This window comes from Dromaius novaehollandiae, chromosome 24, assembly GCF_036370855.1.
Source record: "Dromaius novaehollandiae isolate bDroNov1 chromosome 24, bDroNov1.hap1, whole genome shotgun sequence".
NCBI classification, from domain to species: Eukaryota; Metazoa; Chordata; class Aves; order Casuariiformes; family Dromaiidae; genus Dromaius; species Dromaius novaehollandiae.
The window spans coordinates 5,607,632-5,714,341 of record NC_088121.1 but is presented as its reverse complement, the minus strand read 5'-3'; the positions used below and the strand labels follow the sequence as shown (position 1 = coordinate 5,714,341).

The 106,710-nt window shown below is 46.0% G+C and overlaps 3 protein-coding genes across 6 annotated transcripts; all 3 read right to left on the bottom strand.

The window, feature by feature from the left end:
- Positions 1-4,576: 4,576 nt before the first annotated feature.
- Positions 4,577-6,702, bottom strand: LOC135330714 (forkhead box protein D4-like). Its single transcript, XM_064525303.1, has 2 exons — positions 6,284-6,702; positions 4,577-6,217 (listed from the first exon to the last, which is right to left on the bottom strand). Exons 1-2 carry the CDS (start codon positions 6,660-6,662, stop codon positions 6,072-6,074), a joined length of 525 nt encoding a protein of 174 aa, XP_064381373.1. The 5' UTR covers positions 6,663-6,702; the 3' UTR covers positions 4,577-6,071.
- A 793-nt stretch (positions 6,703-7,495) lies between these two features.
- Positions 7,496-40,603, bottom strand: TMEM201 (transmembrane protein 201). Of its 3 annotated transcripts, none has more exons than XM_064525559.1 (11): positions 40,099-40,603; positions 33,275-33,395; positions 32,433-32,627; positions 30,266-30,442; positions 29,249-29,640; positions 28,550-28,753; positions 17,747-17,964; positions 15,593-15,664; positions 14,436-14,726; positions 13,801-13,932; positions 7,496-7,569 (listed from the first exon to the last, which is right to left on the bottom strand). In XM_064525559.1, exons 1-11 carry the CDS (start codon positions 40,200-40,202, stop codon positions 7,511-7,513), a joined length of 1,965 nt encoding a protein of 654 aa, XP_064381629.1. In that variant the 5' UTR covers positions 40,203-40,603; the 3' UTR covers positions 7,496-7,510. The 3 variants fall into 3 exon arrangements, with proteins under 3 accessions (XP_064381629.1, XP_064381630.1, XP_064381628.1); XM_064525560.1 differs by lacking the exon at positions 7,496-7,569 and adding an exon at positions 8,999-13,394; XM_064525558.1 differs by lacking the exon at positions 7,496-7,569 and adding an exon at positions 8,999-13,357 and having other exon boundaries at positions 40,099-40,602.
- A 4,400-nt stretch (positions 40,604-45,003) lies between these two features.
- Positions 45,004-67,147, bottom strand: SLC25A33 (solute carrier family 25 member 33). 2 transcript variants are annotated; one of them, XM_064525561.1, is made up of 8 exons: positions 66,968-67,090; positions 56,595-56,698; positions 56,170-56,349; positions 52,323-52,400; positions 50,369-50,469; positions 48,027-48,093; positions 46,421-46,704; positions 45,004-45,570 (listed from the first exon to the last, which is right to left on the bottom strand). In XM_064525561.1, the coding sequence occupies exons 2-8, from the start codon at positions 56,648-56,650 to the stop codon at positions 45,368-45,370; spliced, it is 969 nt and encodes a 322-aa protein (XP_064381631.1). In that variant the 5' UTR covers positions 56,651-56,698; positions 66,968-67,090; the 3' UTR covers positions 45,004-45,367. The 2 variants fall into 2 exon arrangements, with proteins under 2 accessions (XP_064381631.1, XP_064381632.1); XM_064525562.1 differs by lacking the exon at positions 56,595-56,698 and having other exon boundaries at positions 66,968-67,147.
- Positions 67,148-106,710: the final 39,563 nt, after the last annotated feature.

Below are 106,710 nucleotides of genomic sequence, written 5' to 3'. Positions count from 1 at the left end.
AGCCAAACATAGCGTGGGATGCTGCCTGGAAGGGGCCAAGCAGGAAAAACCACTGTGGCTGCAAGGGGCATTGAACTCATCTTCCCATCTCCACTTGCAGACTCTCACGCTCTCTTTGATATTGCTCCTATTTGTACTTCTTGTCTCATTTTCCAGAAGGGATGGAGAGACAGAGGTTTTTCCACTAACGGGCAATTTCAGCCTCATTAACAACAATCCTTTACCTTGACATTCTGGTGCAAAAGCACCATCTAGTGGCAATCATAAATGGAAACACTGTGGAGGCAACAAAGTGCTGGCAAACACATTATTTTTACCAATTTAGGCAGGCTGCTAAAAGCAATTAAGGACCAGCATGACACAAGAACCCACTGGAAAGAGAAGACCAAGATCTTTAGTTTTCTATATATGCTCAATCTTTTAAATCATTCCTTTTCATATTTTAAGAGATGAAAACAACAATCAAGAGCTGAACCTAAATAAAAATCCCACATTCAAAATTAACAGGTATAATTTGGCAACATTATAAGTATTCCATGATGAGCAGAGGCATTATAATTAAAGCCATCCAGAAAACTGAAAGCTAGAACTGTTGCCCAGAAACCCCAAAGACTTAAAATAACCCAAGCCCTTTAAGAGACAATGGTTTTTGGCAGGATCATTCATTTACTCAAAGAATCACACACAGAGATGACAGATCAGCAAGTCTTTGAGGGCTTTCAGACATACAAAAGTACTTCCTGCTTCTGAATCAGCAAAGACAGAGGATTTACAATAAATCAACTGTTCCCATATTTTTAAGCGTGACTGCAGAGGTCCAAACTGAAACTCTTCTAAATACTTGATATTCAAAAACCTTTAGAGTATCACGTATCTGGGACCAGGGTTCACTAGTCGAGTTTTGAAAACCTTGGACCGGGGGCAGCTAACGATTTCCCCTGTACTCACCACCTCTTGTGTGAGAATGGATGCATCAGACACTAGAGTCACACAGACTTAAACTGAAAGTTAAAACAGGAAATAACAACCAAAAAAAAGCCACAAAAACAACAATAAAGCCCCACTTTTGAATATAGATATGCCTATTCCTTGCTACATGCAGGATTACATGGGCTTGCCAACACTTGTAGCAAATTGCTTCTTTGGTCATAAATGATTCCAAATATAAATCATCTTTTAGTTCTGTTTTTATATAGCACCTATCTCAACTGGGTCCTGGGACAGGACTGAAGCTTACAGCTGCTACCCCAGCATATGTTACAGGTAGGAATTGGCAACAAATAGCTCCCTCTGTAGAACTACTACTTTATTAAAATACTTTGATTCATCTGCAGACTAAACTATCCTTATTTCTTTCCATTATTTCATGCCTGAACAAAGTAAGTGATACCAAAAACCCCACTCCTCCACGCCACAGCTGCAGGGTGTACGTTGGTATAACAGCCAGTGACATTACCGCCATGAGCATCTAGCACTCTGGGGCTGTATCACAGTGCAGCCACCCCCGCAGGAATTTTATCACTTCCTTGCATGAAGTGTGCTATGAATTTAAATAAAATACATTTAAATAAAATGTACTATTTACTTCCATCATTTACACGTATGTGCAAGCCACCATGAATCCAACTGCCCTAATCAGATACAGAGCCATCCAAAGGCCACAGACAACATGTCCCCTTATCCACAGGAGAGTTTAAAAATGTGTATTTGTATTTTGGCCAACAGATTTTGTTATATTAATCCATTTGGCACCACGGTCAAAATGTTGTTAATTGCAAAATAGTTGGCAGTAAGTGCCATCAGCGCTTCCAGGGTCCTGTAGAAAGACACCCTCAGTCCCAAGCATACACCAACAAAAAGCTGGAGACTGGAACAAACGTACAGGACTATATGGTTTGCGGCAACAACAGCTGCACAGTCTAACCGCCAGACTACACTTCTCCTACGTAACGCCCAGGATTCACCCTGGGAACGCAGGTATAAGGTTTCTGGCCTGATTTACAAGACGGCTGAGCAATTCCAGTGCCCTTCAACATCAGAGCGGGAAGTCTGGTCTGTTTTCTTCAAGAGGGGAGCATTGCTCATTGACATTTTCTGCCTCCAAAGCTAACGCACGTGCTAGCATGGTATGAAATCACCCTGCCTCCCTCTGCCGGTAGCCTGTCAGCAGAAATGAGAGAGCAGCAGGCAACGGGCTCAAGCGGCACGGTTCTGACACAAGGAGCAGTACTTGCACAGCAGATGCGCGCGACTCGAGAATCTCCAGGATATTCAGCCGCCGAGTACCAAAAAACAACACGCAAAGCCAAATGCTGAGCGCCTTATGAGCCCTGGGCACACAGTCTCCCAGAAACTCAGCCAGCCAGTTTCATCTGGCCTATAATACCCATTTTGTGTACTTATTACCTCTTATTTCAAGAGGGATAATGGGAACAGGAGCAAGCTTTAAGCAAAGGGAACACAACAACAACCTTATCTATGCATTTGGCAGGTACAGATACACAACAGCACCCAAAACAGGGAAGGCAGAGACCTCCCCTCACATGGCCCGGAACAAGGGCACAAACCACCAGAAAACCGGCCTCCAGGAAAATAAGAAATCACCATCACTTACCCTGATCCGCCCAGCTGCCCCTATCACGTAACTACCCGGGTTGCAGCTGGCCTTGCTCCAAAAGCAGCCCCAGGTACTGGTCCCCCTTCCACATGGATGTACACCCCTTGCACAAAGCACGTTTGCCCTTTGGGCCGGGGGGCCATGCGAGCCCAGGTCCTGGGTGCAGGAGAGCTCCTCGACTGTGCCGGCAAGTGCCCTGAGGCAGCCGGCAGCACGTGCACAGAGGCTTCTGGGCCTTGTTCGCACAGACGAGCTGCAGCTGTGCACGCTCCCAGGTGCCGCCCCGGCCCAGGCACGCCGCAGCACCTCCCCAGCCCAGGCGGACCCTGGGCATTCAACAACACCTGAGATAAATTATTAACAGGCCCAACTTAAGCAGCTGCTGCAAAAGAGGGTGCTTCCCAAGAAAACCAGGGGACCCTGCTCAAAAATCCCCATCTACCCTGCCCCCGGGGAGTCCCAGCCTTGGGGCCTCTCCTGGGCACAAATGGGAGGGTTTACTGCATTCACACACAGCTAGCACAAATAGGGTGACCCGCACCGGGGCAGGGGCACCCCTGAGGGACCACGGCCTGTGGGCCAAGGAAGAACAGTAAGAAGCAAGTGGGGCAGCAGACAGAAACCACTACCGCAGCCAAAGCAGCGGGAGGAAAGGCGGGAGGCACTTCTGCCCAGCTCCGGGCCGGCGGGAGCACAGCCCTCCAGCGAAGGCACCCGCCCCGCCGGGCTGCACTGCAATAATGCTCTGCTGCTTTTCTCTACCCGTCTGTTCCCTCAGCTTCTGGCTGTCCGGTCACACCAGAAATAAGGCAGATGACAGACAAAAAGCAAGAAAAAATGTTTGCTGCTCTTTCCCAAGTTCTGTCTAATCTACACCAAGTAAGTGCCCGCTTTTGGTGGGAGCCGGTGAAAACCGGTTGCTAGCCAGCTAAACCTCTCAGATTAGAAACTGCAGATTACAGATGTGGCTGCCCATCCAAAACTCCAGTCCCCACATAAGTTTTCCTTCATTTACATGTCTCCCGACAAAAGGAAAACACAGTTAGCACATTAACAAGTTCCAACTCGTGTAATAACAGACAGGATTGTCTCCTTTCAGAGTTGTAATTCTATAAAGATTTCTTTTTCTCCCATTCACAGTCATACATACTCCCTATATTCTTTATGCATATTGTGAAAAAATATATACCATATATACTCTATAGTTCATATGCTTTAATGCTCTACCCATTCATAACTTTCAAAACTTTGGCCATAATTTTCTGAAAAATCTCCTCAAAGGCTTCTTTTCCCCTTCTATTTCCAGCTATGCAGATGCATGTATGAAAACATACACAAAGAGCAGCAGATATTTTCATGCTTTACAAGTTATTTACAGAATAGAATAGGAAGAGCATAGTACCAGGTGTCTGGGTCTGCATTACTAACACTGGCTAAACCATACTCCGAAGGCCTGAGCGCACGACTGGTGTGTGCATGAGCACACAATTAGACTGCACTTGAGTGCAGTTAGTTTATGCGTGAGCACACAGTAAGCTCGTGCATAAGCCCAGACATTTTCACTCTTTACACGCTATCTGCAAGGGAAGAGGAAGAAGAAGAAACACCAGTAGTACTGGGTCTATCTTATTAACACTAGCTATACCATACTCTGAAGGCAAAGTCATTTGAACCACAGTGATTAGCCAAGAAAACAGAGTAATTTGTGCTTCATATGCATGCTTTCATACATTATTTTAGCATAAAATGAGATTTCTTCAGAAGAAAACAAGTATTACTTTTTCAAGCTCCAAAAAACAAGGCCTTTCAAGCAGAAGACAATTACCAGCTGCAACATCAGATCCAATAGGCTGGGTATGCTGCTTAACTGATAAAAACAGTTTGCGAGAAGCACACGTGTGAAAAGCCAGACTTTCTGAACCTCTGTCCCTATTTCTGTAATTGTTACGTCTAGTGGAATTAATGAGGGTGCAAAGGGTACGCTGTAGTTTCACACACATTTATTGTTCACAAAGGCTCCAAACCACAGCAGGGACTTCTCTTACTTTTCCAAAACAGAACAGAATCGTATACATTCTTTAAATAAAAACCCTGAAAGTATGTGCTTAAATTCAACACAGACTTATTGCCAGCCTCAAAATGCAACAATTCTTTTATACTTGCACTCCACTTTGGACACTGTATTGATTTTATAAACAAACTTCGAATACAGGCAGCAAGTGGTTTGGTGTACAAGATTGTTACGAGCTCCATGAAAAAAGACAAAAAGAAAAGTAGTCTGAATATCATAAAGCCACAATATCTTTAATACATTTGCATCCTTTAAGATTAACCTCAAAGTGGTTCTAACAGCTAAATCTACCAAGACTTCCAGCATTTTGTTCATATCATATTAGAATTTAAAGAAGACATTCGGAATGACTTCATAAGTATACGAAAGTACAAAATAAGAGAACTATAAAACTGGATTTAGGTTGCACCTTCTTTTAAGGAACAACAAAGTGTCCAATTAACTTTCTGAAGCCATAAACTCTTATACAGCAATGTTTATTAAAACAAGTCACAAAATGTAACCCACAACAAAGTGCTGTTCTGCATGTCACAGTATGTGAACTCTTCACGTCTTTAACAAACTTAACAACAATTCTTATCAGAAACATGTTTTGGTTTTTTTTGAGGGGAAAGTGCAGCGACTACTCCTCTGAAATTCAAAGGGGAAAGACCCTTATAAGAAATACATTTTAAAAGAGCATATATAAACATATATAACAAGGAACAATATAAAATAACTCTGTGTAAAACCCCAAATAGTAAAACCCCTTCAAATACAAAACTCTAAGAATCCTAATATTTACTCCAAAGATCACGTACTCCAAAGATCATGTTTTTTTTTTTTTTTTCCCACAAAGCTGAAAAACATACATATTGCTTTTCCATAACACTTGAAAGAAAAGCTCAAATTGAGTTTAAGGACACTTGACGAAATAATTTCCCTGGATGTAACTAAGTTTCACTTTACAAGGATTACTATCACTCTTCATGTCCTTTCAGACTTGGGAATATTAAAGCACAACGTTAGCTTTCCCTGCCCGAGCTCTGCAGCCCACCTTCAGGCTTGCCTGGTTCAAACAACAGAATCATTCAAAACAAGAAACAACCAACAGACTGCTACAGCGCCGGGGAAGCACACCCACACTTGGCACCACGCGCACGAGCGACACAAGGCAGCGCATCTCAGTCACTGCAGCGTTTCCGCTGAGTAAAGACGCGGAGCACCCAGCTGCCGCACGGCCAGCAACGCTTCGGGCCAGCCTTCCCCGATGTGCTTCCAAGAGCCGAGCGCTGCTGAGTCGCTTTCACAGAAAACCGGCCGAGAAGCAGCAGCCCCCGAGCAGCGAGCGGACGGGCCGCGCCCGCACCGGGCGCTGCCGCTCGCCGGGACCGGCCGCTACCGCTACGGCTGCGGCTGCGGCGCGCAGGCCCGGCCCCAGCAGGGCAGCCCGGGGCAGGGGCAGGGGCAGGGGCAGCCGCGCTGCAGCACCAGCCCCGCGCAGGGGCCGTGCGGGCACCCGGGCAGCGGCGGCGGCGGCGGGGGGGGCCAGGGCCCGCCCGGGGCGGCGGCGGCTCGCGGCGGCTCAGTGGGCGGCGGCGGCGGCGGGCGGCGAGGACGGCGGCGCCGCCGGTAGTCGCCGCCCGGGAACATGTCCTGGAAAGCGGGGTCCAGCGCCCAGTCGGCGCCGCGCTGCGGGGCGGCGGGGCCGGGGCCGGGGCCGGGGCCGGGGCGGCGCGGGAGGCGGCGGAAGCAGGGGTTGAGGCTGAGGTTGTGGCGGACGCTGTTCTGCCAGCCCTTCTGCCCGCCGCGGAAGTAGGGGAAGCGCCCCGCGAGGTACGCGTAGATGCCGCTCAGCGGCAGCCGCTGCTCGGGGCTCTCCCGGATGGCCATAGCGATCAGCGCCACGTAGGAGTAGGGCGGCTTCTGCGGCGTCTCCGCTGGACCCGGCCCCGGCCCCGGCCCCGGCGCCTCGCCGCGGTCCGCTTCCTCCATGGCGCTGCCCCGGCGCCCTGCGCTCCCGCTGCTCCGCGCGTTCCCACGGCTCCCGGCGCCGCGGCTGCGGCTCTGCGCCCCCGCCGCCCTCCTGCCCCCGGCCCCGGCCCCGGCGTGTTTGGGGTCGCGGTCGGGTCACGACGTCGCTTTCGCTTCGCAAACCCAAACAGAGACGAGCGGGTCACGCGGCCCGGGACACCTGGCCGCCCCCGGGCCCGGCCGCCGCGGTCTCCCGCGGAGAGAAGCAGCAGAGCTCCACGGAGCGGCTGCAGCGGGCGCCTCCCTGGCGAGGCCGGGGCTGGCGTGGCACTGGCTGCGGCACTGCCTGCAGTAAAACCAGCCCAGTGTATTGCATCTCGGCACGTCTCGCTGTCAGGCTGCCCACCGCTACGCGGTGTTCAGCTGCACGCCTGTTATTTACGGATTCAGATGCATCTGGCATCTGTGCACCGCACCCCATCAGCACTGTCCCATTTGGTACCCAGCATCTTGGCAGCAAGGCAAGTATTAGCTTAAAAGACCTCTGCAGGTACCTAGAAGAGCAGGGTGGAAGAGCAGGGCTCTGTGTTGCAGCTGTCTTGCTTTTATCACAGTCACATACCTGCAAGCACTGCTTCAAAATACATCTCTATGTAGAGAATTATTAGTGGGATGATGGCTACTTCCAAATACACTGCATTTCACCCCCCAGATCTACAAGACATCACTTCACCTGCTTCAAGTCACACCTCACCCCAGATCTATAGCTGTCTTAATCATGTCAACAGATTACCTACCTTTACCATTAATGTAATCAAAACACGTCCTCCTTTGAAAGTGCTTTTTTTGATCACCCTTAATTAATAAAATCATGACTCACTGGTCCAGAAGATCCTGGTTCCTCTCTTCCAAAAGCTGTTGTACAGAGCTAAGAAACAGAAGGAATGAGTTAGTGAATGTCAGTCTGTTTTCTTAGCTGACAAAAAAACCCCGGCAATAGCTCGATAGTGGTGGGTCACACAAAGCTATTATGTGACATTTAATTCAAAATACTGTACAGGTCTTTTGAACAGAAAACTCTCACTGAACTGGATGGAAATATCTAAACTTAACAGAATGAAATATCCCCACTGGTTATGACAGATGTGCCAACAGCAGGAGAAGGAAGCTCCCTCAGGGAGCACAGAAGGACTCACCTGTATGACCACAGCTTAGTTCTTTTTCTATTAGCCTTGTGTAATGGAAAAGAAAGCAAATACCACTGTTGAGAATAAAAACAGACTTCAGAACCAAAGAAGTCTCCGACACCGAAAGAAGAAAGGAAAAGAGTGAGAAGTACATTCCCTCCTGCATAGCAATAAATAGAACTTTTCCAGGTATTTAAAGATGGACAGAATACATTGCCAGGTCTCAGAACAAATTAGCAGCATATTTTAGAGAGGCAAAACATTAGTTACAAAAGTATAAATGGAGGAAAAGTGCAGCCTTTCAAGCCTACGTCTAAAAAGCATGTCTATAAGCTTAAGGCACTCAGCTCTTCCACAGTATTAATTTACATTAAAAAACGAAAACATGAATTAAAGACAATAAAATAACACAAAAAGGCAAAACCTTGACAAGACTCTCGGCCTCCACCTCTCAGAGGAAAACAATCCAGTAAGTGCCAAATGAACAGAAATCGTAAGGCGCGTACGTAGCTGGACCACCTCAACACTCAGCTGTGCACATCCGGGGACAAATTCTGGAGCTCAGAGGAATGTCCCTTACGGGCCCAGTCCTTACCCACGTGAGCGATCCTTTGGGCTTTTCTGCTGACATGTGCCTTTTTGGAGGATGATTGGATCAGGACCAAAGCATCTGCATTCAGTACCTCTCTTCGCTTCCCTGCCTGCCACATGCTGAAATGTACTGCAAAATCCCAACCAAGTGAACTTGTGCTGGTGTTACCATGCCCCCTTATAGTCACCATCTGAGGGCAGGGCTCCAAGGAACCAGGCACATAAAGGACAGTCCTTAACCTCCAGAAGTTCAAGACAGCAAAGTTTCTATGGGGGTGCAGCTACATCTGGGGAGAAGTCCAGACCATTAATTAATGACAGGAAATGATGTTCTTTTTAACTGAAGGAAAACCCTTAAAAGCATAGCCACTGTACTTCCATTTCCAGCTCAGGGTTACAAGCTTCTCCTTTGCAAGCTCCCCCCGGGGCTCACAAAGCCTTGTGCTTCCTCTTAGCTCTCACTAGCTTTACAAGAGTGAAAAATCAAAGTTCATTTGACCATACATATGCTCAAGCACAAATACTGCCCCCCTTCCCCCCAAAATGTTTAGGTACCCAAGAAATAAAAACATACTAGGGTGAAATGTAAAATTTGTCTGTTTTTATTTTTTAAAGAAAAATATTCCTCTTTGAACACAAAGCATGAACTAAAAACCTCCGAGGAACAGTTTCTCCTTCCCTGGAGCACAATTTAACTAAACTGTACAGTGTTAGAGCTCGCCAAACAAGTATACATACATGACGTACAATATTTCTTTCACAGGAAATAAGGTTTAGGACTCTCAGAATTATCCTCCTCATCCTCTCTAGATACCCACTCCATCCAGAAGTACTCTGTCCCTTACCCCACCACAGGACACAGTGATGATCACTTCTGGAGGCAACATACATGAGAAAAAAATGCAAAATGTCATTGTATTGGCCAAATTGGCCCTTTCTAGCCTTCTTACAAATGTCTGTGAAAGAGGTTAAGACCATAGTTATTTCCAGGAATGGTGCTTGGAAGAAGAAATATAGCAGCATCTAGAGGCAACACCAGCCCTTCATTCCAGCTGCTCCATTGTAAGGAACCCAGCCAGTTCAGCAGTGTTTTACAGATGTTCCCATCACCCAGGAAGAGGGAGCGGGAATAAAACATTCACAGGCCAAATTTGTTGTTTGAGCAGACAGGCTGAAGTCCAGTGAATCTGGCCTAGGCATGCCAGCAATGAGTTTTTTTCCACATTGCAACAGTGACCAATTTCATGTCTGATCTTTTACCAAAAAGATCCATGACTTTTTACCGTGACTTCCAGAATTCAGTAACTTGTCCTACCAATTCTCTCTATCCCATCAAATGCATATGTATGTAATATTTATCATCTGCCAAGCTACCCATACTTCTGGAACTGGAACCAGACTCTGGAATCCAAGTTCTTCCTAATTCAGAACAGCAAGGTCTCAGAAGATGACTTCTACAAGGTCTCAGAACATCCTAACAAGCCCGTATCCAAAGAAAAAGTACTTGGGCAATTTTAAAGGAAGGTAGGGAATGGAAAAGGTCTGGAAATGGAGCTCATTTATGTCCCGCCCCATCCATAATTGCGGCTATTAAGTAATGCTCAAATCTTTACCAAGCAGATCATTTTGTCGAGACCTTTTCCATTCCGTACACTCCAACAATTTTTACAGTAGGAAAAATATTATAAAAATCAAATCTCACCCCTGAACAACACTGTATGAAGAGCAACATCACCAGTCACAAGGATTTTTACTGGGGGACCAGATAATCTTTTGTTTCCTCCCAACCAGCTTCATATAGAAAACAGCAGCAAGACAGACACAGTACCTAGGAGCTAGATTAAGGCCAACAATATAAAGACAAACATGGGCTCAGATCTTTTGAAATGAAGAAACCCTCCAAATGTTTTTATACATATGCACGCACGCGCACACACAAACATACACACGTGTACTCTTGTGCACTAATCCAAGCAAAGGCTTCACACCCGTGAAAGCACCACTGGAGAGTGTTCTAGCACCACAATGAAAAAGTCGGTTGTCTTCCCTCTTCAGCAATAAAATCCAAAGTCTTAATATTGCTTTGGACAAGGTCACCAAATGGCCATCCAAGAACAGTTTCGGTGAGCGGATTCAGAAGTGCAGTGACAGGTTAAAATATTCCTGCATTGGAATATGGGCAGGAAGAGGTGTGTGGAGAGGCTGCAGCTCCCTGGTTGCTGGAAAGGAGGGGGAAAATCTGTATTGCAATCTGGTAGAGGCAGAGACCAACCTGGGCCCCAGGTAAGTGCGATGGTAAGTGAACTCAGTGCACACTGGGAGGTGAAGTGGAAAATTTGCATACATGAAGTCACAGTGCATGTCTGTTGGCATAATAAAGACAAGCAAAACCACCGGATTCTCTGGCAGGCTTGTCTCTGCATAGGAGGCCCCTGGGTATGCTGGAAGTCAGGACAAGGATCCATGAATGGGATGTCACACGCTGTATCAGGACAACATCAAACTCAAACAGCACAGCTCTAGGGTGAGCTTCTAAGTCGGTCTGCTAGGATTTTGCCTATACACATGCTCAAGTCAGCCTGAAGGAGTCTATAAAGGGGACAAAAAATCTCCTAACAGCAAGGTTGTGGAATAGGCTAAGCTATGAGAAACAATTCATGCAAGTTACAAAAGAATTAACCATCAACCTGCAGCACATCCAACTATTCCTGCTGCGGGTCTCTATCCTGAATCTAGACCTTTGTACAGGAGGCGCTGACTGTGCAGCCCTTTACCAACACTCCAGAGAAGTTGAGAGAAAGATGAAGAGTCAGGAATCACATCTCCACAGTCTCTTGTATCAGTGCGTCTGGCTGGAGATCTGTCCTCTGAATGTAAGAAGCAGAGTAGGCAATGAGAAGGCCTCACTGACAAGTGAGGATTGGGAGCAGTGGCTGGAAGTGGCTCTTAAAACAGTGCAGGAAGAAATGCAACAGACAAAGAAGGGGAGACCTAATTTTTCAGGGCTTGAATCACCAGCAGTAAAGCCCCACTTATTCTGCCATATAGCATGCTGATTAGAGTATTTAGGCTATCCCTCACTTGATGCGAGCCTGTGGTAGAATTCAATAAAAACATGCAAGAAAAAAATGAAGTGAAAGGAGAGGTGATCATCATTGTGACCTGTGAATTTCAGGTTCACAGCAGAAAGTTATTGCCAGCAGAGAGATGCTGTGTTTCTGTGTACGTACAAGAGTACAACAGAGGGAACAGCAGCAGGGCTGAAAAGGAGGAAAAGACACAGCAAGCATAATGCTGTAATTTTTCAAAGACAGGACACTGGGATGAGGGGAGAGGAAAGAGAAAAGAAGTTTGAGGTAAAGAAGCCCAAAGGAAAAGAAAACTCTTGTTAGAGTCAATCCTGCTTCAGAAAATACATAGCTAGTATCACCTGCCTCTCTTTTCACCAGGTATCCTTGGTACATTGGTAAATCTACTCTCTGCATTTGGGATGTAGGAACCATGACATCAAGGTAAAAAATTTATTTTCTAAGACACACTAAATGATTTTGAGTGTTCAGTGTGATATCTCTCTAAATGGCACCTGATTTCTAAGCAACATCGAAGATTCCTCCAAAAGCAAAAGTGCCCAAATTATAAACTGCTTTTGAAAATCTAGGGCTACTTCCTTTGGGTTAGAAGAGCTATCTACTCAGATGACAGAATTGTCCATGAGCACGTCTGGCATCGCTGAGAGCACCTTTGCATTTAACTAAATAGGAAACATTTTAAACGGTTACTTAGCGAATCCCAATATTAGACTGAGAAGCCAGGTTTCTGGAGAAATGTATACAATCAGACAGCTCCTCACATGCTTTCCAGTATAATAGATTTGTGCGATTTGCACCACGAACAAGCTATGCTACTCCCTGCTTCACTGAAAACCTCAGCAGTTAGAGTTGTGAGCTGAAGCCTTGGAATATGGTGCAAATCACATGGGGATCCTTTCTTATTAAAACAGAATTAATGCCTCCTGGGCAAAGCAAAGCCCAGGCTTCATCCTTCTAATGCAAACCACACAAGGATGTCTGCTTTAGGTTTCTGCATCCCTAGAGCAACATTTCTGGTTGGAGGTACGCACAGAGAGCAGTTTCTGATAACCAGCAAGACCAGAATGGCAGCTGGTGAGAGTGGCCTTAAGGCACAGCCCAGGTGGAAGCACAAGGACATGCAAGATGCGAAAGTACCACAGAGCAGCCAAGGTCATCCATGTGCTCGGGCAAGCTTAAGGCAATCAAAGAAAAGTTCACCGATAATTAAGAGGAGCGAGTCAAAGGGAAGTGAGAAGAGGAACCATCGGGCTAAGAGGCTGAGAAAGCTGTTACAATAGCCAAAGCCCAGCACCAACAACTAAGCCATCCCTCTTCTCCAGCTCATTTGTTATAATTCTCATTTTATCAGCACCATCAGCATGAGGTTAAAATGTCAGCAAGAAAAGCTGGGGGGGAGGTTCCTAAAAATGCAGCTTATACCTTTTCAGCCTTATGTCTCAGGTCAGTTCCCTTGAAAGAAAGTGCATGGGCCATTCGACTGGCCTCTTGCTTTGAACTGGGGCTCTCTGGGAGTTCTGCCTACCACCTCCAGAGATGATCCTGTGATACATTCTACCTGGAAGTGACGGTAGCAGCTACCTGGGTTCCTTGTTGCGACAGCTGAGCATACAGTAGTTGAAAAAAAAAAAAACAAAACAGCATGCACCAGTGGCACAGCCATTAGACATGAAGCTGTAGTTGAATTCTTTTTTTCAGAGAGTCTTCTCAGAAGCAGATGGGACCAGGAAGAAAGGGAGTGTTGGCACAAATCAGCGGAGGTTCCGGTAGACATAGGCTGATGTGAAGATAGCATTGAGAGTCAGACTCACGGCTAGCAGACCTCGGAGAGCGGAGTTACCCAAATGACCTTAGTGGAAGAGGAGAAGAAAAAGAAAAAAGGGATACTAGAAATATTAAAGAACTGATGAGGTAACAGTGAACATGTGTTGCTCTCTCTCTTTGCCCAATGTTTTCACCTTGAGCAGAAATTGCTGAAGCACTTTTCCTATCAGGAAGGATTCCACTGCACTCCTTGGTTCTATTTTCATCTTATTCCTCTTCTCAACACCCACATCCCCACCCATTTCCTTCTGTCTCAGTATAGCACTCTAGCTGTCAGTATTTTTCAGATAGCCTAAAGAACAGGAATAGACTTATTAAGGTCTTATGATAGCAGAGAGAAGACCCATTTTGCTGCCACTTATTTGATTGATCTCAAGATAAAATCACTACCCCAGGGCAGGAAATACGTCTGTTGCCCTCATAGAGATGCTCACACACACATAAAGCACTCACATGACTTGCACATACCTTTCCAGCCTGCCAAATCTTCCCCTTTGGTAGTTGTATCTACCACACAGGTAGATGAGTGTGATGAGTGATCCTCCTTTTTTATGGAATTATCACTGCAAATACTCCCTCCTTCCATGGCAGATCTCATATCTGCAAAGAGAAAATATATGAAAATTCAGAAGGCACTAGAGGAAGCCAAATGCAGCAGAAGTTACCAGCTTAAAGCCAGACATGAGTGATGAACAGTTGCCTGGTAAAATCATGCAAGGATTGATGGTGGAACCTGGAAACAAAAGGCAAATTTCACTGCTCTGAAACAGAAGATGCCTTCATGTTTGTCTCTTACATATTTTCCATATCAGCATCACCACCTCAGTGGTTAGAGGAGTTATTCAAACAAGGGTGAGGGCAGTGGCAGTAATATCCCTGTGGCACCACTCAGTGAGAAAAGGACATCTGCTTTGGAAGAACAGAGGCTCTCCAGGCCACTGGATTCATAAGGGAGATTTGGTGGCTGAGCAGTCATCACCACACCTCTTTTGTTCCTGAAGGTTTCCCATCTATTGCTTGGCCTAGATGATGCATAGCTTTGCTTGCAAGTCAACCCCTTCCTGGAAGTGCATTTCCAGGAGTGCAGCAGGCTAAGAGCATACCATGCATTCCTCGCTCGCTGAGGTTCTTTTTTGGAAAGGAGGACAGCTCTGTGCCAAAAATGTTGCTGTCCGAGTGTGTGTGCTCCTCAGAGCTGGTTGGGGTGAGCAGGGCCTCGTTCTGGGATGGGAAAAGCAGCAGCTTCTGTCCTTTCAGGTTCAGGCGGGCAGGGCTGATGAGTGGTCGGCGGTACCGCAAGGAACCTGAGCTGGAAGTGACAGAGCCAGCCACGGACGGTGCCGGAGAGGGGATGCGGGAGGGAGCACAGCTGCCTGACAGCAGGGAGAAGTGCTCTGAAATAGAAATATCCCCAAAGAGAAAAAAAAAAGAGATTATAATTCAATCCAAGAGGCATAGTTTTTACAATTCTACAAGAAGAGGGAACAGGCACTACAGATGTCCAACATATCTTGTACTAAAATTCTTTATTCATTCTGGTTCCACACTGCAATACACAGAGAACTTCTGCACACACTTTGGTACACTCATGGATGACTTAGACTAGAGCTGAGTTTATCAAGAGCTGGGTGAGCTTTCTCTCTGCTCAGTGCATCCATTCAGGAGAGCCTGCATTACACGTACTGTTTGCACTTAAATGAACAGTTCTGGCATGTCCTTTAAAGGCTGTTTGTTGGAAAGTTATATCAGGAAAGTAAGAAGAGTTGCCCGATGGCATTAGCCCAGGCCGTGGCTGCTTTTCCAGCAGTTAACACTTCAGCAGCACAAGCCATTTGGGGTCAGGAGTTCAACAGACAGGTCACTGGAGGACATGGGAGCAAAAGAGCAGAGCAGACAGAGCAGGTAAATTAGCAGTTCCCTGGGCTGGGGAAGGAGAACAAAACAAAAGAGCTGCACTAGGAACAGCTCAAAGTCTCCTAACAAAGCAATCTCAACTCCTTCGTAGAGTAGGGAAGTGATTCTTTACCTCACTGATTTCACTGTGAGCTCTCCTAGGGAAAGGGATATGCACCACATACAGCACTTTATTTTAATGCAATCCCACTCTTATTTTGAGCTCTCTCTGCAGTATTTCTAACAGCAAAACTGATTTTCATTGGGATAGAGGCAGGGAGGAAAGAATTAAACTTTGATCATGTGTTCCAACCCATACACTGCAAATCCTGCAAAAACACTTGGTCTGGATGCCCTAGGCCATTACCTGATGTAGGGGATTCCTTGGACTGAGATGACTGCGAGGCCGGGCGGCTTCCACTGAACAAGTAGCCAGAATCTAAAAAGCAAACATGAAGCAGTTTGAACCCAGCTGGCTCAGCTACTGAGTGTCCATCTTTCAGAAAGGTAGCTGCATCATCTTGCCATCAGTCTCAGAAGGGGAGGAATGGTAAACGTAGGCAGGAAAGATGCCCCTGTTTCCCTAAGCAGGCTTTATGCCAAAGAGTCAAAATAATCCACTCTTCCCAGCTGCATGGAAACCAAGCTGGCCAGCAAGCTCTAAAAATAAAATAAGCCATCCTCCCCCATAATATCTGGAAAGAAAAGAGTCTGCATCTTCTCAGCGTGCCCTTTCCTTCCCTGACCTACACCCTGAGACCAGAAGGCTCTGCAGGTCCGGAACTCCACTGCTTCTCTGATTTGCTGTTGAGCCTTATAAACTTGGAACATCTGACACAGCTCACCAAAACCTTTATCCTGCTCTGAACTACTCTTTGCCTTCAAGGGATGGTAAAAGCTGCTGTCCTAGCAAAGATTTCAGAAGAAGGTATGAAAAGGCAACAGGAAGAAGAGAATTAAGCTTGCAGGAAGTCCTACATGCCTAATGACACTCAGAAAGCACTCTGTCCACTAGTACAGAAATAGTCCTGTTCACTGGACTCCATTCTGGGAGTCTTCAGCTTCAAGATCCTACCTCTGCTCAAGAAACCTTTTCCTCTGATTTCAAAAAGCTAAATAGTAGCGAGTTTGTCTGGCCTTGCACCTTGCCACAAGAAAGCATAGACCTTACAGGAGTGGTTTAGCATGCAAGGGGAATCCCAGCCATCTGGCACATTTGCACCTGCCCTTCCACTGGCAGTTAAGTAATTGGAAAGGTGATGGCTGTGACAGAAGTTGCCATTCTGCTGAAAGGCTCTTTCATTTGCTCTTAGCGGATTTGGCAAAACTACTGGCAGTGTGAGCTAGAGAAATGTTGAATGAACTAAAAAACCCAGCAAGACTGCTCTCTTTGCTGCAATGTTATCCTAGGAATTGCCAGCATTTTGGCCTCTGACCTTGTGGTAATCAGTGATACAGAAAAACACAGCTTTCCCTGGGTGAAGAACAGCATTTGAATGCTATTTCCCATCTGTCGGTTTCAACCGCAGTCAAAGCTGAGGGCTTAATGATTTATTGGGAGAAAGTCTTTCACTAGGCCTATTAATCTTCCCTAGATTGCACAGCCCTTACAAACAAGAGGAAATGTGGTCTCTAAAGCGGCTTCTATAGCTGTGCTAATGCATGTCAAACCCAGACTTAGGGAAGAGCCTGCCTTCCACTCTGCTCCCCTCATCTGTAGCAAGAATACTTACTCTGTGACTCAGGCCTTGCAAGCAGAATGGCTCAGGTATAGAGTGCATCACTGGACAAGCAACTAAAACCAGCTTGATCGCACTTGCCAGATCAGTTACACTAACGCTCCCAATCACTTCCAAAAGCTGCTCCTCTGCAGCCCCACATCTAACTGCTCCTTCTGTCTCTCTCCCATGTATAGCTTTGCAGCTTGTGCGATACCGCCATGGACGCCTGGAGCTTTGAATTTCAGTAAATCCACTGGCCACCGTGGATTTCAGTAAACCCACAGGAAGTAAGCACACAGTGAGATCTGTGCTTCGCCAGGATGGCAAAGATGCACTGTCTAATTTCTTAATGCTAAAAAACAACCAACCAATGCTGGACACTCCCCTGCAACACAGAAGCTTCAGACATTGCTCATTTTAACCAATTTAGACACAGTTCTTAGCTAAGCTGCTGCAGAAGCATTAGGAATTCATTTACAAGTGATTAAAAACAAGTGAGATATATAATCAGTAGTAAGACAGCATCAGGTTTAACAACTCCCTTAGGAACTAGGTTAACCTTGTTCTTGCTACACAGTCTATATAAGGACAACCCATGACAGAAAGGAACACGCGCCGTTAGCACTACCTACCGCAGGGCTGTTCGCAGGCTGCTAGCGCTCATTCCAGCCCCAAGTACACGTCAGCAATCCCTGCCTAGGACTACGACGCATGGACGCCTCGCAGCCCACTTCCTTCTGAAGCACTGTACCACTGCACTGTCATTGCCATTGGGTCTACAAGTTTCAGGCGCACCTTACCTGCTCTGGCCAAGGAGGGGATGGTACCCAGTGAGAGTGCCCTGTTCAGACGCCCAGGAAGAGAGGAAGAAGAAGTCCTGCGCGGGGATCTGAAGAGCTGCTGGTTCGTCAGGTGGAGAATATTAGGTGGTGTTGGGATAAAGAGAGATGTAGCAGAAGAAGGGAAGCCAGTCCCAGTGCCATTGGGAAACAGAGTAACCGAATCCCCAGAAAGGTATCTGCAAATGACAGGCATGACAGACATTAAGCAATAAGCACATTCCAGTAACACCTTCTCTCAATCCTAAGGGATTTGGGATAAAACAACCACAATAGAAAAGAATTTGTATTTCTTCTGAATCAGAGCTACAACGGTGGCTGAGCTTCTTATACATGAAGGCTTGTTTCATTATCAGGTTTGCAGTAATTTTCCAGCACAGGAGTGCAAGATGCAGGATTGCATAGAGTTTAGGGGACTGTTCCTATGCCTTTGAAACTGGGAGAGCAAAGAACTGCTCAGCCTTACTGAAATGATTCTGCACCAACCTGTCCTGCAATGCAGGATATAAAAATTGGTGGGACAGTTTAATAGTTCAGGTGCAAATAAGCATAGTTCCTTGGTTTTCTTGCTGCCTGAGAGCACTACCCAGAGACCACCAGAATGTTTTACAAAGTCCAAATACACACAGGACCAAGAGTGGGGTACATTTTAGGTTTGCTATGTGCACATGCAAACATGCTCGGAAATGTCACGACTATGGGAAGCAAGTGGTTATCTACTAGTGTTTTTGTCTTTAGAAACCAGAATCAACATCTTAACTCTGATGCTAGTATAGAGAAAAGTATTTTTACAGGTACCTAGATAAAAACTTAGGCAAGAGACCCCTGTTTTTAAACTGACATTCAAGCTTCTTTATTGCATTTGCCCTTACAATGCTTCTGTGAGGTAAGGAAGTCTCACTATCCTCATTTTATAGATGAGAAATAGAAGGAAAAGAAGCTAAGTGACTTGCCAAGGGTCACATAAAAAGTCTATGACAGACCAGAGACACAAACCTGGGTTTCCCAATACTAAGCTGAAGCCTAAACCATTAAATTTTCCTTTCTCTGCATATTGCAGTTAGCCACAAATATGTGCTAGCACAATCATTCAGGGGGAACTGCGCTCCTGTAGCATAAGCCTCAGGCAGTATCTTACTTTTCAGCATAAAAGACAATATTACAGTGTCTGGAAAAATTTTAAATTGTCAGTAATACATGGCAACTGTATTTCTAGGTCTCTGAATCGTTTCCAAAGGGTTCTCTCCAAGTGAAATAAGGGAGATGCAGTATAGTGTTTCCAATTGAAGAACATAAGATGAAAGATAACAGACAAAACATATTGATACCTATACCAGCTAGCTTGATTTTTAAGTATCACAGACATATAAGCAGACTTCTAATCCACTGGTGAAATAACTTATGAGGGCTTTGTATTTTAAACACTCAATTACTATAAGCAAATAAACTATGCAATTAATTTCTATATTATCACCTACCTTTGCAGTGGTTCACAGTTTAAAATTAACCTAAACTGAACAATCTATCAAAAAATTACTCCCATTTCTACCTTCATTCCATTCCTCCTTGCAATCATATACTGATCTTAATCTTGGGGTGCATTTGTGCATGCAGTTTAATTGATTACATTGCATCAGAAATAAGGAATCTGCTGTGGAGTCTCCCTTGTGTTTTCACAATACCGTCAAAATGAGTGCTCTGAGAAGGTTACAGTGCTGTGAGCATGGAAATCTTGCATTATTCGTAATATAATTGAATGAGATGCATGAAAGAAAGTCTAAAACTTGAATGAGATGCAAGATATTTCAGTGATCTCCTCCAAGATATTTGTTTATTTAGAAACATGCAATCCTTTTGTCAAACAAGTCACGAGGTGGCACTAACCTCTTAAGAGGTACTGTACAAAGTATATGTTTCTTTTTTTTTTTTTAAACAGAGATATCAAACTTTGTAGCATATAATCAAGCTGTAACATTTGGAGGTTAAATATCAATCTCACTTCTGATAAAAAAGTAAGACAGATAAGAGCAGCAACATGGCTTTTCTTCTGTCAGAAAATAGCCAGTAGTAAATCAGAGCGTGGAGGAATACGCATATCTCAATCTTGTGCTGTGCTCTGTGGTGATTTATGCATGTGTCATTCTCTCTTGGAGATTAAAGAGGTGATGCAGCAATATGATGCAGTGCTAGTATGTCCAGAAGAAGCAATCTAGATTTAAGATAATTTATAATATCTTATAAAACTACTTATCTGCTAGTATGAGGCAGACATCAACAATCCCGACCAGCTTAATCAGGCCGAACAACATCTGAGCCAACCAGCTTCCTGGTGCTTGCAAGCAGGACATGCCTTTAAAGCAGCAAGGAACTCGTCAATCTTGCAGCAGAAAGTGCCCAACCTCTTCAGGTTCCAGAGGACCTGGGAAGGGTGCCATGCTTTGCGAACGGGGAGTCCTTCAGTACACATACGCACACACATTTGCCCGACCACACACACAGACATAAATAGCAGATGTACGTGTCCATCTTAGCTCCACAACAGAAAATGAATTGGAAAGGAAATGAAAACAGTGGCTCAGGACTATGATATTAATCATCTCAGAGTGATACCTAGCACTCACCGTGCTGTATCTATGAAGGGCCAAACCAGAGTATCAAAACAGAGAGCCTGTGAACAACACAGCTCCCTCCTCCCCCCAACTTTGCACCCTTTGGATGTTTTGGGCTAAAGCGATCCAGTTTTACACAGCTCCTTGCTGCACTGGAAAATAGCAGATCTGGCTTACTGACTTCTGGCAGTTTTTCACTTCAAAAATTGGAAGACTTTACCATCATTTATCACTTGTAATCACAATCCCTTTCATGGGATTTTAACTTTTTTGGATTGGACTTCCATAGGCTCTGTTGCTCACTAATCCCACTGCCTCTCAATCACCACGTTAAAGAATCAGATCCTCTGGGCAGCAGACAAATCATTCGCTTTACACCATCCAGAACAGGAATTTTTTTGGTTAGCAAGGAAGAACTGGAGAACTTTAAGCATAGCTTATTAATGCCTTCGGATTGAGGCCTCATGAAAGAATGGCTTAAATATTGATCCACTCTGAATAAATTCCTGCAATATGTGCAAAATCCTGTTCCTTTTCTATGCACTCTTATCTGTGATGTTTGCCACTGCTATATCAAGAGATTTAGATGCTGGTAAAGCTAAAGCAGGGGCCCTGTTGTGGGAACGTTTCACACACGAGGCTGTCAGCTGAACCAAAACTTCTTTCAGAAGCAGATGCAAAAAGGTGAGATGATCAAGAGGGACATGAGGCAGCAAGCAGCCACATCATGGTCCTGGAACAGAGCAGGACAGCTCTGTCTTTGCTCTTAGATTACTGTGATGCTCCAAGCACGTGTGTAGCTGGACACAGAGATTAAAAGACGTCTGGCAACAGTGAAAAAAGTAACCAAAAAAGGAAGAAAAAAAAAGAAAAAGGCTCTGGAGTCAGACAGCTTGTGGAAATAGTCAGGGCCCGGAAGCCGTTTATTTCAGAACTTGGTATTGTGAACATCAAAAATCGGGCATCTTGATTAGTGTTTACAATGATCACAACGGTACTGGACAGTTGGGCACAATTTTGCTACACAGATATTTAAAAATAAATAAATAGAAAGTTAAAGAAAAGTATCACATGGTATGGGACAGTACACCGCCCTGAAGAAACCTCCTGCCAGCAGAGCCTCCTCTGTTCCAATACCTCCCTCTTATCCAAAGCCAGGATGGTAAGCATGTGCCTTTTTAATTCACATTTTAACCACAGAGATGATGCATCATGCAGAAAGAGATGTGGGAGAGCATGGCTCAGGTCAGACTAGTGGGCTGTAAAAGGACCCATTCTTGGGCAATAAGAAGGCAACATGCAATTACAGTCAGGCAGCTTGCTGTATGCACCCAGGGTTGTGTGTCTGGAAGCAGCAAGGGAACTTCTCAGTCATGGAGTAAAATGTTTCCTCCAAACTTAATGTCCCATCACAATCTATCAACGAGCTGCATGGGTTGTAGTACTGCTGCCCAGATTGCAGAAGCAGCTCACCGCAGCCAGCAATAAGCATGGAAATAAAGCGAGCGAGTTTCTCTGAGCCAACAAGTAGTCACCTGGCCTGATGTAAGAGTCTCTAAATTCCATCTACTTTGCTGCATCATGTACAGTGCCTGGGGCCAGCCACAGTCAGTGCTGCAACCTGTGCTTCTGGTCAAGGGTGAAGGAATCAGGAGTAAAGAAGAATATGGCAAATAACTGGCACAGGGATGGAAGGAGTAGTGTTATAAAAGGACATAGGTCTCAGACATATTAAGATTTTGATACATGTCTTACAGAACTAGAAAGTTTAGTTGCCCAGACCTAGAATTCTTTTCTCCTACAAGTCACCCTGTTTTGGGTTAAAAAGGGAGGGGCAAAATATAGCTGGAAAGGCTCCAGTTGCCAGGTCCTGCCTTATACCTTTTGGAGTACAGGTGAATGTTTGGCATCAGTTTTGGCTTCCCACTTGGCCGGTGGCACAAAGATATGCGAGTGTGCACATCCCATGTCTACAACATGCAGACTAGTTGGCATGATGGAACTGTTCAGAGGACCTCTCTCCTGTCTGTGTGCTTGATACCTTTGGTCTCAACTGATGCTTTACAGAGAATAACTCAAGGTACACTTCAGGACCGAGTACTGCCCCTTTCATCAGGGAGAATCTGCTATTGCCCACAGAGGCCTCAGGTATACCTGCAGGTGATGATACACCCAGGATGAATTGCAGGTTATACACAAGAGCACAGAAGTCCAATGGCAGCTCTTTAAAAACTGAACAAAGCCATGTACCTCACCTGCCGGCGGAGTCAATCTAGAGCAATGAAACCAGCTATTAATTATATTAATTTATATAATAAGAGCATAAATAATTCCTCTACAATACATCCATAGGTAGCTGCTACAGCATCTAAGCGTGATTATTAGCTTCACACAAAATTCGAGCTTACTTGAAAAATAATATTAATAATAATATAAAAGCTAAAATAAAACATCACTACATCATTGTTATATTCCCCTCTTGTCCTCATCCTTTGACACACCCAAGCTCAGTTCACAAGGGCATGCAAAGCACAGACATAGCAAAGTAGAGGTCAATAGGAAGGAAAGGATGGGATATAAATACAAAGAGCCAGAAAGGGGTTGGCCTGCATGCAGAGAAGTCAGTGAGGGTTTCAGGGAGACCAGGGGTAGCAGCAGCAGAGACGCTTACTCAGTTGCTAGCCCTGGGATCTTTCTCATCCCTAGAAGGGTCTGCAGAGTCAGAAATGTAAGAGTGCAGTCCGAGTATCTTCTCATTCCCAGCCACCTCACCAGTGGCAAATAAAGGACAAAGCACTGGCCTGGCAGACATACAGGCACAGTTTGCAGCTTCATCAGTTCCACTGAAGCAGATCAACATAGTGTTGTCAAAAAGCTAGCTTGTCCAGGGAAAGGCACTTAATGGACCCACCTAGGCCCCTTTAGACCATGTCTAACTCTGCTGGGCAGACTACCACTGTGGCCTTGAGCAGGCAGACCAACCACAGACACTGTGAGAGCAAAGATCAGAGCCAGCCATGTGGGGCTGCAGCAGATTTGAATTCAAATGACACACAAAGCCACTAACAATCCCTCACCACCTCAGCTCACTCAGAGCATCACACTTATATAGCGGGATTCTCCCCTGCCCCATTCTGTAGTCCTGTTCCCTGGTCCAGACACCAGCACGAAGCCAATGCGAAAAAGAGCACCTGAAATAGGAGGCTTTTAGGCTAAAATTCTCCAATACTGCTGAATTAAGGTGTTTGTATGCTCTGGCCTGCATGGTCAGGAGATTCCTCAGATGACAAAGCTGCACTTGGTGACCACAGGTTACTACACGTTCCTCTGTGCTCTGAAACAGAGTCCAGCTAAGTGAAAATGAGAAGCTCAAAGCACTGATCAAGTGGTTCTGGCCAGTTTTGTGGCAGCAGTTTTAGTAAGTTACCAGCCCTTTATCAGCTGTTATCCTCAGCAGAAAGAACTATATACCTTTTTGTGTCACAAAACCTAGCATCTCAGGTTCACGAGGAGAGTGGCACTGGGCTTGTACCAGAACAACTGAGCTGCAAGGGTACCTTTTCTTCTGCTGAACCTACTGCAGAGGCGGCGACAGGCACAGAGAGATGGCATATTTAACTGTTGGGCTATTTCCTAACTGAACTTCAAGTAAAAAATGTCAAGTTGGCAAAGCACCTTACAGAAGCTACACAGCACAGCCCATTTAGAATAGTCTAGTCGGCACTGAAATCGTGTATTGCAGGAACAGCCTCAGTAAAGGGAGGGGTGGTTTATTTAAACTAGAGAACTTTTTTTCCAGAAACATTCAACAGTAAAATCCTTATAACTGATAATCAACCTCCTTCAGGCCAAAATTACCTAAGGAGTGGTTCTGGGGACACAGCTGGTACAGATTTGGTGCTAGCAGTTTATAAATCAGAATGTCTCTGGAGGAACCACCCCTTTCTTCTTTACTTTCCTCCCTTCTAAAAAGGCCTTTCGTCCTCTACCATCAGCCTTAGCAAAGCATGAGAGAAAGGCAGACAGAGAGGAGACTGTCAGCATCAGAGTCACTAAAACACAAAAATTCAAATGCTACAAGTTTGTTTTTGAGGCTCTGAATTTTTTCTGTTGTTTGTTTTTGGAAGTGGCAGCACAGACATGCTGAGGCACCAAGGAGTGGAAGAACAAGTTGACACCTGAGCAAAGACAACAGCTTCTTTGGCATTAGAAGTCAGCCACATGCCAATATCTGTTTTGTTATCTTGTTTTCCCTTTGACGTTTTTACAAATAAGCAGTTGAAAAGGTCTTCAACTATAAGATCCTCAACAAAGCACCATGGCTTCAATAATACAGCTTGGCCATAACACAAGTAGCTTTCTAAAGTTCTGATATGTAACCTTATTGTGACTTGTAAGTATACTTCATTTGTATTAATTTGCATAATGCAAGAGACAAATTGATTTCTTGCTTGCATGTATATTGTAACATATCTCCCAGATGAAGAGATTTTAAACTCTAAGTATAGATTTGCACTTGCTGTGCAAACAGAATTAAAGTATTTCTGAGCAGTACTATTCACTCCACAGCATAAACCACCCCTGTGGGAAGGATTACCAACTGTCTGCTTCTGGTATCTAAGGGGCATTCTCCCCATCCATCACAGCAGTGCAAAGGAAAAAAAAAAAAAAAAAAAGAAAAAAAGAAAAACCAACAAGAGAAGAGATCAGGCATAGGAGAACAATCTGACACTTCACAGCAAAACAACATGTAAGGCGCTAGACCCCAGGGTTCAAAGATGGGTCATGCCTAAATCAAAAGAAACAAAAGATGGGAGGAAAACAGCTGCTCAGAACAGGCATGTGGGCACATGAAATGGGACCAGGAGAAACCTGATACAGCCTTGACTTCCAGCTCCTGAAAGCAGAATGTCTGAATAGCTTGGCAGGCACCTTTGATTGAGCTGCCACTGAGAGTTTCCTTGCCACGAGGCAGGAAAAATTGGACAATTTTTTTTTTTTTTTAAATTCTTGTTAGAAACAGAAAGCGCATTGCCAGTAGAAATCAGGCATGTTATTAATTTAAAAGCATGTATCACGGCATGAGGTTACCATGATCATCCCCACACACTTTAACAGCCTGTCAGCAGCTCACAGCCCTCCTCCTTGCAGTGGCCTCAATATACTTTTCTAAACATGAGATTCCCCTCATCATTCAAACATACTCAAGAGCAAAGCAGCAACAGGGAACAGCTCATCTCTGCTAGGCCAGCTAGTTGCAAGTTCACATGCTAAAAGGCACTTATCAATCCAAGTAACATCAGAAGACAATTACAGCTAAACAGAAATGCGAGTCTTTTCCTACAATTAACATTATGGGGAAAACTGGAAAGCATTCAAGCAGGAACAAAGGAGAAAAAAAGGCAAGATGTTTGTATTTCACTTAATGGACATAATGGCTCATGATCAATTGGGCCTTTTGTACAGTGTGCTTAGAGAATGGCAGAGCTGGCAATGGATTTTGTTCCTGTGTCCATTCCGTTAGGTGGTTTTGTCTAAGCCACTTTTAAAAGCAGATGGGCTGAGGCAAAAATGGTGTTGGAAGGACAGCTGCAGTGGGGAGCTCTCTGGAGAATGAGAACATGCTAGCGATCACTGCACTGCAGGAAGGCTGAACAGGCAGCAGTAACTACCCATTTACTCACAAACTGCTTTTTTCTAGTGCCACTTCTCATCTTTTCACCAGCCTACTACTGTCCTGAGCACTGCTCCCAGACTCCCCACTCCAGCAGGCTGACAGGACAGAAGAGTCTGTTCTCAGGTACAGCAAACAGACATGGGATTTTTAAGGTGCATTTCCTACTATATCTCCTAAGAAAGAAAAAGAGTGAGGAGCCAGACTGATTGTATAAGTCTTTAGCCCAGGGCTGAGGATCCTGCACACTTCTGCCTCTTTTCTGTCTAGATGAACTCACATGGCTCCCTGTAGGTATTTTTTTTTTTTTTTTAAATCTCCAACTCAAAAACTTCCATTGTCTAGTGTAAAATAGGACACTGGTTATTATTTAGCATTTTGAAAGTCCAAGAATGAAACAAGAAACAAACTTGGACTGTGAGCTGGAAGACAAACCTTTTAGGTCAGGCCTGGTAAGTAACAGGGCCACAGAAGGGAGGAACCAGACTTCACAAGTGTTGGCTCCCTTCTGTGGAAAGAAGGTAAACAGTTTTCAGAGCAGCATCGTTCATGAGCACCAGAATTGAGAAAGGTGTTCCTTTTGCTTGGAGGTGGATAAGGTAGTTATCTGAAGGCACCAGTAAAAAATGTTCCAAGGAAAAGGACATAAGGGAAGCAGATTCTCGGGTCCACCTCCCATGCCAGGTGCTAAATTACAGGCAGACAGCTCTTCGGCCAGGAGCTGTACCTTCCCCACGATGCACTCAGCTTACTTGGTTTATTGTCAAAGGATCGCCACAGAGCTTTTGTTAGTGCTACATTTCTGCTTTCACAGTGAACACTGGTTTGAAGAACAACAACAATGAAAAGCTATGAAATATCTTTTGTTTCCTTAAGAAAAGTTCCTGTCATTTCACCAGCATCTGCAGCATCCAGTAGTATTTGAATCTTTCAACGGGAGATGCAGATATTTCCTAGTAAAAGCTTGATTCTGATTATTTTAGAATTTATATACAGGAAGATCAGGACACCAGACTATTATGAAAATGGCAGAAGATCTTTTTCAACTCTGCTGTTTCCTCTTGAAAGCCTATTTCTAGCTAAAAGGCCTAAATCCAGGTAAGAAACTCAGTGGAGTGACTTACAAAAAACAGTGCAGAAGAGCCAGACTGCTTATCTCAAGAGGCTCCAACAAGTTAATCCTACTCAAACCTAAGCAGTTGACAGCTCCTTCCTTCCCACTCATGAACACCCAGTCATCTAAGCTTTCAGTGGAGGACTGCCATGCACTCTTAAGTCACAACTTCCAGCCCCCTTTCTTCAGCAGGCTTAGCACCAATGCCAGAACTTCCAGAAGGAACCCCCCAAGTAACAAACATAATCCAGCTCTACTGCTGTGTGTACCCGCTGCAGAAGCTCCCATCCCTTTCTCCAGCAAGTCCTCCCGACTTGTGCTCTCAGTGCTAACGAAAACATTGACTGAAAAATTGTGATGTACAACAAAAGCTGATCATATAGCATAGCATGTGGCCGTCAGTCCTGTATTTCTTCTCTAAGGCTGCAGGAGTGGAGGAACATAAGGATTTTTTTCCAGTTGTACTTTTACACAGATGCTCCTCTTAAACTCCCCCCCCCAAACAGCATAGAAAGCAACAGCCACTGGCAGATTTGAAGATTTATACTAAAACAGCTGAATATTTTCAGATATCTAATCAAGACACACTGAGCTACATAACCTTTAAAAGCACCCTTTTACATAAATTATTGAAGTTCCAGTCAAAAGCACTTAAGGTGCTCCATTAAAAATAGGAGTCACAGCAGAATGACAGAGCGAAAGAACATGCAGTTAAGTGATGCTCCTCAGTGGAAGGCAAAAAGAACCAGGTTATGGACTGCATGTCTCCCCTCCTCATATGCCCTTCTGCCATGTGTTGTTAATACGGTACACGTTAGGAGAACTGGGAATCCAGAGGCAAGTTCCCATCAGTATAAAATTAAAACGATCAGCACCATTAGAAAAGTGAACGTGGCCCAGGCCCCATGGAGAATCAAGGCAGACGATTCGTCTGGGACTGGTTAGGGATGGTCAGGCAGTGAGAAGAACTGGACGGACAGGAGAAACCAGAATCTCTTTGGCTGGAGGAGCAGAACAGGGAGGAAGCTGCATTTATGGAGCAGTCTGAAGCAGTTGCTGGAAGAACTGGCTTTAGGGATTGGATATTTGCACTGCTGACAGAGGATTCAGGAAGAAGGGAGAATAGAGGCAGCAGGAGCAGCTTCCTTGGCTAGCACCAGCAGTGTGAATGCTCCAAGCAGCTAGTACAGTGGGAAGCAAGGATGGAAGGAGGGGGGCGGGAAGAGGAGGAAAAAATAAGAGAGATCTTCACTGCTCATCTAATAAAAAAAGAAGGGAAAATAAAAAGAGGAGAGAGAAGCACCAGTCGCACAGAGTTCACAAGGCTTTTTTCCTCCTTCCCCCAGCGTCACTGCTCTGGCTCTGACCTTCGGGGCCGGTATCTCCGATGGCCCGTTGATTTCCGTGTTGCCACTGCTGCGGTGAAGCCCACCAAGCAGCACAGGGATGTGGTGCCAAATTTGGCTGTATCCAGCCAGCTGGGTGTGTCTGTCTTCAGGTACTTCTCAGCTAAATGCAGACCCATCACTATGAACCACAAGACTGAAGCAAATGCATCAATTCTTCGGAGCCTGCAATGCCAAAAAGAAACCCAACAAGACACAAGGTAAGAGTTTCAATAACAACAAAACTCTTGGTCCTGGGGGAGGAGAGGGAAGGGAAAAGGAGGGAAAGGCAGTTTGAAGATGGGGTGGTTTCTGTGGACACAGACCGAAGCAGGTTTTATACTATCTCTTGCTACGGTTATACCATCTGCAGCTTTTCCCACTGCTGTGTTAAGTACCCAAGTGGATTAGTTCCACTGTCCACTAGATTACCAAGTTATAGCGGGAGCTTTGCATTCCTAGTAATTCAAGCTTAGATCGAATGAAACACGGCAGAGTCAGAACAAGCTCTGCTGCTCCATCCAGCTGGCTAGCAGCCCAAACAGTAACAAGAAAAACTGCTGCTCAGTACTACATTCCCCATTCTGGGACTGCCCCTTGGCTCACTGAGTCAAGACAGGGCCCAAGACTTCCCACCATAAACCAGTTAAGTGGAACAGAAGGAAACAAGGGCACACCCACCTGATCCGCCCAGCCAAGACCATAGCCAACAGGCAAGTGAACAGCCCAAGGACAGCAACTGCCAACTGATGATTCTTCCCGTAAGTCCACGCTACGCTCAGGTTCTGCACCATCTGTTCTGGGAGCAGGTGGAGCAGCTCTTGCCATCCTGCCACTGTCAGAGAAGTGTCATTTCCTGAGTCTGCTTGTGAGCTTGTGCCAGTCCTGTTCTGAACAGATGCCAGACCAGAGGAAACGGGTGCAGGGACTGCAGCATTGAGTGAGAAGGGGTTGCCTGGCCCATACAAGGCCATCAGGACCAGGAACGCACAGCTGAGGAAGGCCAAGAACCGCAGAAATATCACCTGAGCTGGGATGGTTATGGAATTAGAAGAGGAAGATGAACACAAGTTCTGCAAAGAAGATAGAGAAACATCTCGTCAGAAGCTGAATAAACTGTGGTACGGTCTTGGAATGGTGCTTTAGGAAACATTTTTAGACTGTATCATTTACTGGACAGCTTTGTACAAGTCCTTGTTAGTGTCTATACTGGACCAACACCACACGAGTTGTAGAGGAGAAAAGAGCAACAACAGAGCTGTGACCAGAAGCCAAGGTCAGGCAGGGCAGTGAAGCAAGGAGAAGGCATAAATCACCTCCTTATCACACTTACTCCCTCTTTTTCGTACTCTGTAGCTTCCTGCACTCTCTTCATGAACTAGCTTCCCTATCTCCCCTTCTCTGCCTGTCTCATCATTCTTCTTCCACTCTGCTGTTGTCCTTACAGTAGAGCTACTTTCTGGAAGTTGCACTAAATGACACCAGCAAGATGAAAACTCCAAGCTGTCCTGAGGAGCAACCACAGCAACTACTCTGTGTTTTCCTCAACTTCTACCGTGCACCCAAACTCCCAGAGTTAGAGAACCCCATGAGAGCTGCCAATGGCAATGCCTCCCTTTCCCAGCACCAAATCCGGGTGCAGAGGTACCTAGTTCATTGCGCTTCTCCCTACATCCCCTCACCTCTCCCTCAGCATACCTGGGCATAGGTCTTGTCAGTCTCACGACGTTTGAAGTGGTGGCTGAGCAGCAGTGCCCGGAGCTGCCGATTCTGATGCTTTATGTAATACTCCACAGCAGCCTGGCACGGACGGCACAGCTTGTAGGTCTGCTCCAAGTGGTGCTTATACACCTCAATCTCCTCATCATATTTGCCCTGGTGAAAGAGGGGGAAAAGCAGGTGAGAACTGCAGGTCCATCACCAGTTATCATGCTGCTGATGCGCAAGTGAGTCACGCTCCCAGTCTCCAAAGACTCACAGGCCCCTGACGTCAGGCCTGAACAGTGACTGAGCTGGAGGCCAGCCAACCAACCAACTTCCCACACAGCTGACCCAGCCTCCATGTCCCAGAAGAGACAAATAAGACCTCTGGAGATCCCAGCAGGAAGGTGTTGCGGCTCTTTCAAGGATGTTGAATTCTTGTGGCCCAATTTTGCTGTCATTGTCCAGATCTTATGAACTCAGCACTGCGAGAAGGAGAGGAAGGAAAAAAAACAAAAAACACCAAAACCACCCAAACCACCACCTAGATTTGCCTTTCCACTCCTCAACATGAGGGGCCTCTAAAGATCTGTTGCCCCTCCACACCACTTTTTTAGAAGACAGACAAGTTCCTTCCAAAACTCAGCTCGTTTCAAAGGCTGGCACTGACTGGAACGCACAGCTGAGAAGAGCTCCACAAATCGTTAACATTTGTCAAAGAAGTACTTTCTGCCCTCCTCACTGGCTGTTATCACTGTCACTACAGCGGATGCACGGCTTATTGCAGAGGCTCTTAGGGCTCTTCCAGCACTGTCTCCATACCCAGCCCATCCCAAGCTGAAAGAGCTGCCTCCCCCTAGCTTCCCTCCTGTTTCACTGAAGAGGAGCTTGACAAAGCAAGGTCACAACAAGTGCTCGTCTCCCCACTTCAAGTTTTAAGTGGTTTCCACAGGTGCCCTTCCTGGCTCACCCCTTCTGCTGTGGAGGCGGGATAGCAAGGTACCAGAAGGGAGAAGTTTTTGTGGTTGCTGCTATGGTCAAGACTTCCCAATCCACCAGTCAAAAGTGCCAGCTCCAGCCATGATTGTGTTCTCAAGGCTCTGTTCTCCAAAGCCACTAGGAAGTACCAGTTATGGAGCTGACTATAGCATTCAGATACTTCCCCCCACACACTGGTGACTGGGTCAGAAAACAATCAGAGCTCCAGTTATGCTAACTAAATTTCCTGGGAACACTCCTTTTTTCTACACCCCATCCCTGTCCTTTCCTCACATCTCGGACCTTCAGAGGAGGCTCTGTGTGAGGCTGGAGCTAGGGACAGCACAGAGAACACAGCACTCCCCCCTGCTCCCCCTCCTGCTCTGGCTGGGAAAAGGTTTTCCAGGCGCATGGATAGACAAATACAAATATTAAACCTCCTGCACAGCCTCTGAACTAGCACAAGAGGGAGTGCAAAGGAAAAGCAACCGGTCAGCGTGCCTTTATCTCCGTGCCAATCACATGCAGCTTCTTCTGGAAGACAGAAGGTAGAAAGATGCAGTGCAGCCGCCCGAGGGCTTGCCGCAGCACCGTGCGGGGCTCCCTCTGCCCGCACCGCGGAGGAATCACAGCGGAGGGACTGGCCGCAGCAGGCTCTCCCCTGACTGGACAGGCCGGCCGAGCAGAGGCCACTGCTTTCACCGACACATGGCCCTCCCCATGCTGGATAACACGGTCCCACGTTTCTCAGCGGGCACAGACGCTGCACACTTTCAGAAGTGAAACAGTGCACTGAACGCCTACAAAGAGGCCAGAGGCTGCTGTTGCTTTAGCGAGCGGACAGGACTGGCAAGAGGAAGGGACTCAAACCAAAGCTGAAAATAGGGAAGAGGCCAGAAGATGTTCTCATTAAGCATGATCAAATTTAAATCTGTTTCCTGGGAGACATCCTGATTAAACATGTTACAATGACACAAAGCAGACTGGATTAGGCAACCCAGAGGATGAATGCATCCCACTAAAATGCAGCCTTATAACTCTAAGGCTCGACCATAGCTTAAAGCTAAGGACCACAGCACTAAATGCTTCGCATGAAACTGTGGGAAGCCATGAACTGTGAAGGAGAGACCCCAACATCCTCTCCTCCACACATATTATGTCATGAAAAGGCCTAAACAACACTTACCTCCTCCCTTGGTGAGAATGATGCCAGCTGCTTGATCTTTGTGGTTTGATGGTTGTTGCATTTCTTGCAAAGCAAAATTTGGCTGCTCACCCACTGTTGGGGTTTGGTAGGATCACAGAAAGTTGTAGCACCCGACACAACATGGTTAAGGTGTTCCATGTACTGAGCAGGGATGGGCTTGTTGTAGTCTCCATTCTGACAAAAAGCAGAAGAGGGGGAGGGAAGAGCAAGCGTGAATTCATGAAGTCAAAGCTAGGTCTTCTCTGGCTCTGCAGAGATTCCCCAGGCTCTGCCAGAACTCCACACTGCATGCCTTCACCTCCACAACAAAAGAAATAAGTGATAAAAACACTTCTAATCTTCTCCCCCATCCACCCTTACGTAAACCAACTGCAAATGGTTTTCTTGCTGTTTTTTGGTTTAAGACAGACTTTGTCTATTTAATACCCTAAATACAGTAATTCAGCTGTTTCCAATTACAAAATCAGAGAAAAAGAATGGCTCCACATAATAAAAAGATTCTTATGAGATACTGGTGAAAACATCAAGGCCCTCTTTGTCCTTTGAAGCAAGGTAGGACAGTTTGTCAGTATCATTCTGTGTCAGCACATCCCTGTGCGCACAGAATCTGAGCAAATTGATTTTGGTACACAAATTTGAGCAAGTAATCAGCTGCTGAGTTCACAAGTGCTCAGCACAGAACTACCAGCTGTCAAATTGCTGGATATTCATCTGCACTGGGCCTATACCATCTTAAATTAGGAGCAGGATTTTGCCACAAGTGGTGCTCCACAGACCATGCACCTTCTTAGCCACCCTTCAAGCAAAACTTGCCACAGTACCTCTTGGAAGCCGTTGTACTGCTCACAGTTGGGGCAATCCCAGCAGTTGCGATTTCCATATGGTACTACTGTGTCCTGGTTACAGAACCAGCAGTTCACCGTCACATGCGTGGGCTTCTTCCTGTTAGGAACAGAAACACATTAGACATCAACACTGAATCTACCTGATCCAAAGGAAACAGGGAAGTGCACGACAGCCTGGAATAACAATCAGCCTTCCCATTCAGTATCTTTAACAGCACGACTCACAGGAATCATTTTAGGAATGAGAAGGAAGATTATTAAAGTAGAAATAAATTTTTGCTTGATGCTAATATCTCTTTGTGCTAGTACCTGGACATGCTGGAACTTTAGAACAATGTCATAAATAACTCACTTCACTATTTTTCAGAACAAATCATCTCCATAATCACTAGTGCTAATGTAGGTGAAAGGTGCAACAGAGTAGTGGCTTACGATACAGGATTCTGGCACCCATTCCCGACTGCCACAATTTCCATGGGAAATGGAAGTTATATTCTGTAAGAAGTGCCTATGACGATATTCAGAAACCTAGGAAATGAACTCATGGTCACAATGCTGCCTGCCCTGTTGGTTTTTTTTTTGTTTGTTTGTTTAAAAAAAACCCAAAAAACAAAAAACAGAATTTGTCAAGGACAAGGGCATATCAAATTAGCCCAGGGTTCAGGCACTGTAAGAAGATGTTCCTTCACACAGCTCTAGATAAATAAAAAGGAACTGAGGAATCAACACATCTTCCCTAATTTTTATGCAAGAGACCTGAAGGGACAAAGGCTCATGCCTTGAATTCATGAGCCCCATGTTTTTTAAAATAATCACACTAAAACAGCAACCACTGCAAAGAGAAACACTTGTGATATGGCTCCATTTGGACCAGCTGTGATGGACATTTTACCAAAGGATTTGGTAACCTGGCCTTTGGGCCCTGTCTGCTAAGGAAGGTCTGCATTTGTCTTAAACGTAGGAGTAATACCTGAAAGGAAGTTTCCTGGCAGGTCAAGCCAGGCTGGCCCAGTAGATAAAACAGGACCCCAGATACTGATGTGTACCTGGGGAAGCAAAGCTGCTTGACAAACATCACACACACCTAAAGCAGCAGTGATATCAACCGAGCAGCGAGGCTCATTGAGGACCTGGAAAGCAAATAACAGCAGCTTAAGCACACACAAGTTGGGAGCAACTTCTCTGCTTCCTGCTCAAGCAAATGTTCTCTGCTACTACAATATTCTGTAAGGGAACATCTTCTGAATGCTATAGAAACATCATCCGGCACCCTGCAGCCAAATAGGCAGGTGGTTCTACCTTTAGCTAAGTGCACATCTTTCTCAGCCACTACCTTCGCAGCTGGATGCCTACAATTAAGATTCTTCCCCACTCCTAATTCCATAGACCACCTCTTTAAAAAAATCGGTTCCTAAAATATCTAACCCTCAAGGGGTGCTTGCGCCTCCTGTTTGAGTAACAATGACAAGGATAAGCTTAAAATGAAGCACCAAATAACAGCCTAAAAAGCCAGAGTACACAAAGAGTTCTCTGCCAGATGCTGAAGGAAAACAGCTAAAGCTACTGGGGTGACAGATTCCCTTCTCTAAATAGATATATACACCCACACTCCTCCTAAGATGAATATTCTCTGCTCAACTTGTTGGTTCATTGCCAAGGAGGCTCAAAGCAGTAGTTGATCCGAGTTAAAAATACCACCATTAAAGCAGACCAGGGGGGAAAAAAAAAAGTCTAAACCAGAGAAGAATCTAAGTGGCTAGTCCAAGCTACACATGAGCTACCACACTGTCTAAGAGCCAAGCAGACCATGTGTCAACACAGCAATATGAAGGAAGGACTGTAACATCTATTTGTGCTTGTTTCATCTCACTATCATGGGTACAAAAGCAATGACAATATAATGCATAGGCTTTAGTGTGTTGATCACCAGGATACAAATCCTTCTGGCATCTTGAGCATATAATTTGATAGGAAGAACAACTCAACTCCATTCTCTGATGTACGTTATTGCACAATAACATGCCCAGTTGTCCCTGAACTAATATGGGTACTGTAGCAAGTGCTACAGTCCTACCTTCATGCTGCTGTGGAGCCATCCTCTAGCATCTATGAAAATGAGACACACTACACCTGAGTCTATATCTACCTTCTCATCCATGACACAACACTGCAGACAGAAGCACTAATTTTAAGGATGACATAGAACTGGAAAGCACAGGTCAGAAAAGGAGCAAAGCACGTATACTGTGAAACAAAAAAAGAACCAATACCAAACCTATCCAAGAACTTGCTAATATCAGAGATTGAATTGCTAGTATACTCAAGACCTTTCTATCTCTTCCAAATAGCATTCCACTTCTCACTCTTGTGGTTAAGAAAGTTCTACTAAGGGTTAAATAGCAGCCCTTCATTCTGACAATGTATGCAAAAGGAATCTTTAACTCCTGGATTATTTAGGATAAAAAACAATAATCCTCCCTTTTGTAAGCCTATAATCTGTTACCATAGAAATAGGTGCGAAAATCTGAAGTTCCTAACCTGCTGGATGCAAGAAGAAAAGAAGGTCATTTGTGGCAAAAACATGCAGGTAAGGGGCTAATATTCTAGTAACTGGGTAGGAGTTAAAAAAAATATAAAAACAAATCCTAATTTGGAGAGACTCTCAAATACTGGACTCCAAGGACTGAGACTTTGGAACTATACATACCTTGACCAAACTCAAGCAGTGGTTAAACATTATAAGCAAGGAAATACATTGTTTCCAGAGTCAGAAATTCTGTTATGAAGAGACTGACAATGCTAAATTTTGGGCAATAGTTTCCCAGTTACATTAAAAATGCTCCTCCTATTGCTAACCTAACTGTCCTTCAAGTCAGCTGATGTAAGGAACACAGAAAAAACTCCCAGACCGATTTTAGTGTCATGAATTCTATTTTATATAAATAAAGTTTGAAAAAAAAATACACTGGAGCTTCCTCCTTCATAATAAAATCTATATAAGCATCTACCATGTGCTCAATCCCTTACAAAAACACTAGGTGGACCATCTGTAAGGACTTTATAATCTAACACTGTATTAACTTGAATTAGCTTCACTGGAGAAAGAGCCACCCTGCAAAAAAAAACCTGAGCAGCAAGCAGTGATTGAATTACCGCACAGAGGGATTCCATCAGCAGCTGACTGGCTGTGCTGACACAAAATGTAGCCTGCACACCCCACCAGGCTAGAAGAACTGCCAGCCTTGGATTAATGGTTTTGCAGGCAGAAGGGCTTCAGTTTAAAACAACACTGGGGCCATACCTGGAGTAAGCTTGATTATGAGATCAACACCTCGAAGTCTGATCCCGCTCAGACAATATGCTAAGATTTATGTTTGTGAGAGACAGACTCCTTTATTTGTGCTAACAAGTCTTCTGTTCTGTATACAGTGCTTGCAAAATCAGACTGCAGCCACAGACTAGTTTGTCTCTCATGCAACATAAGAAGGCAAGCTTTACTGAAAAAGCTGCCTTCAGGACTCCCCAGAACTCGTTCCACCATTCCCCACTGATGCATACATTTAAGGTCATGCTTATGCCCATACTTTAAATGGGCTGTCAGAACAACAACAAAATTACAATAGAATACAATTTAATGATCAGCACAGGCCAAATGAGTTACCTTAAAACAAACAAACAAAAAGAGGTTTTGAAAATATTTTTATCTATACTTTTTTTTTTCCCCTTGCCACTGCTAAGTCAAGAAGATGAGGATGTGAGGCTTTCCATATTCTTAAAGGAGCCCACAGGGGAATATGCAGTTCTTAGCTGGGTTACCCTCATTTTCTGCCAAGGGCTAAAATAAGCAGCAATTCTTCATCAAAAGTATTTAAAGCAAAATACTTAATTCTGGATTACAAAGCAACTACACGAACAGCTATGCCAGCAAATCTGAAGGAAGAACAACCAGGAAGAGGAGCTCTTTGCACAGACCTCTTGTGACCAGAGCATCCCATGGCAGTTTGACATAACCAAGCTGCCAAAGCTTCTAGGCACAGACCAAGTCCATGGCATGGTCATGCAGTCCAGCGTGACTGAGTTACACCAGTTCAAGGAACCTGACACTGTGTTCAGCTCACACTTAGAGAAGCTCAGCTCTTGGGTGGCAACTCACTAAGCTGCTGCAAATCCACGCTGCACTGATGTCCATCACCTCTCAAAGGGGTCTGCCAGCGCAGAACCAACACTAGACCCCACTTTCCAGTGTGAAAAGAAAGCATCCCAGCTGTCCAGATTCCAGCAGGCAAATGGTATCACAGACACACTTGCCCAAACTAGCTGCTGTAGACAGGGCTGAAGATTTAGCTGCATGGCCAGGTTCCTAGCTCTAGTCAAACAGCGTCATCCCTTGCAGCACAGCCTTCCTCGAGAGTCATACTTACCATCCTCTTAACAAGCAAAAAGGTGCCCAGGGGACCTGGGCAGGGACATAGGCTTGCAGCCATAACCAGCTCTAGTGCTATCCACCTCAGATGTCATCACCTGTGAAACTGCAGCTTTGGGGGCAAGGGAGGCAGCAACTTTTCATACTCTGGAGTACACTGAACTTGACCAGGCGTCAGGAGAGGACCCTCTAGAAGGGGTGCCTCTTTCTGCCATCTCATTATCTGTGACAGGCGGCTCATCTAAATGAAGGACCTAGCAGCATGGCAATTGCCCAAATTCCCACAAACCCCTTTTAGAATGGACGATGGCTTATAAGCATCATTGTATTTTTCTACAAGCAGAGTGAGGATGAGTGGCCTGTGCCACCACTGACCCAAAGATCCCAAGCAAGAGATCCTCACGGGGTATTTTACATTAGTATTGGCAAAAAGTCAGTAGCTAAAAATCAGGAGGGGCACAAAAGACAAAGGGAAAGTGGCTATAACTGCTGGTCTGAACTCAGCAACCAGACTTCCAACAACATGCAACAAACAACAGTTCAAGAGCAAGACCACAAACATTTTAAGGTTTTCCTTTCTTGCCCAAACTCATAAGGTTTAAGGACCTCTGGGCACATATCAAATGTTTTTTCCTCCCTGGTACAAAGAGCACAGTCTTGTACGCTGGCATGGTTAAAGCAGTATAATTTCGTATGTTGACAGTTATTGCAGGACCATGCACTAGGTTGTTATTCTGATATATTATATTTCCTTTTCTACAGGGGCTGTAGCTATTGTGATAAAGGCACCTTGCTTGATATATAAGCACATTCACTCTGAAAACAGAGTGGAGCAGGGCCATATCACAACATTAATACCAAATAAAACAGCAGTATCATGTCTGCATTTGGATCAGTCCCTTATAAACTCATGCCCCTTTATGACTTCGAAAGATTCATTTACTAAGGCAAAGTAAGAAATTAAGTAATAGCAGAATAGTATTGAACAGCTCAAATACCTAACCCCAAACCACTATCAAGGTCACCTCCCGGAAATATTTACAATTCACCAGCATTTTTCAAGGACTTGGGAAGAAATTCTTTCCATTCCACAGAGACCTTCCATTTGATGAACTTAAGCAAAACAAGTCAAATCTCTTGCCTCAAAAGGCAACTGGGTCAAGGAAATGCTGCCTGCTTCACTGAGGATTGCTTTAGGCCACTAGTATTTCTTAGCTGCTCAAAATATGCAATTGAAATGCCAAGTATTATATACGGGCTAATATACCACTGACCTATTTATATGGTTCTATAAACTGCAAACATTTTAGAGCAAACTTGAAGTATTTCATTGCAGATGCCTTGCTGCTATTTCAAAGCATAAACTGTAAGTGAACCTCATGACAACCAGCCCGTGGGGCCTCCTTTTACTCCAGTAAAAGCACTTCGTAGAAGAGCTGGCTGCTAAAGTCTACTTTGCTACAGAGTCTAAAAATGCCTCTTACCCCACATGTGCTTTTCTACATTCATTTCAAGGTATGCTAGATTGAAGTCTTCCAAATGAAGTTCTACTCCTCTCATGAAACCTATATACAGACCTTTCTCCAGGCACTTTTTAAGCCTTGTTTTTAAACTGATCTGTGTAAGTTTGTTCTGAGATCATAAACGTTCCAACCAAATAAGAACTAAACGACCAAAGAATTTTTGTCACTAAACAGCAACTTTGACATTTGCAGCATTAAATTCTATTTGATCTTCCCAAATTTTAGCAATGCATCAGCGTATATAAAAGTTATTTCTGTGGTACTCTTGCGCTGCTCCCCCTGCGATCGTGTTTTCCTGAAGACAGAAGACATTTCACCACCAAATCACCGAGCACAAAATGAAGCAAAAACAATCTCTTTACTTGCTCTGCCTCCAACGACACTGCCAGAAAGACATTAGAAAACCAAACACAGCAAAATCCCGAGACTCCAACAGTCCCTGTAATACCGCTAGTAATAATGTCAGCCACTAGACTACACGCTGGAGGAAGGAAGACGTTTTAGATTTTTTTAAGCTCAGTTCCCACAGCAGGCGAGTCCCTGACGTTCAGCTCTGGAACACAAAGACACGAAGCAGTTTAAGCGGGCAGGGAAAAATCGCCCGGCTGCTTCCTTACGGACGGCCGCGCGCCGGCGGCGTTTCTGGGGCCGCCGGCAGTTCCGGGGTGCCGCTTTCCGCGAACGCGCCTGCCGGTGGCCCCGCCGGGGGGGTCTCGCTCGCACCGCCGCTCCGGTGCGGCGCTGCCCGGCGCCCCGCTGCAGGGGGCTCGCAGGGGGCTCGCAGCGGCGCCGCGGCCCGCGCCCGGCCCCAGCCCCTCGGCCCGCCCGGCCCCGGCCCCGGCCCCGGCCCGTACCTCCGCGCGATGCGGTAGAGCAGCAGCCCGGCGGCGGCGGCACACACGGTGACGCCCAGCCCGCCGGCGGGGCAGCGCGCCAGCAGCGCGCCGGCTCCCTCCATGCCGCGGGCCCGCGCCGCTCCCCGCGGGCCGCCGCGCTGACCTCGGCGGCGGCGGCGGCGCTTTGTACGCGGCGCGGCCGCCCCCGCCGCCGCCGCCCCGCCCCTCCGGCGCGGCGCGGGCGGGCGGCGTGAGTCACGGCGCGGCGCGCAGGGTGCGCGGCGTGAAAGGCCGCGGTCGTGCGGGAGGGCGGCGCCGTGACTCAGCGCGGCGGGGAGCGGAGCGGAGCGGAGCGGAGCGGAGCAGAGGGCGCCCGGCGGGCGGGGGCGGCGCCGGGAGCGCGCGGCCCCGCCGGGAGCGCCCTGGCGCCGGGGGGGAAGGGGGGGAGAGGAGCCTTTTTGTTATCCGCGCTGAGCCGCGGCCCCGCTGCAGCGCCGGCTCCTCGTGCTGCAAAAGCGCCTCCCCGCCGAGAGCGGCCGCAGGTGCCGCCCACCGCCGGCGTGAGCAAGCGGGGACAGGAGGCACGAAAAGCGGCTAATGCAGCGCGGCGGCACGACCCATCGACTCAGAGCGCTGCGGCCCGCTGCCAGCAGAGGCGAAGCTGCTCGGAGAAGGCTTCTTAAAATAAATCTCTGCCTAAAACCGTGTCCCTCGAGGCTGCTTTCACAACTGCAGTCGGATTTTGGACACGAGAAGACGCTGACGGGCAACTAAACCGAATGCAAGTTTTTGGCAATGGTGCTGGTGGGGGAAACCAAGGATTACCGATCAGAGGATTACAAAACTGAAAGGCAGCAAAGTTTGAGGAGGAGGCAGCAAAATGTGAGCCCATTCCGAGAGAAGAGAATCTTTAGCAAGATGTGATTTCCTAGTATCACTGTAGTGATATTAGTACCACCCAGTTAACTGCAGAAAGTGGAAGGTCCTTCCAAGGACATGACAGAAGCCCTCCCACTGGTTTTAGAGTGGGGGTTATCGCCCTTTTGTGGTCCCTGATCAGCTTTACCCAGTGAGCCATGTGCTGCAGATGACATCTCACTTCAGCCAAGGGGTAGTTATGTCAAGTGGAGCATGAATTAAAGCAGAGGCTTTCTGGCAGTTTGTTACCTGTGAGCCAGAGGTCAAGGGCTGCTGCTCTAGACTTTCCCTGATTACATGGATGAACAATACAATTGTGCAGAAAGCTCTCAAGTCCCCAGTGTGAGTAGTTCCCAGGTCAGGCTTGCTCAGAAGCTCTCCCCCAGAAAACAAAGCAATGCTTACCTGTTCATGCTTTACCACTCAGCACAAGCTGATGGGACTCGTTATTCTTAGAGAACTGGAAGCTGCTGGTGGTTTGACATACGTGCCCTGCTTTTGCATGAAGCTAAGAGGTAGGCCCTCTCCAAAATATGAGACTGACCCTGCCTCAAATTGCACAGCTGTTTGCCTGGTTAAAAGAAGAAAAAAACATCCTCAGCACCATAGACAGAAATGGCTTAAAATTCAGGGGAACCAAGTTGTCTCAACATCATGTTTTAAAAAGCTCAAACTGACTATGGAGTCCTGTTTAAGCTAAAGGAAAAAGCTCTTCATAGAAAAGTATTTATACTGGAAGTAAGCTGTATTTTTAAACTTGTCTCACATGTGGTTGGGGTCCTATCCAGCTCTGCAGATTTAACTGTGCAAAAGAGTTACATAGAATAACAGTTACTATTTCCTCTTGATAGAAAGAATTTGTGCCCATTCATTTTATCTCTTTCCTCCACTGTTTGTCTCAATTATTTAGGGGTTACTTTACAAGAACAAATGATAGGGAAAGGAAGAACAACCCAGTCATCTGGCACATCAAGCCCTTCTGCTGATCCTCTAAAACTTGTGTACTTGAAAGCTTGTCTGTTCTTCCTACATAATCACTCCCTCTCTTCCTAACAACTGTGCCTGTACCATCAGTCCAACCATAGATGCATTATTGTTTACCAAAAGTTTCCTGCTTAAAGGAACCAATGACAAACTTGTACAAAACAACTGTAAATCCTGATGAGGGGCACAGTCACAACACAAATAGGTATCACAGCAATCAGTAGATGCAGGTAATTTTGAGGGATATCAAGCCAATCAGGGATACCAAAGGGAAGCTGTTAAGCTTTACAGTGAAAGTACCCCAAAAGACTAATCTTCAAATAAGAAGCAGTAGTAAGAAATACTAAGAAATACTTCCAGAGCTAAATTAGCCAACATGAATAGCTCAAAATACTGTAACAACAATAATTTGTAATTTGAATTTAAACATTCATTTATACACAGGAGCAGACTTGGTCCTGGTAAAGTTAATGGAAACTTTGTGATCACTTCAAGGTTTCATCACCTGAGAATGAGCTTACATAGAACCTAGAAGTGAAGCTCAAGCTTGGAGGATAACTGTTCAGGAAAACCTAACAAGTGACCAGTTAATCTACTTTCCATGAAATGGACTTTCTGGAGAAGTTGTATAAGTGGCATGGACAGTGAAAAATGCTTGAAATTTTTCTTTCAAAATTAAAGAGAGTTTGGTTATTTTTAAATTCAGATATCCCTTTGGAAAAACTATTCCCAAACCTTCCCTCTGGTTACAGGCTTATTCTGTACTCAGTGACATCAACGGGACAGCTCTCAGAACATCAGCTAAATGTGTCAACTCTTTACAGGGTTAAGGAATTAAGATTTAGTGAATTTTTAGGATTCTGGTAGAAGAATTACACTAATTCAAAAATGCTGTTGGCTCCCAATATAGCATATCAAACCTCCATGAAATTAAGACTGTCAGGGCTGGTAGCAAAGCTCAAAGAATATTAAAAAATACATATGAACGCTTCATTTTCCACCAGATTCAACTGGTGCAAAAATCTGTTTGCTTTCTCTCTTACCAAGTCCCAAACTCTTCAAAAGAGTCATTTAGTTCCCTCCCCTCATTCTCAAAAGGTATCAGAAGTACACACATTTGACTAATGCTGTAAAAGCAAGTCACAGTACTTTAAGTACAGAGGAGATACTAATTTAAGAAAGCAAATCTCAGAAAAAGTTACAAAGCAGCAGCACAAGTGGCCTGGTTCTCAAAAATAGAAACAGCACTGTATGACAATTTCTGACTCCTATAAAGAGACTTTAAAGCTTTTGCTGCTCATCATCTCTATTTAAAAAAATCATGCCTGTTTTTAGTTACTCAACTGTTTCTTATTTTAGCTTAAGGGTAAAGTGTTATGTTCTCTTCTTTTCAGTGAGACATTGTAGAAATTAGTTATTTTTTGCACTGTTTTGCCTCATTATGAGGTATATACACACACTCCCTACTCCCTCTTTGCACTGTGCTCCTCCATCACACTGATGTCATATTTGACACCAAGTATCAGTCACAGCTAGGTTCTAATGAGAACGAACATGAAGGTCTGAATCCAATTATCAACCCATTACATTTCTACAACAAAATAATAGCCTGAAAACTTTCCCTTGTAAAAGAGAGCCCTACTCACTACTAGGCTGCTTCCTAACGCTTTGCATGATCCTTCCAAGTCCAAACAACACCTCCGCTGTGTATGCTTCTTGAAGTCAAAGATGTCCATAGACACTTGTTTATGCTCAAGAACTCAACACCTGCTCAAGTCATGAGAAGCTTACTGTTCAGTTCAACAGCAGGGAAGACTGAAGCTGGGCTCAAATGTTGTAGCGTTTGTCTCAGCTGTCAAAGCAAATGACACTAATGAATAGGAGAGCATAGCATGGCCAAAGCAAAGCACAGATCTAACCACTGAAATTCTAAAGTATTTTACTCCAGCACTATCAGGAATTATACACAGACAATACTTTCATCACAAGGTATTGTTGCAATAGGAGTTGTAAAGGAAATTACTAAAGAAAGCAGCACATTTTAAAGTTTATGAAATTACTAATTATCTCAGGTACACAGTATATTTGGTTTATAACTGAAAGGTAAGAACTGTATCATGACTACTGTTGAAGAATACCCCTTTGAGACTGTGTCTGTGGAGGAGAAGGCAGATATTGCATCTGTGAGAAACAAATACAGGAGCTGTTCTGTACTAGACCAGCAGATCCTTCTTCTTTCCTTCAATCTTGAAGCCAGTAATGATATAAGGAAACTGTTTACATCAGATGCGGATGTTTTGGTGTTTGTCTCAACTCCAGTGGTATGTCCATGAGATAACATCACATTCCCACCAGAAGCACTGCTCCACAAAAGGATATCAAATCAAGAGTGATTATTCTCAAACATCATATTGTAGAGCAGAATCCAAAACTGGATTCTTACTCCTTAAAGTTTGGGTCCTATCTGATCCTCCCTCCCACACTCTATCCCCCTAACATTTAGTGAAAATGTAACACAAACTCAGAACATTAAAAGGCTGGGGTTAGCATACATGACCGAGTTACTGCATCTCATGGAATTTCTGCGTCACTGCCAGGCCACAAGCGCCAACTGTCCTTATGCTCTCAGCCCTTCACAAACACAAGGTCTAAGAGCAGTCAGTCATGAGAGATCAATTTACACACAATAACTCAAACATGTATCTAAGTCCATAGGTACACACAGTACTGTAAGTAATTAAGTTTTACTGAAGAGCCTCCCACAATTCTATTTCAGTGATGTCACCAATGCGGGCGGCTTTTCTAAGAGATTCTGGTGTGAACACTTCAAACTAGAAAAGCGTTACAAAGTTGTGCCACTTGGGCACCCCAGGAAGTTCCTATAGCAATGAACATGATGCACCTTGAATAAACAGTGGAGAACTCTCAAAGTTATTTGGGCGTTAGGCTATTATAGTGCTAAAAAGCGACAGAACACCAGTGGTAGGAAGCCCGAGTTTCAAATTTCCAAACCAGTTCCTCTTCTGTTTTAATATAGTTTTAATGAACATCAGTCCAAGAGATCACTTGATAGTACAAGGTACATTCCTTGACCACATATGGCTGTGCTTGAGGAAAAAGACAAACATGTACTTAAATTAAATAGTGTAATTTAATTTAGTAACTGTTTAATTTTTATCATTAAGTTAAAAAAAGTTATAATTAACTATTAACGTTAATGAGTTGAAACCTTTCAGAAAGCATGAATCCAAAAGGAAAATATCCACAGCAGGTAATCAGAGACTCATCAGTTGTCGCCAGCGCTGCCATCTGCATCAGTCTCTTAAAGGACTATTTGTTCAATGAAGAAATTGGTCTACAGTCCATAACAGTAGTCTTGGTTCTGCTACTTTGCATGGTCTTCTAACAAATACACAATTAACTCGTAGGTGGACAACACAATGGCTGTGTTTGGTATCTGCCGGATGAGTTGGGCAAACAGTCCTCTATAGAAAGCAAGATAACCTTCCTCACGTGCTACCAGACGTGCTGTCTGAATGAAAGTCTTGTATTTAGTGCCTTCTTCTCGCAGCCGTGTCCGTATGACCTCTGCAGAAAAGTGAAAAAGAGCCCGAAGTTAATACGACTTAAATCTTTCCACTGAGAAACACGCCAAGACCAGGAAAAAAATGCACAGCCCAGGGTCACCAAAACCTTCCTGACCAGTTGTCTGCCAGGCAGTACTATCAGCCATGGAACCCCGTATACATCGCCCTTTGGGCAAGACTGAAAGTTAAAGATGAGTTCCCTTTCATGGGGAATGAATGGATTATTTGCTCATTGAAGTATCTGTAGAACTAAATGCTTCACTGTTTTGCTCATATAGCTAGTGTCTCTTTCTATATAACCATGATGACATTCACACCTATCCAAACACAATAATCTTGCTCACACCACAAGTGTTTCCCACCACTTTGCATGCACCCTTTTTCTGTTCTCATTGCCTCATGTGCGAATTCAGATAGCAAGATCTTCAGAACACAAACCTTCACCTATTTCTTCTGCAAAAAAACCCTTTCACACTCTGTACAGCACTATTCTTCAGCCCTTCTATTAACTGAAATATGTACATGCTTGCAGAGGCCCAAGCACAGTGGGGATACAGCTAGAGAGGTTACCAATGAGAATTGAAGTCAAAGACATCCAGTTTCTTTTTTTTTTTCTTTTTTCTTTTTTTTTTCTGAGCTGTTTTTAATCAGGAAGTCCCAATCACTAACAATGTGGCTAATCAAGAATAATGGGACCAGTACTGAAAATACCGATGTATATATACATACACCACCGCAATATGCACTTGGCCATTGAAACGAAGAATTTTACAGCCCTACAGATCATCGTTCGGCTCAAACTAGAGGCAACAGCTGTTCTACTGCACTCATAAACGGAAAAGTTAACATACCATGTGGATAAGCAATGCAAGAAGCACAGCCCTTGGAAACAGCAGCAGCAAACATCAGTCCAAAGAAGTTTGTGGAGTTCCTTTCGGTCCCATTAGTAGGAGAAGGGGGCAGCTGGATTTCCTTTAAGTGCTTTTTTAAACTTTCGTAAATAGCAAAGCAGATAATGGTCTCAGAAATCCCAGCATAGGAGGCAGTCAAGCCTCTATAAAAGCCACGGATACCTTCTGTCTGGTAAACGTATCTAGCACACTGCAAAGCATTCATTGGCTTTGAACCCCTGACTCTAAAAAAAACAAATACAAAAACAAAACAGAGCACACGATGAATCCAGATTTAGAATTAAGATAAAAAACCTCATGGCTTTCAGTATAGCTTTTGTAACTACACAAATGGTTCTCTGCTTAGTTTTACTCCAAAAATCTTCTAGAAATGCTGCACAGAGCAGGCCAGAATGCTAAGAGCACACACCTGGCTTTCCTAATCCACTAATACATACTTAGGATAATTCTTAGAGCTCCAGTCCTGTCTAGTCTGTCACAGTTCACCAGTGCTTTAAAAGACAACAAGCACTGAAGAGACACTACTTTCTATTAGCTGGCAATTCCCTTTAAGGCCATCTTCAACAGGCCAAGAGACAGGTCTACATGAGAAACGATCCTTTGGCTTAAGAGGCAGCATTCAGTTCAAATGTACTATCCTGTGACGTGTTAGAATTAATGCTTATAAATTATTTATAGATTTTAGTGTCTTAAAGGATCTTTCTTATCTCACCTAACACGTCCTTGCAGAAAGGAATCTCCATTAATAACAGAGTCCCTCATTGCTTCAATGTCCACCAGTGATTATGGATCACTGGACCAAAAATCTATTACTGTCAAATTCCCTCTCTGCCTCCAGGATGTATGGTTAACAGTAATATAATCCTGAAGGATGCAAGAGAGCATTAAACCACTGCAATGGACTCTTGAGGCCTCCAGAATGTTTTATGAAATAAAACTAATCCTGCTTCATTAGAATTTTAAAAACATCACCCTTTCTGTTCACAGCTAGCTAGCTGTGTATTAATAACCGTGGTTTGTTGCAGTAACACACATCTGTGTGATCCACAGCCAGTGCTAGTTGTGTTGCCAAGTGGGACAGACTGCAACCTCATGCTCAGGCTCCCACATGAGCTCATCTGACACTTCTATAATCTCTGTTATTGCTGTATCAAAACACTTCACAGTTCTTGATGTATTTATCCTCACCATCAACCCATGAGGTGTAGAAGATTTTGTAAGCAGGGATCTGAGGATAAATAAATTAATACTGTGCCCCAATTGGCCTAAGATCCATGGTGAAAACAGAAACTGAACCCAGCTCAGCACTCAAGGCAACTTATATTTTCTTCTCATAGTAACTCTGCATCAAATTGAAGTACAACGCCCAGAACCTTAACCTTTAGTCTGGACAGACAAAAGAATGGTGGCTTGAAAGGTAGATTGATTGTCAGGGAAACAACAGAGCAAAATCTACCAAGGACTGAAGAGCCATGAGTAGAAAGGTGAAAGTTTGGCTTTCCAGAGCCTCCCTTAGCCATCCAGTCTCTCTCAATCAATTACTTACTTCCGTTCTAGCTGCATTCTGGTTTTCACCATCCATATGGGATTCATCAGGGAATTTGTGATAAAGGCTAAAAGAGAGAAAAGAAAAACAAAATATAGCTGAATCTATCTAGGCTGATGTACTGCAGTGGCAAATATGAACCTTAGGAAATATAAAAAAATATGAACCACATATCAACCTCCACTGCACAGTTCTATTTACTAGCTCTACCCAGAGATTTCAAAAGACATGCAGGTATGTAGTTCTCAACCCCTTTCTTGCCAGAGAATGATACATTAAACTTCGGAAGGCATTGACCACTTGCCTTGTAATTTCCTACAGGATGCTTCTCTTTTGCACCTGGTATCGATATGTATACTTCATGTACCTGAAGACTGCCGTAGACAAGGTATCTTATTTATTGACTAGGTTTTACAGTAAGAGATGAAAGGAAATCCATGGAGAAATGCGCATTAGTGTTTTTTTTCTTTTTTTCCTCCCCCAAGGCTCTAGGTGGTGCCATTGAGCCATCTCATTAACAAAACCCACCCACATTTAAAGAGGATAGTTTGAAGAGATTGTTTTAATGATCTCTCTGGTGACTGAAGCTTGAACTAGTGGAGGTCTCCTACAGTAATTTTCCTACAACAAACTACTTTCCCCATACTGAGAGAAAAAAAATACAATAAACCAGAACAATTTGGCTAAAACAGTAAGTATGAAAGTTTTGCTGATGTCTATTAGTATTTTCTTACTGGTTAGAGAAATATTACCGTAACATTTCAGTTGGCAAAAAGCTTATTCCAAATTAAAAAAACCCTAACAACTTAAAAGCATTTTAAAGTGTTGAACAATAAAACAGTTTCTCTGAACAAGGTAAGTTAGGAGCTAGTAAAGTCCTGGGATTGAACCGTATGTAAAATCTGTCTTTGGCTTCCTCTAAAAGTTGATTTTAATATACATCCAGTAACAGTCAAAGGATCACTGTCCTTTAGACAGGCAGGCATAAGGGCACGCTGCTACTCAAGGTTCTGTAGCTGCAATACTTTGTCTACACTTACCGAAAAATCTCAATTAAAAAACCCCAAATACGTGTCTATAGTTTCAGCTGCTCTGCAGTACTCAGTGTGGACATGGCATAGAAATGTCAAGTCTGTTCCCATACAAGAGATACAAATAGGATTGCTATAACTCATTCACAGTGGTACTATTAGACCCACACAATGCGGTGAGCCAGCAGAGTATTTCAATATTATCTGTTGGATATGCTGGCACAAATCTCTGCTAAGACCAAACCAAGTGGATTTCCAACTCCACCAGTATGTCTTTAGTCAAACTGCCTTATTACTTCAGGCAGTGTTCACACCAGCAAGGCTCAGAAATTAGGGACCACAGGCTTGCAAAGGCTACAGTGCATGCAATTGTCAGCAATTAAAGAAATGCTGATTTGGCTGACTGCTGCATATAAACTGTACATATGCTATACATACCATATATATATATGTATGTATGTATGGCATGTATGAGGGTCTTCTGCAAAGTCTGTGCATGCCTTCCCCTTGCCCCTCAAATATTTCTGAATGACTTTTTGAGGACATACTCAAGGCTTCCTACAACTACATTACATAACAAACACACACAAAACCTTTTATTATAAACTCCCCTTTGGATTGCACTTGATACTTGGTTGTTTAGATATTACAGAAAAGCAGATTTACTCTTTTTTTTTTTTTTTAGTTACGCTATGAAACACCAACTTCAGTTCTTCAGAAAAGTGTTCCTTAACAGTCGCTAGACAAGCTTGCTAAGTCCTCTCATTTTGTTTGTTTGAGAGGACTGGCTGTTTCCAGCCTAGCAGATTTTATTTTTAAATAGTCTCTGAACTTTGGCTCTTGAGGATTGTCTTTTACATACTGTTGTTAGGTGAACACAGTCACTTCTGATCTCACCCTTTTTTTAGTGATCATTGCTGGATGTATTTCTTAGAAACTCTTTCTACACTTTGCAATAGATTCTAGTAGCTCCTGGCACCACAAGACCAAGTATACATTTCCAGAATGAGCCACGTACTGGCCTCTGAACTCATTCATATACTAAAATTATCCAGAACTCTCACAGTGAAGACTGGCCTATTAGCCTAGGTTCTTTACAGATTGACTAAAAGTCCAGTGTCTCATTTTCCAACTACTGAGAGGAAGAGAACAAGTCTTGTGGCAATAACAGCTTTGAATACATACTTTAAAGGATTAAGGGGTATATCAGGGCCACACAGATACCAGTACATGTATAGCCTGCTATTGGTGGGTGGCTGAAGAACAGGGTATTGCTGCAGACCATTTGGAAGATGAATAACTAATACATACCTGCAGAACCTGCAGAGCAAATGTGCACGATGTTGCTGTTGGGCACAAAGATGCCATTAAATCGCTCTTTGGCTTTGGAGTAGCATGCAAAATAGACAGCCCTGTGCAAGAAAAGGAGGGAGGGGGGAAAGCAATCTAATACAGAGGACATCAAATTAGATACATTGCCATCTTCCCCTCTCACAGCTTCCCCCTCCTTCCTTCTGCCCCCCCTCGCCCCCCCCAATAAAAAAGGGGTTTGCCAAAGGGCCCTCCACATGATTGTTTCCATCTGCAAGGTCACAGGCTCTCTGTTGCTACACTACAGAGGCACTATCTGACTTGACAGCCACTGTAGAAAGGTTTTAGTTTCACACAGTCTGAAATGAGAGGCAACATGGTCTTTGGACAAAGACAGTTGAATTGGATACTAACACCACCTCTGGTTTTAAACATACTTTGTAACCTTCGGAATGTCACTTCCCTTCTCTGTGCCATGTTTTCTCTAAATTTGGTCAGAGCTGTAACTGACACAGGAACATTCATGCTTTAACCACCTAACCTTAGACTGAAATGAAGAAGGGGCTTACATGCCTCAAATCTCTATGCAATGCATGTGAATAGACAGAAGCTCAGAGCAGGATCTGCAACAGTCAATATGAGTGAGAAGCTGCCTGAACTATGCTCCTTGAAGGCAAATGCTACAGAAAGGTGAAAGTTTGTGGAAAGTCTCAAGTAGTAGCCACCAAGTACCTTATTTCAAGCTTAAGGAGGAACACAAAGGAACACAAAAGAAGGAGCATGAGTAGTCAGTTATATGAAAAAGCAGACAGTCTTGGATTCAGATCCCTGCTGCAAAGACTACCTGTATGGGAACAGGATTCCCCATTTCCAGGTGAACATCCTATCTCCTGGGCTAAGAGGCCAAAGAAGGAGCATATCACCCTTTGAGTTCCTTTTTAACTGGTTCAATTTCAGGCAAAGAACATCTGACTGTTTTCCAGATCACTAACAAGCTTTGGTATTAGCTAGGCACAGAGCTCTTCAGCCCTGCCAGGAATGGGACAATCACAGGTACGTGTGGAAACTAAACACTAGGTGCCTGGAGGACTTTCAAATATAAAAAACACTATAGGTACTTTTTAAATTGTTTTTAAAGGGGACCTTTGAGGTTATGCAGCAGCAATGCAAGTGCGTGTCCCCATTCCCTCCCAGCCCCCCTTCAGGTTTTCATCTGAGAAGAGTTTAGGCAATCAAGTCCCAGAAAGGTACTCCTGACTCCCCGGGCATCTGGCCCCTGCTCAAGCATTTGCCAAACACTATGTATTGACAGGTAAGTGGTAGATCGTATGAGAGAAATACAAACATTAATCTACAGTTTTTTCTGCAACTACATTCTTCTGTTTTCCCAAGCATATGACCAATTCCCTGAGTCACTGCAACAGCCACTTAAATGCCTTTAAAATATATTATCTCTTTTAATACCAGGCTAAAACGCCTCCTTTTTTGAGGATAGCATTGTATGGCATAAGCAAAGAGGGAGTTCCACTGACAACAGAAAGCAAAGATCAAAAGAAGCAGCTAAGATAAATGCACAAAATTTAGACAACCCAATAGAATATGAGAAATCTGGCAGATACATGTTTAATTGGTAGAAAGACAGGCACTGACTTTCACACTATTCCATCACTTTTTCTGGGTAGAAGAAAGGAATATTGACAAGAAATAGGTTCTGAATATACTAACTGTTCATAAATATTACTGAAAAACAGCATTATGCAAGTATAAAGCAGATTTATGATTATTTGTTGGCTTATATACACCGTGCAGTCTGAAACTACTTCACAAACTTCAGTTTATAGACAAGATAATTTTGTCATCTGTTTTACAGTGCATTTATTTACACTGCATTTGTGATGTTACATTTGGGTTGGTGCCTTTAAAGGTGCCTTCTAGCAATAGTTTAACCATTTACCTTGATGGTGCAACTCCAACCAGGTTTGGACCCAGTCCTCGGAAGAGTGACCTTGGTCCTTCTTTTTCCAGAATTGACCTTAAAACAAAAACAAACAGGAAAAAAAACACAGTATTTGGGTTAAAAGTCATATTTCTTCCTCTGGCACATAGTCAGGCAAAAGAACTATGCTAAAGAAATAAGTACTAATCTTGAACCTGTTAGCTCTCAGACCACATAACTTAACTGCAAATTAGCAGAATGAGACACTACTGAATAAAAGCCACTAAGCAGTAAAAACTTCAGTGCACTACAGGCAAATCTGTGTGCGCCATATGACATAGGGTTATAATTCCCACTTTTTGAAAGCTGTCAGGAACTGAATTAAAGAATCTTACGGGAAATGCAAGGCTAGTTGACTCTGATTAAAAAAAAAAAAAAAAGTATTTTTGGCATTCTCTGTATCTAAGCAATTCAGTTTTTTTTTCCTGTACAGAGTGACAAAAAAGGAACCCACATCCCCTTCACAATTACCTAGTCATTTGTGTGTCCCCCGTCCCCCCCACCCTGCCCAGAATGAAAGCTGCATGCCACAGCTGTACTATAGTCTATGCTTCACCAGGTAGTTTAGGGATAATTGCTTTGGTTTTGAGGGCATTCAAGAGTTCACATACATCTTTCCCAAGGAAACCCCAAATACAGAGGCACAGCTGTGAATCACTGTCACCAGACTTCATAATCTGGTCTAAAGAAGGGAAGACCAAATGGTGTTTTCCTGCAGTTTTGCGATTGCTACAACTCAGGTTTCCAAAGCTGTTTTCACGTGTCTTCTCCCACACTTCAGAAGCCACACTGAGCTGGGACTAACCACTCTGAAGAATATGAATTCTTTAGACAACTTCCCCAGTGGCTACCAAGTTTGGCACACTACTTTGCTCAAGTGCCTCACCAAAAAAGACTTTTCTTAGGCACAAGTTCTTTGCACTACTAACAGGAGATGTATTTATAAGGACTAAAACAACAGCCAAACACCAATAAATAGCAAAGTATTCATCCGCTAGTGACTGTCAGGTACAGTCCACTGATCACTGGGATTTCTGTGCACAGTCTGTTAAGCTGCAGCCCTCTTAACTGAAATAAGACATGTCACATGAAAACCATGCAAGAAAATCCAGATAACACCAGGATCCAGGGGTAGTTCATGTGCACCTGTTTGAATTACCCATTTTTCAGAGTTTGGTTTCTAGGTCATTAGCACTGTCAGGAATGTTCCCCCACAGATTCCAAAAACAAGCTCATTAGAAAGAAGAGGATATAGGAGCTTCTGAAACACTTTTCCACAGCAGAGCTGAACTTTCTGTGTAAGCTCCAAGGCTGAGTGTCTCCAAGGAGACAGATCCACCAACTACTTGTTCTTTGTCACTTAACAGTCACGACTGCAGCTTCCAGCTGGGGTGACTCATCAGAATCTTAAACGGATTAGACAAAAACAGCCTGTCCTTCTGGAGTGCTTTCTATTCAGTAGCAGGCTTAACTTGCTCTCCTGAGTACCTACTTTCTTTCTATTTATGGCAGCAAAGAGGCTTTTATATTCAACACCTTTAACTTTTATGGAGCAGTTTTATATGCAGGGCTCTAAGGGCTGCTTCTTTAGCCATGCCATTTTTCTAAACCAGAGGGCCTAAGTCACATCCATTGTTTGATAATGCACGCATGACCAGGATTGAGAAAGAGGTACAAGAGGGTAAGCTGCAAGAGACGTACTCCTCTTTTTTAATGTATTTTATCAGAAAGAGCATAATCAATAGCATTATCTGTACTTCAAGGACACTGCCTGCAGTGGAGTGACAAATAGTATGATTATGTTGCTCTCACTTCTTAACACACTGAAGCAGGTAGGTAGAAAGCTTAGTGATATATGCAGCTGAGCAACTCCTGAGGTAAAATGAAATCAAGATCACAGTCACCAAATTTAATGACCTTAACAAATGTATTAAAAGGTCGACCCAATCTTAATCCATTTGCTTTCTCCCCAAGACAGCCTCAGAAAAAGATGGGGAGAGAGGATGAATAAGAGACTCATGCCTTGAAGTTATCACGTTCCTGTAGTTACAGCTGCTTCAAGTTCAATGCTGCACAGAGAAAAGGTGGAAAGGCAAAGGAGAAGATGAAATCAAGGCAACTGGCACTACCTTCCACTTTGAATCATGGCTTGTTCTAGACTCACCTCTGAATAGACAAAGGACTGTTTGGCAAGGGAAAGAAGTGTTGTTTACAAGAGAGACTCTCAAGTCCCAGAATGACTCTAGCCATCCAGTTCTTCAGAGAATTTGAGTTAGCACTGAACTGTTATATAACTGTGCAGCTTCACCAGGCAATCTGCCAAATGTGTTGGTCTTACATAAATCATTCAATATGTTTTGCTAGTCGGTATTATCTTTGGCATTTCTACTACCTGATCTAAGCAGGACCCTCTGCATCACCCTGGGGTGCACACTGATCCAAATCAACTCCTCATTCTGTTTGCTTGAGGTTTGAATCATAAGGTTATGCTGCTTCCATATAAAAAAAAATAGCAGAGGTTTGGCCCTCAGAGTTGCTGGCAGGCTGTACAGAAGTTCTAAGCTAGATGATTTCACATTTAACTCTTTATCAATATACATCTGAAAAGGGAACAGCTGGAACAGCAGTGCTGCAGTCTGAACTACAGAAAAGACTTCACAAAACTCCTAAGTAACACAGATGTAGATAGGATTGATGTATAATAATTGGCTAAAGCAACATACTAACAGCAAACAGAAGACAGCTCATTAAATCAGGTGTGGCTGAGGAAAAGATAAGAGCTCACAAGACCCCAATATTAGACGCAGTATTTTAGAGACTGGTTTTGCAAAAAGTGTCCTTCCTCCACTCCCATAAGTTTCAATTATAGATCACCCACATAAGAGCACAAAGAATGCTTAAAATATATGGGATCATTTAGGTTGAAAGGGAACTTTGAAGGTTACCTGGTCCAAACTCCTGTTCAAAGCAGGGGCAGCTTCAAAGATAGATCAGAGGCTGACATGTATCACTGAGTGCAGAGAATCAGAATCCGTGTTACAATGCTTATCTTTAAGGTGAAGGAAAGTCTACAGGCTCTCATTTGTATATGAAACTCCAAAGAATGAGAGCTTCAGGATAGGAATGGGTGTAATTAAAGCTTCCCTCCATCAACCAGGTAAATAGCATGGGCAGAAACAAGCATCTCTCACTAACTACTTAAAGCAAACTGGGAATGGCTCCAGCAAAGAGAGAAAGATATGGGTACACGGTTCATTCAGTCCTTCAGTCATTGTGCCAAGAATTAGCCCTGGCTAATAAGACTTGCCTGTTCCACTATTCAAAGAACACAGTAAAGTAAACATGGAGATTCCCAGTAAAAGACAAAAGACAACAATTCCTGTGTTAAGGAAGCACCTTTCCTTCAGAGTATTTTCTCTGACAGTTCCTGCAAGCTGAGGTACACACAGGTATAGGATATACTACAGACTCTTGATCCCTGGGATGTAATAACTATCAGGAAGCTTAAATCTGAAGAGCTGATTTAAAAATAACACTTCCAGACACTCATCCAAAACAATTCTCTTTGGAAAGCCTCTGAGTGTTGAAAGCAAATTTCTGTGGAAGTTCAAAGAAACACCCAGGAACCCTAAAGATTTTTAAAAGAATAATTTATCATTCTACCGCTGAATGCACAAGCCCAACTGACAGGCATCCTTCCGGTGCGAGTCTGGAGCAAAATTTGCATTCCACGTTTGTACAGAGGAATCCAAATTCAGCTCACTGGTGTCAGGCAACATTGACTGACAGGAGGAGCAGCACTCACTTGAGAACTCTGAAGAGCCCCGGTGATACAGATGTTGGCCTGACCATTCCTTCCCCACTGATGGTCCCCAGCTGGACTTGAGGGTAGTAGACAGCCCGGAAGGCTAGCTTTGAAGACTGGAGCCTAGTCTTTATTACTTCCAAAGGACAAGTAAAGATGGCACCAACTGTTCCTCCGCATCTGTAAAAGACAATGTAAACAGAAGACAGTTTCAGCGACAGGTAGTTGCACAGATGTGTCAAATCACAACAGCATGGGATATAAAGAAAAAACTGAAGATTTGACTCTGCTCTGCAGTATTGACAAATAATTAGGATGGGGGAGGGGGGCAGTCTTGGCATCAGGCAAGGGAGATTGCTCCCAAGCTTTAGGGGAGGGGAGGGCAGGGGAGGGAAGGTTGAGAAATTATGATCATGTGTACTGACCGAAGAGGGACAACAAAGACAACAAAACAACAGCCCCAACAACAACAACAATCCATGACTGATCATCTGGTGGCCCCATGTTGTGACAGGACTTGGAATTCCGCCTGTAAAAGCAGAGGCAACCACGTTCCAGAGGTTGTTGGCCTAATACAGACATATGCTTAGATGGATTTTTCCTATGGGAAGCAGGAAGCTGGTGAAAGAGGACAAGCCATTGGGGATTAGGACACTGCAGGCTGAAAACACAGCAACAGAATTCTTCACCATTTCAATACTTAAATTTAAAAGGGCTGTTTACAGAAATAGTAAAGATCAAAGCTACTCTCCTAGATTAGACAGGTTATATTAAAGACATCAGATATCAGCATGTTTTTGGTTGGGGTGCACAAGGAAGAGAGGGAGGGTGGGAGAACAGCATAAATGGGCAGAATGACAGGCTAATATGGATAAGCAGAATTCTCATACTCAGATAAAAGAAGCACAAACACAAAATACCTATGTTAAGAAGAAATAAATGATCCTGTCCTGCATAATGACCATTACTTCATCTAACAATCTCATATTTGAAAATAAACTAGCTAGGTGGCTGAAAGAATTGAAGTTATGGTTTTCATAAGGACATTTAACTTGGTTTGCCTGCTGTCTTTCCAATAGTACCATGTGTTACAGTTGTAGCTCTTCGCATTCAGTTCTTACCGCTTTCTCACTGCTTCCATCTTTTCTGTCCTTGTGCTTTTTCAACATCTTTCTTTAACCCATGCCTACCCCCTGTAACCACATAACATAGAAGGAGAAAAAACATGGCTTCCAGCCACTAATTATTGTTATTAACTCTCCTAACTCATATTCCTGACATGCAGACCTACTGTAAAAATAGGTTTCAAGCACATTAGAAAATAAACAAGTTTGAAACAGGATGGAGAACTTACAGGTGCATTTCTTTTTTTACTCCAGAGCTCATTATCCTTTACCTCACTGCTTCATACAACAAACCAAGTGTTCTGTACTACATTGTGCAAGAACAAGTTAACTCTCCTATCGCACCTTTCCTAAGAAGGAAGGCTAACTTTGCCAGTGAGGATTGCATGTCAGCTTGATGGTTACTGAGATTTGGATGAGATCTGAATGTCCCAGGATAGTGAGGGAGAACCACCGGCAGCAGTGACATTTACCAGCAGTGTCAAAACAAGCTACAACAATCTTTCTGAAATAAAACTGATAGTAGATACCACTGGTGTTCACCACCATTGTCCTAAGATAACAAGGAGGAGAGCAAAGCTAGAAGTTCCTAAAGTTAGCAAACTGGCCGTATGAAAGAGTTCTAGATTTATTACAAGAAAACAACAGGCTGTCCTTCATGTTCTGCTGCAAAAAACAAAGAGGTAGTGTTAGAGTCGTCTGTTCTGCTGCTATAAAGGCATATGCTCATCTTAACGTAGCTAGAGCTGTGCCTCAGAAAAGCATACTGTGCCAGAAAAGAGGCAGAGGTTCCAATTTTCATTTTCATCACTGGTCTGGAAAAATGAATGGTCAAACCATTTCTTTCTCTGCCACTTTCTCCTTTGGCAGAAGGGGTAGTTAAATACCAAACTTCACAATTAAAATAAAATTGCAAGGTTGGCTGAAAACCACTATACCTAAGTTCTATTATCCAACAAGTTAGGGTTTGGGAAGACTTAACTAAAGATTTCAGTTTTTATCAGGGCGTTTAGTACAACTGAACCTCATGGCAAGGAACTGTTTTCTTTGTTTACACAAGTGTTGAAGTATGTTATTCCTTCAAGAAGCTGTGTTTGCGATTTTCCTTAGAAAACAACATGAGTCAAAAACCTAACTCTTTGATGTTAATGTGAAATTGTAATTTAAGTCTTTTTCCATGGGGTAGGAGAGGGAATCTATCCTATCCTTTGATTTATGCATAAAAAAGCATTGCTCGCTAGAGTCACAAGAAGTCTGCAGGCAAAAGTTTGGGAAGAGATCTATAAAAGGATATTAAGAGAGGTACATGCATATACTTTCTAAAGCCCTACCCATACCAGAAGTGTTTTACTAGGAGAATCATTTTAAAGCATAGGAAAAATGGCAATTAAACACTGGCAAAAAAAAAAAAAAAAAAAAAAAAAAGCTGTAGATACATACTATTTTATAAATGCTTTAACTAGTACAGCTTATTTTGCTTGCCAACACAGTATGCCTTTTGTCGATACATACTATTTTATAAATGCTTTAACTAGTACAGCTTATTTTGCTTGCCAACACAGTATGCCTTTTGTCGAGCAAAAACAATTCTTTGCCAAAAAAACCCAAACTCCTGCATTTACACTAATGGCCTTGCTACTCTAGCTGTACAAGCAGAAAAACAAAGTTTCTTTACAAAGATCAAAAGGACACCCCAGACCACATAGCCGGGGGAATACAACTTCCTCACTACGGTCTTCATGCACTGTAAGATTCTGTTCAAGCACATCATCCCAAACACACTGTTTTTCAGATATAAACATATTTAGCAGAAGATATTCTATGTTTCACCAAGCCTGGCAATATGATTTAAAAAAATGCTTCAAATGAGTTTCTTCTTTAAGCTCATGCTCCTTGCTCTTCCATGCTGAAAGAGGAAAAAGCTTAATCTACACTAGGAACAATCCATACATTTAAAGTGATGGATATTATGAGAAAAAGCTTTGCCTTCAGCCCTTTTAACCTGCTTAAGCTTTGACTGCTGAATAAAGTCATTAAGTTGTTTATGGAACTAGGTACATAGCAGCTGAAGTTGTCACTTGGATCAAGAATGACTGTTCACAGAGACCTTATCAGTCCCTGATTATCCTGTGTACTGAATCAGGGCTTGGACGCAAGCCTTCTGTTCTGTCAATACTACTCTGGAGAACATTGCTTCAGTGCATCCTTCTCTGTTTTGTTAGATACACTTCATGTTGCTCACCTGCCCCTGAGATTAGATCTTGGGGGAACATAAGGATCAGGAACAACTTCTCCAGCAAAACTTTTGCTGTTCCCCAGAGCTCAAACAAAAAAAAAAAAAAAAAAAAAAAAAAGCAGGAAGTGTTTAAGGATACCTCTTGTAGATACTCACCTGTCACCCTTTCCACTACTGACATACAATACAGACATAAGCCTGTATAATTAACACCTGAATCATCAACATATTCAAGTAAAAACAGTAAATTTGCAGGAGCTCTACAAAGAGAATTCAATTTGCTTAACTCCTTGTTCATTTATCTACCAGCCCCGCACACCACTGTGTACTCTGTTTTCCATCATTTATTTCATATTCACGAACATTAAACCAGTAGTTTCACAGTAACGTTTCACAGTAACATTTCATAAATTCAGAACACAAATTCCATTATTGTTTATGAACTACAAGGTGCCTAGTCTAGAGCGACACCTCAACATACAATTTTCTAGCTGCTCTGGCAAGTTTCTTTCTGCATCATCTGTCTGCTTGCCTTCTCCTTTCCCACTACTTTCCTTCCACCCTTTTATTCTGAGAATCCAGTTAATTTATGCCTCCTTTACTATGTAAGTACTTCTGGGAAAGCACACATAAACCTCTGATATTCAACACAATGAGCTAGTATCTGCATCATCAGTTTTAACAGCTCAGAGTTAATGTTGTCAGTGTGACATTTGAGCAAAAAAAGCATTATCTAACAAAGCAGATGTCAGAATGTCAACAGGGTGCATAAGTTATGTCCCCAATATAAATACTCAGCATATAGTTCAAGCAAGGACTCTGATGTATTGAACATCTTGTTCAGTTGAGCTGATTTTCCTCCAGATGAGATTTCTATGCATCGTGTCCTGGTGTTGCTCTATACCCTGGAAAGATGCCTGAAAATAGCATGTTGTGCATAAAAGAAACACTTTATATTCCTAGGGTGTTCCGAGTGCCTACATCTGTGAAGAAAGGAAAAACAACAACCAACCTTCCTCAGCTACATAAACAGCCCTAAACCATGAAAGATTCAGCCTATGAGTGTGTAGCCAGATAAATCTGATCTTGGAAAATTTTATCCTGCAATCAAGATAAAACCTCTAAGTTTTTGTACTGATTAGGGCTAGATTTTTTTGTATACCAGTTGCAGAACTAAGGTTCCAGGGGTGATAAGCAGTGTTTATTGCACTAGCCTCTTGCAAAAATCCAAAACTGGCATTTAATCTGTTCTCAGTAAATGGAGAGAAACCTCCTCAGAAACAAAACAGGCATCTTCTACAGGTCACATGGCAAACATGCAACAAGAAATCCCCAGCTATGCTTTGCATGCATCACAGATGCACAAATCCCCTCAGTAGGACACATCTAACAATTCATCAGCTCTGGCCTGTCACACACAGCCAGAAAAACAGAATTTGTCCTTCAGGCTACAAATACCTCCTCTGGTTACAAGCTGGGCCAGGCATATACTGCCATTAGAGAGGTAAAATACAATTCTCTACTTTGTAATGTCCAAGCAGAGCAAGCAAGGAAACTCTTGGCCTGAGGATATTAAACATACTGAACTGCTTATGGAGATATAGTGCACTACAAAAAAAAAAAAAAAAAAATTATTTGCTTATATAAAAAGCAAACATTCTGTTTAGAAGTCATGCCAAGGATTTTAATCTCAAAATCCAATTATTTCTTGCTTCCCGCTTTCTCTCTTTACAAAGTCCACCCCCAACATGCCAATGACTTGCATTCAGAATCAACTCTCGACACCCACTAGCACAATTGATATAGATGATGCCAAAAATCTTAACTAAGGAGGAGTGATTTTATCTGTCCTAGGTTTAATCGCTGAACAATATTCTTAATATGGATAACCACATGTGATGCTGAATAGAACAGGAAATGCTGCAAAAATCACCCAAACCTGAGACGATCCTTCATTAGAGTACTATTGACTTTATTGAGATCACAAGGAAAGATGATTAACTGCTCAGCTAGAAGAATAATCACAACTTCTAACCTAACCTGATGCATTTTGCTTTGTGAGCATTTGAAAGTAACTTTTCTTTCCCAAAGGACAGGAGGTACTCTCAACATCTAACAGCTCATTTTTGAAAGACAGGAGTCAAGTGAAACACTCGAGGGGGCAGTACTAGTACAAATAATAGTCCTTAAGATCGGAGACAACCTTCTTTCATATCTTTCTAAGTGCTCATGCATATTCCAGATCTACCCACCTGTGGCTTTGCCCTGCATGCTCATTGTTCCATGGGGCCTGGAGAAGAAGCTGCATTTTAGACCAGGAAAAAGTAATAGAGAAAAAATTTCTTGTAAAAATATACGGGGCAGAAGCTTAAGTTACTTTAAACTTTGTTAAAATTTGTGATATTCTAAAGAGAGAATTTTGTGTTCTTGACGTAAGTGTGATACTCTGTAATCTTAAAAATATTAGACCTCCTAGCTAAGTTTCTTATGACATCATTTTCAAAGTTATACCATCCTGGAATAATTAAGATGCTTGCTGCCTCTTCTGTTGACTTACTTTTGGAAATAGCACCCTCTGCATTATACATTTGAAGAAATTAATGCACGTTTCAATAATTTAGAAAGCTTCAATGCAAAGGCAATCCACTTTAAGAGCCAGGCTCAACAATACACTTCAATTCCCAATTCACTCTTCATGGATTGCACTACATATTGGTTTGCATCTTTAAGCATCTTCAGGAAAACATTTGGTGCTATCAAGTGGATCCCTCTGATGGATTCAGATTTCAGTAGAGTTCCAAAACACAGCTGCAGGACTCTGTCCCAGTGAATTCAGTGGCACAGCTAAGGGTACAGCTAAGTCAAGGTGCTAACAGTGCAAGGTATTACCTGCTTCCTTAATCACTGACAGAGGATCAAGTCCAAGAGAGTAGATCAAGGACATCAAGATGAGCAGTATATTCACAGGAAGTGCTACATAAGTTTTCCCTGAGATTATATTTGCAACAGAAATTTCATTCTGCTTTTCTGAGAAATGGCACATGCTCTAGCACTAAATTCACGACAGAAACAGTGAGGCAGGTTATGCCTTTGATATTTTGGTATTGCATCATTAAGAGTGTAAGAAAAACAAGCTGCTGCATTCTCAGAAGGCATAGCAAATTTTGTATCAAAACAAGTCAGACTGGTCTTTATGCCTCAATTTTGAGATATTAAGCATTTGATACATTTCCAAATAGTAACTTTATCATCAAGAGTATATATCCTTATAAGCACTTACACCGTTCTTCAGTGTAAGTCATCTTCAGCTGATGCACTGTTAGGAAATACATAATGTACATGAGAGCCTAAACTAGCTAGAGGGCTAGAAGACAGTAAATCACATCATCAGCTGCAGTGGAAATCAGAAGCATGATTTTATTGATATGAACAGTCCCCCGCCCCCAGTTTGAACCAAACTACTCAAGAGTAAACATCATGTTATCTGCATGAAATAAAGATAACAGTTTGTTCTCAGCTTTTGCTCTGCAGATATTGTGCCAGTCCTATGAAGGGCACTGCAGCCTCTAAATACCAGTTCTTAGGAAATCCCTCTAGTAAACAGTATTACTCCAGCTGAAAAGACAAGAAAGTAATGTCTCCTGAAGACAGGGCCAAAGTTTTTCCCAATCAAAAATCAGCAAGAACTGCACTGACTTCAGTAGAAGTAGGAAGCCAGAATTGTAAACGTGCTTAAATTTGTTGTGTGACTTAAGCATCCTTCTCTTTGCTGCTTCCAAAATCCTCCCTGCCCTCAGAGTCATCTTCCCATCAACATCCCAAGACCTTTCACTTTGCTGTTATTAGTGCAAGCCTTAAAAGGAACTAATAGAAACAAGAGGAAACCAGCGAGGCTGTCTTCCTATCAATAAATGAGTTAATAAAAAGCTGCCTCTTTTCCACAACTGGACGATGCTTTCTAATAGATTTATTTTATCACTCCTAGCCTCTGCATGCTCTCTGGATGTGAGGATAATCTAAGGTAGGCCTGCCTTTTTTGTGCATCCTCAAGGATTCTGTACTACATCCTAAGCTCTGACAAAATCCTCTTCTCACACGCCACCCCCACCTTCCAAGAAGCTATCATATTACCAATAATACATCACTAACGAAATTGTTGCAAGTGGTAAGTTGCTCTTGAACTGTAAAAAAAAAAAACAAAAAAAAAACAAAAAAAAAACACAACTTTACAATGGAATGAAGCTTAGCATCTTGCAGAACTTATAAGATGTTCTGAGCTTCCAATACTTTCTTCTGCTGGAGGGATGATTTTATCTATGGTCCCAGTTCTGCAAACAACTTTGCACCACAAGGCAACCCATTTATTATGACAAGATTCCATGAGTGAAAGTGCAAAGGTGAAGATGTTTGAAGGACTGAGGAGGGACCTGAATACAGACAAGAACTAGAGAATGAAAACACCTTTCTAAAGGTCCTTTCTAAAATTCTTTAATGCTGTAATAGATGTAGCAAAACAATCATCTAACCACTACTGAGCTCCTTTAATCAGAATTTGTTGACCAGACATCCTTTATTATACATTTAAAAACTGAAATGTATAGTGAGGACATGGCATAGAGCCTCAAATCTAATGTGATTTGGGTTTCCAGGTTTGTCTGTAGGCTAGCTGTTCCAACACCTGTCCAAATACACAAAACCTATCTCCTACTATATTTCTTACATGTAGAGTAAGAAGGTGTTTGAATAGTTTGGGCAGCTGCTCAGGTCTCAAAACTGATTTTCAATTTTTTGTTCTACTGAGCGAGACCTAGGAAGTCTGCATCTTAGCTTCTCACTTGAAAAACAGAGATAATAGCATTAGTGGATATGTACACACACAGGGTATGCAAGTTCAGGGCCTCAAATTGGGATTACTCTGAAATAAACACATATACAGAAATGTACACACACACCCTTTACTTATATAGCCCAAATGCTTCAGCACTGGCAGTTGTAAGGTGCTCTAATATAATCCTAAGCAGTGAACAAGGGGTGGAAGGTAGGTAGTTAAAATCCAGAGCCCTTAAGATTGTATTAGGGATAATTACAACAGAGAGTAAACTCCCTTCCTCCTCCCTCCCCCATAAGCCTTTGTAGCTTGCTGATTTATCAAATTCAGAATTTTAAGTCTTTAAAACCTGACATAAAATAAATCTATTCTAGGAAGAGTGGGTGGAGGAAGAAAAAGAAAGGATGGGCTCCCTGGCAAATGGAGAAGGCAGCTGCAGAGTGAAAACTGGCAGAAACACTGCAATGAGGACGAATGCAGGTGAACCAAATGAAATGTCTCTAGCCCCTGTCCAGTCAAATGCCAGCGCTGGCTTCCATCTTCCTCTGTTTTTGTAGCCAAATACCTGGGTCTAGCGCAGATGTACCACTAGCAACAATCAGCAGCCATGCCACTATATAAATGCTAATAATTTCATGTTAGGTGGCCAAGCTACTCTACAGTAAAGAACCTTGGCAAATTTCTTAATGATGAGAAATGCCTAAGGCCAGTTCTCTTGTCTCAGAAGCACATGCTAAGCTCAAAGGACACCATTTCCGCTGCTTAAACAGATGTTTCTGTGGCAGCCGTAACAAGGTATCACTGACAGAAGAACCACAACACACTAGTGGGCAATTCCATCTCCACTCAACACTGAGAAGACAGGGTATGTTCTCCCCAAGCAGTCTGATTAAGACTTTCAACAATTAAGTCTTCTTTCAACAAAAAGCCAAATGTCAGAAGCCAAACACAGACAACTAGCAGGTCAGCCATGTGATGAGGCATGAGTAGACAAACTAAATTTGCTGTCTCATTTTCCTTTCTGTAACATAAATGATGGTACACTTCCCTGTGTGTCTTTAAATAATAAGATGTTCAGAACAAAAATCAGCCCTGCAACGAATCTTGAAAGGCCTATGTACCCCAAAAGACCACATCTCTTTCCCATGCTGTATTTTCATAGCTGCTTTAGAAATGAATCAATCTTATTCTAAAAGAGAGCAGTCAGGAGGATATTTGTTGGCCTTCCCTTTTTTCTTCCCATGCACAATCCAGAACAGCTCAAACTGACTTTCCAGGCATGCTGCAGATGTTTACTCATTAGGAGAAGACAGCAGGTGCACTAAATAAATACAGAAGAGGCTAGATTAAAATGATGACGGGTGAGATGAGTTATGGATAGAACCTAGAGTTCTGGATAAACACTGTAATTATCCAAACAACCTGCATATGTACATGCAGGTCCAATTCCTGTAGCAGGCTCAAGGCACTACTCTAACACAAATAAAGAAAAAGAAAGATTACTTAAAACAATGCATACTATTGAAGCCAGCAGAAGGGCAATGCCTCTGAAAAACTTTGCTTTGTTGCTTTTAATATTTATATTAAATGAACTTACTGTTCCAAAGAGATGTCAGAGAAGACTGAATTCTTCTGTTTAGCAATGGAAGAAACAATGGTCCACTATTAAACACGTTAAATCTAGCAACCAATTTCATGTCGGCCTCTGAACTATTGTCAGCTGGCAAGTACTACTGAAGAATATTTTGCTATATAGTTTAAGCTATTGAAAAAAAAAAGATTTTTGATGATGACAGAAATAGGTGCACACAACAGAACTTACTATCTATATTGCAGATAATTTTTTAATATTTACACTATAAAATGATTTTAGTGGACTTCTACTAAAGTTACCGTAGGAAGTTACCTAACAAGGGATTTTTTTTTGGTGTAGGCTTTTAACACAACGAAAATCAGGATGCTTGCAATTCCTTAAAAGGAAGGACCCAGCATGCCCTTGGAAATTCATTTATTCAGAAGTGCCAAGATCTTTTCTACCTCTCTGATTTTTTTCTTTTTGGAATACTTGCTTTTCAGGATAATTACATGGATCAGGTGGTTACACAGCCTCCACTTCCCAACTCTTTGTCTACCCAGGTTTTATTGAAGCCGTGTGCAAGTACTCATCCTTCTCTTCAAAGTTAGGATATGGTTCATCAAAAAGCCTGAAGCCTACCGGCTGGACAGGGCTTTTCGGATGACAGCCCTCAGGTCCCGCTTAATTCAGCGGGAGCCACGTGCGAGGGCAGGATTTAGATTCAAGTGTTTCATTTAACAAATTGAGCCGGACGCCGCAGTTAAACAGGATTTTGTACTTACACAGCTGAATGCCACGGCAGCCCGGCCAACAGCCCAGCGCTGACCTCCAGTGCCACCGCGGCACTTTCGGCGCTCCCTGCGCGGCCTCCCAGGGCGGGCTTCTGTGGCCACAGACCCCGCGCCACAGGCACCCGCCCGAGCCGGCCCAGACCGGATCCGACCGGATCGAACCGGCCCGCCGGGGCACGACCGCCGCGCGGCGCCGCTCGCCGTGGGAGGCCGGCGGCTGCCCGCGGCCCGCCGGGGACTCACCCTCCGGCGAAGAGGTGCAGCAGCGTGTTCTCCTGCGGGGCGCCCGCCATGCCGCCCGCTCCGCTCCGCTCCGGCGCCGGCCCGCCCCGCTCCCGCCGCGCCGAGCCGCCGGCAGCCCGAGCGGCAGCGGGAGGCCGGGCCGCGGCGCGCACGTGACGCCGGCAGGCGCCGCGTCACAGGGGCGCGCACGTGACGCCAGCGGGAGGCGCGTCACAGGGGCGCGCCAGCGTCACGCGCGGCGCTGGGCGCCCCGCAGCGTTGCGCCGGCGCGGGCCGTGCCCCTGCGCGTGGGCGGGGCCTGCTCCCGGGTGGGCGGGGCCTGCTCCCGGGTGGGCGGGGCTGCTCCGGTTGCGCTCCCCCAAAGCCGGAGGCGGGAGGTTGCCCGCAGCCCGGTGCAGTGATTTACCCTCGCGCGTAGGGCGGGTGCCCTCGGTCCGTATGCGGTGGGCTAGCCTCGCAGCCGGGACACCGAGGAATGTCTGGCTTTTTGCAGCAGGGCTGCAGTGCTGGGGGACACGATACAGTCCGCAGAGAGACCCTTGGTCGGCACGTTTTCCATGCACGCACGATTTCTGTTGTCCTTGACAACGGAACGGGCTTCAACAAGCAGCCCCCTCGCTTAAGTTCAGATCCAGGCATGAAACTCACACCTCCCTCACAGCACAAGCCAAACTTCCCAGTCCGAGCACGGCCAGAACTTGGAGCTTAAAGTCTGGATGTGCATCTTCCCGGAGTCTGGCATTCGGCTTACTCAGAGGGAAAAATGGTTTAAGGGTTAAAACCAAGAGATGAACCAATACCCAGGTCCAGACTGGCGTCAGTGCTGTTTGGCTGGGCCTCTCCTGGCTCCTCGGTCTCCAACGAACAGTCCTTCCGGACCTTCGCTGCTTTGTGAGGTGACGGCGGTGAAGCCCAAGGTGCTCTCAAGAACGCTTTCCTCTGTGTGATCTTGTGCGGCAGCTGAAGGGTCATGATTTACTGAAGCAGAATCAGTCTAGTGGATAAGGGTGTTGAGATCCCTTGTCTGTGGAGTTTCCTGAGACTAAGGAATGAACTAGGCCCTGGGTAAGGTTTTTGTCACAGTCACAGTACCTTCAGACATGCAGGAGGTGTTAATGCCCATTTTAATACAGCACTCAGTGCAAATGTGATCTGAAGCAAAACTGCAGCTCTAGCTGCTTGGTGCCTGTACAGCCTGGGATCCTGAGGATCCCAAAGCGTCCATCCAGCTTCTGGTAAGTTACTCTGCAGTGATGCAGAATGTACAGCACAGATCCAGACAGCTCAGTGGATTTGCTGGTTGTAACTATATCAAGGAAGCTGTGCCTGTCTAACAGATCAGTGAAGAGGTTTTTCTAACGTGTAATCCCAACACATCATGCAAATGAATCTGAGAGTAGTAAAATCTGAGGAAGAGATGACTCAGAAGAGAGCTGGTAAGCTCTGCAGGGTTATCAGAACGCGGATGACTCCATTAACATATCTCTTGTGTTTGCCGAATGCATTGATTCAGCCACCTCTGATCTTTGGAGGCCAACCTATTTTATAATGCCTCTTACCAGCCGATAAGACCATTGACCTTATCACAATGACAAAAAACGGCTAGCCAGGTGTAAACATTGAGAAAACACCTCTATGGCATCTGATAACATACCAATGCAACCAGAGGCTGCCTGTAAAGAATCCTCTGTTAAGATTTCCTGCTAAATACTTTGCTATTTATGCTCTTTCAGGGCATAAATATAAAGGGTGGGGTGTTAATACATAGCGGCTTGTTCAGGAAATCTTAAGGGGCCTGGATGTTTGTTGTCAAACAGGAATGCATTGCTAAGGTTGAGTGTCCATCAAGACAAGGGAGATGGGTACCTGGCAGAGCCCACCTATCTATATGACAATTACCGGGAGATGTAGTTCTCATAGACTACAGGTTTCTTCATGAAGAGGAAAGTTCTAAATTTGTACTGTTTGCCTGGTATTTAATAACAGTGTATCTCTGGCAACCTGTCCCAGGGAAGACACACAAGGTAAAGGAGCAAAAGGCACCTATGTACAGATGAGGGCAGTCCTGAGGTATCCAAAACCAAAGGCATTTTCATGCACAACTGTGGGATAAGACCTCCGTGCACAACAGCTGTGTGACACATACACTCTGCAAATGGGTTTGTACTCGCATAAGTACGCATATGTGCACACTGGAAACTGGGCCAAATGTTCCCCTTCATACACATACATAAAGTACAGATGCGCGAGTGCTGGCCTTTTGTGTTCACACACACAGAGGACAATTAGACATGGACAGGGCTCGGACAGGCATCGTGCTACATGCACAGCCAGAAAAGCTCCCCACGCACATCAAGCCAGTTTCGAGCCCCACTTTCATGCTTCCAGTGCCACAGGGACAAGGCAGCCCTTCTCGGAGCGTATGTATGTGCACAAACACCGCAGTTCCTGGAGAGCTATGCTACGGCAAGAGGTTATTTATAATCCACCACAAAACTTAGGAAAGCAGCTCCTAGATCAAATGGGTTTGTTAAGCTTGGGGAGGTGCCAGGTCTTCTTTCACAGCATGGAAACAGGAAGCTGGACCTGAGCGAGGAAAGAAAACCTGCTCAAAGCAGGGGGCAGAGGGGAGGAAGGAGAAATGGGTCTGCCTGAAAAACAGTGAATGGGGTGACTGTGACATGGGAGGGAGAGGAAGGAGGTGAGATGTCCAAGTAGAAAAGGTACCGGTCAGCTGTTGTAAGGGCGCAGAGACGTGAGGGAAGCTGATCCTGACAGAACCTGAAAGGCCAGAGCTGTGCAAGCCGTATGAAAAAGGGTGGGAAGTTGCTATAGCAAGAGAAGAAGCTGCAACTTTCTGGGCACAAAGAAGGAAGGAAATTTGGTTTCTGTAAGCATCTCGAGCATGCAGGTCTTGCAGAATGTGCACATGAGATGGGTATCCGTTCCCTCGGTTTGTTTGTTCTGCTGCTGTCCCATTGCCCTTTCCCTGTCCCTGTGCTGCGCACATTGAGGAATCTCTTCCAGCTGTCACTTGGTAACGGGACAGTGGGCTCGTCTGTAAGGCAACAGGCCAAACAGGAGCCAGAGCAGCTGACGGACAGGAGGGAAGAGCCAGGGCCCTTGTCTTGGGCTGCAGCCCATGCAGAGGGGTGTGCGAGAGGCGTAGGCTCAAGACAGCCACTCACCGAACAGCTTCCCAGAAAACCCTCTGGACAGGGTTTCCAGCAGGACTGCTTGTGATCTCAGACCTGGGGAGGATGTGTCCCGAGCTGAGCTGTTTTTAAACACAGCCATTTCGAGCCATGGTTCACTGGCTGGCATGGCAGGGTTATATGCGCACGAGGCAGGTCATATTACAGTTCTCTAAGTTAAAGCTGTAGGGCCTGATTTCCAGTTTCTCTATTTCTGTGCAGGGCTAAGCTGAGACATGACAGATAAAGGTCAGCAGACTTTACACTGTTCATAACCTTGGGTCTAATATGTGCCCTCCATCCTATGGCCCCTTACAAAAGCCAAGATGGGCAGCTATAGAAAGTAGCCAGAAGGGCAGCCAGCGGCCCGGCACCTCCCTCTCTGACCCCTCTGAGATTTACCCGTCCTAGGAAGAGCTGTAAAGACTCAGCTCTTACAGAACCAGCGGCCTTTGAAGTTTGGTACTTTAGCTCTAGTAATTTATGTGGTAGAAATGTAAGACATGTCTGACTCCTGCAGCCCACAGAAGCAGCAGAACCACCCATATGTCAACTTTTCAGCCACCACATCCACAGCCCAGCATAGTAACTTAAATGTCCATGGATTTGAGCTTAATTTAATACATTGCAGCAGCTAGAATAGAGTTTCTTAGCTAATTACTGAGACTCTGTGCCAGACTCTCTAAGTTAATATTTTCTGTTTAGTTCTCTATTCACTGTAGGGTATGAGACCACATATCCCAAATTATCCCCACTAAGAATCTTTAGTTTACAAACTATTGAGAAAAGAGAGTTTATATAATGACAGTGAAGTAATGACGGGCAAGGCTATTTATGGACAGCACTGCCTATAAAGAATGCTAGTTAGAGGGGAGGACTCTGCCCTAATAAAATGCCATACAGGTTGGAGCCAATATTTTGATTAAAACCTTATCTTTTCACCTGATGGCTCAGTTACATTAGAGAGACTTCTGAGACTAAAGATATGCCTGCAGAGCCCTTTGATGGGAGTACCATTTAAGACCACAGAAAGATTTTTTTTCTGCCAGCCCAGTATTGGCAGCTTCTGGAAATGACATAAATTAAGGTGGCAAAAGTGTTCTTCCATCACCAAACCCGAGGTTAGCAGAGAGTTTGCTAGCATAGCTAAGTCAGAAAGAGCTTATGGTTTTCCATTTTTCTAGGTCATAAATTATGCTAGAGAAATTTACTCTTTGCTGTGATTACCATTGCCAGGAGTATAGCGGACACAGTGAAAGACACCTACCTAATTCTCTTTCCAAGCTCATTAAGGAATCTGTTACATGCAACTCCATCGAGGTGTCTTGACTGGGCAATTTGAATATGTTCAAAGCTGCAAGAGAAGCCTGCTTGACTGAGGACCACTGTCTGTCCAACCTAACAGCTACAAGTTACTGGCAGTTGTACTCAGCACGACTCCAGGCTCCAGACATTCATGTCATCTACTTCTACATTGGCTAGAAACTTAGTCCTGGAGATCAGTTTGTACTGGTGGGCAAAAGCAGATTGCATACACTTCCTGGAGCAATGCATAAGCTAATGTTGCACATTATTCCTCAGCCTGTGGCGTTTGTGCTACCTTCTGGACTAAAGAATGCTGCAGCTGTGCTTTCCTCTAGCTCCCATTCCCCAGCAGAGAGCACTGTAAGACCAACGTTAGAAGCAGAGGCACATCAGAGCAGTGAGGAATTAGGCATATAAGGTTTGATCTTTAGCAGATTCTGTGCATTTTCTCTGGCTGCACCTCCAGTTTTGCTTATATATGTCTATCATCCTCCCCTCTTTGAAGACCTTTCCTCTTGTGGCTCCTCTTTCTGTCCATGAAGCACATCCCAAAGGGGAAACCAGTTATAAAAAGCTCAGGTGGTGGTAACTCTGAGGCCCTGGAGAAAAAGCCACCAGCACTGTTTGAGTGCCCCTCTTACTTGATTGAGACAGAGAAAATACTACATGCTTTCTTTTTCCTGGGCTGCCATCACCTTTACTGTCATTTTCCTTAGCCAGGTGGAGTTAGGATGTGTGTTTTCTTCTATTTGCTTACCTCAACAGCTGTATAGATGGTCCGCACAGTGGTCCTGCTCTCCTTCCCCACCATCATTTTCCAATATCGCTCTGAAATTGAGAAAAATACTGACTCGTTTTGTGAATGTTGTCCAATCTCCTGCCCTGCTTCACACGCCCATGGGGATACTACTACCAAGTCAGTCTTGTTCTTGGGTCGCCCATCCACAGAGAACTTCATCATTCCAGGCACCCCACACTCAGAAGCGTCTGCTCTCCACCACACCCAGCACCGCATGTATAGGCGTTGAAGGAAAGAGCACTGCAGAGTGCAGGCCTTTACTGCAGGAGCTGCAGCTGGAGGCAGGGAAATCAAGGAGGAAGACAGGTTTTGTGGTTATGCTATGACTGTGTGAAAGCAGCAGGAGAGCGGGCCAGGCCTGGGAAAGCACTATGTTCCAGACACTGTTTGTATATCAGGCTCGCTAGTTCTAGGGAATTTTGTGAGGATAAAAGTGCACAAAGTGTTGTGGCCTCCACAGATCAGGCACCACACGAACCACATCGGGGAGGTTCCTAAAGTACTCCCTTGTCAGGACAGCACGAACCTGACCGGGAAAGAGTTGAGCTGGCTATTCATGGGACTTGTTTTGTCTGGTGGCTTCCTACAAACTGGAGCAAGGACTCACCAACTTGTTCCACATCATTAGCAGCTGGCAGCTTCCCAAGCATTACCAGCCTAGTCTGGATTTTACCCAGCAATTTTGAGATGAAAGACACTGCAGCACCACTGAACTCACTGTTTTAGGTCCTAATCCAGCTCCCACTGAAGGCAGTTACTCTTTTTCCACTGACTGCAGCTGGAGCTGGGTCAGACATTTCTGTAACAGTTCTGTCTCAAGCCCTCAGCTAACAGCACAACAGATAGATGCCTGCAACTCAGCTGTTTTCTGGCATTCAAATTTAAACCAGCAACACGGTCAAGCAAGAGCATGAGGAATTATGTTTCTTCCCTGAAGACCATGAATGTCTGAACTTAGAGCAGCCAAAGCACCTGGTGAAAGGAATCTGGAAGTCTGCATTAAGTGAGTGTCTGTGAGGAGGCTGATACGGATCTGAAGCTCAGTTCTCTTTTCCAAATTACCTCCGTGCCAGAAGCGCCATCAAAGAAATATCTCTGGTGGTGATGAAGATACTGATAGGGCTCACCAGCCCTAGGAATGGCTGAGGTCATTGCTCATATTTTGGGAGGTGCTGTGGGAGAAGTGAATGTCTAAACAAGGGTCCCAAGTCCAGGGGTGTACAAGCAGGCAGGGCATGTGTGTATTTGTACAGACATAGCAAGGAGACATCTCACCTGGCTATTCCGTCAGCAAAATTTTCTTGAGAGTACTTTGAATGATTTAATGAATGTCTTAAAGGCTGTAAGTATATACACATAATTTGAATTCCTTCTATCTGTCTCATTCTGCAGCAAGTGCTTTTGACTGCTTCTGTTTTACATGTGGAAAGCTGAAGCACAAAGACAGCAAGCACAAAATGAGCAAGCAGAGGTGAGGCCAGGGCAGAGACTGACTTGCCTAAGATCGACATGAAGTTGTCTGTGCTAACATGCACTGCCTCCAGCCAGCTGTGCTCAGGCACTGAAGATGGAGGGCCTGGATTGTGCAAGACTCATCCACTGTTACTAAATATTTTGTCATTGCTAAAATGGGCTCTGTTCCACTCACAGGACCTTGAGGACAGACAATACTCCTAGCAGCTACTGACGTTTTAAATACTGTGTCATGCAACCACTGCAGGGCTGACCCAACACCAGGAGCATCAGGCTGTCAGCACAAGAACAAGAAGGGAATTAAGAGGGATGAGAAACTGGGAAAATTAAAACTGACAAAAGAAAACAATATTTTTCTGCACTAACATGGAACTGGATTCAGAAGCTTGTGGTAAAGGATGCTACCAAGGCCAAGAATTTACAGTCTTTTGTTTTGCCTTTCTGGAAGAATGGGAGGTGCAATGAGTTTGAATGAGTGAATGAGGCACCCGAGAGTCCTGGGTTATTCAGAGTGTTAAAAGACTGTGTATATGCAGCCTAGCTCAGTGCTGACTGGTAGGGATATGCCAGCTATTGACTATGGGAAGAACATCACTTGATGTCATGTCTATGCTGTGGGCAAGGATGACCTGTAACATGATGCTGGGACACCTCAGCAGTTTTCCAGCTACGGGCTAAAAGAAGCTCCTGGGGGTCTGTGAAGAATACCAGAAGCCCACGACAGCCTTTTCCCCAAGAGCCAGCATTACTGGAGCGTGGTGGGAGAGCAGAGTTCCTCCACCCCAGGTGGTTTTGTGCACATATAGTCTGCCCTGGGCAGAACGAATCCTAAATTACTGAGGAATGCAACGGAGCAATGGAAAAGAGGAGCAGTATGCCTCTCCTAGAACCCCCTTCCCTCCATCTCCATAGCCAGCCTCTCTGCAAGCAAGGCTCGGATTAATAGGAAGCATATGGGAGGAGAGTCTGATCCAGGGCTCCAGGACTAGCGGCTGAAGCACTGAGGAGCTACCTGGAAACCATTCAGGAGTGAGCTCAGTGATCAAACATCTCGTGAATGGGGAGTGGGCTGGGTGGGGGACTTAAAAGGTACAGGGCTCCAGTTTGGTGCTTCCCACCCTCCCAGGGCAACGTGCCAGTCTGAGAGGAGCGTTCCAGTCCCAGCACAACAAAGCGTGAGAGTTGCTAACCATACATCTTCCATGCAACGTCTTTATCTTTCCCACCCTACCCAAATTAAACTGCTGAAACTGGACTCGTGTTAAGCCATTAGGGTTCCAGTGTCCTAGCCCTTTCCCCTCTCAAGCTCTGAAGCTTTAAGGGGCTTCAGTGAAGCTACATCTGCAAGCAATGGACCAGTACCAAAATCAAATGCCCTTGAACTTTGGTGGAACTGAAGACTAAATTCAGAGGCCATAATGCGACTGCTCTGTGGAATCTGCTGGAGGCAGGTCCCCTGCCTCCCTATGGACACAGCCAGGGCTCTCCACCATTTTACAGTGCATGGGTACAAATAAACCCTTTGCCCTCCTTTCTGCTCCATCTTTTTTTCACCTTCTTTCCTTCTCTTTGGGTTTTTTCCCCTTTATCAATCCCAGGTACAAAACAACCATTATCCGAGCCCGGCACTCTGTGATTAAATAAAATCCAGCAAAGTCTCTGACAACTGGGCAGAGTCAAGGGGCCTATCCTGAGCACGAGAGAAGTGGTCAGAAGTAGCAGGCACAGACTCTTAGGTGGTACATACCAACAGTGCAGTTACACCGACATACGTACCACCTAAGGATCTTGTCTTTGGTAGAAGGAGGGGAAAAATGGCCACAGTCAGAATCGCTGCATAATAATATCCCCAAAGCTGGACAGAATTCCCACATCCAACCTTCATACTTCACACACAAACCAAACCGTGGACCCAGGCACCTTTGAACTGAAATTGCAAAGGCTTGCTCTGTGGAAAAAGGGCAGCTTGTCCCAGCACCAGTTTTGTCTGAGCCACACTGACATCCTCTTGTTATCAGCATCTCTTTAGCCAAGCTTCCCTTTCCCTGAGGAGTTCAGAGGCTCTGGCAGTCACACCATGCCCTCAGTATGTCCTCACCTCGGTCCTTGAAAGCCAGGGTAGTGTGAAATACTGCAATGCACATACAGATAACGCACTGAGTATCACTATCAGTGGTAATGTCACATGAATAGCTCAATAGTATTATTCACAATACTTTGGGTTAGAAGAGCACTGACATTAGACAGGGGGCTGTGTGCCTGTATAATGACTTGAGGGCTCAGAAATCTTGTGTGCTAATCGTGATCTCCCACCGACTTTCTGGATACCTGGGACAATTCCCCACATTTTGTTACTCAGAGTGTAACCTCTTTGGGGCAGAGGCTGAGTATATCCAGAGTTTAGCAAGAGGGGACATTGATCCTAGTTGGAGTCTTGAGATAATGCTATAATGTAAGTGAGCAACAACATAAGCATTATGCAGAACAATTGGAATTGCTTCCAATTTAAACCATAATGTTATGGTGATGGACAGCCTGCATGCTCTCACCATCCTCCAATTGGAATTACAGCAGAAACAAGCTGGGGATAATTTTGCAATGTGACAGTGATCCGAATACCTTTTTTCCCCCGTGTTTGTGCTTCTCTGCAGTTTAACTAATGAAAGACCTATAAGAATGAAATGAAATATGCTTCATCTCAACAATACCTCTCACCTCCTTGGATTTGCACATCATCACTTGATTGAATCTTTCCTTTAAAAATAGAGAGTTTTTTTTAAGGAGGAGAAAAATTAATTTCAGTAAGAGTGGAATGCACAGAGGAGATGACCTCAGTTACCAAACACTCTGCTGTTTTTATTAGCTAACATCAGCAGAAAGTGCTTAGCAAAATGGCTGCCCATCCCATCAGATTTATTACCTTCCACATGTGCTTTTTTATTATCATTAGCTTAGCTTTAAATGATCCTTTCTAACCTTTCCTGTCTCCTGATTTTTGCTGTCCTCACTCCAGAATTAAGCAGCAAGGTTGCAGCCAGGCATTTTCCATGCCTTACCATAAATAGTTCCTTGAGTTATTCCAGGACCACTTCCTTTATCTCCTCCTTGACATCCTGATTCTGCCACCAAGCCTGCGCACAGACCCCCTGGAATTAATGAGGCTCTAGCTACAATATCAAAGATCTGGCTGACCTCCAGATTTATCTCACTAAACCTTTTTGTCCAACATGGCTTTAAAAAGGCTTGGTCTAATAGCCCAAGATCAGGATTAACTTTTACAGAAACAAGAGCAATAACAGCTACTATTTGCACATATGTTTTCCTGGGTTTGCTTTTTAATCAGTGGATGAGGACTTTCATTCAAATGTGCTTTGTAATGTTGCAATCTGGATGCAAGAGCAGTGAGTCAACACTGATCTGACTGTACAGCAGTGACCCCCCCCAAAGAAGGGGGGTCCCAGCTGCTAGTCCTGTAAATTTGAGTGTTGTTCGCCAGATCCTTCCAGAGAGCCCCCCGAGAGCGCTAGAATGAGCAACAGTTCCCTGAAATGTATCATCAGGCTTTCTCCTGGCACCAAATCCAGGAAAGATTTATAGGTCAAGGAGCTTTCAAAGCTGCTTTTCCCTTTCCCTGATGCTGAAGGGCTGCATCACTGTCATTGCTGTCATGAGCTTCCTCAGTCATATCGAGTCCACTCAGTGACATCTACATAGGCAGCCTGTGGATCCTGTATGAGTTGTATCCATTTCACTGTCAACCAGCCACAGTGATACCCACGATCTCTGGACTCTCTGCATGGTGGGGCTGTGCTCGCTGTCTGTCAGACATTGCACTGCTCTGTGTGGTGCCCGCAAGACTTCAGAGCTTTTGCTTTGCTGGGGCCATCAGCCTGGAATTTGCTTCCTCCCAAAATGTGGCCCATTGACTCTCTTTCTACTGCGCTGGAGTGCGTACATATGTGTGTGTGCCTGCATCTGCGTGCATGGCGTTTGTGTGTTGTAATTGCAACCATGGCTATTTTGTTGCTCCGTTAGCATGCCTTTGTTTTCTTGTCCTTTTGTAATTTTGCTATGTGGCCGGTTTGGTTTTAGTTAATGAAAAATGGTTTTATGGATGCTGTGCAGCTTCTCACTCTCCTCCCAACCGGTGTGCTTTTGCAGAAGGATGGTGATTTATAAAGAAAATGGTGTGCACTGTTACTGTAACTCCGCATTTCTGCACAGCGGTTGGATGAGCTGGTGAGCCAGCACAGGCTGAAGTGCCCACGGCACAGGGACACCGCCTGGCTCCATGTCTCCTCTCCCCGAGCCAGGATAAAGGGCGAAGCACTGGGGCGGTGGGATAGCCACTGACCACGGGTGGCTTTGTGCGGGGGCTGCAGAGGGCCTGGAACGAGCCTGCTCTGCCTCTCTCCTGCATGTGGTTAAGAAAAGACAGAGGGAAGGAGAGAGGAAATGAACACAATAGAGAACTGCAAATAAAAGCATTTTATATCATCTCCTATAAAACAACCCATAAATCCCTGTCCTCCTGCTCCGCCCCTCACATGTTTTTGATTTTACTGGCTGGCTGAAGAACAGAGCAGCGTAGGGTACGAAGCACATACGCTTGGTGGGAGAGGCTCCCCCTTCGCTACGCACTGCCCACGCACACCTTGCCTGTGCGCCTACGGCAAGGCATTCTCTCCTGGGGAGCAGCAAAAACACGGAGGAATCCAGCGTCTCTCCGCCACTGGCATGTCCCTAGTTCCTCCCGCCTAGGGACCCCTGCCACTCCGTCAGCATCCTCGGCTGTTTCTGCCCAGGGCGGGAAAGGCATCCACCTGGGCGGAACTGCTGGACTCCCAGCCACCAGGGTAAACCCCAGGTGCCGGGTGTGCTGGGCCACCAGCGAGGCCCCACGCGTGTGGATCGGCCACTCGAGCGAGGCCGTGGAAGGTCGCTGCAGGAGGGGTTTAGCCAGCGCCTTCCACTTCCCCCCGCACCCAAACTACTCACAGCTCTCTACAGACGTTGATCCTCCGGCCGAGGCAGCAGCCACCACGGCCGTCTGAAGAGAACAACGGCGAATTCACTCCCGTCCTGGAGTGCACCCACTCGCTTAAGTGGCTTTTCTGAGCGGCGACTCTAGCGCCTGAACAGAACCTGAACATCCAACGTGCTTCATAAATTAATTAATAACTATTAATAACTAGCTATTAATAACTTTCGGTACAGCTGGATAAACAAAGATGCTAATGGTTCGATTCCGGCATTTACATCTGTGAGTCTTGCCGTTAGAGAGAAACTGCAGTTCAAGAAACCGTAAGACCCACGCTCTCCAAAGGTTAGAGGCACGGTGAACTCTGAAACTCTCAGGGCTGAAATGGTGTCATGGCTCGCACGGAGGCTCGCATGGAGGCTTTCCGAGCTAACTAGAGAAATCACAGACAGCAACTAACTTTCAGGTTAAGCTCAGCTTCACTCCTCTCCTCTCACCTCCACTCCCAAGCACTCCTCACCAGAAACCACAACCGGGTGTAATTCCAGGCGCTGTCCAACCAGAGGAGAGAAAACGCCTGCCTGCCTTATAAAAAACCAGAGTTATTGTTTTTTTTAATGAGATCTGGTAGGGCAAGCTCCAGTCAGATGCCAAGAACATCTTGTTCAGAGGCGAAGCTTTGGAGTAGGTTTATTCCCAGTGTCCTCTGCCTGACTGGGTGGGAACTCACACCAGCTGATAGCCATTTTCTCCAACCAGCTGGTGAGGTATGCCGTCAGCCTTGGACTGTGTCAGACTTCAGTCCCAGCCCTCCTGGGAGGAGAGTTGGGTTTTGTTACCATGGCAGTTTGGCACAGAGCTAACCTGGTGGTGACTGTGTGTGTGCGAGAGCCACTCAGGCAAACACAGCTCAGACCAAGGGTGGGTGCGGGTGGAGGGGAATGCACTTTAACAGCTTACTGCACAATGGTTTTTGCATTTTCCACTTCTCCCAGCCCTGCTGGGCCTCACCCAGGCGTTGGCACTAGCATTCTAACCAAACCACCCGTCCACTACATCCACTAACCAAACCACCCGTCCACTACATCCACTAACCAAACCACCAGTCCACTGCACTCTGCGAGTTGCCATGCTAACACCCAGCTTTTGTTGGCCTAGCAAGTAACAACCTGCTGGTGCTTTCCCTCAAAACCGCTTAGGCATTTGCTAACTTCAGCCCTTGCCATAAATGGATTCTGCACATGGATCTGCTGGCAAAGCGGTGACTTCTCCGGGCTGTCCTTGGAGCCCATGTGTACGTATCGCCTCCGGACGTGGTCCCTTCAGCCCACGCTCCGGCCCAGCCACTCAGTGAGGGAAAGGCCGGATGGGCCATAGATGCCACTGCAGCTGCGATACCTTTTTATCCTCAGGACGGAGTTTTAATCCCATTGTGCTGGGTATCCTCTGGGCTTCCAGCCCATGATCTGCAGTCTCAGAGGATACGGAGAATTATTCCTATTTTATAGATGGGAAGAGATGCGTGGGGGAGTTGGGGTGCTGACCACCCAAGTGGCTGATGGCAGGGTGAGCCAGCGTGTGGCCTTACGGCACTTTGGCTACTGCGAGGAAAATGCCCGTTGCCAAACTGTGACCCCATGGTAAACACCATTTGATGTAGTTTGTATTTCTTGTCATCTTTGATTAAAACAATAAGGAAAGGCAAGGGATGAGAATGAGTTAACAGGGAAGGGGCAGCAGCCTATGCAGCTTTTAAAAAATAAATTAATCACTGCATTCAAGGCAAGCGGCAGCCTGCTGACATATCCCACCCAAAGGGGACTGAAAGAAAGTGACCTCATGCTGCTTGTCAAATACAACCCCATCCCTCCCAGGACTACCTAATGCTGCAACTCCATCTGTCTGGAGGCGAGTCCCCATCACATCAGGGCCAGCTTTGCCATAGAGACAGAACAGTGCTGGTAATTTGTAATGACTGTCTATTATGCAATCCACTCTGGTCCAGGCATTTTCCAGAAAACCTAAGAGAAGCAAACAAATACTAAGTCCCGTGCTGCAACAGTTCTGTGATGCAGAACTGCTGGGTGCTTAGGAACAGGTTTATGTGGCGCTTAGGAACGGGTTTATGTGATACTACGCACAGTGTGCTAAAACCTTACTTGTTCTTGATATTGCTACTGTGCCTAGAGATCTAGTCACGGACCTGCATCCTCAGTGTGCTAGGCACTGTACAAGCACAGACAAACAGGATGGTCTCTGCCTCAGTTTTGCTGTTTGGTCTGTGGGTAATGCCCTCAGGTAACACAGTCCAGGCAGGCAGGGCAATTTATGGCAACGATCCCAGCAGTAGCTGATGCCTCCTTTGCATTTGATCAGCTAGGCAAGAATTGACCCCAGATTACTGCATGGCCAGGGAAGGACAGAGAGGGTAGAGCTGTGAAACCTCTCAGTCCCTCTTACCCAGGAGCACAGGCACAGGAGATGAGGAGGAAAGGCTGCTACTTTCTCCACAGGCTGACTTCCCTTTGGAAGGATGTCAAAAAATCCAGGGATAGCCTTCTGCTTTCCTTCCAGCCAAAGCTGCATTACAGAAAAGCGAGACACGAGTCATGGCTGAGCCGTACTTGTAGTACCCAGGCTACTTTAATGCAGGACAAGATGATATTCTGCCTGCAGTTGCTAGCACACATAACCATATATCAAACCACAGTCACATTCCCTCTTATACTGACTGCATCAGCGCAGCAGAGTTGCAGCCTACCCTAGTGCTTTCCATTTCTTCTGCTGTTAATTTCAAGGAGGAACCCAAAAAGTGACTTGTCATTGACTCCAGTCTAGTAAAGCTCTTGGGTGCAAGTGACCCAGACTGCTGCTCAGAGACTGGAAGCAGGAGGCTGTGCTCCCCCAGGATGCTGGGGAAACAGCCTGTGCATAAAGCTTTCCCGGCATGTGCTTCGTGGGGCCCTCCGGAGTTTGGTGAGAGCCACAGACACCACAGAGTGGTGGCAGGTAGTAGCAGGTGGCCAGTGTGATGGTCCAGGAGGCCCCTTTCTGAAGGCACCGGCGCAGTGCGGTGCCTCTGCCTTGGTGTAGTGTGCCAAGAGCGCTGAGTGCAGGCTGAGCTTCAGCCAATTTGGCTTGCAAAAGTAGCTTTTCACGGAGGATTTTATGGGGCTCCCTGGGACAATGGGCAGTGGCAGCCCCCTCTCTCCCGCCTCATCGCCCCGACGCTAAGTTATTTTACAATTATTATTTGAAGTCAATGTTTAGCTGTTGCCCAGGCAACAGCTCAAACATGCCTCACCTCATGGCCTCCCTGCAGCTTCGCATGGCTGCTGGAGAGCCGGGAAGCAGACTCAGTGCCAGGCGCTGAGGAAATGAGCTCTGCAGCCTCCCCAGGACATCCCAGAATATTGGAGAGCTTGGAGGAGAAACATCCCCAGCCGGATTCCTGGGCAGGCACCTCATTCGGCACACAGGGCCTGACACAAAATCCAGTGTGCACCCCCCACCCCCCTCACACCCTTCGGGTCCTCCAAACACTTGCAAATCCATTAGGCAAGTCGTCCGACTCTCCGCTCGCGTTGGCACCTGCAAAGGCAGGCCCCACGACACAGCCTCGAGAAAGTACCTGTCCTCTGGCACACGCTGGGAGTCCTGACAGCCACACACGTAATCCTGCAATACGTCCTCTGTCCTCCTGAGCCACAGCCTGAACTGAGGCACGTGAGCACAACACATATGGGATTTCAGGTCATACAAGGGGTTAAGGAGCTGGAACGAAGCCTGTGACAGGCACTCAGCAATCCTGCGCTGCTAACGCAGGCAGCTCACTCACTGAAGTCACCGGGAGCCACATTTGCGTAAAGGGGAGGGTATCAAGTCTGGCGTCTCTGCTACAGCCTTCATATCAAATGTGCTCAGCTCCCAAGTCAAAACACAGCTCTTGCAGTGTCACATGCTCAACCTGCTATCAAGAAATAAAACGAGCCCATCAGCACGTTGCTTGGCATATCCTGACTGAAATGGGGGACCTGCCAAAGGGGCGGAATGGGGCTTGCAGTGACAGGGACTCGCCTGCATTTCTGGCTAGTGCGCAGGGACACGAACAGCAAGTCAGGTTGCAAGCAGTGGCAGGCCGGAGGCTCTAAGCGATGTGCTTTTGGTGCTGCTGGTCGTTGCTGGGATTGGGGTCAGGGGTCAGGCCAGATGGGGAAATTATGGCCATTTTAGCAGTTTCAGTTCCTGTGTGCCCATAAATCTGCAAAAGGATCGTTTTTTGTTATCCCTGTGCTGGCTCTTTAGCTGGGGTCTGCAGACAGACGTGCTTCCCGCCCAAGTACATGGTTCCAGGTCAGTTAAATGCTGGCTGTGCACTCTCAGCATCCCAAAGAACTTCCTCTTTTTCCATTTTCTCCTGCTTCTGCTTCCCCCCACCCCAAGTCAATAGGTGAAGGGTCAGTCTCTGAGAGACCCAGAACGTCCCTCTTTGGCACCCCGCGGACTCACTGTGAGGTTAGCCCCATCACATCAGCCAGCTGATAGTCCAGATAGGCGGTGGATTTGCCACCTAGCCACACTGAGACCTGCATTTTTAAGTATGATAGCACTTCTGTAACAGACTATGCCTGATGCGGGCCAGAGCTTACACCTTCTGGCCACCAAAAGCTCCCATTAGCTATTTTGGAGTCTAAGTACACAGGAATCCGAGGTGAGGCCTTTTGTACTGAATAGATGTAAATCTCCCCCCACCAGATGTAATCCCTGCTTAGATGCTCACTCCCAGTCAGGCACTGGCAAAGCAATCCTTGGGAACTCTTCAATAGTTTTAAATACTGTGAGATGATGGTGGGGTTCCAAAATATATCGTTTCTGAACTGTCATCCAGTTCCTTTTGCCGTTCCCCTGCTGGAAGCCTTGCTGTGAGGGAATGCTTAGCACCATGAATGGGAGCAGTTTTCAGATGTACTGAAGAGCTGAGTGATTTTTCCCAGTACAACTGCAACCAAGTTTGGTTCAGATGTTTCTTTGCTTTTCAAGGCCAACCTCAGAGTGGTCACGCAAGCTGTGTGGGCACTACTAGCACAGTGCAGGGAACAAAGTATCAATATCTGCTGCAATTTTCCATGCAAGAGGACATGCCTTGTGCATGTCTTGGTCTTTTCTTCCCCCTGGAAAGCAAGAGAAGCATTGAGTCAAGATCTCTGGAGTCCTTGCAGCTCAACAACACAAAATGAGCCCGAGCTGTCAGAAAACTGGGCCAAAAGTAATTGAAACTGCACAGTCTCCATGCATCGTGGTAAGGACAAAATCTGCTCTTATTTCCTTTTGATGATGGCCAAATGACCACTCCTCATGCCTAAAGCGAGTCCATCGCCACTCTGTGAGAGAGGCAGTAGCAGCGGCACTGAGAATCAGTCCTCTGGGACGGCAAGGTGCAACTTGTTAGGGTTGGCTGGATATTTCCTCAAAAGCGTCGCAGAAGGCAAGACTGCGTCTGCGGTGGGAGACACTCGCCGTGGCGCATGCAAGGTCTGAGCGGTGATTTACAGCCGGCGTCACCCCAGCTCACCCAGCGACGGGGACGGGGAGGGCAGAGGGTGCCAGGAGCGGCCGGCACGGCGCGGTGCCGGCGCTGCCCGGCCGTGCGCGCTAGAGGGCGACGGCCCCCTCCGTTAGCGGGCCGAGGCCACCGGGAACCGGCGTGGGTCCCCTGCCCGGGCGCCATGGGGTCTGCTCAGAGGTGGGGGTCCCAGGCTGGCCCTTCTGGTGTGCCTAGCTCGCCCTGCCTCTTGCCGCCGGACATTTGTATTTCAGCCAAGTCACCGCCGACGCTTCCTACTCCCTTTCTTTTTTCTGTGCTTGGCCCTTTTCCCATTCGGCTTTGCCTTCTTGGGCTTGCTGTGTCGGAGCGGCCTGACCCGCTTGGGGATGGTTTCCTTCAGATCTGTGCAAGAGCCCAGCTGGATGCGAACGGCAGGAAAGAAAAGCAGTGGCGGTGCTCTCCAGGATGGGTACGTGATTGCCCTGCCTCCCTATGGCTCGTGAAAGGTTTCCTGCATCCAAGCATGCTGGCAGGGATTTCTCAGGAACCGACTGGCAGTTCAGCTCTGTTGTGCTGTTGGGAGCTCTGTCTGCCCACATGGCACACAGAGGAGGTGCAGCGTGGGGCACCTGGGAGGTGTTTGCCCCATGGGCTCGGTTGTCGCCTGGGAGTGCAAGCCTTTTTTCAAGAGCATGAAGAGTCTTTGGTGCTGTGCAGCTGGGAGAGCAGGGAGCAAGCTGCCAGGAAGGATGCTGATGTAGTAGTTTGCTCCTGGTGCAGGAGAATGAACTGTGTGACCTCTCAAAGGCTTGTTCTGGGATGAAATGATTCAACACCCTCATGCTGACACTTCCCCCTTACAGCTGCATTTATGGCTGTCAGATGAGGGCTTTGGTCTATTGAGATGTGCAGTGGCTCACTGCACTGCCTACTTCTTCCTCTGTCTAAATCCTGTTCAAGTCCCAACACCATTTCTTGCTGATCAGATGGGCAGGAGTGAGGGAAGAAGCTAACATTTGGACAGTATATTTTGTGCTTGGATAATCCACCTCTACCTAGGGGTGTCCGTGACATCTCTGTGCGCAGGGCAGAGGACTATAGGACTCAACAAATGTTTGCCCAATGCATGGGATTCTCAGGAGAGTGCTCTGTTTGTGCAAGCTGTTATTAAAACCAACTATGCCTGTAAAAGCTTCTTTCTGCGGTGGAAGGTTGAGGTGTCTCATGACACGCGAGACACACAAAGGACACAGATATTCGTTGCCACATGAGTCAAACCTTACTCTTCTCCTTCTGCTCTCCCAACATCACCTGCAGAACCGGTTCCCCCCACCTAAAGGCAGTAACTTAAAACCCTTTGTAGCAAGAAGAAGAAAGGACAGGAAAGAGCAGTCATGTCCAGTTCTTGCTGTGACACTCCTTCCCCTGAAGGGCTGAACCTGAGGAGGACTTGACATGGAGACTTCCTTCACCTGGTTAGCGTTGACTGATCCTGTCACTCTGCCTGGCTCTCTCAGCCACCCTGTCTCACAGGATCTCCATGTTCCTAGAGGCTTGGGACATAAACAGCCACCAGGCATGATGGAGCCAAGCTATAGTAACATAGCAGAGAGCAGCTGTCCAGTGAGATGGATAAGGGGTTAAAAACCCTAGCAGATTCCTGCATCAAGGCCAAGCTGGAATCAAAATCATCTTGTGAGACTGCTCTAAGGGTGCCGTTTCCATAAGGAAGCCAGAGGACTTGAAAGCTCAGACTCCTAGGCAAATAATAATGCACTGCACTTCCATCCCGTTTCAGTCCAAGAGCTAAGAGGTTCATAGATGTTAACCCTCCACTGAATCGATCTTAGCTGTAATCCACAGATGGGGAAGCAGGCTAAGAGTGACTGTGACCTGTTGTGACCTGTCTATGGGTAAATCTCTAGACTGTACTTTCTCCCTTTTCAGAAATACGTTAGCACTGGTTTGTCAGCACTATGACTCTTCCCTCTGCCTTTCTTAATGAAGAAGTATGGACTCATGGCAGAGGCTTGGCACCTGGAGATCTAAGTTCTGTTAGTTATTGGACTGTATCGTCACCCTCCCCCCCCCCCGTAAAATGGGGGTCCAAATCTTTCTTCCAGCCAAAGGACTGTTCTGAGAAAGTACCAAGGTTTACAAAGTAAGTGGAGATCTTCTGAGGGAACAAAAAGACTCTCACATTGTCCAGAGCTAAAATCTCACCTATTTAAAATTGGTAACAAAATGTTGTGGATCAAGGGCAGAGAAAGGGGCCAGATTCTAGAACAAATCCTTTGTCATTCTTTTGTCTCCTTAACAAGACCTTTAGTTGGCATTGCCAGCTCAGGACAAAGGCACTCCAACCTTGCTTGGCAGTGTATTGCATCTATGTGGCATAAAATTGAATTAATTGCAAGGAGCTGCTGAGATTGTATCTTCGGTCCTGCCTTACTCCCTTACAGCCTGAGCAGCCTGCAGGCTCACTGTACTCATGTTCTCCTGTATGCGAGATGCGATATAGATGCTGACTTCTGTTACTAGCATGAATTTGTCAGTTCTTAGCCTTGTGAGAGAGCTGTTGCCACTCCACCCACTGGACAGTGTCAAGCTGACAGCGGAGTCTCCTTGCGGATATTATCTGCTGAGTGTGGGCATTTTTGCTCTTGTGACTGAATGGAGATTTGCCTAAATCTCAGGCAACAGCAGAGCCAGTTAGATGCTTCTCACTCTTTTCATCACTTATAGCAACAGGTCAAATCAAATTTATCCTTGAAGTAAAACCTATTGCAGTTCAAAATTACTGAGATGTAGTCAGTTTGCGAGATGCGGTCAGTTTGTTGTCTTGAGCTCAGGTATGGAATTAGACAGGTATCTTAACTCCTATTGTGTCCTGTTCTCACAGCTCCCACCCCACTGATAGGGTGGCTCCTTCTTATCTCCAGTAAGTTGTGGTCTCTGCCCTTGGGGCTGTGGGACCCTACATTGAGCACCCTGATACATAAATAACTTTGTGCCTCACTGTGTTTGAATGCTGTTTATACCCCACTGCCTGCCACGTCATGTGCCAGGGTTATAAATACACTGCTGCGTCTAGACTGTATCTAAACTTGGCATTGGGTACCCAAGTTCATGAGAGGAGCAGTTTCATCTGTGAGCACAAACAAAGGGGGGTGCCCCAATGTGTTTGATCAGGGGTCCAGAGACGGCTTGGCGGGAGACACCTCTCCTCCTGCCATGCCAGAGGAGTACTGGCCCTGCTTTCTGAAGGGGCCTTGGAAACACTCTTCCTCCCCCGCTCCAAAGCTACTGGGCACTCAGCCCAAAGGAAATACCTGACCTTATCCTTTCCTGATGTGCTTCAATGCGCCATTGAGTGCAAGAAGCCCAAAACATCACAGACTCACCTTCACAAGCCCGGACAGATCCAAGCTGAGGCTGGGCTTGGGCTGGCAAGGCAGACTCCGGGGTCCAGGGGGGAATACTGCAAGGCTGAGCTGGAAAGGAAGAACGAACAGACATTAGCTGCTTGTTAAAGCCATGCTGATACAGCTGCAGCGGGAACCTCTTCTAGTAAAGACAGGGTCACAAGCAAAGCCAATGTACTTCCCCATACAACACGCGAGTGGTAACATGTATCTTGGCCAAGGACAGTGAACCACTTAAGGCCAGATTGCCTGTACCTATGTAAGGGAAGCTGCATGAACTCCTTCCCATTTCTGGGTTTTGTTTGGAGGCTAGGAGCACTCTTGGCGTATTGCTGGGCTGTTATATGACTGATGAATGACAGAACACAGAGAGGATCACATCTCACAGCAGGGCACTGGCTGTAAATACATTCTGTGCCAACATTGGCCAGACCCATGTGAAAACTCACTGGACCATAACCTTAGGAAGTAGCACGCTGAAGTGTGGTCGACTTCACAGGCTGTCTCACTGCCATGCAACATAGCTCCTCTCCAACTCGCAAAGGCCAAAGCTTTCCCTGATGGAACAGCAGAACTGAATCAGGGCAGACTTGCTTGCTGGATTGTGAAGCTGGAACATCTTGGTGTGGTTAAATCTTTTGTGATAGGACATACAGACTACCAAGCAGAGAATTTTCTCCTAGATTATATTCAAATACTGGGGAAAGGAAGGGAAGGGAAGAGAAAGGAAGGGAAGGGAAGGGAAGAGAAAAGAGAAAAGGGAAGGGAAGAGAAGGGAAAGGAAGAAAGAAAGGCAGGGAGGAAGGAAGATTTTTTCACTTGCTTATTATAGAGCAGACGTTTAAAATGAATACATCCATAAATATACAGCAGACCTGTGGTTTCAACTATTTTTGATTTATGGATGCCCTAAAATTTTCCCAGTGGAGGTTCTGTCCCCTGACAAGTGAATGTAATCCTCCTGTTAACTTTTTTTTTCTCAGCTAACTTTGGCAGATGCCTCAGGAGCAGTCCATGGGTTTATGGATTTCCCTGTCACCAGGTAGGAGGGAGAATGAACCTGTTGTGTTCAGTGTGTCCAGTTTCCAGCACTGTGAACTTCTGAGCAGTTGCAAACCTCTGAGATAGCCCCAGACAAGCTACGGCCACCTATGCTTACACAGACTCATACAGGTGAAGGCCAGAAAGTTCTGTTGCCTTTATCTGACGGACCACTGCCTTTCTGACTTCCAGCACAACATCAGCCAAGGTGCTGAGACTTTGCAAAATAGAAAAGAGAGAAACGTGAGAGAAGGAGGTGGGGGGAATGATAAAGAAGGAGACCAACCTTTCTCATGCCCCCCCTTCCTGCCCTTCCCCTTCTGTGTCCTTCTCAAGCAGCTGCAGGCATTACTTGGTCTGTGCTGGACTGAGGATGCTGCCAGGTCAGCAGGATATATTGTCCATTTAGACACAAGGAGTATTATTTAGTCTAGAGACTCTCAAAGGAAATATCCATTTGCACGTGAAAAATCTCTGGAATTTCGTTTGCTCTCTCCAGTGCCCCGTATCTCTGCAACCTCTAAAATGCTGTTGCTGCTTTATCCACCCTCTGCTGATTCTAGACTTCACCAGCAGCCCTGCGTTCAGCTCAGCTCACACGGGGGTTTTGCCTGCACCAGGCACGGTAAACAGCAGGTTGAAAGCCTTTCCCATACCCCAGGTGCATCGTCCCAGGCGTGCACAGAGAGCGAGGGCGTTTGCCTAAGGTCACACACAACATTTGCAAAGGAGCAAGGGACTGAATCCAGGTTTCCTAAGTTGCAGAAAGAAGGTAAGAGGGGGCAGATAGGGGAAAGATTCCAGCAAGAAAGACACATTTGCTCATTGAAATGTCTCTAAATGTCATTTTGCTAACATAGCTAGCCCACATTTTTCCTTCTTTTTTTTTAAGAGGACCGAAAAAAGTCCAGATATTTTGTTCAGAATATCTGATTTTCAGATTGTCACCCTCAAAAATTCCATGTTATAATCTCACTCGTCACCCCTGCCCCTCACTCAGGTTTTCACTGACAAGGTGGAGTTCACTGGCACCTAGAAATACCAGGCCGCAGGGCTATGTGGATTAGGGCCAATGAAAAATCATGGCAGGGTTTTTTCTGTTCCATGGTTTTCCTTCCTCACGGCAGCGGGGGGGTTGGCAAGTTATGAGCATGTTGTACTCGAGCAACGGAGGCTGCGCGTCTCGGGGGAGCAGGCAGTCTTGCTAGCGAGGTGACTTCCCTCTGGACCAGCCTGCAGCTTTGACTCCTCTCACAGGCCAAGGGCAGAGGGTACCCGAGAGCCAGGCAGCAGAGGGTTAAAGAACAGTGGCATAAAGGCTGTGATGGTAAAGCTGCAGCAGCCTCCCCGCAGGTGTCCATTACACAGACTTTCCAGCCAGACAGTTGGCTGAGGTCTTTCCCTTTCCCCATGACTTGGGCATCCATCGTCCCCAGCTTTCCCTGGAAACCCCGAGTAATGGACACCTGCTTCTACATTGCTTCCACTTTGCCATCAATACCAGATGAAGAGCTCAGTGTAAAGGCAGCCTGGGAAGTCTGACAGCATGTCAGATGCTCTCTGACCAGCAAACTGCGTATCCTCATAAACAGATAGAGCTGAGGACACCTGCGCTCTTTAATGAATGCAAGCCACAGCCGTATGAACGCTTTTCAGGCCTCCTGAACAGCTTCAGGCTTGGACAAAGTGGGAGGCATAATACAGGAAATCAGGGGAAGAGAGAGACTCCCAGACGCTCCTGAACACTAAATCAGCCTTCAAAGACTTCTTCCCCTCCCAGGCAGGAAGCGAACTGGGAAGGACACCTTAAATACACCTTAATATAACCTGGAAAGCAGGACATGTGGCATGTTTTGATTTTGGGGTGATGCAGAATTCAGGAGCAATTGACTGAGGGGGCAAGTTTCGCTCCCGGCTGAAGCTGAGTGATTGCAGGGAGGCCCTTCCTGGAAGGAGCAGCAGCACCCAGTTTATCCCTGAGCACTGGGAGCGGGCAAGCGGAGCTTTGCAGGTGAAACTGCTTGAAATACACAAATGATCCTGCTGGATCTGGATCTGCCTGCCGGGCCCTCTGCGGGAGCAATGCGGCCACCTGAAGATACGGAGCACTCGTGTCAGCAAGACAGAAAGGGGGACAGAAGAAGCTGGACTAACTGATGGGATCCGGTAGAGATGACAGTTTCAGAGCTAATCATCTAGCAGCAACAACTGTTTGGAGCAAGAATGGGCAACATGAAGACTCGCAGTCTGACGTGCAGTCACGGTGCAACATCAGTGTTCCCTTCCTGGGTGAGGGGGGCTGCCCTGTGCAGCCAGCTGCAGCACATCTGACACATCTGGGCCTTGTTCCTCGCTCTGTCGGTCTCCTTTATTTCCGACGAGGGGCTGGATGGAGGGCACTAAATCACTAAAGCCTGGCTCCCCCCTGCACAGCCCTTTCCTGTGCAGGAGTAAGAGACCTGGGGAAGGGAACTCAAGCATTAGCATGCGGGAGTGAGGAGAAATGACAGGCACCCAGGACAAGCCAGGGAAGCCAGCGTACGCAAAGGCCACGGCTTGTGTTCGCTGCTCCCGGTTCCTAGCACTCCTTCCTGGTGAGCAGATCAGGCACTGATCGAAGCCTGAAACTGTGAGCACTGAGGAGCTCTCTCCCTGCTGCTCCTTCCCACTCCCTCAGCAGCAGCACAGCAACTGTCTTCAAAGCGCTGAAGGTGACAGGACTGACAAAAGTACCCCCAGCACTTTGTCTGGGGGGTGGCTGGGGGACAGTCCTAGCAGCTGCGGCAAGACCTTGATGCCAAGGTCAGCTAGATTTCAGAGCTCTGTGTGACCTATACAGTCTCCATTCAGCTGTCTCTGCAGCTGTGCTTAGGTTTCCCTCATCCCTGTCCAGGAAAATCCATGACACAACCAGCTCCCTCTGGGCTGCATTAAGTCCTTTCACCGTGCACTGTGATGGCCTGCCCGTACCTGGGCACGTCATGAGCAATCCTCCCTCCAGGACCAAGCCCCGCTGGCACCGATCCCTCAGCTCAGGTGACAGGCCCTGTCCGCCTTAAGAAAGCCAAAAGAGGTGGCCAAGGCTTGCCCGAGAGCATCACAGCCAGACCTGGTTGCTTCCACTCACGCTTTCCCTTCCTGCCTCCCCAAACACCCGGCCACTTCCCCAGCCTTGCTGCGGGAGATCCGTATCATTGTATTCCCTGTCTTGTTATTAAGATTATCTTTTAATGAGCCTACTGAGATCATTGTAGTGACGCACTTGTCCAGTGATGTCATCGGCCTCACCACAGCTTCCAAGGCATTTTTGAGTCATTCTCTTGCCACACAAGCAGAGCTATTTGGCTTAATAATAAAAACACCTTCCCTTCCCAGAACAGCAGAGACTCAAGGGCTGGGAGGGAACCAGCTCACATGCGCTCCGCTGGTCCTGGCAGGGAGAGCCTGCTGGATTTGCAGCCATCTCTAACCCACTCTAGCTTAGCAAAGTTAGGCTGGGCTCTTTCCTTTTATTTCCTTCCTGCAGTTTTAACCTGTTCTTCCCCACTCAGCCTGCTGATTAGGCCAAGCGCCATTCCCATCTGAACAGAAGTCTGTGCTACGTTTTGGAGAGCGAAGATATCGCCCCATACTCCTTTCCAGTTTCTTTGGTACCTGAGCCTCACCGATGCTGCCCGCTTCCCTCTGGCCTCTGAACTGCTGTCGTCTGTCCCCTCACGGGGGATCCCAGCCTGCCTCCTTGTCCTCACGCCCCTGCTGCCTTCTCCTCACCTCCTAATCACTGCCAGCTCTGGTCGAGTTGGAACGGAGCCCACGTTAATAAGCACAGCAGCACCTACTAGTCTGAATCCTGCTTCGTGCCCCACGTTGGCTGTGCCCGTGCGCGTCGCCAGGAGGGAGCAGCTGACCTAGCGAGGCGGCAGAGATTTCCTCTGTCTCTCCTGTGCCTTCTAGCCCATTTCTCTGTGTTTTTTTCTCCCTCTGACAGCTGCTTTATTTTTCTCTCTCCAAGACTGCTTCATTTCTCCCATTCTCTCTCTGCCTGTTTTTCCAGCTCCACCCGCTCTCTGCTCCACTTCCACGTTGGAGTTGCGGGGGATTTCCCCCCATCTCCTCTCCCGCTGCTGTGGTCTCATTCCATTCCCCACAGTGGGGCCCGTCTCCAGCCCCTTTTCCGTCCTTCCTCCGAAACCAAGCCTGGTAAATCAGAATCCAACTTTCCAAACAGTGCGACAGAGAAAGGGGCTCGAAGCCAGTCCGGAGCACGTGCCTCCATCCCTAGCTTCGCCAGCCACCCGTAGCCGTGAGCGAGAGGAGCACTCGGGACCCTGTGCTGGTTCGGGAGGAACAGCACCGGCCAGCCCCAGCGGCTCCCCGGAGCAGGGCACAGATGGTTGAAGCAGCCGCAGGACGCTGCAGCCCGGGATGGCACTGTGGCTGCTCTGTGTCCAGCTCCTCCGCTACGGCTCCAGCTGAGCTGATAGCATCACATCATCCATGAAGTAAACAGCGGAGGACCAAACCCAGCCTCTATTTATTCCTTGCTGGGTGGAAATAACCAATGTTGCAAAGCCGCCAGCTGGATTTTGGCTGACTCAGAGCCTTTGCATCTTCCCAGAACCAACCAACCAGAGCACATGCTTAGCTCTTTCCACTCAATCTAGCCGGTCACTTAATTTAAGGAGATTAGTTTCTTAAAATGCTCGTTTAATTAATAGTGGAGTACAGAAATAAAAGTGACAAAAGCCAGAAAATTCACAGTTCAAGCTTCAAATCTTTCCTGACTCAAAATGTAACAAATTCATAGCTGTACTGAGTGTTGTGGTTCTCATCGCACCTCACACCACACCTGCCCCGGCCTTCGAGACAACCGCGTGGCTATGAGAGGTTCTTCACCTCTGCGTGCTGCAGTCCTTGACAGCTCGGTCAGGGAAGACTGTGCGTGAACCATTACCATCAGTGGATTTATCACATACACGCAAAGATCAACAGCTCCCAATCTCCACAAGTCAAGAAGCAGCTAGTCCTTTTCAGGGGACCATTAAGAACATCAGTGCGTTAAATTGCAATCCTTGCCCTGGTCATTGCTTAAAAGATTGCTATTACTCACTACCTCTGAAGCTATACTGCAACCTCCACTGGATCACAAAACCTCTGTTACCACGACCTTTCTCTGTGCCCTTTCATACAACCTCACTAATGCAAGGGAGTCTTGATCCGTATACATTTAAAGAGTTCGCAGCAAAATAGCCCCTACACAGATACACAGAAGCTTTCAGGTTCTGCAAGACGATTCCACTTGTTTCTCAGCCAGGGGCTTCCAGGACATTGTATTATCTACACAGACCTCAAGGCACCTCAGAGGAGTAACTCAGGAGGAAGCTGTAGCTCAGGAATAAGGAGGAAACACCACGTTTGCAGTATGCGAGACTGTCATGTAATGCACTGTAACCTTAGCAGCATGAAAGATTGCTAGGTAATTCTTAGGACTGTGAAGGAAGGAAATCATCCAAATGAAGTAGGTCCAACAGACTTTCTATTGTTAAGGATTCCTGAGAAATTTATATATGCACACAAGAAAGACAGGAACAATCCTATGTTATACAACCACATTTTGTCTCCTAAAATTTTTCTAAGAATTTTACATCAATGCTAAATATATTTCAGATTTTCAGTGCTAAAGGTTATCTGATGTCATATCTTTTCTCTGATTCTGAATACGTGCACTCTGCTGGACCACGGCCTTACACAGAGGGGAGAGGAGAGCTGAGTTCTTGGCAATTCACTTATTCCTGTTGCAAAAACACCACCTCTGACTTGGTTTCTCCCTCTGCTTGGTGTGCAGACACTGACCGTGGCCTTGTGATAAGGGAATCGTTGTTGAGACTTATAAATAGTTATCAGACTGGGGTCACTAAGTCTGCGTGTTACTCACTGCAAATGTGTCAGCCAAAGTTCTTCCCCCAGGAAACTGCATGTCCTACCCGTGGTCTGTCTCTGTCTCTTCCCCCCTTCCTAGAAGTGTCTGCACCGCAGGGTATTAACACCTCTCTCTCCAAGTTCTCTTCCTCTCCATTTCCCATTCCCTTTCTTTTCTCCAGCTTGGCAGGGAGAGAGACGCACAGTCACTCACCATGGTGACACCTCTCATCGGGACCCTCTCCTGTCCTTCCACAGTGGCTGGGAAAGTGTACCCTGGCTGAAACAGGGAGGTTACAGCTTGCTGCCCTTGTGAGGATAAGCAGGTTAAGAAGAGCACCATGGTCAGCAGAGAAGCTACAGTCAGGTCATACTAGCGAGTTACGGCAGAGAGAATGAACAAGGGGTGGAAAGGCAAAACACCGAGCTGCCCAGGACAAACTCCCCAGGTCTGACAAACAGACATACCAGAGACATTAGTGAGGCCACTGAGCAAAGGGCAATATTGCATGTGTGTCAGGTAGCCCTTTGTCACAGCCTGTGAGACCCTCAGATGGAAAGCCAAAGATGAGATAAGGCCATTTTCAGGTAACAGAGAGAAAGCTGGAAGGGTAACAGTGCTGCTCCCAAGGACATAGCTGAGATTACAGAGAAATTAGCATTACACAATTGTACTTCACGGAGACCCAGGGGCAGGTGAAAGGGAGGACAGGGTTCTTTTACCCTCTGAAGTATCTGTACTAGCCATTCCCAGAAGTTTCTAAGTAGAAGATTAAGAGAGTTCCTAATATAGCAAATTATATGATCATGAGGCTATTTTTTTAAATTTTGACTCACTCACTTGTACGCTTCTAATGGTAAAGGTCTTTTACTCTGTGGAAACTCTTCCTACCAGAACTTAAGCCGACTCAAGGGAACGTTTATTTTGGGAGACTCCTTTTTAAAAAGAAAACAGAAAAATCAAACTCTTAGCACTTCTCACGTTTATTCATGTCTTGAGTAAACTGCTTCCTGTCCAGACAGGGTAACATAAAAATTAGGCAACACCCAAACCCAGAAGCGCTGTGTCCCTGCGACGAGAGCTCTGGGCTGGAGTTCAAGAGCATGTGGCTCTACTCCTAACTCTACACTGGCCTTTTGACTGCCTTTCAATGGGTCAATTCACTGACCTGTGCCTCAGTTTCCCTACTACTGAATAAGCAATGATCCTGACACCCTTGGGAGTCTGTCTGCTCCTGAACACTGCTAAGTAAGTGTTAAATATTGCTGCTAGTGGGCCAGCCTAAATCGGCTTCAGTATGATCTCTATTCCTAATGTGTTCACGAGACTTTGTTCTTGCTAAAGGATCCTGTACTTCAAACACTTCTCCTTAGAATAAAAGGCAAAAATATATACAAATAAGTAAACAAACCACAACTCCACCAGCCAGGAAGCAAAAAAATCCCCTGACAAAGACTCTTACTTGGCTGGGTGACATCCTGCCTGGGCAAATTCCTAGTCGCCCAAGAAGCATCTTGTGAACGCAGCCGTTACTGTGTCAGTGAGGGTGCGTTTGGCTTAGGGAGCAGGGGGGAATGGAAACCGCACAGAAATTAACCCCATCAACGGCGGGGAAGGAGATGGGCTGTGTAAAGACGGTGCCAGCAAGGTCGTGTCATGAGTTAGCCCCGGCTTCTCGGCGATGGTTTCCCGGAGGCAGAGCAGCGGTTGGGCTGACCCTGGTGTCTGTCTCCTCTGGCACCTCACGGTGTGTGGTTTCAAATCCTGTCTGCCTCCCTGTCCTACTGAACAGCAACGAAAGCCAAGAGACAGAGGAGAAAAGAAAACAAACTAAACCCAAATCACTTCAAAGGAAGTCAAAGGCCAGATGTTCCTTGCGTCCTGTCCGCTGCTGCCACCGTTGCCATAGCCTGTGGTTGTGGTTAGTCTGTCTAGAGCTCGTGTGTGAGACTGAAACTGTTTGCTGGAAACTCCCCCGGCTCTGCGGCTGAGCATCTGCAGCAACACCTGACAGCCGATGGCCTGGCCGAACCCGGGTCTGTCCCAAAATGGGAAGTTTTGCTCCTGCTGAGCTCGGGTTTTTGAGGATGCTAACTTTGGGGAAAGTGTGGCCTGGCCATTCTTGGATCTGTACAGGTAGAAAACCCTTTCCCTCATCAGTTTGCTTCCCTCGTGTCCTTAAGTGCTGTCCCTCATTTCCCTTTCTGCAAGCCAGGAGCTGTTTGGATCTTCTGTGGATATTAAAGCCACTCTGCGCGGATCGCTTTGCTGAAGCCACTGGCCGGTTCCTGACGGGCACAGCAGCAGCGGGTGAGCAACAGCCCTCAGCGAGGTGCTCGGCTCCACGCTGCCAGCCGTGACTGGGAAGGAGGGGGCAATACAGTCCCAGTGTGAATATTGTCACGGTTAAACCGAATAGCCTACTATCAATTGTAGGAACAAACACTGTATTAATAAAGCCCTACAAGACAGGCCACACAGTCAGTTTTGATGCCAGAACTGCCCTAAAAAATTCATGAAAACACACAACCCTCCCCCCTCAAAATCTAAGATGCCTAAGCATTATAAAAAATAAGCTGTTCTTTGGACCTGTTTTATTTGAAATATGGAGGAAAACAATTTCTATCTTTCTACATGAAGAAAGCAAAGCAGTTGCTGTATCAAATCCGAGGCTGTGACTCCGCAACTCATTCTGCATGTGCTGTGCCTTGAGCTGTGCTGGCATGGGAGCTTTCTGCAAGAGCAGGGACAAGGGGGCACGTGCAGTTATCACTGAAGACAGATAAGACTGGATATAAACTCTCTTGCAGGTATGAAAACAGAGTAGCTTTGTAATGGACTGTAATGGCGTCCTTCTAAACCTTATGCAAAAGTAAAGATTGACCCTATAATCAAAATCATCCACTTCCTCCAGGAAAATGCTGAGAGAAATGTCTGCTGTAATTACAGTTAATTCAATCAGCCATTCTCTGCTTGTGAAGTTACAGCTCCTAAGTTAGCAGCCAGACTCAAAGAAGAATATCAAGTATTTTTGCTGTCATTCCTTCCCACTTTCTCAATGCTGATTTGGGCTTGATATTGCTTAACGAAGGTGAAACTCTTCCTTGACATCAATGGGAGTTTGGACTGGAAACTCTCTGTTGGATGGAGTCATTTAAAAGCTGCTACTTAAGGACAGCAGGGAGAAGAACCAAATCCAGGCTGCTTCCAGCAAGTAAAGGTGATGGAACATGGGGAGCAGTAGAAAAATTCCACTTGTTCAGCACCATTTACCGCTCGTACTAATCCCGCTAAGAAAGCATGGGCTAAGCAAGGCCAATAAAGAGGCTTTAAGCAGAAAGACCTGCACAACCCTTTCATTCTTGCTGTACAGTTTAGAAAATTAACTCCAGTTTGGACAGCAGCAAATGATGAGCCTATGCCAGGCAATGATATGTCTGGTGAGATCAGGAGAAGACATTTCTCACTGGAAAGCAGAGACAGGACACGGATGACAGGATTTTTAAAATGGCTACCCCGAGGCTCTCCGGCCTTAAGGGAGCTGCCTGGGTCCTCTGCTAGGGGGTAAAATCAAAGCCTAAGAGCCCAGAGATCCGCTCTTCTGATCTGAGCGCTCCCTCCCCAGCTCGTACGGAGCGCAGAGAAGATTTATGTGCCTGACTTGTAGGATGCCATGAAATCAGAAGAAGGCAGCGCAGGTCTCCGTCTGCATTTGCAGCGATTAACGCGCAGGCTCTTCCCTGACACTGACTTACGGGAAGCTCTCCCACGCAGTCCAGGAAGCGCCGGGAATGGACGCAGCCCTCTTTGCCAGTGTCCGCTGCGGTGCCAGCGCTGCGTAATGGCTGCGGATGTGCTGCGCCTGGCAGCTCTGCCACCTGGCCGGCCCCGCGCTGTTTGCTGGAGAATGCTGGCGCAGGCGATGGCAATAGCAAGCCTCACATCGCTCCCTTTGGCTCTTTACTCGGAGGAACTGGGTGGATTTAAACACATTATATAACAGAGAGAAAGGTGCCTCTGCCTTTGTGGGTGGCCAGTGGATTTCACACAGAAGTGACGCCCTTGCTCCCTCCAAAATGAAATATTCCTGGCAGGAGAGAAACTGAAATCACTCCCCGCCCCCTGCACAGCCTATCTGTGCTGTCTTGTTTCAGTGCACACAAAAGTCCCCATTCCCTTTTGTGAGGAAGGTGAAAGAAGAAACTATGGTTCAGTGAAAGAAAATGCAAGTGCATATGCTTTGTTATAGCAGACACAGGGGAGGAAGTATCCCTTTAAACAGCTGGGACACTTTCTCCTGGTGCTATGTCCAGTGCCAGGGAGTACTTCAAAACGAGGAGGATGTACAGAGTCAGGAGTGACATGTTAGTGCATGTTTAGCAGAAACCATTATATGGGATCAGGTTTCTTCATACTGCTTTTCTGTAACTGGCTGCATATGAACACAAAAAATAAACGCAATTGCCTCTATTATGGAAAAGAAATTGTAAGCAGGCAGAGCACAGAAAGCAAAACAGACCGGCTGCATGGGTTATTTTGGCCACGACGGAATAAGCAGGGAGTAAAAGATGGGCCAGCGCCTATACACGATGTTAACCACCGCTCACAGTTTCTCTGAGGTGAGAGCACAGCTAGCAATCCAGAGCAGCCTGGAGAGGCCAGACGCGTCTGCAGTGAAGGGGAGCTAGAGAAGGACACTAGCAATTCCCCTAAAATACTGACATGGCCCTGATAAACCGTATCAGTTCTGGTCCAGTATATAGAAAAATGCATTTTTTTTTCTTCTTGATATATACAGAGGGCAAGAGTGAAAATCTGTGCAAAGCCTGGGGGTAAAAGGCACCGCAGAGTATTCAAGCAGTATTTCTCTGTGCAGATCAGGGCCCCAGGGACCTCACGGCCGTTCTTACCCTTCCTTACGCAGGGCACTGTCTCTCTGTCTTTTATTTAATTGCGGTGCGATCATGATTAGTTACAGCCCATTTGCTGCCTCTCCACAAAGCCGTGCGGGCAGCAGCGCTCGCGCAGCGCTGTCTGCCTCGTGTCTGACGCAGAGCCAGGCCAGGACGGAGGAACCGCCGAGCCGTCTGGCCCCGCTCCGACAGGAAGCCGCTCCGCTCGCGGCAGACGGAGGCCTTGGAGGTGGCTGGAGGAGGATGTCATCCTCTTCACGTGGGGGTGGAAAGAGGAGGGGGGCAGGGGAGGGTTGCAGTGTGGGGGACCTGCGCGGGGAGAAAGAGTGTAAAGCAGGAAAGAGAGGCAAGGAAGAGCAAAACCAAGGGGGCAGGGCAGGGAGAAAAGTGAACCCAGCCGTTAGTATAAATCACTTCGGAAACGCTGAAACGAACCAGCCTGAGGGACTGCAGCAGCTCCGCCTGTGCTATCAATCCGCTGCTGCCAGCAGACGGGCGTACCATGCAGTTGGATTTGATCACTCTGATGGGGCAAAGCGTTCCCCTCCGAGAAATGCCTCCCGCTGGAACAGCGCAGGCTCCTTGCAGACCACTGACACGGGCCGGGGCCTTGGGCGCTTGTGCGTCGCTCTCTCCAGCGTGTGAGGCCAAGCTCGTTGCTCATGTTCAGTGCGTGCTCCAGTCCCGCCAAATATGATTTGCTCTTGCATCGCAACCTATGCCCCTCTCTCACACCGGGGGACAGGCGAGCATAAGAGATTACTGAAGTCCGTGGCATCCACTACACTAGTTCCCTTCAGTGCTTTAAAGGGGACCAATGATAAGAAATAAGTAGCCGTAATGAGCAGCCTCTTCTGCTCCCTCTTTTTCCTGATGGTCAGTAGCCATGCACAGCAAATGGCAACAGAGAGCCTGGCTCAGGAAGCAAAGTGCTTTTCCCCCAGATAAATAAAGAAGTGCAAGGGTGTTGTGGCTAGCTGCAGTGACACACAGTACTTGTGGCACTTAATCAAAGGGGAAACAAACCAGCCTGAAGCACAGCTGCTCTCCCTCTGCTATCGTATTCTGCTCCACAGCAACACATACATCTAATGGCAGAGACTGAACCTCGCCTGAAAGAGCAAGGGATCCCGGCTGCCCAGCCCTCCACTCACTCAGACCCCGAAAACCTTAGAAAAGCTGGCCTAGAAGAACAAGTTCGTAGCTGTAGTACAAACCCTAGCTTATCCCCAATGGCACACTGTCCCCAGAGGGGAGGAGGTAAGAAAAAGGTGATGGATGTGCTCACTATGAATTTGGCTAGCTGGGATTTTACAAGGGCCCAGAGCTACATGAGTTTCTATAGATAGACCAGTTGAGCTCTCCTGACATGTCCAGTGTCACCTCTGCTCTTGCAAGTGTCTCTTTTGCATGAATATTGAAACCAGCTGTTACAGGGCTCCCAAGACAAGAGATCTGCACTGAGGCTCCCGCACATTCAGCTTGCTTCCAGCAACCTTCACACACACCTCTTGCTGTGGCCATATGTGATATCTTACACCCGTCTGTCTCTGCAACTCTAAGATAATGATTTACTAATTAAACATGACATTTTCAACCTATGAAGTCTGCTTAACCAGCATGACCTATTCTACTTTCAAGTGATTTTGGCTGCAATTTGCAATAATTAGGAGGATTTTCCATGCCTGTCCCTCTCTTTTTAAGCAAAGCTGATTCTTCTGTCCCTGATGTTTTATTTGGGTGGCATTTGGCCACCAGCTATGTACATGTATCATATACATGTCCAGTGGTCTTCCCCTGGCAGACAGCAGGGAGCAGATGCAGGGGTCTGAACTCTGCTGATTCTCCCCATCACTCAGCTAATTTCTGTGGTGATGTATGCATACCAGAAAGTGCCAGTTGTACTCAGGCAATCACCGGGAAGGAGCCAGCAGCTTTATACCAGTGGGAATGAGAGCAGCACTGCATTCAGAATCTCCCTCCATAGTGCCTTGGGTCATAGTCCTCATCTTGAATCATGTATCCACCGGCATGAACTTGAGAAGACTGATTGCCCTTTCTTTCTTATAAGCAGAGCGAGGCTAGTGGGAAAGTCTCTTAAAAAATCCAGAAGTTCTCACCTATGGGTAATATTGCTTCCAGTGTAAACCCACTTGTAATCTGGGGTTGCTCAAACCTGCTGGGGTGCTTTATATCTTGTGGGAACTCTATGACACGGAGAAAGTTTGCGGCAATAGGAAGGGAGCAAGTGCATATTTTCTCTGCTCCTCCAAATGAATGGGGCTGGAAAGCTGTGTTGTGAGTACGGAGAATGTGGCTTAGCAAGGTGACAATGGTTTGAAAGGCCTGGAGCAAAGGAGAATGCCTTTGGAGAACTGCTCAAGCTCACAAGCAAAGCAGGCAGCTTCTTTGGGGTCTGTGTGTTTTGCAAACTTCCTGCTCTGGCTGAGTGACTTGTGAGCTGACTTGTTTCCCACAGAGCAAACTGGCTGTGCAGGGAAAAGATCTCATATTAGACCTCTCCTCTGGCAGGGCCAAGCAAATCCTGGCCAAATTCCATGCCACTGGCAAGCAAAGGGTAATCCAGGAGCCAAAGAACCCCTGCATGCAAATCCAGGGTACAAGCCTCAGCACTTGTCACTGCTATGCAGTAATCAGCTTGGAGTAGAGTTGAAAACCTTCACATTCATCACATGCACTGATTAAAATGTTTTTACTTGTCCAAAGCCATCTAAGGAGCTGAGGCAAAAGCTCAGGCTACAGACAGGTCTCCTCGCCTTCATATGTGGGAAAAAAATTGTATTCGGGACTGAAATGGGCATCTCCGGACCACATAAATCTATGTACAGAGAAAGATTTATATGTTGTAGCTTGGCCTTCAGTTTAGTGATGCAGGTGCATAGCTGGCATTACAATCAGTCATCACCACAATCACTCCAATAAATCCTCCTCACCCCTGCCTGGATGTGCATATTGTGAATAGTAACCCCACCATGAATAAAAGCTTGGTGCTAGTGTTGGCAGTCAGAAACAAGCTCTCAGAGGATTCTGATAAGAACTTGTGCAAATCCCAGTCTGGGCTGGATAAGACTGAGCTGAGCCAGATGCTTTCATCTCAGAACAGACTTTCTTTCCATGAGCAGCCTGTTTCCACTTAAAGCCAGGCAGGGACAATGCAGAGTTTCCCCTTCTGAAGGGCAGGAAGGAGAGAAGCTGATGTGCATTTTCTTCCCGCTCCAGGATTCATAAAGACATAAAGAATGCCACAGAGTCAGACCTATATTTTTCTAGCAATTATCTTTCTTTGACAGTGGTCTGTAACAGATGTTTAAGGAAATAATACAAAGAAGACAACAAGCACACTGCGGTCCTACTCCTGATTTACTCTCTTACTTCCCATCAATGGAGGGGTTACAGACTGCCAGATTTCAGGCTTCTGATAGAGTACCTACCACCTTTCCACTGCTCTGATTCTCTACTGATGTTGGCTTGTGAGGCCCAGGGTGCCACAGGGAAGAAAGGGAGTCGGATTTCTGTGGGATTGTTTTCCAGTTTATCACTGGCTCACTTACGGATCTTTTGTGTCTCTGTTTCCCCAGCCATAAAATGGAACTGGTAATACTTTTTTCTACCCCTTATTATGTGCAAGAAATTTTAGGATGGAAGATGTGGTATGTGCAAAAGATTAGGAACAGGCATGACTAGCTTGGGCTTGAGTGATGCCAAGCAGCCATAAGTTCCTGTAGCTTGATGGGAGGCAGTGCGTTCAACACCTTCGAAAATCATGTCAGAAGTGTGTTGCACTCCTGGTTGTGCATTTGACAGGGGATAGGGACCCAAGACACCTAACAGCCAACTGACCTGTGTGAATTAGCCTAAAAGCCAAATTCATCCTCTATCCAAAATAAGCAACAAAAATTTCCTTGTGTTTACAGAGGGCAGGAATGAAAGATCCAACTTTACAGGTAGGCATATCTGTACGAGCAGGGGAGCTAACTGAAGCCTTGTTTCTTGTAGATGCATATCTTGTGTTTGGATTCTCTCACGCCTAATAAGGTGCAGCTTTTCTTATGTTGGAGGTAAAATCTGGATTCTTGAGTCTGTGATGAGAACTGAACTCACAAGGCAGCCTTTTCCAACAGAGACTTCCACCACAAAGAGCATCTCTGTCCTTGACCAGGTGCCCATTTCCATGAAAACCTGCAGGAACTTAATGACTTAGGAACCTCTTGCTCTCTGTTAGACTCATTTGCAGTGAGCTAACAGTTGTCTGGGCAGATACAGTCAAAGAGCCTGAATTAGGGCTAAAAGAAAGAAGGTGGTGAAAGCTACGAAAATGGCCCTCTCTGCAGCCAACACAGTTCATCACTACACTTCTAGGTCACGCATGGTCTTTTGAGGGACACCTGCATTTCATATCTGATGCTATCAGTTCTTCATTCATAGTCATGATTTATATTCTGCATCTGCATCTCTAACCGTCTGGAGCAAGTGCCATATCTCAGCATCTCATCTTTAATCATGACTTTACTTCCTGGTCTGTGCCTTAGGCTTTCTGCTCCCTTTTGCCACGACTTATTAGTTCAGTCTTGCGCAGGACTGTGGGTGGCAGCCGATGCAACAGTCTGAAAGCACTGCACGGAGACGAAGTTGCACTGCAATGGCTTTTCCTCTGCTGAGATTTTTCCTCCTCTGTCTTGTAGAACAGCAAAAAGCTGGGAATTATCTGTGTTGTGAAGCCCCGTGAATTCAGGGGAATGACAGGGAAGCTTCCTCTCACAAGTCTCTCAAATCTTTCAATATATGTTTTGGATTATGACCCAAAGGGCTCTGAAGCTCATGGAAAGGCTCACAATTCTTTCGTTAGCCTTTGGATTGAACTTCAGGTGAGCTGAAAATAATCTGAGAAGATTGAGCAGGTGATATTTCCACAGTCGGGGGAACAATTCAGGACTGCCCTTACACTGAACAGCTCTGCCAGTCCTGATGCTAAATGCAAGATCAGCTGTCAATATTTAGTTCTGCTGCATGGGTCCAACATGCACAAAGTAAGAGAGAAAAGGCAGTGTAGGGAGGGTGATGTGAAACATGGTTCTAGCAGAGGGCTCTTGTGATGGTCTGATGCAGATTTTAGCTTCTCTCTCTCACTCTGGAAGGGACAGTTACAAACTCCACCCCAACAAAAAGAAACAGCCTCGCTGTTCAGTGAACAGGTCTGGGAGTGGGGTGGCACAGAGGGCATGGAAGGATGTCGTTTCTACAGCCACAACTTTCAAAGTCACCAGGCTGAGTGACAGGAAGAATTGCAGTCAGTGTAAAATGGAGGGCAGGGGGACGGGAACAGACTGAATCTGGGCATGTTAAAGCACCAGGCAGGGAGTCAGCCCAGGTCTGGGTGGAGCTGAGACAGTGTGGGTGCCCAGGCAAACCTTTTAGCTTCTCCATGCCTCAGTTTCCCCAGCTGTGAAATGGAGATGACAGCCTTTCCCTCCTACACAGGGTCACTGTGAGGCTGAACTCATTAATGTTTGCCAAGCTGCTTAGAAAACCTCTTACGGAAGTTGCTGCACAGCGTGAGCACAAAGTTTTGTTTGTTTTTTTTTTTTTTGAAACACGGAAGAGATGAGCAAATGAAAGAATAACCAACATAGTTCACTGCCTCTTTAGAAATGCCTGGTGAAATCCTTGCCAGCAAGGGAAAAGAGTTTGCAAGGGAGATGAGAAGCAGACTGATGCCAAGTCCAGTGCGTGAGTTCTGGCAGAAGGAGGACGAAAGCGTCCGTCCTCTCTCACACTTGCCTGGTGGCAAAGAAAAGAAAAAAAAAAAGGAAAAAAAAGGATGGGGGGAAGAGAGAGAGAAAAAGACAGAGAGGGAGGGAGAAGCAATCCAACGTGGTTGGAATAACTGCTCACTGTAGCCTGTCCAACAACAGCCCTGGCGGATCATAAAACAACCTCTCACATCCATGTGGTTTTTGCTGCTAGGAGACAAGGTACAAAACACACAACCTCACGCCGGGCTCTGTAAAACCTTATATCCCCCTCAGACCTGGAGTTCATCTGAAGAATTTGCATCACCTAATTAGAACCAAACTGAGTTTTGCAAAAAATAAAGTAAAATAAAAAAATGAATAACCCCTTTCCCTTCTTTGTCCCCTTTTTTGTGACTTCAGTTGCCATAAAATTTGAAAACTACCTTCCCAGCCTCCTCCCAGGAGAGTTTCCACGCAGCAGCTTCGCTCCCGCGGACGGCTGGGGGCTCAGTCGCCTCCCTTGCGGGTGCCCAGGGACGGGCGTACGCTGCTCTCCTGCCTCCGCGCTCGCGGGAGCTACCAGCTCCGGGGGCACAGCGAGACCCCGAGACGCCTCCGTCTCCGCTGCCGCTGCCGTGGGGAGCCGCGGTTCTGCACGGAGGAGGAGAGGCCAGCCGCTGCTCTCACAGCTAGCGCAGCGCGCGCCGTCCTCGGCGTTTCCATCCCTTTTGTACCTTTAAAGGTCAAGGAGGGGGATGCGCGCCGCGGCGCAGGTGCCTCCGCCGGCCCCGTGCCCTGGTGCCACGCGCCTCCGCGTGCCGCGGCCGATCCCCCCGGGCCTCGCTCCCCCCGCAAAATCCTCGCCCAGCGCTTTTCCTACCTGCCGCCCGCCTCCGAAAGGGCCTTCGGTGCCGCTGGGCCTCCAGGCCCCGCAGGGCCCGGCTGCTTGTTGCTAGCGAAGGCCACTGGGGGGCTGTGGGGCTGCCGCTGCGGGGCAGGGGGCTGTGGGGCAGCTTGCTGTGAGACACGTCGCTGTGGGGCACGTCGCTGTGGGGCACGTCGCTGTGAGACACGTCGCTGTGGGGCACGTCGCTGTGGGGCACATCGCTGTGAGGCACGTGCTGTGAGGCAGGTCGCTGTGGGGCAGGTCGCTGTGCAGCTGGTGCTGTGGGGCAGGTCGCTGTGGGGCAGCTCACTGTGAGGCAGGCTGCTGTGGGGCAGGTCGCTGTGGGGCAGGTCGCTGTGGGGCAGCTCACTGTGAGGCAGGCTGCTGTGGGGCAGGTCGCTGTGGGGCAGGTCGCTGTGGGGCAGCTCACTGTGAGGCAGGCTGCTGTGGGGCAGGTCGCTGTGGGGCAGGCCGCTGTGGGGCAGCTCACTGTGAGGCAGGCTGCTGT

Coding starts and splice junctions, on each gene's coding strand:
- SLC25A33 (XM_064525561.1), bottom strand. CDS start 56,650: ATGGATTGTTGTTGTTGTTGGGGCTGTTGTTTTGTTGTCTTTGTTGTC. Junction 52,401..56,169: donor GGGCTCTTCAGAGTTCTCAA/GTGAGTGCTGCT, acceptor TTTTGTTTTAAG/GTCAATTCTGGAAAAAGAAG. Junction 46,705..48,026: donor AGAATGCAGCTAGAACGGAA/GTAAGTAATTGA, acceptor TGTTTTTTTTAG/AGTCAGGGGTTCAAAGCCAA.
- LOC135330714 (XM_064525303.1), bottom strand. CDS start 6,662: ATGGAGGAAGCGGACCGCGGCGAGGCGCCGGGGCCGGGGCCGGGGCCG. Junction 6,218..6,283: donor CTACCGGCGGCGCCGCCGTC/CTCGCCGCCCGC, acceptor CGGGCGGGCCCT/GGCCCCCCCCGCCGCCGCCG.
- TMEM201 (XM_064525558.1), bottom strand. CDS start 40,202: ATGGAGGGAGCCGGCGCGCTGCTGGCGCGCTGCCCCGCCGGCGGGCTG. Junction 29,641..30,265: donor CTGACAAGACCTATGCCCAG/GTATGCTGAGGG, acceptor TCTTCTTTGCAG/AACTTGTGTTCATCTTCCTC. Junction 17,965..28,549: donor CGGAGATACCGGCCCCGAAG/GTCAGAGCCAGA, acceptor TGTCATTTGCAG/ATACCTTTCTGGGGATTCGG.